Source organism: Xenia sp. Carnegie-2017, unplaced genomic scaffold, assembly GCF_021976095.1.
Source record: "Xenia sp. Carnegie-2017 unplaced genomic scaffold, XeniaSp_v1 HiC_scaffold_19, whole genome shotgun sequence".
NCBI classification, from domain to species: domain Eukaryota; kingdom Metazoa; phylum Cnidaria; class Anthozoa; order Malacalcyonacea; family Xeniidae; genus Xenia; species Xenia sp. Carnegie-2017.
In genome coordinates, this window is record NW_025813481.1 from 9,809,619 (window position 1) to 9,953,797 (window position 144,179).

Here is a 144,179-nt window from a genome sequence, read left to right on the forward strand (position 1 = left end):
GACATACCCTAGATCCGCCCCAGGTTGAGTCCATCAGGTTCTAGTTCTTGGAAGGATAGGTTTGTGACAGCTCCCGTGTGTGTGAAAGGCAGTGTTTTGTTTAGTGTGAGGTTTCTCAGTTTCATTCGGTGGTTGCACAGAAACTTGTTGATCTTTCATTAATATTTTTTGTAGAACCTTTTGTAAGATATACCAGTCAACTTGATTTAGTATAGTTTTAAGTTCCGTTGATTTCTTGTCTAGATCATTCTAATAGCACAGAATAGTTATCTTAACAGAAGGTCCAATCGTTTCGGAAAAGAGACGTAACTAGAACGTTAATTGGGAGGGTGTATATTCATATATTCAGTTGTGCCCTACTGATTTCTTTTGAAATTCAAATCATTTCCAAAAGAAATAAGTATGGCATAACGGAATATATGAATATCCCCCAATTCACGTTCTAGTTACGCCTCCGTGTCGGAACCTTTGATGTTAGTGTCCCCCACTTCTGAAGCAAATTCTAAAGCAGACACTCCTTCAAGCAAGATCACTAGATCGCAATAGAAAATATAGATGTTTTTACAAATATATCGTTTTGCACTACAAAAGATTGAAACCTTATCTTCTTTGCAAGATGACAATTCTTTGTAAAAATTTCGGCAAACTTTTGCTTTGAACGTGAATTATTAGTAAAATAGAATTGTCGTGCAATACTATTCCATATTGATTTTGTGAAAGTATCTTGCTGGGAAGTCACGCAAGTGTGGTGAAAAAATACGCCACGATTTTAGCCGAGTGGGCCTTCTGTTAGATGTCTATTCTGTGCTAAAAGTATAAATACTATTAAAGTGACCTTTATTAAACGGTCACCTCTATTAAGCGGACGCGGTCACCTTTTCCAATGTCCCAAACTTAATTTTTCATTGTTTTGAAACTGTATTAAACGGTGAGGTTAAGTAAATGCATCCCACAATAAAATATATAATCAAATATTTATTCTGGAACATATCAAATATATTGTAAACATGTCTTTATATTGGATTTATCTTCCGTAATGACTTCGAAAAAGCCAACAATATTTTCTGTATGTGGACGAATTACACCAGGAATTTAAACTTTTCTTACGTCCTTTTAGACATTGACAAGAAATCATATCTCTAACAAAGGGTGTATATATATAGCAATACACGGAATTTATAAGTTATAACCACCTCTGTTGACACGTTTGCCATTGATTATTTTTCAGCAGTTTGAGCCGTGACATTTTTATGTATAATATTTTTAATTTCTAGTTCAGACTAAGAAAAAATATCTTTATATATATATATAAGATTTTTTTTCTACTATAGTGTTGTTATTTGTATGTTAAAAGACAATATCAATTGTTTCAACTTAAGTTGTATGAAATATTACATTGGTGAGTTTCTTGAAGACTTGTATTAAGCGGTGAAACTGTATTAAATGGTTACACGAGAAATCCCCAAGGGTGACCGCTTAATTCAGGTTCTACTCTATATTAAAAATGAAGATTTGTTTTCCTTCCGTTTCGTCTTCTGTACAGACAATATTTAAAATCTCACGTTTATAATATTCTATTCATTTAAAAGTATTAAGTTTTAACTTTCAAATAAGGAGTTCCACATTGCCTAAAGAAGGCTTTTCATGGAAAAACCAGCATTTTAAAGAAATGTTCAAAAGCCTTAAATATTTGCGGGCTGGCGAGTGGGGCTACATAAAAAACAACACAAATTTTCAGAGGACAAGCTTTCCTTGAAATGACATTGGCAAAGAAACTGTTGACAGAAATAGTTTTCAAGATGCGCATGTCCGTTTTCAACAATGTTTGTAAGTATTTTTCTGGATTTCTTAGTGGTTAGAGGAAAATTATCACAATGCGCAAAAATGTGAAAATAAGCTTTTATGAACGAAGCGATTATATGAAAAATATTTTTCGAAGAGGTTTTTGTGATCAAACCACAAGCCATACAATCTAGTGTGATAAAACTGATTGCGAATGCGGAATAAACGTAATTTTACGTTTCATCTTTTTGAAGTAACTGAACAATTAAAACAGCTTCATATCGATTCAAGTTGTCTCTAGGCATTGAAGCTAGCTACTACTTAGAAATTATCATGTCTCTGAATAATCTATAGTCAGTGGGGAAGCCAAACTGCAAGTTCGTTCATGCTATGTAAATTTTTGAGATAAACTGTATTTTGGTTAAACGCAAATTAGTTTTATGCATTGACAGGCTATCGTGTCCCATAGGAATGGAAAAAGGCATTTATATAATTCTAATTTCACCAAACTACTGCTATTTAGCCAGCAACATAATTCTATATGCAAGTATGAATCTGCCTGTTCCATCTTTATTGAGACACAATGTATAATCATCGGAACCCAACACTTTATTCTCTTTATTCTCAAAGCATTTCCATTTTCTAAACAGTCCGCTACAACATCTATAATCGTTCATACAATCTACCGTAGTATCAAACTCTCTGCATATAGCTTTTCTACAACCGCTACTCTAACCTTTCAGTTTATTTTCCCGTACTTATATTTGAGCCATCAGTCCTGGTTGTCTCACTTCCTGTACGCACTCTTACTATTCCACATTCTTTTACCCAGATTCCACATTCTTTTACCCAGTCTCTTTATCTACTTTCCTTCCTGTGAAGACACCACTATATGTATAAAACTGGATAACGCAACTTAGGGCCTGTTCATATGAGCCCAGTTAGCGTAACATCCCATGAGCGAGCCAAATATTACCTCGCTTTCATATGAAATTTAATCCCACCTGCCGAGACGAAATAGCAAAACAACACTTTCCCAAATTCCACGAGTTAAAAATTAACATAGCGCATCATAGACTTTCGCATTTCTATGGATCATATGTTTTACTTTTAGGACAAAAAAGAATTGTTATGATTACAAAAACTGTAGTAGAACATTATATATTGGCGAAACTTTGCGCCATTTATCCACCAGAATTAGGGAACATAACACAATAGACAAAAACTTTCATATCTACCGACAACTTCTTAAGTCTCACTCTTGTAAAACCAAGTATTCACCCTCTTGCTTCAAAATCATCGACACTGCAGACACCTCATTCTCCCTTAAAATCAAAGAAGCACTCCACATTAAAAAAACTAACCCTGACCTTAATGTTCAAGTTTTTAGATTCAACTATTTAGTTTGTAATACGTTCCCCATTAATTTGTCTCATTTCCTCATTATTGTTATAATTTATCCATATTTATATAGTTATGTCACTGCATCATATTACTTTTATATAAACTTTGTATTATTTATGTAATTATTCATTTATACTGAAGATGGCATCATGAGATGTCGAAACATGTCAATTTAAAAAAAAATTTATGATCTACATTAAATGCGCATTAGCGATAGTTCTTTTACGAAGTTATAATATGATAAATTGGAAACGTCCTTTACTGTATGGAAATCTTCGCAAGTAGTTTAAATATCATAATAAAAATTTGGCACGATTTCGGAAAAAGAAAAGAACAAAAATACAAAGTACTAGACAAACTCATTATAAAATATATACTACAACAGAATAGTCCAATATGCATGGCTACCACTGTCAAGAAATGGCTTCAAAATTTTCTAGGCATCAGTATTAGGTTGCGTTATCTCGTCTATATATATCAGTGGAACACACCACGTACCTATCTGCTTTTTCCCTGATACTAAAATAGTCCAGTCATGCAGAAGCCCATGTTTACATTCTTGAACATGCTTAAATTCTCGCACTCTATTGCCTTTCGTAGTTGTTTATATCCTAGCCCCCATATGTTTTTGCGGAATTTTTTTGTATTTTGACTCCATCTATCAGCGTTAAATATGAAGAGGAAGGGAATCGAGTAAGTTGCTTGAGTTAACACGAAGTACTACGTAGTTTAAGTAACAATGTTTTGAAACAATTCCAACAAAATTGTTCCAAAATACCTAACGAATAACCTGTCATTTCTTTCATACGACAAGTTAAAAGTAAAAGAGAAATTACTTGCACTCTTAGACGAACAAACCAAATTTTGTTTCTTATTTTAGCTGAAATCATAAATTAAAATTAAATTGAAAAGACATACTTTACGTTTGAGATCTTTCACTTAACTTACTTTAGGCATCAATTGGTAAGGAACAGTATCTACGCGACTGCGCCCACCCGCTATACCACGCCAAGCAGGATGAAATCTGATTTAAGAGAAAGCAAAATAAAGATCATGAAATATGAAAAGGAAGTCGATAGAGTAATGCGATACTTTGTTCCTTTCTGCGTAATGGACGAGGGATCGTCTGACAGCATTCATTTGAATGGCTATCGTACTTTAGTAACATATCAAAATATTCTATCAAATACAGATTTGGCCACATCAGGTGAGAAATGTTTACCAATATTTGATTTTGTTCTGGTAATTGAACATTTTACTTCGCAGTGTAGCCGATCGGCAGCAATCACCAAACGAAATGTGTACAAACTTGTCGAAAATTCGCCAAGTAAAGGGTTGAACAAAAACTATGATGATAATTTATTTACAAATAAGTGATAAGACTTATGTGTGATACGCATTCATATAAGTGCCTTACTTCACTAGTTCATTTCATATAAATTGAAATGTGCTCCCTAGTCGTATGATCAAATTCATAACCTACGCGTGTTCTATGAAATTTCATAGCATTAAAGGAGCTTATATAAATTATGACAATTCAAATAAGGTGCATTAAAGATATTGACGACCGACGACCACAGCTGAATCGTATTTGACCTGAGTTGACCCTACTTTGCATAAAAATTGAACGCAAATTGTGTTAATATATCGAAGGGATTATTAACACAATGATATTGTACAAATTATTTAATCAGTTTATATCAGGATCACTTATAAAATGCTTTTGGTATGAACCGTTGTACTGCTTGCGCGTAACAAAAATGTGGAACAAAATAAACAAAAATATTTATCGGCGAAACTTGAAGTTTGCAATGAATGCTATACTTGTTTTCGTCATTTTCTTATAAATTTATTTTCTGTCGAAGAATAATTTTCAAAAATTAACTTTTGGTGTCGCAATTTAGACCTTGCAGATCAATGTAACTGTTCAATCCAACGGCGCATATAGGTTAGGTCAAAATAAATTAAAGCAGCTCATTATTCAAAGGACGTTTTTGCAACGCTACTCGTTAAACATTTCTGAAGGATATTAGGACTAAAATATTCCCATTAGGATTCGCTATAAGATATTGTAAAAGGGATATTTATTCTCAGTAATGTATTCTAACCGCCCGTGGTCGGCCACTGGCTTAATCTTCCTATACAAAGCTAAAAGTTTTTAAAATAGTGTTGGATAATGTCAAAAAACTAGTCAAGCGTTGTTGTCATGTTAACTGCAAAAACTAGTACTTCAGGCGATATGTTTTCTTTATCAATAAACAAAATAAGAATATGTATCAAACTAGACATTTCTTCGGCAAGTGTTTTAATGTTAGATGTAATGTCGTATTATAGCTTCGAAACAACTGGTCTTCTTAAAGAAATGACTAGCTCATTTCGAACAATTTTGTCGCTTTAACTACCATTAAGGATGCCTTCTCTAACATCGTACATACATTTTTTCAGGTAAAAAATGAATGGCACCTTGCAATTACTCCTTTGCTTCGCTGGTCTTTTTGTTCTCGTTATTAATGCTAAAAGACGTAAGTTAATTTTTTTGCATCTGTTTTACATGCTTCTCACTAATATATCTTTTATATTTGTTACGAAATGACTACTATAAGCAAATTACACTCAGCATATCTACAAGAAAGTTCCAATTTTTTTTCAATACAAACTTTAAACTATTTATATGTAATGTCCACTTTGAAAATCAATTGTTCGCAAACTGACTGTAAAAAGAATCAGGCTATTTATTTGTGCAGAACAAAGATATTTATAGCCTCACAAAATCAAAATTTTTGGAATTATAATTCCAGGTGACTGTTCTCGGCCCAAACTTCCTTCATCGCTTTTTATTTATCGCTTGAGCAAAGGCGCGAAAAAATCACAAAATCGCTACAAACATGGTGATTGGGTGTTCCTACGATGCAAAAACAACGGTCTAATGATTGGCCCCTCGTTGAGAATGTGTAAATCAGGCACGTGGATTGGGAAAGAAACTAAATGCATTGGTATGTTGGCCTGCTTCTTTTACAAATTTTTCTACAAAATGATTAACATTATTTGAACTTAAAACTCTTATTAGAATGTTATGTCGTGATGTACGAAATAAAATTATAATAATGACATTATTCAAAGTACGCAATGGTATGTAACAGGAGATGTATTACAGTTTTTGCCATGAGCAAGTCGTGATACTAATTAATAGACTGCTCAGTGTCACATTTGAGCTCATCAATGTGTATAGACTACATTTCATCAATTAAGACGCAAGCAAGGCGTGATTGCATGCCTATGAAGAAAAAATATTTTGACTAACAAGTCTCACTTTTAGAGTAAGGTAAAACATGAACAAATACATTAAATTACCTTTTCACTAACAACTAGCGGGTCCAGCGTTAGTCAAAATAACGTATAGCTGTTTAATTTTAAATTCAAAGTACTTTCGGAAAAACAACTATTGGTTTTGAATTTCTAAAGAATATAATTTTATCAATGGATTTGCCTCTGAGATATTTAGAAATGTAAATGCATGCCAAAATGTGCTGCAGTATTTTATTTTGAATTTCCCTACCGCCGCTGTCACTATAATAACTTATTTTAAGCACTTTTTGCCATGCAAATACTAAAATTTCAATTTTAACTTATTCGTTGATGCTGTTTGAAATAGCCTCCTGCTTTCCCAAAAATCTTCAGAAGCAAAACTCAGGAAAACGGAGATTGATTTCTATAGATGATGCTCTGTTTCAACCAAAAATAGACCACTGCAAAACAAAAGATTAATTGCATGTGCATTGTCAAGATAAAGGCTATTCGCTATAGAGTAATTTAATATGTTTTAATATGTGCTGGGTCTTTTACAAGCACAACTATCTCATATCATATCACAAATTTCTCAGTCCTTGTATCATTACTCTAATGAGTAAGTGAAGTTTTTGGACAGATTGATTAAAACTGTGACAACATAACGTCTTGTTAGTTATAAATTCAAAAACATAATAGGTAAATGTTGTCAATACTAAAATCAGTGTTTCTTTTTGAATTGATCAAAATTTTACGTTTGGAGCTTATATCGATGTTTATAAGCTTTTCTATCTATATTGAAAGGGCATTAAGGAAAGTTTAATGTGCGGTCAATTTGTGGCAAATGCAATAAGAAATGATGAATGAGAAGTGGAATGAATTTGAGTGAATGTTACACTGTAAAAAATGATTGGTTAAAATAACTATATGATTGGTAAAAGTAACCATAAAAATATTGGTTTAAAGGGGTGAAATGCATCTAAGGTAACCAATTTTATGGTTATTTTAACAAATTAGTTTTTACAGAGAAAGTTTCATTTTTGTACCAATTCCACGTTCTCATGCATCTATTGAAAATTCAGCATTTTGCAGTTTTACTATTCTTCCTTACCCTTATTATTTATCTTTGGATGTTTAACGTAAGTTTATTCTCTTTATAGTGAAACGAAAGACCCATGTTGTGAGATGCAGGAGGATTAGGTACCTCAAAAATGGTAATATACATGGAAGCAGACGTGAAGTGGGAGCAGTGTTACGATTTTCATGTTTAAATGGATACAATCTATTGGGACCAAAACGGCTAACTTGTCTATCAAAAGGAAACTGGAGTGGCGATTTCCCTCGATGTTTAAAGGGTATATACACAGCCTTTAATTTAGGATGCTTAATTTTTCTTTACCATGGTTCCACTTCTGACTACCACAAAAATGCAATATTTAAATGTAATGGACGAGGCAGAGCATAATATAAACAATTATATGTAGACTGAGTTCATTGTTATTTTGCGTAGTGAAGTTGCACGAGGATAACATTGACCGAAATAGCTCTTGATATCATGCAAAAGCCGAAATAAGTTTTGTGTATAACAAATTTATGTTTCCTTATATTCTGTTGGTGTAATGTATGTTAAATAAAGATTTTATGTCCGTTTTAATGGCAATGAATGCTCTAATATCTTTAGCAAAGAAATACTCAAGTCAGGCGTTGGAAATGGGTGAACCTCCATAGTTCAATTACTTGTGTTGTCGTGAACATCTGCACGTAATATGACAAAATTATAGCCCTTTTTTTTCTGTACAATGAGCAAAAATATTAAGCTCCAATTATCCCAGTTGATTAAACGTTTTTTGGCATTATTTGACATGCATGCAACAAAGTTTTTGTGGGGTCATTTTAAAAATATCTTATCATTTGTTTCTCTTGTACAAATATTATAACCTTTGTTTCTCTCGTAGATATTAATTGCCCAAATCTCACGACTCCCGAAAACGGCACTCGTCAGGGAAGCATATTTAAATATGGAAGAAGGGTATTATTTACTTGCAATGCCGGTTACCACCTGCGGGGCTCAAAGTTACGTAAGTGTATGTCTAACGGAAAGTGGAGTGGAGAAGAAGCAACATGCGTAAAAATGGGTAAGAGATGCTTCGTTGTATTGTTCCAATATGTCGAAAGAACGTTCTCACATATTTTATGATCACTGTTTACTGAGTTCATATATTGTTGAGGATTAATAGACTGTTGTTCAATAAAAATTTCGAAAACGGATGACTCCAGAGAACACGAAATATGAACATATGACACAAAATATGACACTGACTTATAAGCATGACACTAATTTTGCTGTGTTAAAGTATGAAAAACATAGTTTTAAGGTATTTGTCAGCAAGAATGGAAAACATTCTACAGTTCAAAATGATGTAAAAGGATGTAAAATGACGTAAAATGATTTAAAATGTGAATATAGGAAATGTTCTATAATTTACATAACATTACTAAGCCTACAAGCCTACATTTCAACTGTATGTTTATGTGCAATTTTTGTAAAGCACTAAAAATGCGCATTTAATAAAATGGTGTGGTACACACTGATTTGAAAGTGGTGCGACCTTGGATGACGTCTATACTTTGGTATCAATTACCAACAATCTCGAATTTTGAGCTTGAAATTATAAAAAAATTATCCTTAAGTATTCCCAAAAACACAGCAACATTTAACTTACACCATCTTTGGCAGGGTGGGACGCAAGCACTAAAACATTTCGGCAATCATAGCATATAACAGAGTGTCGCCTCTGGACGTTAATCAACCTTCCCTAGCTTTAGAGTACATTTAATCATTAAGTAACATCACTACTAACAATTTCCTTAGAATAAAACTTTGGAATAATTATTTGAACGAGCGGAAAATCGTTACCATTAGTGAAATTTCAATTAGATAAATAAATGACTTAAGATAAAAGGTGAAATTCAATAAAATTTTAAAGAAATTTTTTACGCATCACTTAACATTTTGGCCCTGTTCACACGATACCGGATTCGTATTGTACCGAATTCGCTGAGCAATCAAATACGAAAGCTGATCTGTTCACACGATTGGCAGATTGGTAAGACGCAACATAAGTTCTTAATTCGCCCCAGTACTTGTAAGTGCAAGTAATAACAGCGATGATTGCTAATTCAAATATTTCGTAAGTAAATGAGAATTTTTTTGAGCGTATTAAAGTTTTTTACGAATGGACGCAAGGACTGGAAGCGTGTAAAGTCCAAATACGACTGAACTTATGTTGCCATTACAATAATACTAGAAAGAAGCCTTTCACACCACAATAATACATTGCTAAAAACTTAAAACATGCCATGGTGAAGACTTGTTATATTGCTGGCGAATAATTCATTGAAAACATAGTTTTTATGTGTGCTTTAATTTTTGAAGAATCGCACGAACTTTTTACTTGCCAAATTGGAACGTATCGGATTTGATCGTTCTCACGACAGAGGAACGTATCGGATCAGTTTTCATACCACTTCCACAGCGGAGTCATAGAATAGAGAATATATAGAAGGGCAACTCGCGTCGGTAACCTTTGATGTAAGCGTGGCGCGCAGTTTGTTTCGCGCATACCGGAAATGTGACGGCCGCCATTACTCTGGCCAGTAAAGTGTACAACATTTACTATGAAAATATATAGAGTGGAAGCCGTAAAGTGGGTTAAAATGTAGATTTTTTGAGCTGTTGGCTGTTTTTGGCATCTTTTTGAAAGAAATTGAAATAAAAAGGCAAGTATTTTGTATATATCATGTAACAAATGCATTTATTTAATATATTTATAGCGAAATTCAGTCGTAAAGCTTGAACAGGTTCTGAGGTTCAGAAGTCCTGAGGACTTAAATGAACTTGGATGCATTACATGTTAAATATATTATTGTGATATAAAAAGCTTTTGTCTTCAATTTAGTTTTATAAAGGACAAAAAATTATATGCACAAAGCCCTCAAAGGTGTGTGACTTTAATGTACTTTCTGTCTTTCTTTTTAGTTGTTGCGAATATGTGCTTCGCAAATTTTATGGCGTAATAAATGCGCATTCTTACAAAAAGTTTCTGCAAGAACTCAAATAGGATTTCCGTACAGCAATCAAATTCCTTTGGTATGGACTTGACAGTGTCTAATATACTTCGACCAACACCTTCGCTCTTTGTGTAGACAGAAAACGTCTTAATATGTCTTCAAGTTTAATGATGTATTCCAGATAAGGAGAAGATGGTGATTGTAGTCCTCCTAAATCAGATTTCTTTTCATTGAATGCTTTAAAGTGGCAGAATGACTTTCTGCTATCATCTATCTATGAAAGAGCATTGGTGCATTTCAGACAAGAGTGGAGTTTGAAACTCTTTATTAGAAGAAAACCAGACACATATGCAATGGCATTTTCCCTCAATATGTTAGTAATAACATTTGGCTCCTTGTAGTTAGTAGGACCAATTGCTAAAATTTGTGGTTGCGAAAATGGAAAGACTTGAACCGTTTTCTTCTGGCTGACTTTATTCTTTGCAACATTTTTGGAATACTCAACCAGCATAGAATCAAGGTCGTTGTCACAATTTCCAGATGAACAGGTTAGAAGGAAACTGAAGAAAAGCTTTCTAAATGCTTGCATAAATTGGGTTGGAGTGGGGTTATCACTATTGCCTCCCTGGCGACGAATAGTACCAAAAATGGAAAATGTACAACTTTATAATCTGGAATCAAAAAGTTGCAGTAGAGACGCACACATGAGAAAGATCCACAGCACACCCAATATACAATGCTTTGGGTGATTTGAGAATTGAATAACATTGGAAACTTATTTTGATAAAGACATTTCTGAGTGAAAAATATGTACAAAATAACAGCAATATAATAAATATTATATTTTCTTAATGGTTAAAAGGTTAAAAACATGTCTTTGTCATTAAAGACTTACATGGTGCACAAAAATCTTTAACACAAAACAATTTAAACTTTGGAATGTGTGCATTTCATGCAATAGAATATACAGAATAAAATACAGCAATTCAGTACACATATTTACATTTAAAAAATTTAATGACAACTTTATTCAGAGATGGATATAAGAGAGGGTGTGCAGCCCTCCTAGCTTAAGCTAGATGGGGGTGCAGAAGAAATTCTAATTTCTCTATAAATATTGGTATACTAAACAATTAAGCTGAAGAAATTGTGATCAATGTTTAATAGAGCACCCTTACAAAAACCACCCAATCATAACAAAAACGTAATAGAATTTAACAAACAAAGTTTAACATGCTACTGCAACAAGTAGCCACTAAAATCTAATCCAACATACTAAAACTACATAACACAAGACACTTGCAACATAGTCCTCACTTGAGAACTGAATGCCAAAATAACAACTAGAAAAAAATATCAGAAAATCAATCATAACTATTGGTAATAAATTTAATAGAGCACAAATCACAGCAAGGCAAAATTTATAAATAAGGCGAACAGAGTATATACCTCACTAAAACTACATTTGGTATTAAAAATGCCCAACTATTAACATATTAGCATTTCACTCATGCTTAAAATGATAAACAAACCCTCCATGGTTTGAAACTGAATGCTGCAAATTATTATCAGTTATAATTCACACACAAGCATCATGAATCATTATTGGATTACTTGGTTAACTGGTTGATTAACTTGATTTATAGTTTAGCAAGTTGACAAGTTGCAACCTGAAATATTACAGCGTTGGTGCAAGTAAAACTCTGACAAGTTTGTGTTTTAAATAATACATTTATAATAACACCTCAAAAGTTTGAAATTTATAATTCAGAATGGATGAAAACACAAGAGATTTTACTTCTGGTTTTCTATTCACCTAACATACTGACAACTCTATAGCAGTAAAATTAACACCCTACATTGAAACATGTAATTTTTACCAATAAAAAACCTTTACGGACTTGCCAGCAGTTAAATAATGGTCTCTCACCTTATTTCTTTCACGTTTTGTCACAAAATTCCATGATCTTCCAAAACAGTTTGCGTTTTAGGCGATTATTATCCCAAAATCGCGCTTTTCCAATATTATTTTATAGTACGCCAGCGTCAAGTTACTGGCCAGAGTAATGGCGAACCTAATGCATGCGCACAGAAAATATGCCACCCTTTTCACCTGCGAGTTGCCCTTCTATATATTCTCTATTCTATGGCAGAGTCAAATCGCTCCGGCAATACGATATAAAACGTATCTGATTGCAGCGAAGCCGTATGAACGCAAGGCCTATCCGGTACGAAAACTAATCCGATATCAAACAAATCCGGTATCGTGTGAGCAGGGCCTCAGTATATGGGCAGAAGAACGGCTAAATATTCTTTTGTTCTTATTGAATATTTAGTAATGCTTATTGAATTTTCTTGAATGTTATTGAGTATCATCTTTTATCTTAAGAAACCATTTATCTATAGTTAAACTTTCACAAATTGTAATATTTTTCGTTCGTTGAAATGATTATTCCAAATTTATAATCGTGGCCTGAGATTTGCCAGGCGGAAAGCGAATTTTTAATATGAACATAATAGCCCAACATAAGACTTTTAAAACAGCCATCACAATAATAAAATAGAGAAAGATTTATTAATAAGGTTTCGTCTTTAACTTAAGACATCTTCAGATTATTTAAGATAGTCTGGAATGTGCGGTCGTAGCTTGTGATGACAGTACTCGTATCCGAGCGTGCTTTGTGTTTATTTCTTCTTGTAACAATTTGTGTTGACATTGTCAATAGGCGCTAGAAGATTGCAATCTGCGATAAGCAACCTTAAACCATAGGAATCTTGGTATTATCGAGCGCCTCTTACACGAAATAAGGAACTCTAGGTCGAGTTTGGCTTTTCCAAGCTTGAGTTCAAGACGCTGGAATTTCCTGAACGCTTCGAGTGCTCCGTTTTTGTAGCATTTATTTAAAATCGTGGCCAGAGATTTATATTTAGTTGAAGACGCTGGAATTGAAGCTTGAGTTCAAGAAGCTTGAGTTCAAGACGCTGGAATTTCCTGAACGCTTCGAGTGCTCCGTTTTTGTAGCGTTTATTTAAAAGCGTGGCCAAATTTATATTAATATATTGCAGGGCAAAAATCAACATTCAATGATATGGGGCAATATATTAATAAAAATTTGGAATAATCATTTCAACGAACGGAAAATATTACAATTTGCGAAAGTTTAACTATAGATAAATGGTTTCTTATGATAAAAGATGATACACAATAACATTCAAGAAAATTCAATAAGCATTACTAAACATTCAATAAGAACAAAAGAACAAATGATTATTCCAAATTTTTATTAATATATTGCCCCATATCATTGAATGTTGATTTTTGCAGGGCGAAAAGTTTTTATTTAACGAGTTTTTGTTGGTTTTTGTTTAACACGCAGTATCTATATCGAACATGCTTTTCAGATACGGCAATGGAATTGGCAGAAATTGCAGAGAATTTGCGTAAGAACTTTGTAAACAAGTTTAATTTGGTGACAGTGGACAGTCGGGCAAGAATAGGAATATCCTCTGGTGCTTCCGGTTTGGACTTTGTGTTTGTACTGGACAGTTCAGCTAGTGTAGGAGAAACAAATTTTAAACGAGGAATCGAGTTTGTGCAAACAATTATTAAAGAGTACGGAGTGTCCAGCAAGCCACAAGGCACTCGAGTAGCAATTGTAACTTTTAACAGCGTTGCATCAATTAAATTCAACTTGGCAACCAATGTGATTACAGAAACCAGTCAAGCTATGAAGGAATTAGGTAAGAATGCGTTTGTTGTTTCTTATGTTATTGTTTCTTACAGATATTTATGCATAAATTTGCCTTAAGCATAGAGTTGTGCACGAGAGAAAATTTTGTTAATTAAATTAAGTCCTTGCACTTTTTACAAAATACAATGCACGTGTTTAAGGTTGTTGTATTTTAAACTATTATTTCATTGAATTTGCTTCGAGACTTATTCTTACGTATTCTGTTGCAGAAATTCTGTTTTTCGCAGCTTATAATTGTTCAACCGATAAATTACCTATACAATTTTTAAAATCACCATTGGAATAACTTTTGTTTGGATTAATTTGCATTGTGCTATGTCAAAGAGTGCGTGAAAATGGGGAAAGCTGTCGAAACAATAAATTTTTGTGTTTTTACTTGAAAACTAACAAATTAAGCTTTGTTGTATAAACAAGGGCTTCGGAGAGGAAGTGCCCCCTCACTTTGTTGTAGAAAATGTAACATATTAAAAATCTGGCATGAAGTAAATATTGCTATCACTTTCATAATGGAAAATAAAAATAGACATCAGAATCTGAGTAGGTAATGTGAATAACAAATCAGGCGAATGTCGGAAAATATAAATATTTACTATAAATTTTCCACGTTAAAAAAATTTTTACTGCAACTGTCAATGTTCACTTGTTTCAAATTTTCAGCATCTGATTAAATCTGAAACTTGTTGAAGAAAAACCAAAATTTTTAAGGCTTTTCTTTCATCATTCTCAGTATTATCTGCATTTAGTTAAAATGTTTTTAAGTATCCTCGACCAAGATTTATTTTGTAACATACCCATACTTAAGATATCTATTAATGAAATTAAAGTCTAATTTTTCTTGGCCAGGTAATATCAAATTTCAAGGAGGCGGAACGAACACTGAAGCTGCATTGAGTGAAGTTTTTCATGGCGTTGCTCCTGAAGCCAGGGAAAGAAGTCACAAAGTCATTTTTCTTATAACAGATGGTCGCTCAAATACTGGCACTAATCCAAAACATTTTGCCGCTCGTCTACGAGAAAGAAACTATGAAATATTCGCCATAGGAATTACAAAAAACGCCGATATGGATGAGTTAAAAAGCATTGCATCACTCCCGTACAGATCGCATATTCACTTGTTAGCAAACTACGAAACACTAGATAAGCTAAAGGATTTAATAAGTGGAGTTGGAAATGGTAAGCTTATAGCCAAACGAATTTCCTTATATAAAGAGCGTTTTTGTCTGACGTCATAGCCGCCATGTTGGTGTGCAATTTGATCAGAATTTTCCTGAAGTGTTTTTATTTAAAACACCAGAGTGACTACTTTCTCCATTGGCTGTTGAAATCTTTGGGATGGATGAGAGTGGTATACATGGCGTCCCAAAATTTTGAATAATTAAGATAAAGTGCGATGCTCTGGTTCCTGGAAATGTAACGGCTTACATGCAATTAAATATAAGTTACAAATGCGAATTGAAAATTGTGGGATTCAATTTTCTTTCCTTTGGGAACGTTCAAAAATTACTGTGTGCAGTAAACAATTGTGATGGAGAAAATATATTTTTGAAAGATGACGATTGAATTTCATCACGAACAATGACCTTTCCTGACTAAAGTTCACAGCATGTAAGCTATCATCGTTTTGCATGCCATTGCGTCACTCTTTGTAATGGATATTGAAACTCTAACCATTGACGACCGCTATATTGTATGCTTTTTTTGACACACCCTATATATACCACACAAAATATTGCATGTGGTGTAACATTGTAACATTTAAGCCTAGAAGTTGTCTTCTTTGTGCTCGTCTTTAAAGGGAAGGTATTACTCCCACTTAATGCCTTTTGTCTTACAACTTCTAGAAAAATCTAAGGCATAAAAAACACGGATAAGGATAGAAAAATACTGGTAACACAGGCAGATTTTGACGCTTGGATTTTAACTTTTTATCTTCCTGTACACATGCATGTACTTATGTAATTAGTTATATGCACATTTTATCAATGAAAGGTGTGCGAAGCATCTACCACTGCTAAAAATACAAAAAAAGCGCATTGCCAGTGCCTCGGGGCAAGCACTTTCATGGGAGATGACGTATTAAGTTTCTTTGAGTTCTATTGTTTTATCTATTATTCCATCCGCCCATCAATTATCAATTATAATAAAGCCATACATGCGCATGGGCCTATAACGACAACATTTTTGCCATATATTGAAGCTTCATTTTGTTCGTAAATTATAGAATCAATTTACTTTGATATTATTTCAATTCGATTCTGCAGAAAATTGTTTTATTACCTTGACACCTGACAATAGAAACGTTACACATTTGCAATTTTACTTGATTTATTAATTTAGACATTACATTTACAGATTCATGGGCCTGTGGTCTGGCTGGTGATATTAACATTCGCGGTAATTTGAAGGCACCGTACCATAAAACAGCCCGTGACGATGCATGGCCATGGCAAGCAGCTATTTACATTGACGCTTTATACAAATGCGGTGGAGCACTAGTTGCTGAACAGTGGGTCCTCACGTCGAGCAATTGTTTCGATAAGAAAATGCTTAAAAACCTCACGGGTCATACCGTTAAAGTCGTTTTAGGTAAGAAAATGATGTCAAGTTTAAGTATTTCAGGGAAACTGATTTTATTTTTAGTTGTCAGTCACTCCTTCAAAATGAACAAGCAATCGCCCAACTAAAATACATCGTCTGTCAATATGTAAAAAAACGAAGTTTTTTCCTGAGAGTTGCATGGCGAGCATAAATTGTTTTTTCCTGTTCTGTTTCACAGACGAGTGGCGATGAGGTATAATGCGTAGTGACAGTGTTATTGCAGACATTCCTATTAAGGGTTTTCCACTGTCAGAACGATAAAACATGTAAGCGGAAGATAAAAATTGTTCACGAAGATCATGAATTTTATGACTCACAATAAGCAGGGTCATAACTAGAGTTCCAAGATTGGAGCCTCTTGAGTTGACGACTCAAATTGCCAATATAATTGCGCTATTTAATTTTCCCAACAAATGAGCACGTTGTGTAATTTTGTACGTTGGTGCAGCATTTGATTGTCATTTAAGCAAGAAATACAATCGTTAGAATGATTTCAAAGCCAATAACGCGTTACGATTTTTAAATATAGCCAACTTACCTTCAATTATACTCAAGTCTGCTATTATATTCAAGATACACACTACCATATTATATATAGTTGCTATTTTCAGAACAGAGCACACTTGCGAAAGTTTCAAAATAAAGAAAAGAAAACGATTAAAACGAAATACGTCTAGGGAAAACCATACTCATCAAAATTCTGTCGTAAATATAATTCTCTGACTAGTTCATCGTGTAAGAGTCTTAATTGAACGCACACAATCTCTTTTTATTTCATTTTCAAAATTACTTTTTACATAGCATTTATTACAGTTCACGTTTTGTGAGAGTGGACAAATTGAACTGTTTCCTCTCAAGTAGCTCGAGAGTGGATAAGACGTTAGCGACTGGTAGATAATACACAGGGGCCGCGGAGAGGTTTGAAATGTGAGGGGGTAAAAGAAGTTCGCTGAATCGGATTAATGTTAGCAAAGTTGTTTTTAACAGTTTTATCAGGAATCGCTCAATACAAAAAATTTGTTTGATTTCGTCTGTAAAGTTTATTATAGTGCGTTCAGACTGAGTACCCTGGCACGGTGCTCAGGCACGGGCACCAATATGAACAAAACATTTTAATGGTGCCCGTGTATAAGTGCCCTAGTGAGGGCACCAGTAAAAGAGGTAGTACGCAAGTACGGTGCTCGGGAAAGGGCACCAATTTGAACGAGGACACCTAAGTAACGTGTACAGAGAGGCACGCATTCAGCACATGGTTTCAAAACTTGTTTACAAAGAAAAACATGAAATTATAAATAGACGAAGCTAGTGGGCACTACGTAATGAGAAGGACCTGCAGATTTTTTCCCGAACCAGTGTATCGTACTCTAGCAATCAGTGTAAACGTGCTATAATTGATCAATCTAGCGTCCATTAAAAATGAAAGAGGAAGATAAGTGAGACATGAAATACTGTTAAAAATCCATACTTATCAAATGTAATATTTGTTAAAGCGGATTTTTATACTTTTACACCTTGAAAAACAAGAGATAAGGAAGAAAGTTGGGGACAATTGCCCCCTTACCTCCCCTTCTCCGCAGCCCCGGATACAAAAATCACGCGTGCTATCACGGGAAAATACGACCTTTGCCCGACTATGGACAGCATTTAAGCTTGACCCCAAGAGAGAGCAATTTTTTCCTATCTCGGGTAAGGAAAGCACACTGTTTCTCTTGATCTAAGTCAAAAGCATGTCTATATGTATTTTGTAGGGGAACACGATCGTTTCGATGAGGCTGGTACTGAACAAACATACGAAGCCATCAAATTATTCCGAGCTCCGAAATTTGCAAAAGGTGGCAGGGCTAATTTGGTTTTGATCAAACTTAATCATCCAATTAAGCAAACTGCATATGTGCGTACAGTGTGTTATGACGAAGATAAGAAAAGTACTTTAATATGGCCCACCCATTACGGTGTTGTCACAGGATGGGGATCGACGACAAAAGTACGCTTCATTTTTGAAATATTCTCAACTCCTGCTAAAATAAACTGTCTATATTTTATACATTTGTTCATTTTTGAACGTGATTTTAGGGTAGAAACGGTACGGCGACAATCCCAGCTTCAGACGAACTTCATCAAACTGTCGTCAGATTTGTTTCGGAACGAGAGTGTTATAAAAAATTTAGTGCTAGAAAAGTCAGAAAAAACTCTTTTTGTGGAAGCAGTCAGCAGAGAATTGTTGATAATTGTATTGGGGATACGGGTGGACCTGTGGTGGTAAGTAGGTAACTCCTGAGAGAATTCATTAGAAATCCTATCGATTCAGACTACAAAGTGCTTGTCATGATAAAAATCAAATTAAACTTTGCAGAGAACTGCTTGAATACGTTTGAAAGTGATTACAGCAGCTTCATTTTCAAAAGAGATAATGATAATACATCATGGTTGGCAACATGACTGCCCCACCCTATCATTAGTAACGCCCTTCCATATACGGAAAATATGAAAAGCAAGAAAAACACTTTTGAATAAAACGCTTTACGCAGTTTGTTTTTCAATATCAAAGATAGCAAAGGAAGATTAATTGCTTCCATCGTCCTCCTTTGCGTCAAATTATAATATTAACGCACAAACAGCCAAAGCGCAATCTTTAAATATGCTCGACGCATCTTGTAAGCACGCCAGTCGAACTGAGATTCTTCAAGATTCATTTGTTTTATAGATACATAGTGTAGATTCACTCAATGCATTTTAAACTTGCCAGCTACTTCAACATTAATTTTTTATGAAATAAACTAATTTGCATTATGCCAAAAAATCTTGGCATTTAGCACCATCTGAAATAAATATGAATGTATTGACTGCACAAATTTCTTATGACTATAATGATTTGGATTGCTACTACAAATGAGATTATTATAACAGCAACACAGCCTAATAAACAAGTAGTATGCATCACAAATTATCTAATCAGTACAATTTAGACAGAATGTCAAAAACCAACAATTCATTTAAAAAAAGCTATGATATTCTAAAAAGCATTCCCATATTAAAAATACTGTTCACTTTTTTTTGTTTGTGCAGACTTACAATTATACAGTTAATTTTCTTGCGATCTTTCTTTCTAGTTTAACCTCCCCAAAAAATCAATAGTTGAACCTCTTTACAAATTAATAGAAGCTAATGTTCTCGTGTGAAATAAATTTACAAAGTCAATTGTTCGTTGTATATTTGTGCGTACACAAGACAAATGACATTGCAATCAGCGAAAGGACTTTTATATCAATATTTACATGTTTTATTTACAGAATTGAACTTAATCCAACATTAAATTTACTTTTCCCAGTCCACATAGCCGCTCCAGTTATTATAGAACTCAATGGTGAAGACCAACATGAACGAGCAACGTGCAGAAGTGCACTTGAGCCCGCGATATAACATAAAGGATAGAAATACTTCATAACTATTTAGACTATTTACCAAAATGAATATGCTGATATAAAAACTATTAGAGCGTTATTTACAACAGCCTTTACAGTTTGCCCAACTTTAATTCAAATTAACAACGTCCCTAACACTATTTGTGTAGTAAATATCCATATCGATTATGACAAGTTTAAACTTAATGATAACAGATTTTGTCTTTTACAAATTCATATGCGTTAAATAGTTGCTTTTATATGGTTCAAAAAGTTGCTTTTTGTCATTTTGTGATGCAGTCATAGAAACTTCATTATACTTATATTCATTTTCAGGTGAGATTGTCAGACGACAAATGGATTTTAGTTGGTGTCATTAGAATCAATGAAGGCTGTACCGCTAATTCCAAGTATTCATTGTTCACAAAAGTTGGTAAATTCTCGAAATGGATAGGCGATATTATTTCAAACAACTAACCTAATGCACGCCAACTAAATATCATGTAGCATCTGCAGTTGCTTACGATTTACAAAAACCATATAGAAATAGACACAACGATGTGTTTTATAACAAAGGCAAATATAATTATAAGTTAAATAGATGGAATGTTACTTAACAAAAAGAATGATAGCATAATGTTTTATCCAACAAATACAAAACGTAAAATGTTGCATTGTGGAATTTTTTATATGAATGTTTTGGTGCCTTAGATTTCCAAAAGATTTATTTCTAAAAAATAAATTACTTTAATTTAAAAGTCAAAATTAAAAGCGAGCTAATATCAATTATTTGCTAACTAAAACCGTTGAAACTGTTTTAAAAGAACAAATCTTTTCTCGGCCACTATTAATGCAGTCAGTCAGTTAGTCACTCGGTGGGTCGGTTAGTCGGTCGATCGGTTGGTTCGTCGGTCATGTAGTCATTGAGCTACAATTTTATCAGCTTTGTTGGTCAAGTTAATCACTTTTATGACAGAATAGTGAACAGTCACAAAATTCAAAACACAAAACAGAGCTTTATTTAGTGAACGAGAGTTGCTTTGGCTTTAGAAATGTAAAGTTCCCACTTTTTCATCAATTATTTTGTTAATGAAATTCAATGCCTTTTTCTACCTTAAGACTGGTTCTCACATAGTCGTCCGAGTTGTTTGGATAAAACTTTGCTCCATCCCGACGACCGAAACGACCGTTGAGAAATGCAAGCGACCTTGTTATGTCGCAAAACGATTTGAAGAAGCAAATAACTAGCCAAAAGACTTTGTCTTTGATAAACGGCAACTGCCATTACTGAATGTTTCTCGAAAAAAATAATTAAACAATCTCTCGGCAGCGCTAGTACGAATATATGAGAATTCCGTAGAATTTTGAAAAACAACAAAACAACTCGGAACGACTCGAATGACTCAAGCGACTTAATGAGAACTAGGCTTTAGTACATACATAATTTTGCACTTGAATATGCAAATACTGAAAGAAACCTGAGCAGTTATGTCTGTCGTGTTTAGGGCGCGGCGAATCATCAACATAACAGGTGGCTTTGTTGAGTTTAATATTGCTACAAGTATTCTTAGCATTTTAAGCGTTGCATACGGGCAAAAGTAAATTTATGTATAAAACATTGTTTAATGTTCATCAGCACGCCCATCTTAATCAGACGCTCTTTTCCCAAGTCATTTTTTAGGAGGAAGAATGTACAGGCAGGCGCGACGTTGGTAACACACAATTACTGAATTGTTGTTGAAAGCGTATGTAAAAATTAAATCTAAACATCTTCAAATCAGGTTTTCAGCGATATGCAATTATTGTGCTTAGCATTTCCTTTTCTATGTTTATGACGTTCTGCTTTCAAGCTTTTATTTTCATGTTATCATGTATTTTAGCGTAACGTTAACTTGTAGAAGTATTTTGTATTTAAATTGACTTACCATGCATATATTTTGACTAAGGATACATTCTATGCTGGTCTTGCTCGAAAGAATAACTCTCATTTACTTTTCTAGAAAATTAATTTCATTCATCGTTTTCTTACTTGGTGAACGCCAACTATATGCATGGCAAGAGTAAAAAGTCTGGTTTGTTTCGGCAAAATATTTTGTAGCTATGTAAATTTCACTGCATCTCAGTCTGTAGCTATATGATTTTTATAAAGTCATACATATATGTTATATTTTTTTGCACAGTTTTGTTGAGGTTTAACCATAATTATCAGATTATCAAACCTTGGTCTTAAAATAAGACCTTATAACAAGAAGCGACACTACTTTACAGATTTTAGTCACGCCGACAGTTGCTAGGAGCAAGTGATCGATGTTCTCAGGTCGTTACGTAAGAGAATGTTATAATATATATGAACAACCTGATCAAGACGAAAACTGTGAACGTTAAAAAATCTTTTTAAGGAGTATAAGTCTCTTTGAAAGTTAGTATAAAATGATTATATTTATCACCTATGTTACCCGAAGAAAAATAATGTACACTTACTTCGTGAACTTCTTAACTTGGGAAAAGAAATTTTCATATCTTTTTTGATTCCAAAATGCTGGCTCATAGAGCCTTTTTTCCTGAAAGCAACATCAAATTATTTTTTCGAACAAATAGCTATTATCTTATGTAGATTTCATATAATGCATATGTACAATTGTTTATACGGGCTCCGTTTCTTTTTGAGACACCCTGTATAATTGCACTCTATCAATGTATTTAAAAGTTCTACACGCGAATATGGATTTAAAATGTGTTTTTAAAACTTTTCTATTATGCTTTGCGTAGTTCTAAACATTAGACGAATGTATAACACATAAACCCATCTATTAATATTTAGTCAATATATTTTGCGGAGACGTCGCAAAACACAAAACGTGGTGTCTGTGATTTTTTGTGCTGTTCAAATGGGCACTTCTACAAGCAAAGTCTTCTACACCGATGAAACAAAACCATTGCACAAACACCAACTAAACCAAGTAATTGCCACTCACTATTACATAAAGGTAATTTCATTAACATCTGATGACGGCGAATCATTTAAGACTAAATTATGACATAATCAGCAAAGATTATAAATTTCAAATTTCATATACACTTTAAAAGACGTATATAAATAGCTCGTTAGAAAAAGACCAAAAACATGCAATAATTAAATGATGTAAGGATTCAAGTATATAATAATTGGCAAAAATTGATACACTCACAATGGTATAAAATTCAAAACAAATAGGCCCTTGCATTTTTTATTATTAAAACAGACGCCACAAGAAACCAGCAACTCGTCAGCCAAGGATTTCAAATTTCAGCATTTCACTGAACGTTGCCTCCAACTTCAAGGCCAAAAGCAAGACTTGGAATCCCAAATCAGAATGGAATTGGAAAAATGGCGCGGGAAACATTGTAAGGACGCCTCACGTGATGAGTGTAGGCAGAACATTATAGGCTTATTAAGTGAACTGAAGACATCTCAGCTCACTCAAGAAGAAATGATCACAAAAGAAAAGATCAGACTGGATGCATTTAGAAATTTAGTCAACGAAGACACTACAGAACGGCTGAAAGTAAGATTGAATTTTTTCTCACTGCTGAATAAAGAACACGACAAGCTTTTGTATCTCTTTCGAGAAGACTCGCGTGAATGCAAAGCTATTTGCAAGAAACATTCTGACGTACAGTTGAGGTGAGAATTGTCTATATTTTGAACTTGCAATTTCATAGTTTTTGCGTCTACGTTGCGTAGCAACCTAGACGCATTGTAGTTACTCGTAAAAATGTGTATGTCAGTTTCGGAAGAGTGACGTCAGTCGGCTTTTACCGGCTACGCATCGGAAACGTTCCGGCATCTTTCTCTTTGACTTTCGATCAATGTAAAATTAAGTTAAACGTCCAACGTTCGGCATTCGGTCCACAATCTAAATAGCACATGTTGATGATTCCTTTTGAGTAATAACATTCTTATCGTCGACTTGTCGTATATTTTGACTTGAGCTTTGAGTTTTGTTCATGTCTGTGTTACCAAAGCAAACTACCAAAGCGAATAAATCAAACAACAAAGCAAACGACCGAAGCAAACAACCTAAGCAAACTATTAAAAGCAATTAGCAAGTCAAACTGAACAAAGAGTTTCGATGTTATGCAAAGCATTTGTTGTAAAGTGTGTGATGAAAGGAATTTGTCTGATGTTGTTAGGCAATAGCGTGTTTGTTTCATTGTTGTTAAGAATGGCAAACGACGTTGAAGAAAACCCGGTCCGACAATATATGATTTAGTTGACCGTAATGAAACAATTGCTGCGGATTTTAAACAGGGAAATTCGAGAAAATTTCGACAAAATGCTGGTAAACAAAGTGTGGCCATGTCGTTGACTGCAATAATGCACACTGAACTAAAAATTTATAAATATATTAACCAATGGGAATAATCTTCATACTATTATAATAAACAAAGACTTTTTGCTATTAACTGATGTGCCAGAAATGGTATCAATTTGACGAGAAAGTCTATACGTTAAACCACAGCGACTCCTTCCCAGGTGATGTCTATATGACATTGGACAATGAACCATTTTGCCTTAACATTCTCAATTAAACTATCAGTATTGTTCATTAACTGTTGATTGTAGTAGAGTTGCTATTTTAAAAGGTTCTGAAGATAATTTTAAAATATTTGATTCACATTCAAAAGATTTATATGGCATATCACATCCCTATGGCAAGTGTGTACTTCTAACTGTTCAAGGTTTAGAAAACCTGTCACTCTATTTCCAAAATACTTTAGTCCATAACCGTTCAACTCCATATGAGGTAAACGGCATAATATTAAAAATAAGATTATGTTGATCAAACAGAGATTGTAGCCCAAACAGTATTGCTTTGAGTTCCAGACAATTAATGTGCGAGTCTTTTTCTGCGATTGACCATTTGCCTCAGGTGGACTGTTTGTTAATACATGCGCCCCATCCTTTGGTAGAGGCCTCCGTATACAATACGTGGTCAATGTTGCCGTGCTTCAGATGTTTTTTGGACTCATATGCACTATTTATCCACCAAGATACAACCTCCAGCACCGAAGTGAGAGTTTCAATGCTGCATCAAAATTACCCCGGTTAGACTTGAGAGCTGATGTTTTTTCCCTATCATGATGACGATAAAACAGTGGGCCACATTCAACGCCAGGAAAACAAGCTACCATCATACCAATTAACTTAGCCACTTCCCGTATGCTAGGAGAGTCAGATTTTAGCACTCTCGCAACCTCGCATTACTTGTAGTGTTTCTCTATAGATATAGAGATAGTCATATGTATTGAATTTAACACAAACTCTAAATGTTGTAAAATTTGCGTGGGTTCCGTAACAGATTTATCTTTATGGGGTAGGAATCCTAACTTCTGAAACAATTGTAGAGTGTCATGTACATTTTGCTCGCATTCTGTACAGGAGTAGCCCATTAAAAAAGAGTCATCAATGTAACCGCTAGAAATGTGCCCAAGCTCCCTCAGCTTAGAATACACAGGCTTTAGTATCTTTGTAAATAAACGTGGAGAGGAAGATAATCCTTGAGCAAGGCATGTGAATTGGTACAGATTACCTTTCCACATAAATTTTAAGTATTTTTGATGCTCTATGTGTATTGGTATTGAGTAATAGGCATCTCTAAGGTCAACGGAAGCCATGTAGCACCCAGGTCGCATGAGCTGAGTACAAATATGGATAGATTCCATTTTAAGGTGGTGATATGTTAAGAATGCGTTGAGCTCTTTTAGGTTTAATATCATTCTAAAAGATCCATCTTTCTTTGCTCTAAGAAAGACATTGGAGATTAACTCGCTCTATTCATGCATGCTTGTAACAATGATACCTTTCTTTAGAAATTTTGTAACTTGACGATCGACATTTTGGACTTCTTAAGGAGACATTTTTATAGAGTTGAGTTGTTTCAGCTGGACTGGGTCTAAAAAAATCAATCTTGTATCCGCCTACAGCTGATAAAATGGAAGGATCGTGAGTTAGCTCCCTCCACTTCCCAATAAATTGTTGTATCCAGCCAGCAACTATACTACAGTCATTGTCTCCCCCAGATATGATAGAAGTACTACACTCGCGTTTACTAAAATGTACATTGTCGAGAATAGGAGTCACTGCTTTCTTAGTGTTTCCCCCCCCTGTCTCGACTTTCCACTTGTGTTGGTTTTGATAATAGTTGCGTCGTTGGGGTCGGCTTTAAAAATGACCGCCAAAATGCTGGTCAGGATTTTAGAAATTTTAGTTGGCAATAGTTGGTCTGTCAATTCATTTTCAGTCACTTCGTGAATCAGCTCATCTACAAAAGCATCGCTTTGGTTTGCTAGAGCTGGAGCTGTATCTGCATCGCAACTACAGCAGCAGCCCCATTGGTTGAGTGTTCGTCATCAGTTTCACCTTCAGACATATTAACATCATCGTTCATTTAGCGTGCAGCATCATAAGCCTGCTTCAAGCCATTAAGTTGATCAACTTTCCTTTTAAGGTCATCCAAAATAGTTTTACTGTCATTTCCTTCTTCTAGGAGATTGTTGCTGTTGGCTTTAGCAGGGTGTTTACACCCGGCAAGGCCAGATTTGCTCATTCTCCCTTGTAGACGAGACTGTTTCTGTTCCGGTTCATCGTCTACATTCACGTCTCCTAATAAGCCCGACAGAGTCGGATTAGGATGGTTATGCAAGAGCGTCAAGTCGTCTGCTTGCTCAATTGCTTCCCTGACTTGTGCCATTTGTTGTTGAATAGATTATCTAATAACAGAAAAAGAGTTTGCCGTGCAAACTCAGTGGTAATGCAGGTGTTTTGTCCTGTATTGAGCTAAATTCTGAATGTATGAAGTATGAAGCTAGATTCTGAATCATTACGTCAGACTAATTTTATTTTTCACACGATGTGTTTTTAATGTTTTAGGAAAAGAACTGGAAGCAAATTTGAATCTTGGCTCCGTTGTCCACCGTGTACCTCATATGATTATGGAAGTGTTGGAAGCATTTAATTAAAATGTTTGCATTCCACTTTTATACATGTTAATGAGAAAGAATAAAAAATAGAAAATTTACATCAACATTTTATGATTGGGTTTATCAAACTTTTGTTTAACATCTCAAATATTTCAGGAATTTTCGACTATATCTCAAAGCCATCTTTAGACAGCAAGGGAGGTTTCGAAATGAAGATGGCTTCCAAATAAAGTGGAAAAATTACAATTTTATTTTCGACTTGTTTTGATACATATTGTTTTATCTCAAGATGTCTAGGTTTTTTTTCGCAATTAGTTTCTTACTTTACTGGAGATACTGGTCAAGATCTTTTTCCTTTTCTTGGAGAAGTTGATAATGAGATTAAAAGTAAGAACTTCTGTTACTTAAAACTCTAACAATATCAAGAAGTTTGTTATATGACCATTTATACAAGTTTTTTTGAATAGATTTTCATTACGCACGATGGTTTATGAGCAATAATATTTACAAGATTTTAAGCATTATTCGCTACATACCTTTTGACCCGCTACATAAAGTATCGAAGTGAAAAATACAAAATCGTTTTATATCTTCAGGAGTTGTCTATCTGTTGTCGTAACACACCGTGGCTTTGTAGCAATCGTGTGTCACAGCAACCACAAGCTTCATACTGCGCTTAGCGGGCTTGTCTTTCATGTATTGCCTTACTCCTGATCATGGTATAATGACTGCGTCCCACATTATGCTGCAATATCTACGGAACCTGCACACGGAACCATCATATACAAGGCCAACGTATATCTGCAAAGCTATGATGCTTTAGTTCCATTACGCAAAGGCCAGGCCAAAGTCCATCCTTATCTATATATAAAATTATTCGTCCTTGGCCTGCACAAATGTCTGCTTATGGATTTTTGAGACAACATATTTTTTGAAACATATCCTAATTGAAAAAAGATGGGAGAATTCTAATTCACTATTAATGCTTAGCAGGAAACACTGCTGGACTACCTGATGGACGGGATGATTTAATTGGTGGTTGTGGTGTGCTGTGGGCATTAATAATCATTTGAACTGCAGTGCAGATCATTCTGAATTTATGTAACTAATAGGAGTTTAACGAACATTACTGATTCTTATAACTTTTCAAATTTTCAAACGAATATTTACAAATTTTTCATGCTCCATTTCAAATTTCGATTAAATTTTAAACATTAAGCCATTAAATATTGTTGCATTCCAATCGATCTAATCTAGTAGCTTGCCCTTTTCATTTCTTGCTCGTTACTAGTCTCTTAAAAGTCAATTTTTGCTCTTGCTATTACTAACTTACGGTGTCACAGAAGTTGGAAAAAAACTGGCTTATTTTTGTTGAAATTTTGGCATAATTGATTTATTCCATTTGGCAGCCCTGCTCCGGGGCGAGATGGGCGGGACTTTTCCTGGCTACGCCCACTTAGCTGTATAGTAATTACCTGGACGAGAAATCATCATCCAAATTATTATATTTTACTAACACGTGGCCGGTTATCAAAAACATGGCTGATTTTGGTTGAAGGTGTCAGCGGAAGAGCGCGGGCTCTCAAAACTAAAACTTTTTTGGCCACCCGGATTTTTATCCAAAATTCATCTATATAAAAATCGTCACATTACCATACATAAATGGAGCATCAGAAATGGCTGCCAGACTTCTTCGACCATTTAATATTAACGTCGCCCACAAACCTACACAAAACTCAAATCATGTTTCACCAAACATAAAGACAAAATAACAATTCATGATACAACTGACGCCATCTACATGATACCATGTAAAGACTGTTCAAAGCAATACATAAGGTAAACATCAAAGAAAATTGAAACAAGACTCACAGAACACAAAACGCCATAAAACGACGAGATCCGAACTCACTACCGGCAGAACATACCCACGGAAACAACCATACATTCGGCTGTAGAAAGTACTCGGACGCGCACAGACTAAACACGCACGCGATTTTAAAGAAGCTTGGTACAGTAAAGACAACGACACAATAAACAGACATATCGACATACCCATCATATACCCACAACTAAAGAAAAAGTACAAAAAAACTATAAACAACACCAAAACTAAAACACTACACTCTAATATTATTAACACCAATCATATTCACAATACACCAAAACCCATGGCAACGCATTTCACCCCATCCAATCACATTAATCCACCCACTAATCCAATTAGACGCTCTAAACGTCTTCAAGCTAAAAGCACTTGTTAATAAATAACCTCATTCTGATGAAGGCTCGAAGCAACGAGTCGAAAGCTCAATAAAAATCACTTAAAATCCGGAGAAACTTTTATCTTTTATGTATAATATATCTATATACGATAATAGAAAATTTCCAAGCTTTTTTTCCTATCAAAAACTTTTTACAATTTCCTCGATGAAATGTGTTGCAAACTTGTGTAGTATACGAATGTCGAAGTATTACAAGAAAAGAAAATATTTCATGACATGGGTAAGCAAGGTAATATTGTTTGTCATTCAAAGAGTATGGTTAAATTGCTGTTTGTCAATACTTGTCGTGTGATAGCATTTGGCACGTATTTTGTCAATGTTTTTTACTACCTAATCGTACTTTAAACAGTGTTTTCCCAATAATTTTAGCAACCAATTCTTTTCGAGCTATACATGTCTTGCAATCAAGAGAGCTCACCTATAATTAATAAGGATTTATTTATGAAAGAATGTTTTTTATGCATTTAATGTCATTTAATTAAGGATATGTTTATAATATTTTTCTGAACGTATGATGGTTAGTTAAGAATAGAGTTGGATTGAAATTGAACAATATTTGTGTTGAAAACACTGTGATAAATGAAGCATGTTGTGTGGTGTAGGCAGCCTGAAATTTGTTCATGCTATGTAATATTTTGGTGTTTTACTTTTTGTAAAAAATACATTTCTAAAGAAATGAATAATGCTAATGGTGAAAAATTTACGTAGCATAAACAAATTTTCAAGTTGGCTATGCCATTGCTCTAAGTAGGTTGGTACACCAAAGTTATGATAAAAGAATTGCTCTGAGCCAAGATTTGTTTAAAATGTTTCCATCTTTATTCAAGAAAACCCTATGATTTCGTGCATGCAAAGTTTAATTTGCATTGCCTCATCTGATAACAATCTACACTTGGTATAGTCTTAGGTCATCCAGTATCCACTTGAGATGCATTAGGTGCAATGAAGTCGAAGACAAGCAAAAAGAGGGAGAAGAGCCGGGAGTGCATTTGAAAGCTTTTTGAAATTTTATGTTGAGTTTTGGTTGTCTTAATATGTATTAGAGCACCATTGTTAAAATTCTGCGATAAATCTCTGATAAGAACCTCTATATGTTTGATGAAAATGAAGTAGAAATAAGTAAAATGTAACTATATGAACATAGCTAAGAGATAAATCAGTTTATAGATAACCAAAATACGATGAATTATGATGAAATATGATCAAAATGTCATCTGTGGTATGGAAAAACCGTGGAAAATAGCCCACAACTGCATGGAATTACCTAGACTTGTTGGAATCGTAGTTCAGAAGTACAAACTGATTAAATAATCACATTTACTATCATAAACTGTTCAATCCTTTAAAATTACAAGCCTTTTTTAGGAGTGATTTGTAATGAAACCTTTATGCGTTTTGTTTTATACGGCCGATTATTCTTTCTGACTCGCTCTACTATTGCCACAAAGGTTGTTTTCATCTTCTGCCTTAAATTAAAGCAAAATTTTACCATGTGTTGCAATATTTTCTATAGTTTTGTTAGAAAGACTTTCTGTGTGCTGGTCTCTGCTGGTCATGGCGGCGGTGGCTTCAAAATTTGTTTACTACAAATATAAAGTTGCTTGATCCAGTCTTTTTTGAAATCAGTGATTTTCATCCAAAAATTCCTATTCGCCGCCATGTTTTAGATAACCGATTTCAGGCCCTTTTCCCTCCATGTAATTTAATAGAACTCAATGGCTACGCCACTCTGCTCGACTCAAAGAACTTTTTTACATTTTAAGGTGTCTTACAATATATACCATTGAGTTCTATAATAACTGGAGAGGCTTAGTGGACTGGGGGGATGATGCCAAAAACATGGATGCGAATTGACCTATTTTTGCTGAAATGTTCGCTTTGCAGAGAAAAATTATTCTCGACCTCCCCCTGCTGTCTAGAGTAAATTATAGAGAATTTAAAAACATGATATCTCTTTTGCTATTCCTTTTATAATGCCAACACTTTAATCGTTCAATTGTTGAATATCGTAGTGTGCACAAAATGGAACATCTTGCTTTCACATGTAAGATGTTTGCTTGTTTTATTTGTTCATCAAAGATTTAAAAGCAATTATATACACTTAAAAAAGCTGTAAAATCTAAAAACATTGACTTGCCTACCAAATATACTGATACCTGTTTTTGGTTATGAAATTCAATAATTTTACCCATCCATTTGGAAAATTGTTTCCCTGATGCCAAAATAGAGACTGTACACTTTACTAAGTGGATAGATAACATGAAAAAGCTGCCACCTCAAACAATAACCAGAAAAACAAGCATAAAATGGAGTAGAATTTGATCTGCTCAATTTGTTGACAACATGAAGAGATGATCAGGTTGCAAAGTTTTCTGTAATGGTGCAGTATCAACACTATTTCAAGTTGAATCTCATGTCGTTGTCGCTGCAAGTTTGTCTTCAAGGCATTTATGCAAGTAACAGTTGTTTGTGTCGTTATTGAAGGCTTCTTTAATGAAGTTGCTACTTGTTCACACACGCTGAAGATATTCTGCGCAAAACCTAAACCAAAGTACGAGGAAAACTTCTTCAATCGGCTAGCCATACCTGATGCTGTGTCACGAACGGTGGACTTGCAAGATTCTTTGTCAATGCTAAGTAATGCAGAGTAGAGGGCCTCATAATTGTGCAAGACAGCCGAGATGGCTTTGGTTCCTACTGTCCATCGAGTTGGACACAGCAAATGCGGATTCGCAACTTGCGTGCCGCTGTCTTCAATCTCTTTGGCAATATGCTGGTATTGCACTATTCGTGTTGGTGAAGATCGAATAAACACGGCCAGCTCTTGCACCTCCTTCAACGTATCGCTGATAATCCAGCTCTCCTTTACACAGTCACGCAAAGCCAAGTTAAGAATGTGGTTACCGCAATGAATGTACAGGGCGTGAGGATTCTCAGAAGATATTCCGGCAGCAACCCCACTTCTGCCTCCAGCCATATTTGCTGCTCCATCATTTGTTTGCCATTGACAGTCGTCTATCGTCAAACTGCATCGCAACAAAATGTCCTTCAGCGAAGTGGTGATTGTTTCAGCATCGGTTTTCTCTAGCTCGTACATTCCGAGGAAATCTTCGTGGACGGACAAGTCAGTTCTAGATATCCAGCGCAAAACACATTTTAGTTGTTCCTTGTTGCTTATGTCTCTAGACTCGTCTGCAAATAGGCTAAATAATTGTGATTCCTTACGGATGTCTGCCACTATAGATCTCAGGACTGCATTGCCCATCATATTAATCAACTCGTTTATGATGTCTTGACTGAGATATCTTCCGTTTTCAATCCACTCCAACAAATCAGGTACATCCTCTGCTCTTAATTTTAGCAACTGTTGCAAGTTACTCTCAAGTTCAGTTTTACCTTGCAAACTTTGGGCTTGGCGTGCCAAATACCTTATACTACTTAGTTGTTTTTGCAACATTCTTCTTCGAGTTTCCTGGGTTTTCTTCAATTCACTAAACAATATAGCTGCAATATCTCTTCGCGAATCATCAGATAATAAAACTTTCTCAGTCGCCTCTGCGTGAAATTTAGACTGAGAGTGTTTTTTAGGTTTTTCTCTGCACTTCTTCCAGTCGCTGAATTCTCCTAGGAGAAAAGCCTTTTCATCATTATGACTGAAAGTAATAAGGTCTTGACGCATCGCTCTTTTACAGAAGTAACAGGCAATGGTGCCTTTTGTCATGCAGTATGTGACCCATGTATATTTCAAAAATATAGAAGACGGACAAGTTCGTACATTCGACGATCCTCCTGTACTGGTTTGCTTTCTAGACGTGTGATGTATTTCTTCTAGGGTAGGATGGTAAGGCTGTCGGCCTGTACAGCACAAACGCTTACAATCGAGTCCTAGCAAAATTTCCGTTGACTCAATTTGCATAGGTCCTACCAATAGGGCGGTAGTCGTGGAACTAGGCATACGTTAGGTTTTGAGAAAGTGTGTGAACTGGCTCGGTCGGCGGCGCGACTAGTATCTCTGAAGACGATGTAGAGTCAGAATCGCCGAATTTTGGTTTGGAATGAGAATGAGGAGATAAACACGTTGACGGAGTTTCTGTAGCTGACGGCAGTGTCAAATTAGACCTAGAGTCGATGTTTTGGTCAACAACGTTCTCTGCTGGAGCACTACTAAAAAAACTCGTCAGTTTTCGCATCCTTTTAGCTGTTTCTACAAGCTCTTTTTCCTTTTCTCGTTTTCGCCTAGCAGCTCTAGGCATGATGATTTTGATTAGAAGTGATTTAAACCGCAAAATTTTCAATTATTATGATTATGAATTGTCAACAGTTTTGTAGGACCAATGGCCTGAAAGACAATACGACGGGAGCAATGCAATGCCGTAGAATTTATAGTCTCATGTGGATCAATAATTGCGAATTCTCATTGGTTGATTAAGTTACTGGGCGGACGTCTGCGAAGATCGACAAACGCAATTTTTGATCCATCTGGGTAATCAAGATCAAAAACTAAGCTATAGCTGATTTCGCGTGATGCCGACAGACTTTGTTCTACTCTCAAGGCTACTTGTATCTAAGAAAAACTTCTTCAGTCCAATTTTACCTAAAACAAGGGCATTTCTATACCATGAAAAAGGGCACTTTCATTCCAGAAAAAGGGCACATTTTTACCTGTTGCAAAAAGTGTGGGGGGGGGGCACTTGACACCAATGCCCCCCAGTTCCGCGGCCACTGATTTCAACATTATTTCAAGAGTTGTTTGATCATGGTCTAGTTTTATGGATGGAAATAGTTGACTTACTAAAGATGCCTTGAATACTTTGAAAGAAAAATTAATCGTATCAAAGAAAGGTGACAAGACAAGATGGTTGTAAGTGCTTGGGTACTTGATAAAATGTCAATTCACACAACTGTAAAATGGTCATTAAGATTGTGTTTAATTATGTGGATATTAATATTGAGATTGACGGTTGATGACTCACTTTTTGGTCAAATAATGTCATATCTTTATTAAAATATTTCAATAGAGTGTTGTTTAAATGCTACTAATATCTAATGAATGCTATATTGAAGCATTAAAGAAAACTTCAAAGTTGTAGTACTATATATTTCTTCCCAATTTCAGTTTTTGCTTTAACTGACATTTTGAGCTATTTACCTATTATAGCACAGAATAGACATGTATCTCTTGCTTTATTTCCTGCTTTTTCAAAACTGGAAAACTTTTGAATTTTCAAGTGTTCCTTCAATTTCCTGCTTCGTAAGTCTGTTCATGATATGGATGAGATACAGGTAGTATAATTTAATATCTTTATAATTTCCGAAAAATCTTTAAGCTTCTAGCATAAAAGTATAGCAAATGTGCTTAGTTCATTTGGCGCTTTTGCCAAAATATTTTTTATCCAATCTACACACACTTCATCATTCTTGTATTGACAAAACCAGATGTTAGATATTCACATGAAAAAAATCTAATAGCCACTGGTGTTTAATTTGGTCATGAGATTTATTATTGAGATGAAAGCTGTATTGATCATTCAAATTGTGCACTTCTATTGCAAAGTGCACTTATATTGAAAAACATAAAACAGAGAAAAAGATAAGAAGAAACATTAAAAACACAATTTTAAATTCACAAGCTTCAAATATAATTTTAATTACCATTGTAATGCAAGTCACAAGTGTTTTAATGATTATTTGCATTTTGTCCATTTCAAATATCAATACAACAAAATCAAAATGTGCAGCAATTTAACAAGTTTTTGAGGCATTTCCAGTCCAGGAGATCATAAAAATCTTAAAGGTTACTGGGTGATTTGTATACAATATTTATTTTCATTTATCAATGACATTTACCCATCATCTCTTATGCTAACTTGAGTCTTTTCGAAAGTTAAATGAAAACGAATCACACAAAATCATAGATATTGAGTAAAGCAGTAACTTTCCAACCATTTATTCATTTATACATAATGGCATGCATGTACAAGTAAAAATCATACAATTGCGCCATTACATGAAACAAGGAAAAAAGTAATGAGAATAAATGACTCAGAATGAGCTAGCTCTTTTCACGACAGCCGTATAGATAAACCATGATGTACTTTTTCTTTGTATAAACCGTTAAGTTTAATCGGGCAAACAAGTTTGAATGTTTACTTCGCTGCGTCGCGCGTCTGCATTGATATGTAGCCGACAGAAAGGTCCTTTGTCGATAGTTATAAAACGCATCCTCGTAGAAGCCGACAACTAGCAACCACACTTGACTCGCTGTAATGAATTTCAGTTTTTTACCTCGATTTTCATCATATATTTGCTTTTCAAATGCCAAATACGAAAATATTTTTTTCTCACTCTTTCTTCTGGGGGAAGTGAAAAATTGCAAAATTTTCTGCAAAGCAGTCATTATCGGTAAATCTCGGCGAAAATAGGTCAATTCCTCCATTTTTTGGCGTCATCCGATATCTAAAGCCGCGCTCGAGATAGCCGCTCAACCATTTACTTTATAGCCGCTCAAGTTATTATAGAACTCAATGATATATACGAGTGATTTACTAAATAATTTGTATAAAAATAGACATAAACCGTCACAGGGTCATTTCGGATATTTGTACGTTTTGCAAGTACGTCATCCTCAATCTCTTCAATTATGTAATCTTGTATTTCTATCGCGATAGCACTTCCGCCGTGACCCGTGGAGTTCTATTTATTTCCGTGAAGTTTTGTTTATTGCCGTGGAGTTTTGTTTATTGCCGTGAAGTTTTGTTTATTGCCGTGGAGTTTTGTTTATCGCCGTGACACTTGTGGGCCACCCTATCGAAGTCTATCGTTGACATTATTATTTATTATGATACATAATCACTAATCATGATTCATAACACAGACCGTAATACCGCAAGCGCCCCCCCTGGGATGTGCTGATATTGTGATGTAAATATCTATGTAGACGATGTTAATGTAAAACAAGAAGTATTGCTATGGTTGAAATTTCACAAAGAAGAAGCGAAATAGGTACACTCTTTGAAATACATTAGTTGAATCTGACCGTAAGTTATGCTGTATATGTTGTACTATGACTGGTTCCCTTGAAAAAGCAACGTTTGTTTATCAATCAATTAAGCATAGTCATAATGTAGAATTCATTCATTTGCTAACAGCTTATCCATTTCTTCTTTTTGGCGCAATCCTCTGACAAATTGATTAAACGAGGGATTTTTCATGCCTTCGCTAAAACTGAAGAATTTTTTAGAATTTTCTGGTCATTCAACCATCATAAATAAATAAAACCGTTAGCGTAGCCATGTCGTTCATTGTCTATACGTATTTTATCTTGTCATTCTTGTGGACTGCTTTTGACGACGACAAACTCGTTTACCTTGGAAATGGCACTTCAAACGATGCTAATTTTATTCATAGAGCATCTTGTTTATGGTAAACGCATAAGTTAGATTTCACGAGCTTGTCAAACATTGGAAGGTTATAACTAACATATGTATAATTCTCATATGATGGTTGAATCATTTCATAGCAATAGATATAGGTAGGCAATTTGTGTAAATCAAATGGAGAGCAATACCAGTCATGATAAATGTTGACTAAATCAAAAGTATACTGTTAGACATTCCCCCTTATTCTAAAGCTTACTCACTCGCACTTAAATTGAGTGGGAAAATGACCAACGTAATAATAAATGTCCGATTTTATGCTTAAGGCGAGTAACACGTCTAAACGAACTATACGTCTAACCAACCGTCAACTAATCTACTCAGGTTAACTGCTTTAATTCGTTTGTCAAGACGAATTAAACTCTAAAGATGTGTGGTCTTCACACCAATGAGTGCTTCATTTTCGATATTTTAACAAACATCCTGCCATTAATGGAGAAATAACTTTATCTCTGATTAGTGGGAACTCAGTGATTGTGAGTTTGAGTGATCTTTTAGAATACGGGCGAGTATCGATAAGTATTTACATAATAGTTTGACGTGTCTAAAGTGACTTTGTTCAACCATGAACTTTTCATTGCACCATGCAGCGCAGACATAAAACAAGGAAAGTACAGGAACGATGGGAATTTAGTGTACTTCTTATCTCACAGCTAGCCTGTATTGTACTTGCCCTCTCAACGGACTCATTCACATGTTGATAATATTGCTGTTTTGGCAAATGTTTCTTGACTTGGTAAACATGCATTCAATTTCCTGTTCGTCAAGAAGCAAATGCCATTGAAGGAGAAAGATTAAATATATAGTTATGATAAAGCAAATTATATTTGTATAAAGTAAATGGTTTGAACTCAGGAGTATCGTTAGATGTTTGTAGATGTAGATCGTTCAGGTTAGCAAAGGCCTGAGAAGGAATGTTTTTGTTGTTGTTGACTGACGTTTCGACAACCCTAGCGTTAGTCATCTTCAGAGTCAAATTTTGCCCATTTCACACATTTCCTGTACGTAAGAACCAGATAACAAAATATGGCTAACCTGACGTTTACGCCTCATTTGACTCTGAAGATGATTACCGCTAAGGTTGTCGAAACGTCAGTCAACAACAACAAAAACAGTCCTTCTCAAGACTATACTAACCTGGACGATCTACATCTACAAACTTATAATTGTATAATTTGTAATTCTTAGAAGCTCTTCAAAACGAAACGAAACAAATGTTCAAAACATAGAAAATTTAAACTACACTAATAAATTTCTGTGGCTGCAGAGGACACCTGTGATATATGCATCGTGTTTATGCATATATCACAGGTGTCCTCTGCAGGTGTCCTCTGTCTCGCGTTATACTTTGCCACTCCTATTTTTATAAAACAACGCTCATTTTTCAACTGAAACACTTCGATAAATGCAGACAAATCATGAATTGCAAATTTAGGGACCTCAAGAATGTATACATTTATGTCAGAGCTCTAGTCAAGTGATTTAAGATAAGCAGGTGATATGGCCAAAATGTAATTTATATTTAAAACTTGAAACGTCATATTATTTTGCTTTGTAATGTTCTCACAAAGAGCAATATTTATAAGTGCGACGATATTGCTTGCGGATAACTACGCTTCCTTCCCTCCATTGTTTGTTTTATTAAATTTAATATGCTAACAAACAAATGACGAAAATCTCAATATGGCCATACGAATTTCTTAGTGTGGTTTCAACTTTTTGTTTTTGGGAGCACTTCACCTCGTTTATTAAGTTTCAAAGAACTGTTGATAATTACAAGCTACTTAAAGTATGTAAGAAATTGATGCAATTCTGGTTCAAAATTTGCTCTTTCAATGTCATTTGTTTTACAAATATGTGCTGATCGGGAAATAAAATGCGCTTACTAGCATGCATGCTCAACGTTTTCAGTTTCAAAAGTGAAGTCAATTGTTCAAACGGATTATAGATATTTGAATATTTGACAAGTAATATATAAATATGTCAAATAATCAATCTTTCGCCGCACATTTGTGCTAGTATGGGTAGCTACTTAATCATCCTAAGTTCAATCTAACACGAAAAACTAACAGAAATTTCAGTATTCGAAAAGAGTATTAAGTTTTTTCGTAAATGCATCGAAGTACATCTAATGGGGCTATCTGTAAAACAAGGAATGGGGAATTGGGAGTGGAATAGAGGAATGGGAAAACCGGAATGAGAAAAGCTGAAATCTGTAAAACCAGGAATGTGAGAAACTCAATGTCATTTATTATAACTTAGGTATACAACAACGAAATAATGTTAGCCTTTTGACTCTACGTTTCGACGTATGATTGCAACCATATACTAACATGACTCACTTAGACTTACCAGTTACTCAATTGGTTTCAAGTACTAAAGACCAAGACCAAGACAATTTCAAAAACATCAGAGTCCCGAATAAGGGTTTGTAATTGGGTTTTATTTTGTTCTTTCGATATTGTATGTAGAGTTTTGACAGTTGACATGCATCATTGGCGTATCATGTAATGTAACACCATATTAAGGGGCTGATTACATGTGCCCGGGTAGCCGGGATTCAGTCAAGCGATAAATGATTTGGGCAAATGGAAACGATTCAAACTCATCATCTGATAAATCTTCTCTGGCAATTTCACGATAACTACACAAAACATTTAAAATTATAACAACAAATTTGGCCTAATTTGAGGATTACAACAGGAATGACTTGTGGTTCTTAATAAGGAGTTGTAATATTTACGCTTGAAGTTTTCACTCCTTTCAATACCTTGAAATCATTTCATGCCTCACTGAAACTCGGTTAGCCGGGATCATGTAAACAGCCCTTAAGTATAATTAATATGGATATTCAAACTTCCTATAAAAGTGTAAACCATATTATGGAATAAGCCTTGTTTAAAGAAACTTGAAGAAATATCGTATAACTAATGCCTTCTGCGATCGTATTTATACAATAGGATTTAGAATTATAAGATGTGTTTTTCTCTCAAAACTTCCGCTTAGTGCCTAAGGCATGTCTACTTAAACTCCACGAGTAATCGAGTTATTTTTAGTGGTAAAATACCTAGCACGATAGGCCTAGTTTAGTAAGTGGAATTGAACTGACAGAAAGCATCGTCTATCATAAACGGTAGAAACTGATTATATAATCGGAAGTCTACCTTCGCGTAAACATTTCACTTCTTGCATGAACTCAGTTATTCAAATTTCATCTCAAGTCACTCAAGTGTGAATAGTTTTCACAGCAAGCAAGCACAGTGGCAAGTAAAGAATACTTGTAAGGTACATTTAGCTGAATTATATAGCGTGTGTTTTGCCATATTTTTGCTCGAAGTTTTGCTCATATTTTTGCATAAGTACCTTGAAGCTTAACATTTCTTAAATATAAATTGTCTACTTTATTTTGAACGAATTCGTATCAAGAATTCATATCATCGCAGAGACTGCAAACACAGGTTTTCTCATTCATTACGGGTTTTAATTCCAGCTTTTCTTATTCCGGTTTCTACAGATTCCAGCTTTTCTCATTCCGGTTTTACAGATTCCAGCTTTTCACATTCCGGGTTTTAGAGACTCCAGTTTTTCTGGTTCCGGGTTTTGCAGATTCCAGCTTTTCTCATTCTGGGTTTTACAGACTCCAGCTTTTCTCATTCCGGGTTTTGCAGACTCCAGCTTTTCTCATTCTGGGTTTTGCAGAATCCAGCTTTTCTCATTCTGGATTTTCCTATACCTCTATTCCATTCGTTGTTTTACAAATAACCATATATTGGAAAACGAAGTAAGCATGCAAGTGGACTTCTAGATTTGCTACTAGCAGTAAAGAGGCAAAATCTCTGTATGAAATGTATAATAGCTAGCAAATAAGTAAAACTGTGACTTTAGTTTGCAAACATGCATGACAATAGCTATGTAAAAATAGATTTTGTTTTTATGTCAAGTTTATAGAAGCGAAAAAAACCTTAGATATAAACATTTCCTTCTACAACCTCTAATGAATATGGAATTAGTTAATGCCCGCGAGCCCTACTTAAAACGGGTGAATACGGCTCCTTCTGTTGTTGGGCTAGAGTAACGTATATATTGGTTCATTGTAGTGCAATTGCACAATAATTTCCTTTTCCTTGTTCAATTTTAGTATGTATTAAAAGTACTGATGGTTGGTTAACGAATGATTAATGTTCTCAACTTGTTTCTCAGAATGCAGCACAGGAAGTGGAATTAATAATGGCAAGTGAGTGTATAGCATTGTGAGTGTTTCAGTTCACGGCAAAGTGAGCTACCCTGGCAAAAATATAGTAATTATTTGATCTACTCTCATTATATATAGAGCAATTGATATGAGTGATAATTAGCTATGGTTACTTATACTTCCATGAATAGCGATATTTATAATATTTCTTTCAGTGAAAATTACAACCTTCATATTATATGGTGAGCTTTTGCAACTGCAGCACCGTAACTGCTATGAGCTCTCGGTGAGCAGAGCCACGCGTCCCCAAGCAATCACCATGCAAAGGAACACTCTGAACGGTGTTATTTATGAATATAACGATAGTAAACGAGGCTTATATTTGAGCAAATGGAAGCACTGAGTATTTTTCATTGAAGATTATTCGTGAATTTGTGTTCCTGATAGTAACTTAAAAGTTATAATTTTTATTTTTCTATATAGAAATAAAAAACCCTTTAATATTGTATTCTTTTTCAAGTAAATTTTCATTATCAACTTGGCGTTAGGGGAGGAGGAACCCAGTCCTTGAAGGGCCATGGCAGCCTGGTTCAAACTCACGCCATTCGCAACTGCCTATGTATTCTAAAAGATAAATCGTTCTTGATTTCATATCTAGCAAGCCTCAACGTTACAATGGAGAGTATTGTTCCAAAAGATAGTCTTCTCTTGGATATTGCCGAAAAGATTGGTTCCCAGTGGAAAGATCTTGGTAGAAAGTTGGAGATATTAGAAGAAACATTAAGCAATATAAGCCATAATTATAACAAAGTGGAAGAAATGGCAAATGAAATGCTTTTAACGTGGAGGAGAAGCAAAGGAAAAAATGCAGCGGTTAAAATGTTAGTTGACAATTTGATCGAAATTGGCCGTCGAGATGTCGGAGAATATTTACAAGGTAGCAACGACTTTGCCAAAAAAGATGGGGGGAAAAACTGTTCTCATTCAAAAAATCTGCCCCATGCCTTGTTGGTAGTGAAAATATATCTATTTATGTGTCATCAGTCCTTTTCTTGCATTCTGTTAGTGTAGACTCGCCTTCATTTAAACTGCTGATGACTATTTTCTTATAATAAGTTGGTTTTTTCCTGAAATAGGAAAATGATTTTTTGCTGTTTATTATCATATGTTATTACATGGGTGCCTCTGGATCTTTTGTTATCACAGGGACGTTCACTACCGCATTTCCCTCGTCAATATATTCATTAGGGACGATTAGGCTAAATATCCCTAATCAATAAAACAATACGCCATATTTGTTTTCAAATTTTAGGCTGCGTTTACACTATACCGGATTTGCTGATCACGACATCTTCATTTGCTTTAAAGGGGTAACTGTACGGAGTAAAAGCGTATTAAGTTGATAGATTTAGTCTATCTGATTTAGTATTTCTTACGTTGAACAATTTCACTGCCTTTTAATATAAAGTTTATTCAACCTGCTACGATAGCAATCCGGTATTGTGTAAACGGGGCTTTATTTTCGTCATGTAGAAATTGCTTCAGCTAAATTGTTCAATTTTCCACGGTCGGATCATTCTCAATTCTGCTAAATGAAGAAGGCTACTAGCATGATGTCTTCGGCAAGTCCTTTGAAACGACAATACTTCAAAGGCAAGTTTACCTACTCGAAAGTCCTCATACTCGACTGTTGTTACATCGTTAATTATTCAGATTCAGACACGAGTAACGGAGTGAATCTTTCGTTCTATTATTCAAAATCACCAAACTTGCCTTATCAAAAGCCTTAATGCCTCACAATTTATGTCGTTGAGTGTAACAGAAATCGTCTTTCCATTTCTTCAGAAACTTTTTTGTCACTAACTTGGGAAAACCATCAATAACTTCAACAATAATGAAAAAACAAAATGTATTTGAAAAGCAAATTTATACATAGGTTCACTGAACCAATTCAAAAACAGAATTCACAATTAAATAGCTAGATGGCTTCTTTGTTCAATCACTGACCGTGAACAATGTCCGCTTTAAACACTATCAATTGCTGTCAATTTCGAATAAGTGAACTCAAAGTGTGATAAAATTATTGTCAAACGAAAGAGTATAATGCATTGATTATTCCTTCCGCAACCATGTTATTACAAAGTAAACGCATTTTTTAGAGATATTAGTAAATGCCTTCTTAAGCCTCGAGAGGTTTAGTAAAAGTCCCTCGTGCTGCACCATCGTACTTTTACTAAACCCAGCTCCCTCATTTTGCAGGACAATTAATCACTAATATCCCTGAAAGCATGCGTTTACTTACAATAAGTAGTTATAAATAATGAACGCATCTTCAAGCATTTTGTTGTCTACAATAAACCTGTTAAAAGTGAGTTAAGAGAAGCTAGCAAAATTTTGGCATCCTGGGAGTTTCAACAATAGTGAAACCAAATATATTTTGAAAGCAGACTTTTGCTGAAGAGAATCAATATTTTTTACACTAACATCTCTTCATCCCAATTATAACGACGATATATTCTCCATTCATCGAAAACATACATTTTACATGTTGATGCATGAACACGTACATTAAAAGCTATGTAAAATATGGCCACAGAAGTTCTTGTATCTGCTTTTTAATGCATTCCTTAAAACTGATTTGTTCAACATCAAATTTAATCGCATTTGCATAGTGAAATGTTTTTCATCAAAAAATGTTTCACCGACTTAATTAAAGATTGGTTTATCAAAAATGCACGAATACTGAATGTAAGACACAATCAGCCTGGGATGGATTAAAACTAAAACTTATTATAAATGGGTTATCATGTTGATTAAGGCGTTCAGCTTTACGCTCGCCTAAAATATGAATTCACGTGTCGTGTCGGAAGAGCAGGTTGGATAATCGTACTGCGTATACAAAGAACACACCTAGATTAACACATTGGAAGGGCCGGATTGAGATATGTGGAGGCTCGGGGTAACCAAAATCTGTAAGGGCCCCTTTCTTTACTCTAAAGGTTATGGGGGTTCATTTTTCAAATAACGAAATTTAGTTACCAATTTCGTAAAACATCTATTTAAAGTATAAACTAAGAATGTAAAGAGTGTAAAGTACTTGCATGTGATAATTGAATGTTCCTTAAGATAAAGTACTTTGCGGCATTTGCTTTGGACAAAGTCTTTAGTCAGTTTTCACCGTGATTCATGATTGCGCGTAGTCTATTCATCCATAAACTGAAATTGATGTTATAAAGAGTAAAAAAGTGTTCTCCTTTGTTCTATGCAGCAATTTTTAATTTCCTGTTGACTGATGTAGACGCCTTGTTTGTAGAGTCCCCTGGGCCGCTACACAGTCTTCCATTGGGTTAATCAGGCCCTGCAAATTGGGGAAAATTGTTTGAACGCTTTGCTTTGCTACACTATACACATTAACTTCAAACTTTGTGATGCATTTCTTGACGAATTTAATCTTTCCTGTAGCTTATATTTTAAATGATTGGGGAAGAATCGAAAAAGGGTGCCAACGACTGCTTGAAGGTATAATGTTGTGCAATATTATAATGTATGATCAAAATTTGTTTTTAATCAATTTCATTGTAAAACATATTATCTAAAGCATATCACAGTTTCATACAAAATCAATTTTTGGTACATGTTGTCAACATCTCATATATTTGTGCTATTTGTCTCCCTGAGAAAGTTTGATGGCGTTGTGTCATTTCTTTGACAGGCACACTCGGCTATGTTAGGGTATTGAAATAGTGATACACAACAAACTTGCTATGGATATCTTATAATTAATACTTAATGAAATAACGATTGAATTGTTTAGTAATGGATATTACTGATGAGATAGCTAAGGATTGGAAAAGGTTGGGAATGAAGTTGGAAATACGACCTTCGGAATTGGAGAGGATAGATATAGATTTTTCAACTGTGAAGGAGAAGTCATCTCAAATGTTGTTGCAATGGAAAAAGGAAAGAGGAAGAGATGCTACTACAAGAAAATTGGCTGATGTCTTAATTGCAATTGGTCGTCGAGATGTTGCAGAAAAATTGCACCAAGGTAATGCTTGTTAGGTGAAATTTAACCAAGAATTTTGCATAACAAACCATCAGATCCGTGTGAATCAAAGGGTGGTGTACACAGTTTTAAAAATAAAATCTAAAGTATAAATTGCTTTTAGTAAAGCAAATACTCCATCCAAGAAGTATATTACACAGTGAAAGAATTAAAATGTAAAAGCTTGCCATTTTAAATATAAAATTACTTCAAATGTGTTTGTTTTAGAATAATGTTTCTTTCATCGTCAAGGTGCTGTATAAATAACTTTATCATATCTGAAATTCAAACTGTTTGGTAAAAATTTTTTAAATAATAAGGTTTCAGTTTTGTGTTCGTTTTATAACTTTCTTCTTTACTTTAGCATTGCATTCGAAATATTTATTATGGTTTTTAAGAAACATAGTTTGTTGATAGCTTTAGTTGCGAGACTAAAATTATGTATTTTTTCTTTTCTGTGTCGTAGAAGAAGACGAAAGCAAAAATAAGGACAACCAAAGACAACCAAAAGGTGTAGTCTTTTATAAACTTTCTAGAACTGGCTATGCTTGATTTCATTTTCAGTGGCGTAGCTAGGAAAAATAGTCACTCCCGCCAATCTATCTCGCGCCGAAGGCGCGACCCCACTAGGGGGGTCCGGGGGCATGCTCCCCCGGAAAATTTTGAAATCCAGAGCCTTGGAAACAGCATTTCCTGCGATTTCGAGGGCGATTTATTTGTTGTACAATAATTTATAAAAAACCATTTTTGTTAGCTGCATTCTTAATGTGGCAATCGTTGAAACTGCAACTAGTTAAAAGGTACTAAAGGTGGCTCAGAGAAACGTTACGCAGGAGACAATTGTCCCCTAAAACATAATTTACTCATCACTGCCCTGCATAAACAGAAGAAATTTGTATTAGCACAAAAATAATATAGTATACGACACTTCTAAAGTGCATAGAGAGAGATTTTTCTTAGCATTCCACTTGTTAGTTTAAACTTGTTTAGATTGGGGCAAGTAGACAGGGATGGCTTTATTCTTTAAAGTTATGCTTAATTTTCTCAATGAAGTACCATGTATTATACGAACAAATATCAAAACACATACTATACTCATCATTTATAAAGAAAGGCCAGCCTCCTGGGTTTTCTACAAATTTTCAACCACCTCGTTATGCAACACCTCTGATTCCTCTTTCTTTTCAATGATATCTTTGTGAATAGATATTCTACACAAAGAGCTAAGCCGACCTTGACCCATTCTATTTCTTAAATAGCTTTTACCCTTTTAAGCAAGAAAAAACCTCTCTACTGAAGCACTTGCCACTGCCAACACACCATTCAATTTTAACAAATTTACCACTTGACCTAAACTCGACTGGAGATTAAATTTGAAGATGTATTTAAGAACCTCATTACTGCACTCTTTGTGAAAGTCCTTGTCGTTGTAAATGAAGGAAAGTTGACTCTCCAAAGTTTGGATGTCAAAAGAGGACTATACTTATCTTTGAGAAGATTGATCTTCTCCTGTGGAACTATGCCCTTCCATGTAGTAAATAGTTTAGGATTTACAAGGTCTAAAAACTCGAACTGATTAATATCTTGAAATCGTTCACTTAACATGCCTTTAATGGAATCAATAATCTCAAAATAAAGCTGTTTGTAATTGTATCTACTATCTGCTCTGGTTGCTGGTGGGCCTACTTTTCTAGTGCAGTTTGGTAAAACTCGGTGAAAGCTTGATCTGTGCGAAGTGACACAATAAACTGCTTGAAATTGTCAATCTTGCTTATGCCATAGTTAAAATGGGTTTCCCTATTTTGAAGAATGGAATACAAAATTGTGGACTGTTCTAAAATCCTGTAAAAACACACACTAGAAAACAAAAGAAAGCTATCAAGATAATGCAGTAAGCCACTTATTTTACTTAATGACTCATCATCCCACCCAGCTGGTTGTTCAAGTACCCCTCAAAAATATCTAAAAGTTTTTCATAGTTTTTGTGCAATACATTGATTAATCTAGAGCGATAATACCATCTTGTTTCACCAGGGCAGGAAACTCAAGGTTGTTAGATGTGAGAAAAGCTTTTCTTTTGGGGCATTGCTTGTAAATGTGCTGAATGTAGCTATATTAATAAAAAGATTTTAACAGGAGAAATTGATGAGGCTGACTGGCATAGGACCAGGTTCAATCTATGAGCTGCACAATGAACAAAATGAGCAAAAGGATACTCTTGTCGAACCAATGCTTGAACACCATTGATATGGCCAGACATGACAGAAGCACCATCATATGTTTGTAAAACCAGTTTTCTTTTATATTAGAATACTCACCAAGTTTATCTTTGACAACTTGTGATATTGCTGTGGCATTTCTGTTCATACTTTCATCCACAAATCCTAATTGCCTCTCCATAATTTCACTTGCTTTGTCAAACCGAGCAATAACACTTAGCTGCTCTTTGGTGGAGACATCAGATGCTTCATCAACCTGAATACTCATAAATGTGCAATCATTTATTTCCTTTCTGATTTCATCTTCAATAATTGAATCAAGACAGCTGATAAGACCATTTTGAATTTCTGGGAGACTCCAGTAAATCTTCTGTCACCAACTATATCAGATTCTGCTAGTCTACTGTGCAGTCGACGCTCAAATACAGAATCAAACTTAGCAAAACATTCGAGCAACTCTCTATAATTACCTTTGTTCAAGCTACCTTCGGACTCATTGTGACCTCTAAATGGCAACTCTTGCTTTGACAAATACAGCACGGCCTCAGTAACAGTTTTAAAATTTCTCGATTTTGTCTTACCTCCTCATTGTGACGCTGAATCTCATTTCTTCTAGCGAGGGACATAAGACAATCAATTCGTTCACTAGCTCCATACGTTTTCCATGTCTTAAATGCAGTCAAATGCGATTTAGATTTTCATGCTTCTTAGCATCAGACATAATACTACGCATATCGTTGTAGCCATTCTTAGTCCACGATGGCGATGTTTTGGGGAAAACATTAGACATGGCCAACAAAACACTTTCTGCAAGGTTGTACTGCCACACAGCCAGTCCTTCGCCTCATACCAAACTCTCTGAAATGCTCTTCCCTTATTTTGGATAGTTAAATCAGGAGTAGGCCGTTCATGAACGATAACATTCTGTTCGACCGACGATCGAGCAGAGAACGGTTTAGCTAATAAGCTATTTACTAAATCAACATCAGTTGAGCAAATCGCAGTCGCACTTGAAGCCATTGTGTCATACACAAATACAAAATAGCAATTTGAGAGTAAACACAATGGAAAATTAATACCGACAATGACACGTAATTTGATAATCACTAATCGCTGTACTCGTATTAAAAGGTCGAATAATTACAACCTCCGCCAATTTAAAATAGCGGGAGTTCGACTATAAAACAGCAGATTTGAGCATGCGTCAAGTCCCTTAGCCAACCAGAATTCAAAACTTCTTATATAGAATTATATTGTATGTTCCGCCCTCTGAAGATGGGCGGAATACGTGGAGAATCGCGCGAGTATGCAATGTGCGAGAAAAGGCGGTTGCTAGGTTACATAACAAATCTTGAGATTTTGCTGTATTACGATTACGAACCACCTAATAAAAGCGTAAATATGAACGAATAAAACATAATATTACAAATTGTTCGTGAAATAATGTATATCTTATGTCCAAATAGAATATTTATTATTTTTTTGGGAAATTTCTACTCCCGCCGGGCGGGAGTAGCGGGACCGCTAGCTACGCCACTGTTCATTTTGTATGTGGGATTGGTGGGGTGATAAATATGCAATTGGAATTGATACTTTAACTTCAAATTTGTATTCCGAATTCAAATGCACACCATGAACTTTAAATTTTAAATTTTAAATTTGAATCTTTGTTGGTCAGTGGTATCAGTGTTTTCATTGCCATCGATATAATTTTTGATGAATACCGGAAGTTGAAGGAAAAGCAAAGGAAATCGATAGTTTTGAAAAAGGGGAAACAAAAAAACATTGAAATATGGTCAATATATACCAACTGGTCTCCTCGAGTGAAATATCAAAGTAAAGAAAATGAAGCACAAAGGGGAAAGAGGATGGCTTTTACTAGTCTTACCACATCTAGTAAAGCGCTATACAGCACCATACAGCAACAAACATCAAAAGTTAAGATGGTTTAACTTACGACTGTTTAACGCACGTAAATTGTTTATGAAATTGTGCAAGACGGGTAGTTTGCAAACAGCAGGAGATGAAGTGGGCGGACGTGTTTTGACAGTGCCCTAATAAAAACTACTGGTATGTATATTACACTGAATAAAGCATCCATGTATAAAATATAGTACGAAAATTGAAGCCGGAAATTTGCTCATTTACTTATGACCTTCGGTCCCACTTTACCATACTTTTGTATTACAAAGTCACAGTTTTTTTTGATTTTATTCGTTCTACAAACTTTTGATTCGAGCAAAATTTTTTTGACAAGGACAGAACGAGCGGCAAACATATTTAATCCTAAAAAGTTTGTCTTCTTAGCTTTATAATGCCAGAAACTTGACATGGTACAAGGTCGACCTGCATTGTTTTGAAACAAACTGGAGATTATATGATGCTGCTGCTTCTTAAAAAATGTGAAAATTTTACAGAATCCTAATACTGCCACCAAAATTTCATCTGCAATGACGTTCATGAAAGATTACTACAAATTTACACATTTAACTACACTTTGTTTGGGGTTGTAATTCACATCGCAAAAATCATAATAATTTCAAATTACGTGAAGAAACAAAATAAATCGACATAGACAAATAATCAAAAAGAAATTTGGATGAATAGTAAGTTGAAAACGGTATCATCAAACTCTACGAGATGCACATAATTAAAATATGCAAAAGTGCCTCTCTGTGTTGCATTAAGCGAAGCAATGTTATAGTCTAGTTTCTTTGTGAACAACTTCAATATATTAACGATAAGAATACCTTTGTTCGTACTTTGTTGTAATTTAAGTATTCATCTTCTAAAAATGTCTTGCGCAACTGAAATTGTCTTTGTTAACTTCAACTTTCAAATTTCAATACAAATTGCCATCGTATTTTTTAGTCGTTACAAAGCTAAGAAAATAGAGCTTTAGGGTTAAAACCCTCTAACGGTTTTCCTTTACATCTCATGAAAATTTTGCCGCAATCAGAAGTTTGTAAAATGAATAAAAACGCAAAAATTGTGATTTTGTAATACAAAAGTATAGTAAAGTAGGACCGACACCTACCATGAAGCCAGTAGCAGATAATCGAACTTCCAGCTTCAATTTTCACAAGAATGCGTTATCCAGTCTAATATACACATCAATGATGAGAACATGCATTTCGCTTTCTTCGGCCGCAGGTGGTTTTTACCTCAACAACACACTGGTTTAAAAGGGGAACATGACACTTAAGCACTTGAGGCAATGTTATTCGTCTATAAGATTTTTTAAAGTGTGTTGTACGATACTATGCATAATCGAAGAGCTGCTTAACTTACTTGCACCAAAAATCACACGCTGGAAAGCCCGACAAGTAACCATCAGGGAAAACAAAAAGGAAACAGAAACACTGGGTATTTGATCACTGGTGATGCTTTTATAACTGTTGCAAGACTTTAGCTTAAGGGCCTCTACCATGTCAAGAACTATGATTAGACCGCTGCATGTGCTAAAAAATCAATTTGAATTTTTGCTGAACAGTTTATGATTGGATTGAGCTGGCTTGTGGCTTGTGGTTTTTTAAGTATGGTGGAACTTTTTAATTGCGTGGTGCAAATAATGGGAAGCATGTTAATATACTATTTCCTTTAAGAGGAATACATGCATTTTTATGATGATTAAATATATCGATAAATGTATCGATGGCAGCCGTCAATCTAAATTAGGACTATATGATGGTTTATATTGGTGATGATGGAGGTTTCATGATTTAGATATTTTTGCAAGCAGTAACTATGGTATTGCAATCGAGCACAACATGTTAAATTTAGCTACATCTAAATAGAACACCACCTGAAAGAAACAAACACATGTTTTTGTTGGCGATGATGCGTTTGCAATAAGGACATACATTAGCCAAGGTGTATGATCTTGAAGAATCGCAAGTTAGCAATCCTCAAGTGCAATACGAATCGTTGAAAAGGCTTTCGGGATAGCAACACAAAGGTTTATATTGTATAGACGGAAGTTATACTGTTGAAGTAGCTACCTGTTAAAAATACAATAGTTATTATTGCTCTACATAACTGTTACTGTCTGTGTTATTTTAAAGAATTGGAAAAAGGTGAGCTCGGAAATGAGGGAGAAGAGGAGGCAAGCCAACACCTGCCCCTGGTCTTAATGCCTTCAGAAGTTTGTGATGCAATAAATTATCTGGGATTGCCAAAAGTGTGCGAAATAGCTTCCTAAACTCTTATACTCCAAGGGCAGGCTCTGTTTCTTGACAACAGGCAATGGTTACATGCCTATGTGGACTGAAACAAGTATAATATTGTTAAATCTGAAAAAGAAAATAATTTAAAAACATTTAAATTTTTCTGTTTTTTTCAAACACAGTTCTTTTTTTTCTGATGAAATTCATACAACTACAAAAAGTTACTCGTGATAGTTGTATCACTCACTCTACTGCTGCAATTTGGGTGATTCTTGAAAATTTGGTGTTGGAAATGGTGGGTTATGTTGCTTTGACCACTGATGATGTACACCACTTGATGAAATGAGATAATGGAAAAAATCTCTTTTATTCCAATTTCATAATTTCTTGATTTTTAAGCTTCATCTTGCATGAAACATAGCAGTTCCTTTGATGGATCATTTGTCCGTCATTGTCTTTGAGTGAACTATAGCTTAACCAACATTGTTTTATGTCTAAACTTTTCGTCTCTTCTCTGGAACAAATGATTTTTTCCTCTATAACTTCATTTTCTCCTTCAAACGTCTAACTTTTCTTCCGTGTTCCAAGACAAGCACTAAAAGATTGTTGCTAGAGCTAGTGGCATTGGTAATACTTCAAAATGGTGGTTCTATTGCTATCTTGACTCTGCTAAAGTCTCTGTACTTGCGAAACTGCAACAATTCCTAAATCATGCCTCATATTCTTCAACTTTTTAAAAACGTTTCATGCCACTGACAGATTTGATTGTCATTGCAACTTGTGTTTATTATATACATTATTTTTATAATTATGTATAAATTGTGTAACAGCAACGTAAATGATCTTTTGGTCTTTTAGTAAAACAGAGCATTTATCGAATGCAAACGTTTCTCGCGTATCTTAACTGCAAATAACGCAAAATTTAGTTTAGAAATGAGGTTGAACGCATTGGGAAACTTCCTTCTTGGACATTACTATGATAAAAATTAAAAACAATTGGTCCTTGTTTTTCCACATGTCAGGGCTCATCAGCATACCTGGCTACAAGCAACAAAAATTTTATTAATATAAATCGAGCCTGTGGTTCTACAGTGCACAAGTTTGTGCAAAGCTGAAATGAGGAATCTGGTTTCAAGACGCCAGACACTCGTCTATCACAGTTTGGAAGAGACAGAAGAAGTGCTTGGTTTGTCACGAGAAGATTTTTCAAACATTTCATTGACATGCAATTGCTCAGTTTTCTATCTCATTCCTGTTTCATATCTTTTCCCTTTTCAATAACCTACTGATTCTTGTCGCACATGCACTAAGCCGAAAACATAGGAAATCAACTGACGCTGACATCATTAAGTATGAAAGGATCCATGTAAATGTCAGAAAGTTGACAACAAGTGAAAATATGATAGCAAATTGCATTGTCCGATTTAGCCTTTGTATGTTTCTTCTCTCATTTTTTTTTCTGAACTTCATGTCAAACTTTTTATCCTATCACAATGGTACAATAATGCAAGTTGTAAATTTGCATAACTTGTTATTTGATATTGTTTGATGATGCCTTCAGAGGTAAAACGAAACGTTACGCTGCTCAATAAGCCTTTTCATGCAATACCTTTTTATTTATTATCTCTTTGTCTTTATTGAATTTTGGTCTTTAATATTTTCAATTGGATTTCTTTTTTTCTTTTTACCAATAAGAAGTTTTTGGTAAAATTTACAGTCTTACCCACCCAAAACAATTAAAAACTTTTCCTTTCTGTTCAATCTTTTTGCCTTGCGAAAGCATTAAAAGCTTCGCTAAAACGCTTTGTAGAAGTTATTTGGGCATACTTGTTTCAATTTCTATCAGAAAATCTGAGTCACACCTAATGATAATTGAGAACCAATTATGCTCTCCGTTATTGCACTTGTTTGAACTTAAATAATCAAGTTTGTTTTGTTTGATTAGAAAAGTTTTAAAAAAGGCATTAATAGTGTAGCGAGCTGTTATAATTTGTTTGTTTGATGCATTCTGTACTTTTTAAAAAGGAGATTTTCAATAGTAGAGAAACTTTCTGAAAATACAGTAGAAGAATATTGATGAGTTGTGTGAACTGGTTTTGTGGAGGGTAAAACAATTCACCTTTTCCACACTTGGTAAAATGTGCCCAATTACACATTTAAACATCGTAGTGACAGAAATCTTTGTGTCATAGCATGGGTTTTGCGAGAGCCAAGGCAAGTTAATTTGTATACACAAGATCACAGTTAGATAGAGGATGAAGTTTGCCGTATATGGCAATGAATTTGATTACTCGAGAGAGGAGTCTCTTTGTTTATCGCTGTGGCTGCAAAGATAAGGATTACGCATCCAGGTTTTTGGTTGATAAATAAAATCGTAATATATTAAAAGACTGTTATCGTTGAGAGTGGATTTGCAATACTTTGTTTTACGTTTTCATTGAAAATTCTAAAAAGACACGTTGGTGTCTGTCAACAGATGACAATTGTAATATTTGAAATGTTTCTTTTTTATTTAAAAAAAAAAATTAATGTTCGGATTGGATTTATTGTCTCCACAAGTAATTTTTCATGAATAAATTTTCTCGTATAAAGTTACAAATAGAAAAATATTAAAATCCAACGTTTATATTTTAGTTCCGTATGGCCTGCGTGAATTGCCCAGTGACATGGTTGAGCGGCCATCACTTGTAAACGACATTATAGAGAAACTTAAGTCGGGGAGTAATAGGGTGGGAGTTGTAGGCGTTCGTACGAGAGACAAAGTAAGTATTCGCGGCATGGGTGGACTTGGAAAGACTGTATTAGCTCAGGCTGTTGCTTGGGTTCAAGCAGAACAGCGTCACGTAATTTGGCTTGATATTGGACAAAATCCAGACTGCCTAAGTCTTCTAAATACACTTATCAATGAACTGGGTGGAGCATTAACTTATAGTAACGAAGAAGACGCGCAATCTTGGTTGAGAGAAAACACACGGGACAAAGATTGTTTGCTTGTTCTTGACGACGTATGGAAACTAAAACACGCCAGTTTGTTTGACTGTTTATCTGGTCGTTGTCAGTTGCTGATTACAACACGAGACGCAGACGTTGTTTGTGCCTTAAAAGGTTTGATTTCACCGTACGAATAGAATTATACTATTTACAAGTTTACTATATATGTAGATTCTACTGTGACGCAATACAAAGTTTGAATTTGCTGAAAAAATTGTGACATCAAGAATTTTCCAGTACATGCTTGCATCCTAGGCAATACAGAGTGTTAATATTTTACTCATATTTCACAGTCTATATAAAATCCAATTGTATTTTACCATATCTCGTTTGCTTTACGACATCATTGATCAATCATGTCAGGGGTGGATAGTTTTTAAAGCATACAAATTAATTAAATATGAAATAACATGCAAAGAAAGATTTTTATACGTTTTTATAGCGAAATATTAAGCAAATGTACTTTTTTAAACTGCTTTTGATGAATAATAAGTCAAGTTCTAGGAAATATTCTTCTTTTAGGCGTTGTAGTCAAATTACAAGTAATGCCTAAAGATCAATCTCGCCAGCTTTTATACAAAGGTGCGCTTGTTACTGCTAATGAACAATCAACATTTTCCTCCAAAATGCAAAGCATAGTGGAACAATTGTTAGATGAGTGCCGTGGTCTCCCGCTGGCTTTGTCGATCGTCGGTGCAACCTTAATGGATACTCGTGCTAAACAGGATTGGCAAGATATTTTAGACGAACTTAAGAATGCAAACTTACAACAGCTAAAAATAAAGTCTGAAGACGATCTCTTGCCTGGTGAATACCAATACACAAACGTTTCGGCTGCTATTGAAGTCAGTTTAAAACGACTGAGCCAAATTAAAGCAGAATACGAAGAAAGGTTTTTTGACTTTGCCATTTTTCCAGAAGATACCGACATCCCATCAGACATTCTTGAACTCTTTTGGTCATCTGAGAACATTCCAGGGCGAAATGCATGTAGTGCCAAAGAAACAAGAAAAATATTGCGTGTGCTTGAGAGAAAATCTCTCATACAAAAAGGTCAGTATTTTACCCTACAAAAAGGACCTATTGGGTATAAAATGTAATACATAGCATGTAGTACATTTACAATATACATTATGTCTCGAGTGTGAACAACCTATGAACGATGCTCATGCCTGGGTCAGCGGAATTTTTTTTATGTAAGCCAAACAAGCGAAATTGAAAAGAAAATAGACTTCTATTACTGCAAAGCAAATTTGCTCCTAAAAATAATAACGAAAAAGACGTTCTTTGAGAGGAAAAATATTTTCCTTCATTGTTTAGCCTGATTCAAATAAAACTTGTTCATTTATTCTTTTTGATTATTGATCTTAAATCCTTTGATCTCATTAATTATTCATTTGTCAGTTCTACACGTACGTGGATAACTTGTTAATTCGAGAGTAATTCTAGGACCTGTAATGGAAGAGAAAACTAGCTATCGTGTCCATGATCTAGTGCTGGATTATGCTCGTGAAAAACTACGAAGCGAAGATCTTTCCAAGCAAAGATCGGTGGAGGATGTTCAAAGTCAGTTCCTTGATGCACTACGTGAACAATGCACAAACCGCGAATGGCCATGCTTCAATGGAAAAAGAGACTATTTTTTTAGATATTTACCTTACCATCTCCATTCGTCGAAACAATATGAAGAACTTCAACGGCTCTTCTTCAACTTCCATTGGCTGCAACAAAAGGTGAAAGAAACTAATCTACCATCTTTGATATCAGATTTTCGATTTCTTGAACACCCCTTGAACGAAATCAAACTTCTTAAATCGTCGTTAATGTTGTCTGCTGATATCATCGAAAGCAGTCCAAATTCAATTGGTCCTCAGTTGCTAGGTAATAAATGTTGTGGTAATAAATATAATTTTGAATTCAAGTAAAACGCATGCTTTGATTGGTCAACAGACGTGTTTTATTATCCAAAGCAAAACACATCTGAGCTCAACCAATCAAATCAATCAATCAATCGACGAGAATTTGCCAATCAATCCTAAATAAATTTTAAAGAAAAAGTTAAAAAGGGCATTCGTCCTTTGGCTCTTCGGTCTTTTTTAATGAATATTTATTCCAAACGGTTACCGTGTTTGGATGGCCTAAATTAAAAACGCGAAAAGAAATATGTGATAGTTAATGAGAGCGAATGCTAACATTTTTACATGTCATTTTATTCCACTCTACAGGAAGGCTACTTTCCCATGAGGAAGAGTTTCCAAGAGTAAAAAGACTTTTTGAATGACTAAACCTTAGACTTGTAAAAATTAATTTTATAGTGGATTTAAACTATTTGCACTTTTTTACATGACATTTTGTTTTACTATATAGGAAGGTTGCTTTCCCATGCGGAGGAGTTTCCAAGAGTAAAAATACTGTTAGATCGAGCCCGTGAAACTTGCTCTACGACTTGCCATCTCGTTCCGTTGTTTTCATGTTTATCAGACCCCACAGGTCCGTTGATAAAGATATTCAGAAAACACCATGACAAAGTTTTAGCGTTGGTTACTACTGTAGGTCCTTCAGGAAATGTGGTGATCTCAGCGTCAACGGACTGCTTGATAAAAGTACATGAACTGGAAACAGGTCGGGAGTTAGAAGTGCTCCGAGGTCATACAATGGACGTCTACTGCCTCGCGCTGTCGCACTGTGGAACAAAGCTTGCATCGGGTTCCTATGATTCTTCGACAAAACTTTGGAGCTTAGACACATATAAATTGCTATTTACCATGGAAGCTGAAGGAGGATTTGTCAATACACTGGCTTTTAGCTTTGATGACAATCGTCTTTTCACTGGTTCAAATGATGGTATGTTATTCTAAAGTAAATTAAAGTAAATGGTTTTGATGTATTTTTTTTTTAACCAATAAGCCCATTAAAATTTAACCAATAAATTTTTGAGTTTTGTCAATGTATGTTCATTGTGACTATCAAGTAGCCAAAATACGCTCAAATTACGTTAAGAACCGTTTGGTTCCACGTACAACAGTCAACTAATTACATTTTGTTTTTAACTCTAACTAAAACAACAACACCCTTTTAAACGTCACTTACTGTTTCTTTATTCCGTCCAAAGCGGTAAATCGTACGGTAGCCACATTCATCTTATCCCGTTTTGTGTTTGGTTTTCTTCTTTATTGAGTTAAAGAATGGTCAGATTAATGAAGTACATAAAATTTTATGTCATCGTTAAAGGATGCCGATTTTCACATAAAACTATTTAAACTGAACAAGACGCCTATAAGGCGTTCACTTGGGTTCCTCAAAAACAGTTGTATTTACGTATTTATAACAGTTTCCAAATACCACAACATAATTCACGACATTGAAATTTCGTATGTGGCAATATTTATGTGAGTAAATCAACTCGTATTGTTAGTGATACTTACGCGTGGAATGATCTAAGAAAGATTTTGATGAGTTTAAAGACTTCGTGTCGCTGTCACGCAAAATTCATTTAATCTCGCGGCAGTACAGGAAGTCTGAATTTAAAACTGGGGCTTACATTCAGGATAGCTCGAGTAGTGCTTATAAATTATTATTTTGGTTAGTATCATGTATGCAAAGTAAAAATATTAAAAAAGATTTGTTTTTTAGGTAATTTGCGAGTATGGGATGTAGCTAATGGCAAATTATTATTTGCAATGGCAGCACATAAAACGAATATGCATATTCGAGGCTTATGTACCACCAGAGATGGCCGTATGATAGCGACGGGATCACTTGATTTTACAATCAAATTATGGGATGCTTCTACATTGATTCACGTGGCAACACTAAAAGGCCATACAGACACCGTTTATGCCGTAGCAGCTACTTACGATAGTAAAATGATTGTTTCTGCCTCTGGTGATAAAACTTTAAAGATCTGGAATTTGCAGTCATTTCGCGAGTGGCAAACATTAAAGGGACACCAAGGAGAAATATACAGTGTCGCTGTAAGCAGTGACTCGAAATATATAGTTTCTGGAGGACAGGATATGCACGTAAGGTTATGGTGCTTTCAAACTGGAAAATCTCTTTTTTGTTTTAAAGGACACAGCCAATCTATTAGGTAATCAATTGTAGAACTTGCTTTGACCGTGACATCTATCTACAATGTTTTCATAAAGTGCCATTATTTTTTAGACGTCAAGTTTTAGCATTCAGATAAAACTATTCAAATTACTGTTGTCAGCATTAGCCATTTCCCGCATATGATAAAATACCTAAATGCTGCTATGATAAGTATGCTTAAATAATACAGCAATGATCTAATTCTCTTTATTCTAGATCTGTTCTCATAATTTCAAATGGTGCAAAAGCACTGTCTGGCAGTCAAGATAAGACATTTTTCATGTGGGACCTGGATACAAGTAAACGTTTGAACGACGGGTCGTTTCATGGTCATTGTGAAGATGTAATGGACATTGCAATCACACAAGATGGCACGAACTGTGTTTCGTCATCTATGGATGGAACATTAAAAATCTGGAAATGTGACAATGCCAACGAATGCTTTAATTTGAAAGGTATGTAACTTACTTTATCCTAATGGTAAAAATCTAAACATTCGGAAAAATTAAACTGTCTCGTGCAAATAAACAACAACTCAAGCAAGTGGCGGATCCGGCTTTTATCTTACCCCTCATTAAATTTCGATATTGACATGAATATATTAATACTAATTAAAGTTCAAAATTTCATCTGAAATGAAAGCGAAGCTTAATACAAATTTTTTCCGAATATCAAGAATCATAAGTCATAAAATTGTTAAATAACTCAAAAAACCAAATGTATTTTGAAGATAAACTCTCCAATTTCATGACTGTTTACGCACTTGAAATAATATGCAAATAGGGCCTAATTAGCAGAGTCATATTACAGATTAAAGTAAATTTTACATGGTGCTTTCATGACAAATTAAAAATCTAACGAGTACCTTAAAGCTGTGTACTTGATCTTTGTTTTCAATGCAGAGGACTATAAACTTCAGCCCCAAAATTGCAATGCAATACATTTACATTTTTATATTTTCCTATTTAACGACGTGATCAGCTCAGCACCCGCTTCTCGGTTTAGAATTCAGCTCTTTCAAGTATGCCTCGTACAAATAGGAATAAAGTTTTTTAAGCGCACTTACTACCATTTTTCCATTTAGTGTACAAAAATATCCTTATAATACAGACTTACAGTTGGAACGATGATTTGTTTTAAGTGTGATGTGTTTATTTTGAACTTTTGACCCGACTGACCGGTCATTAAAAATTGACCAATGACAGTTTACTTTGCCCTTTTGCTGACCAACTGTATTAAAGAAAAGTTTGCAGGCTAACCCACAGATCGGTCAAACTACCAATAAAGTTGCCTGCAGACCGGTCAAAATTGAAAACTGACCAATCTAAGCCATATTTTTGAGCTTTTCCAGACCGCCGACCAGTCATACATTTATATAGATACTGCTGATCTCGCTGCTGAATACACCAAAGTAACGCTTGCTCTTTTAGTGGCGCAGTTACGCGTAATATACACCGGATTTTGTACGAAAAAGTTTTTTGAATAAAGGTAGTGATAGTCTACGCTCGCTTTGTTTCGAAACATGGAACATACAAATTTCACAAACTTTTACTTACTTCACTTGACCGCTTTGATGTACCATAAGACGGCCACTGAGTTCAAGGCATACAAAAAATAAACAATGAAACTTCATATATTATAAACAGGCACATGAGTCTACGCCTTGACATTTGATTCATAATGTTTTTCATACTTTAGAAAAACAATTTTGAAGTTAAACGTCACAGTTCTTGAAACACTAAGTAGTATGGAAACTATCACGTGTATTTTGATTTGCGTACCGAGGATTTTCTATAGAAGTGAGTCACGGATCACCTCAGATGCTTGCTTTTTGTGGGGGTAGGAGCATGCTCTCTCGGAATATTGTAAATTCTAGGATATCGGAAATGCTATTTCAGCATTTTAGAGACAATGTAAAGCCAATGTTATTATAAGTAATATCATGGTGCTGAGGTTAGTTAGTGATTAAGTGCACTCTAAAGCTGACTTTCACTAAACCTTCCCCGGCTTTCGAGTACATTTCATTACCAATTAACCTCACTACCATGATATTGCTTTGACTGCCGAAATCTTTTAGCTGCTTTTCACACGGTTTCAAAGATGGTGTAAAGTAATGCCCCGTCCACACGTATCCGGATTCGTTTGTATCCGCAAACATTTTGTTGCGATTACGCTTATCGTCCACACTTTTCACGCATGCTGTAGTCGCAAACTTTTGAAAACGGATTCCAGAGAGGAATCTTTTGAAAACACATCAACTCCTGACACGTATGGACGCACTGTAACCGGAATGATCTAAAAACGCTGATGTAAATCGTTGAAATATAGTATCTACTCAAGCACCGCTGCCCTAATCCAATCCACATTTATCATGCGTTATCCTATAGATTAAAATGGTGCCTAAAGCGATTCTTTCGATTTTTACTGCACTATTTTCGAGCATTGTTGCGTTTATGAAAGCAACTATTACCGTCTTAAATTATCATGGAAAGAGAGCGAGCAGTTTTGATAGGGCTCCTTTCAATGCCAGTTGCCAGAAATGTGTCCTTAAACATTTTTGCTATTTATATCCTAAAACGACACTTAATAAAGGCTTATTTTATCGTCTGTCCACACAAAAGCTTCATTCTTACCTTTTCTTTTGATGACCTTGAAGCAGTAGTTTTTTTTTGATAATTCGACATTTTATAGCGTGCTCATTATTCGTAAAAGCTCATGCTCTGTGAGCAATATTTGGGTATTTGTATCGTTTCCTCCGCTACGTTTGGACACACAAAAACACATCAAATTCGGATACATGTGGTCGGGTAAAGTTTTGAATCCGGAACAAAATGTTTGCGGATGCTGAAGCATTCGGATACGTGTAAACATGGCCTAAATGTTTTTGTGTTTTTGGGAATGCTCTGTTGTGATTTTTATTATTTCAAGCTCAGGATTTGTGATTTATAGTAATACTACCACTACTGTCGTCACGTAAGGTCGTGTTACTTGTAAAACGATTTTGAATTTGAACAGGTTGAATATTCGCATGCGATATTTGCAGCACAGATTGAACAAAGACAATAAGCCTGATATTTTTTGCAACAATTGAGTCAAGGTCATAAGATATTTACTATTTTTCTTCTTTGTACAAGCGTTGTGTTGGTTGTAACAATCACCATAATCACTGCTCATTGTATAAATAGGCAAAGGATTATTAGCTATATTGCTCTGATTGTTTTGTTTTTGCTTAAAGGAATACCGAATTACGAAAATTAAATTTGACTTGTTCTGTTATATCTTTTAGGCCATACCAAAAAAGTAAAAAGTATTTCTATCTCGAATGATGGCCGTCTTGTTGTTTCGCTTGGAAAAGATTTTTTAATTAAGGTGATGTTTATAAATTATATTATGGACTCGACATTCGCATAATTTTAGATTTTCTTTTAAAAAATCAAGGGGGGGTTGTACGTCGAAAAAATAGTTACCTATTTTTTAACTTAGAGGCTTTGAAAATGTTAAGAAATTGTAACAAATAACACCTGTATTAACAAATACAAAATCAGAATCACGCTCCTTGGTGTCAAATATTTTTTTCCCATAAAGTCGACTGTCAGACTACAATCTACGAAAAGTTATAAGTTAATTCAATGCTACAAACTTGAGAATAAATATTACAAAAATATTGGAGAAAGTTTGAGAACAGTTTTTGAAAATAATTATTTTTTGTCGAGCCTTAAATGGCATTCGGAAAATAGTGCTTTTGCGATGAATAATGTGCAAAATGTAAACGATTGCGATTTTCTTCCCGTCTGAAAGTGAATTTCTCTTGATGTTTAAAGGCATCTTGCCTCCTCTACATTGTCAAGCATAAAACTTAAGTACTTTAGCTACTGAAACTGTTCTTTGATGGCTTTTTTTTGAAGAGCAGCTCTATATTGTAATGGTAGTTTGACTATCTGTTATGTAATATATCTTTAATAATAACACATGGAAGCTGTGTCAGGACTACAAAAAAAATTAAGTTTAGATAAATGTTTAATTGTTTTTTAATTGTTGTTATGTTTTCTACTTCGCAAAAGGGAAATATAATGCTGCCTTTGTTCGATTCTAATCTTCAAATATTTATGAATTTTTAAAAGAATTGAAAGATTGTTATGTCTTGACTTCTTGCTCACAAGCTCTACAAATAATTTAATTCAAATGTGCTCATTACAGTTTCTTTCTGCACATAATTCTTTATGTAATTCAGGTATTCATTTGGTATTCATAGGTTTGGAATTTGCTCGATGGAGCAGAAATTTGCAGTATCACTGGCGATGAGCAATCACGTTTAGTACGTTTTGATTTTAACGGGGAGCTTGTTCTTATTGGCTGCAAAGACAACAAGATGTATGTTTGGGACTGGCAAAACCATGGTGGACTTAAATGCGTCACGCTTCCGACATTCACAACTGTGGAGATTGCATGGGATACTAACATTGTTTATACCTGCAGCAGAAACAACGAAATTTGTCAAATTGATATGAAATCTTATGAAGTATCACCCATCTGTCAAGGTCCTAACCCAAGTTGTACAAAAATGGTTATTTTACCCAAAGGTGAAGCCATTCTTGCTGGCATTGTGAGAGATTGTGTATTCATTTACTGGGAGCTATCATCTTGGCGTGAAATCAGATACAAAACTGAGCATCCTCAAGATTCCATCGTCACAGCAATTGATATTACAAGCGATGGAAAATTTGCTCTAACAGGAAGTAGTCTTGGGACAATTTCACTGGTTGATCTTGAAACGTCGAAAGTGGAGCAAAAGTTTGAAAACACGGAGTCTGGTGAAGGCGTACATTTGATTAGCATGTTGCCATATGATCTCAGTTTTATCATGGTTGACGAGGAAAATCGAGTGGAACTAAGAAACATCAATAGCTGCAGTGAAAAAGTACTACTAGGTTAGTTCACTTAATCATCAGTTTTAGATCAGTTGTTAAGCTTGTTTCTTGATTTTTCATTTAAACACGGCGAAGTCTGAATTACAGTAAACACAATATTTTCATATTATTTTGTTTCAATAGCTGGTTAGAAAGCAAACTTATTGTGGATTTTAATAGCTTGGGGAGTTTTTACATGATTATGTTTTAATCTTTTGACTAATAAGATTAAAAATGCTTTTGAAAAAACTGCAAAATGCACATGGAAAAGCAAAGAAATCTTTATCATAGGTTATATTGTACCCACCAGTAAACTAGAAAAAATTGCAAAAAATATGTGTTTAACTGCAATAACTTAGTTTGAAGTTACAGGTAAAGTATTACGTATGTTTTGAGCCAAAGGATTCGTTTTTTAATTTTTCTCAAACGAAACATAAAGAGCCCAAAACAACTATAATACACTTAGGGGCTGATCACATGAGCCCCCGAATAGCCGAGATTCAGTCAATGATAAATGATTTTGGCAAATGGAAACAATTCAATACTCATCATCAGATAAATCTTCTCTGGCAATTTCCCAATACTCTGGTTTGATAACTACACAAAACATTTAAAATCATAACTACAAATTTGGCCCAATTTGAGAATTACAACAGGAATGACTCGTGGTACTCAATAAACAATTGTAATTTTTGCGCTTGAAGTTTTGACTCCTTTCAATACCTCGAAATCATTTCACGCCTCACTGAAACTCGGTTAGCCGGGATCATGTAAACAGCCCCTTGGAGATTATTCTTTATATTATGACCTTACTGGTTAAGTTGCACAAAAAGTAAAGTTATTCAAGACATACCACGCAACAATGTAAAACAAGTATATAAAAAATTAGTTTTAGGATTTAATCCTTCAACATGCTTTTAAGAAATAAGCAACTATCAACTGTGTAACTTGTCTATCTATTGAATGTCATGCTCTTATGTTGATTAAATATTAGTTTCAGATAAATGTAAATGAAAAAGTTTGGCCATGCTGAACACGACATGCAAAACGTCTATAATTACGCAACTATCCAGCTACTGCATGGTTACTTTTTTAACATGCAAAATTGAAATATTGTTTTTATCTGTTTTGCTCTTTTCTAGTTACGGGCCGTTTATATGATCTTGAGTAGCTGGGATTCAGTGAGGCGTGAAATTATTCGAGGGTTGAGAGGGGCCAAAATTTAAAGGTTAAAAATTACAACTGTTTGTTAAGCGCTAGAAATCATTCCTGTTGTGATTCTCAATTCAGGGTAAATTTGTTGTTTCAATTTTAAATGTTTTGCCTAGTTCTTAAATCAAAATATTGTGAAATTGCTCGAGAGGATTTATCTGATAATAAGTATTGAATCATTTCCATTTGCCAAAATCATTTATCGCCTGACTGAATCCCGGCTGCCCTTGCTCATGTAATTAGCCCCATAGCTACATCAACTTTGTTTAATTTGCTTTTCAGTTTATCTGTTTGCTGTTAAGAGTGTTAAATATCGTTTAGAGTGAAAGAGTGTTAATAAAGTTAAGAGTGAAAAATATCGATATATATTTGGTAAAATAAGTTTGGAGGAATCGTGCTCTTGTCGTGATGATTCCTTATTTCAATCATCTATAGATCAACCTTATGTGAAAGTGAACTGCGTGACACCTCTTGGCTTGCAATACATACTGCTTGGCTGTGAAAACGGAATTCTGTTGCTCTTTAAATATAGAGACAGCAATCCAATTCAATATAGAAAATCCGCATTTGAAGAATCCGTGACCCAAGTCAAAGGTCATCCAAATAACGAATATCTTTATTTTGCTGCTGGGACAGAATATGGATCAGTAAAACTATGGTACGTAACAAAATTCACTCCTCCAATAATGACTGAAGTCTGGTCACATGATCGTCTTTACCGGTATCCAATAACAGCTCTCGCTTTTGTGCCTGAAACAGAAGATGTTGTATGCAGTTCTTATGAAAACTTTGTGCTTCGGTTGAATGCCAACGGAGTCGTCCGCAGGTACAGTTACAAAAGTTATGGGATTGCAGCGCTGCGTATTGTAAGTGAGATGCTTGTTGCTGTTTTTGCACATAAATTTAGTGTAGTGAAATGGTGTCTTGATGATGGTGAGATCGTCAAAAAGGTTCACAGTGACGAGGGTAGGGAACAGATGTCGCGTGCATATCTTGCGCTTGGTGACATGCTTAGTTTTGGGCAACCAACTGATAATTGTTTTAAACGCATCGTTTCAAAGGGGTCTCATGATTCTCTTTTCTACTGGGAACTACAAACAGGCAAAATTATTCATCTCATGCATGGTCACTCTCATGATATTCGTGCTTTAACGTTTATTCCTGGAGGAGAGTTTTTGCTTTCCGGCTCACGCGACAAAACGCTGAAACTTTGGAATTTGAAAAATGGACGATTGATCGAGGAGTTCCAGTTTGATCATTACATTCTCGCGATTGCCTGTGCTAAAAATGGAACTGTTTGTGTCGGATTACAAGGAGGGCAGGTTTGTTTCTTGCGCATCAAAACATTAGCAGCAAATGCTCAGTAGAACTTATGATGAAAATGTTTTAAGCGACAATATGTTGTATATTATTGTTTTATCTTAATAGATCAGGCTACTAATATAAGTGGGTCTAAAATCAACATGTCTTTAGCAAATAATTCATTCATTGTTCTTTCATTTAATAAAAAAAGCATATAGCAGGGGTAAAATATCGGGCTGATTAAACAAGCAATAACTTTGGGCAATTTTCCCACCTACAAATAAAGTCATGACAATCATCATTTCTCTTGAAAAAGCGTCGACTTTTTTTAAATGGTATTTTTGGTGAAGAGCAGCGGTTTTTTTAAGATAAAATAAAACGATCATTGTACAATTTAACCTTAAACTTTCCTTGCTTTTTGAACAATTATATTGTAGTTAATTTTTATAATATTTGAGAAACAAATGAAACATAGTATTCTTAAAATAGTTTCTTTATAAAGTCATATTTAATGTATTTATACTTATATTATTTTATTGATGTAAATATAGTATAGTTATAACTTTAAAATTCATTTTTACTTACAAAACTTTTTAAATAGATCTGAAAAGCCCGTTTTAGGGAGATCTCATAAGATTAATAATATCAATAACATTAAACAATAATTAATAAACACTAAAAATACGTGGTAGTTTAGCGAAACGTTTTAGGCGTACTATAGGTAGAAATGGTCTGTAAATAAGTAAATGTGGTGTGTACAGATAATATTCAGCTTTATACAGTTATTCAGCTTAATTTCAGCTTTAGCTTAGTATTTTTGTTCAGAAATGGTAGTATAGAGCTACTAGCTGGAAATTAGATTTTTAAAAGCTGAACTGAACATGAAATTTGCGTTGTACAACAAAAAAAACTTTTTCAAAAAAAAGATAGAAAAAATAGCAAGAAACAGGTAAAGCAAAGCTCTTTGACTACAGAAACATTTCATGTGCTTCAGTGCTTGCAATAACATTTGTGATATGATCAATTATGGCTGGCTACACTTGATACATGTTTATCTCATAGGTCATGACCTCAACAATTTTTTGGACAACGTAACACTGCGTTGTTTTTGAGCGTTGCTTGTGTTGGTATACGTCATGTTAGTTTTACATGGAAGAATGATAACTTTTGTCACCATATTCTTAGATGCATAGAAGTGGTATAACCCGAAAACATCTTCCACTCTATTGATTTTTATAATGCTTTTAACAAAAAAAAATGATATTTTGACAATGTTAACCTCGTAATATCTATATTTCTAATGCTTCCTTTTCATTTTGCTATACTTCATATTACTCTTACTATACTTATCTTTTTACACGATATTTGCATTAATCATTGCCTAAAAGCACAAGGAACAGCTTTCGCCCGTTTCAGGTCTGCTCTAGTCAGGCCAGCACGGTCAAATAATTATGCCAAAGCTCTGATTGGCTAGAGAACCTCACAGACAGGGGTGGCGCTAGAGGGGTTTGTGGGGGTAGAATACCCCCCCCCTAGTCAGTGTCGGCAAATTTTGTATGTATTCGGAAAACGTAAAACATCAAAGGAAAACCTTTTAAAAAAGTAAATGAAGTGATGCATCTCCAAGCTATCTTTAATACTTTGATAGCATCGGTACACTCAAGGCTTTTACTTTAAAGTTAGTCTAACGTTCACGAGTAACATAATAAGGCAAGGTCTTTTTTACAGCGAGTTTTTTTGTCACATCGTGTAATATACTTAGTAAGTACCTGCTAAAATAAATTTACTTTTGGTTGGACAGTGTTGAGTGTTCCCAATCAATTGAAGATTGTTTTAAACATTGCTGAGTTACAGGGGCTTGGGAAGTCTTGGCCCGTGAGTGTCTGGGTGTCAAAACACCCACAATTTTTGTAGTGTGGTGTTCCTTATAGGAAGAACACCTACAAGTTTAGCTTCTTACTTCAACGTTTTCTCATAGGGTACCAAATTCTCAAATTATTGAATGGGCATCAAGATCCAGGAAATTTCAAACGGTTTAGATAGAAATTGACAAAAAAACAGAACAAGGGATTTTGGTGGATTTTTGCATGAAAAGAAAAAAACTTATAGGAAATAGCTAATAGGAAAAAATTTCATTATTATTCTAAGTTTTGTATCATAAGCGGCATATTTTGATCTGCTAGTTGCTATTTAAACTTTTACATATAAACGTCAGTCATAAATCATTGAATGATTTACGCAACATGAAAAACATTCAACGATTGAAGCCAATTTGTAGGAAAAATTAGGCATTCATTGCTTATTTCGGCCTTGTTTTAGTATAAATTTATCGTATGAATAAATTTCATTGCATGTTGAGTCGTCAAATGGTCCGAATCCCGGTTTCCATCAAATCCCGGTTAAAAATCGTCGACATTGGCTGCGGGCGAAATTAGACCTTTGAGATAAAACTGCATTCTTTATCGTCGATCAATCGTCTTGACGATCAGCATTCCTCATCTTCAACTATGTTTCCATTTAATCGCTGAGCCAATATCAGGTATTTTTTTCGACGACTGAAGATTTGACGATAATATGGAAACCGGGCTTCATGGGCTACATTGTTTGTTTGCACAAAGATTCTTTATATCATACAGTGTGTCATGCTTGTTTTTATTTTTTCACAGTTTGCCTAGAAGTATGGTTAGCTACTTTGTCTCGTCAAATTAAACAATTTGGTCGAAAAATCTACGTCACTGCTCGGCTAAATTTTGCCTACACCTTTCCAACAAGAGAGGGCTGGAGCCGCCCTGCTCACAAAATGTTAAAATAGGTTGAGACAGTTTTCGTTTTTTCATGCTCTGATCAGCGAGAATGACCAAAACATAAATTACTAATAATAATGTCTGTCATGAAAGGAAACGTTAACTTCTATAATAAAAATCGTTTTAGAAGTAGACACAAAGTAAAACACTAAGATTGCTAAAAAGATAGAAAAAAAGTTACTCACGAAAATAGTTAAACACGAAGGTAGCTATAAAAAAAAACAGACGAAAAGGCTATAAAAAAACAGACGAAAAGGTAAACACAAAAGTAGAACAAAAGTAGACAGAAACACAAAAGTAGACACAAAGGTAAATATAAGGGTAGAAAAAAAGGGACGCAATATGGGAATTGAAAGGTCGTCCACTATGTATGAGGGATAATTACCGACAAAATCCTGCTTTAAATTCTGTTACAGTGATCTCAGTTCTGTTGTTCCAAATTAATGTTCTATCACAACGGAATTTCAACGAGTGCAATAAAATTCACGCCAACAAGACAAAATTAATGCGAAACAGAATTTACAAAACAAAACAGCATTTAGTGTGACACGACAGGATTTAACGAACTACCACATAATTCAAAACAACATAACCGAATTTGAGTTGATCCTAAATTCTGATATGTTGTTTCAAATTATGTTCTGATTTGATTTGAATATTACCGGAACCGGAAATTCAAGGCTGTTCTTCCTGTTTCCGAACTGAGACAACTTATATTTCCGCGCAAATACATTATATATAAAATTTTAAATAAACATGCCGTCTTCTGATTGTAAAGGTTCCTGAAGTCCCTAAACGATGGCTTGTCAATATATTTTTCACCTCGCAAATTTGGATTCATCTAAATCAAAAGAGTATCGAACAGTGAGGTCGCTAAGATTTTTCGAGTGGGGGAGGGGCACAAACTAAAAGACATTTTTGACTGGGGGGGCATCAAAATTTGTTCAACGTCAGTCGAAAGCAAAATTGCACTAAAAATTTCCTCTGCGCTGGGAATTGATCGAAACATTGGATCCAAACATTGATCACAACAACAACATAAATAGCTTCAATTTTCTAACTTCCTTGTTAAACCTGATTGGATTTGTTCATTCTTGGTGTTTAAACGTTATGTAGATTGACTATTGATTCCATTCCAATGTTTTCATATATTCACAGAACTGAAATATTTCTGTGAGCCTTAGTCTTAGTTAATGCTATATGTACATTTTCTGTGTCTACAAGTTTCTTTTAGATTTTTGTGTCTACAAGTTTCATCTATCTATACACGATCTCATACAAGTTCAGTGATGTGGTGTAATATGGCTCATGATAAGCATCAAAACGTCACATGTTCTTCCTTGCATACTTGAAATATTTTGGAAGTATTGTGTTTTGTTCTCATTTTCAAGCATAAAAAACTTCACCACTCGGTTGAAAAAGCAGAATGTGTAGATGCAACGCAAACTAGTTTGTACAGCTAATAGAATGCTTCCTTGTACAGCAGTAAAGTTGTGCAAATTATTAGCTAGTCAATTCGATATTGAATGTAATCCAAGCTGTCCGCATAGTAATTCCCTCTTTCTAAACGCCTTTGAATATCAACAATGTAGCCATATATTTCCTCACTCATCGTAATCATGTCATTCTCGTGAAAAATTATGAAATAAATTATAATGACAAAACAAATATCAAATACTCTGTTTGTATTATAGATATAATACTAAAATTTTCCTGTTATTTGTTGTACTAATGAAATTATTATAGATTCAACATACATGATAAACACATTCCCATCTAGATACGTATGTTAAGATTTTATTCCAAACTTCCTGCATAATAATATAAAGTTTCATGTTTGTAGATGTAGATCGTCCAGGTTAGTATAGTCCTGAGAAGGACTGTTTTTTGTTGTTGTTGACTGACGTTTCGACGACCTTAGTGGTAGTCATCTTTAGAGTCAAATGAGGAGTAAACGTCAGGTTAACCCTATTTGTTATCTTGTTCTTACGTCATTGTATTGTGTGTACGAGAAATGTGTATTGTTATTGTGAATTAGTGTGAAGTAGTTGATTCGTCTGTGACAGTCGTCAATCCGTGCTCTTCTTCGGTAGTCATCTTCAGAGTCAAATGATTAGGTTGTCAAAACGTCAGTCAACAACAACAAAAACAGTACTTCTCAGGACTATACTAACCTGGACGATCTGCATCTACAAACATGTAACGATACTCCGGGCTCAAATCATTTACTTTAACATAAAGTTTGTATGTTTAATGTGTTTGACTGTTTGTCCATACTTGCTTGTAATTTTCCGATTTGAGTTAATGCACAGGTGTGGTAACTTTTTTAACTTTGTTAAAGTTATTGTCAGCAAATTTAAAAAAAAATAATTGTCTCCAGCAGTGCCTTCACACAATGAACCACGGTCTAACTTAAGTGCTCATTAACCAAAAATGGATGGTTGTCAATTGAGCATATTGATTTATCACAAAAAATTGGTAGGTGATCATAGTACAGGTGCGGCCAGATTGAATGTTGAGTTTTTGTATCAATTACAGTAGTTAATTCATATATGTTCCTGAAAAGACTTTACAATAAGAAATGGTAAAATTATATTTTAACATGTAACACTGGTTATTCTCTACATTCATCTCCGGCAAAAATTTTCACAATGAATCTATGAGCACCAAAATAAATTCTGTTATGGAAAATAGGTACGCAGTGCGTACATGTGGGTAGCCTATAAAATTATAGTCTAGCAATTAAGCTTAAAACCGGTAAACTAATGGCGATAAAAAGAAAATTTGTAGCTTAACCTCACTCTATAGTTTAAAGTGCGGTGGTTATTTTTCAGAGACAATACAACAAAGCAAAATTAAATATAGACATAATTTTCTAATACATCTTCAATGACAGAGTTTACATATAAAATACAATAAATATGTTACACAAAATGAAGTTAAAAAGAAAAAGGATAGAAGTAAGGTTCCACGATGGCGGCTTAGGTTGGTTTAAACAATTATGAAGCTTTTAGAAGATTCCAAATTTTCTATAATGATGTCCCAAAAAAATTCATTTGAGTAGTCAGCAAGTACTTCGTGTTGATCAGTTGATATGAGCATGATATTAGTTAAATAAGTTCAACAACAACTTTTGTTATTTTTCGGTCGTCAAGAGGTTGCTTCTGGATGATAGAATAAATCCTCCATGCCGTCGTCATTCGATACTTTGGTCTTTCGCACCAAATAAAATCGTTGGCTAAGGCGCATTGATAAGATACAAGGTAAAGAAGTCTGTAATCTGTATGCAAATGATTTCATTGCCATAGTATCAGTGATGACACATGACGTTTACTGATAAGATCATTGTTTTTTTGATCGAGACATTAGTCCGAGATCATAACAAATCTTGTAATTTTTACCGCATTTTTTTGGAGACGCACTTCCTTTTTACTGTTAATTAGTCACATATAATTTGGCAAAAACGATCCGGTTTCAAGGCTTCAATAAGATGAGATGATGAGATTGTAGTTTTGCATGTTGATAGACTCATATACAATTATTTACCTTGATTCATAATCAGTGTTTCAGCTTGAACATCATGTGATTAAATTTGAAAATATGCTACTGGAACCTAAAATAAAAGATATAATTTGAAAACAAGTAAGTGACAGAAAAGAACAAGAAACGCTTAACTTTTCGTTTACTGGAAGCCGGCCAATAAATATTGGGCTGAGATCATTTGACCATGTCAATACTATGGTGCTTTGCTACTTTGTTACCCTTAAACAACTTATTAGGGTTGTTCTTTAACATGTCAACACTATGTACCGATATCATTGCCTTCTTTCCTTAACAGAAGCCCAAACTGCTTAGCGATCACTAAAGTAAGTTTCAAGAGTACTTGCTTAGACATCTTCTTCCATCAAATTTGTATAGAGGTGATCAATCAAAGTCCATTATCTGTTGTGGAACTTGATATAAGTTGCTGGAGACTATTGTCATTGATCATAAGATTATTCAGTGATCTTCGTTCTGTCTTATCAAGCCAATCGACTTTAAAGTCACCAATGATTATAACCTGTGAAGTAGGATGCTCTTCCAAAGTGGAACAAATGGCAACAAAAAGAGATGACAGTGCAAGTGTTGGAGATCTTTATACAGCAATTACAATTAAGTCTGGGTGTTCGACTGTCTTCAGCAAAGTTAGCTCGATTCCACGACAGTTTCCTACTCATGGGTATCCTGTCATCATGGGAAGTTTGAAATATACAGCTGTTCCGTGATATGGACGATTATTGTGCGAAATGTCATCATTTTTTGTATAACTCATAGCCTTGAATCTCATACATTTCATTAGGGTCTTGAGCGCTAAATATTGTTTCAGTAAAAATTTGGACGTCAACTGACGAATATTGTATAACTTTTCGCCTATCATCAATGTGTTTGTGCAAAGATCTTGCATTGAGATAAGAAATTTTTAAATCAGTTTAATTTAGCATGTACAACAAAAATTTAATTTATACTCATTTCTCAGCAATTGCATTTCTTCTACAACTTTAGCATCAGTGCAAATCTTACTTTCGCAAAGATCGGTCAGTAGACCTTCGATATTTGTTACTCTGTTTAGGGCCTGATTACATCGACCGAGTTGGCCCGGTCCAACGGGTGCCCTACTTCTTGCAATGTTTTCTTATGTTTTCAAAAACTTTGATTACATGAGAAGCGAGTTGGCTCGCTTTACCGGGACTGCGGTTGTTGATTGCCGGGCCAACTCGCCTAGGCGAGATGAAAACTATCCTTTTTCGCCGTGCAATTGCTTCTTGCAGTGTTGTCCAGGCAAAGCGAGTTAGAATGGTAATATATGCGCATGTTCGTACTCTTACGTTTCGTTTTCAAAATGGAGGACACTCTACAAAAGGCAAGTGCACAAAAAAATCGATTCAAATAATCAAATCAATCCTGAAATCCGTTTCATATTAACCAATGAATTGGTCTAGGATTTACTTGATGCATTACTTGATTATAAAACCAGAATGGAGTACAACAACTCTGATTTTAATGCTGATATAAGCAAACAATATGAGGCGGTTAAGATGAAAATGGCGTTGAACTATAGCGATCAACCGTCTCTGTTTGGTCCAGTGATTATTCGTGATCAAATCGTTGATCTAGAGGATAGGAAAACTTATTTAAAAAATGTTGAAGACGATAAAGCAAAAGTGCGAAAGGGGTATTCGCGAATTTTAGAGAAAATAAAAACTTTGAGACAGAAATTTAGTAATGCAGTCACATCTGGAAGGCGTTCGGGATGTTGACGTTTAATCATGGAATTTTACGATATAATGGTTCTAATATGGGGTAGGTCCCATCAACTGAGCCTCTTCCTTATGGCAGATGCTTAGGTGAAGCAGTTCATAGTGAACATGCCGTTTTACTTGACTTGACTGACAATGATTTGGAAAATGGAAATGAAGAAACTAATAAAGGAGATGATACTGTCCTTGACTCCTTTTCCGGTGATGGAACTACATCTACTTTAAGCAATGATATTGGTAAATGTAAGCGCCTTGATAGTGCTAGTATACATTATTCAGTTCCATTAGTGATTGACAACAAAAGAAAACATTTGGAACGCAGGTGTTAGCTGCACAGAGAGACAAATTCTACTTCAAGAATACAAAGAGGAAAAAGAGTTTCGTAAAGAGTTATCTAGTGCATTGAGAGAGTCAAAAATATTTTTGCTGAATCAATGAAGGCAATGAGTACTGCAATGATGGCAAAGGCTTCATCAATACAAAGGTCAGCTGAAGTTCAGAATGTGACATCTCATTATTTTAATATGGCTCCACAAGCTTCAAATCCATTTCCAACAATCTCAAATGTTATTCAGCAAGGAAATTACTCATATCCTAATGCAAATAATCGACATTCTACAGCAATACCAAGCGGGAATAATGGAAATAATACTGAGGATGAGCAGCCCACATATTGTGATTTACATTAGACCTGGTAACGTTTTTGTTAGCACTTACGTTGTGGTTTGATATTTACATTGTTTTTTGTTTTTATGTTATTGTTCAATCATATTGTTCAATCAAATTCAATTATAAGCGATGATTTTATATTTTATAAAGTACAAGCATTGAACTTAAAGATATTTTTTAGTTGACTTACATTCAGATCAATGAGACTGCATTTATAACCCTGTAAGTTTGTAATTGTTTATTATAGTTTTAGAAAGATGTAGTTTTTATAATTTGCCAGTTATTACATATTGCCACATAGTAAAAACAAATTCTTAATTATTGTGATAAAGTTACAAACAGCTAATAAAATTCATGCCTTAAAAATAGCATGCAACTTCTAAAACACAAATTATTTTCTAGACAGTAGCCAAATAATATTTTTTGCTTTTTTCAATATTTATGAGGCAATTGTACTTGTATATATTTTGTAAGAGTATTTCTTATGGCTTCTCCATCCCCTGTGTTGTCAGAATAGACTAGATCTGGAGCATTTATGTACATATTTTTATTAGTAATATTTTCTGCCATTCGATATCTTACAAGCTCTGCATCAATTTCATCATGATAAAGTTTACAGAAATCGTGGAGTACAAAACATGCCAAAACAACATTAGGTTCTGTAGTGAGCTTCAGCTCCATTGTTCTTGATAAAATGGACCAACGGGCTTTAGTTCGTCCGAAAGGACATTCAATTGGATTTCGAGAACACTTTAATAAATTATTGAAAATCATTTCAACATCACTTTTGCAAGACTGAAATTCCTTGATGCAGTATGGTAGTAAAGGATAAGCAGAGTCACCGATGACATAATTAGGAATCTTATTATGACCAGGGAGTAGGTTGTTGAAGGTCTGTGGTAGTTGTCCTGAATGTAGCTTTTTGCCAAAAAAAGAATTTGAAAATACTTTTGCATCATGCACACTAACAGGCCATCTGCACTCTTCATCCATGAACAAACCCTTGGCATCACACACTGCTTCAACACTCAGCGAGAAGAGCCTATGGTAATTAAAATAGTCCTGAGACTCGACATGTGGTCTTTGAATAGGAATATGGGTCCCATCAATGCACCCCATCGCCTGTATCATGCCAAATTTTGTCTCAAACTCTGTAGCTTTTATTCTCAAACTGTTCACTAGTTAATTCCAAGTGTATTTGCCGTCATCAAAATTGTGGCAGTGTCTTTCAAATAGTACAACGTCACAGCAACGTTTTTCTCGACAAATAACGCGGGATAATTCTGTGATATACCTGGAGAAATATAAGATCGTAATTCTTCGCACAACTCAATAAACTGGTCCTTCGACGTGCGGAAATTCTTTTTCCAGTATTCTAGTGGTGATATTTCATCAATCATATTCGCCCACCAAGCATCTGTTCTTCTCTGTTTTACTCTCCTTCATCTTTTTGTAACTAATCGTTTTAGTTTTTGGTATATTTTACTTTTCTTTGAGCGATAGTCTTCTTTGTGGCGTAATACATTATTAAGAATCTGCTTACATGTTGCCAATAGGCAAAATAAGCGTGCAATAAACCTTGAAACTGAAAAATTAATGCTGCAAAAAGGCAAAACTTGCGAGAAACATCAAACTTCATTTTGGAAACAAACGAGGCTTGCCTTTTTTCCCGCCATATTTTAAACTATAGTCTGGGACGCAATATTTCATGTAATTCCGTCTAATCGGGCCAACTCAATTCCATGTAACCGGCATGCTAGAGCGACATAGTGATATGTGGAATTGCCCTTCTTGTACTCAAATTAATGACAATTTGTGATTGATCACCTTGTGATCTATGAATAGTTTTTGCTGACGCTGGTCTTAACGGAAATTGCTTTATTACAACGTGAGTGAATTTGTTTTACCAACAGCAAGTTGTCCATGCACTTGAAATATACGTGTTTGCGTATAAAGAATTGAATTTTCTTGTCGAGTTTTCCTTCCAACATCATTGCAGTCAAACTTTAACCCAGACGAGACCAGAAGGTTTCGTATAGTTGGTCAATTGAATATGTTTTATTACATTAGTCGCGCCGATTGTCAAACTATTATCAGTGCCAATATTTATTGCAAGTTCTGTTCGCTGTCTCACAGCAATATGTAAATTGTAAGCTATCTGTTTGGAATTTTTTAAAGAAACGTGAGGTTTTTGCCGCATTATCTTTTCTTTGAGTTTAGATGAGCAAGCTCTAATGACGCTATCTTGTGCGTTGATATTGTGTTTTTGAGCACGATTGAATGATTGATAAACTTTAACATTATATTCATCAACCAAAGTATTTTGAATGAATAAACGTATAGCTTATGTGGGACACTCTCTTCAACGCATCGCTCATTGAGTTTTCCGCCTCTGGGTGCCGGAAATATTTTTGAAATGCTAATCGAGGGGCGACAAGTCGACATTCTAGTTCATTTAGATAACAAAGATGGTTTTTCAGCAAATTTCATACCATTAGCAATCGCACAAGGGGAAACTTTCCCCCATTTTAAGGGATCATTACAGGTTTGACAAATCCATTCAATATCATCAAAACTTTGCAGATACTGAGTTATGTCAGGATTAACCAATCTTAACTTGTCTGCAGGAGAAACAGAATGTTTATTACACAATTGGTCACAGCAAGTGCAATTATATAGAGGTCCTGTGGTGATAGAGTTATCAAACTTTGTAATAAGTGCTAATGTGTCAAAATATTTACTTTACAACCAACAATATACTGCATTTGAAGTAACAGTTGCATTTGAAGGCAGTTCGTTAACTTTATGCTTACAATGCTTTGTAGATTTTAATTTTTCTAGAAGCTCTATTTCTTTCTTTGTCTTTGGCAGGTCTAGCTTCCCTTTGCTCAGTCGTCTCATTTTGTTTTCTTGCTTTGTATGCATTTATGTCTTTAACAAGTCTAGCTTCTCTTTGCTCAATAGTCTTGTTTTGTTTTCTTGTTTTGTTTACATTTTTGGCGATGGCAAGTTTAGCTTCCCTTTGCTCAATGGTCTCATTTTGTCTTCTACCTTTTTTTGCATTTTTTTCAATTGTAAGTCTACTTTCCCTATGCTGGGTACTCTCATTTTGTCTTTTTGCTTTTTCCTGCTATTAGCTTTTGTAAGTCTATCTTTTCTTTGCTGAGGAGTCTCATTCTATTTTTTTGAACTGATATATTCTCTAATTTTTGCAAGACTAACTTCACTTTGTCTTGTTTTTTCATTGGTTCTCATCCTTTTTCTAGATATTTGAATGTTTCTTATGCAGTTTACTTTTTCTGTGTCTATGGTTGATTGTTTCATTGGCTTAGACAAGTCTATTATATTTGAATTTGTAAAATCTTTTGACTCAAGCCCTATGACCATATCATCATTACTAATGCACTTTACTTCCTTTAATTCAAATGGCAATACAATTTTGTTACGCTTGACTTTGATGTTAATCGCAAATACTCTACAAGATTTTCTATTCCTTTCATTGATATTGAAACACAAAAACCCGATGCACATGGTCTACCATATAAATCTCGTGAATTTGAATCAAACACTTTAGACACATCAGGAAAAGGCATCATTTATTGCTACAGTACTCATACCAATTGCTAGTAAGCAATTTTTATGGTTGAAAAAATGAAATACTTCATTAAGAGGATGCTCAAGAGTCACATATGGGAGACTATTTAATCAAAAAGGAAAAAATCTATTGACTGCTTTATTGCCACCAGTTCTAAGGCTTAGTTCAAACGGTGACCTTCTCATGTGCCGAACTTAAAAAAGCGACGTGAAACGAGTAGCGTTATCACCCTATTCGTGCGTACATATCCTATTCAATCCATGATCTAAACCCGAGTAAACTGGAGTGAATTTTATGGCGCTCAATTGTAAACAACATGGCGTCTTCGACGAGACAATGTCAATTGATTGTTGACTGTAATTTTTGTCAAAAAGAAACAAAATACAAGTGTATAACTTACAATAGTCTAGTTTGTAACCGTTGTAGTTTGTTTCAAGACGATGAGGAAACTATTGGTTGGAAAGCTGGAATCTGTTGGATCTTGCCCAAATTGTGTAAGGAATTCAACCACTGATAGGCATCCAGTCGAATCACCGGAGATAGAAAATCATCCCACTCTGTTTAATTTAAATACTTTTTACGCTGAAGGCCGAGAAACTTCAACACCCTCTCCGTTACTTGGAAGAAAAAGGTTAGACCTAAATAATTATTATTAAAGCCCCAAGAAATATTATAATTTTCCTTTATTCAATATACCGTATTCGTACTATTGTTTAGACCAACATTTTATTTGTAATTGCTCAACTGATGATGAATCTAAAGTTAATGCTAATGACGATCGTTCAAGCTGGCAGGAAAGCCTTGTGGACCGAGAACGTTTTAAATGATTTTATCGATATTGTTGCTAACAGTGATTACTACAAGAAAAATTAATTTTCACGAATGCGAAAACCAAAAGAATGGTAATATATGCGAAAACATTTTGACAGCAAGGTGCCATGAAAGAAAAGAAAACATAGACCTTACTGTTTCTCAAATACGTATTAAATTTAAGAAATGTACTGAAGAATGCAGTAGTATGGAGACTGCCAGTTCTAGCACACTTCTCAGTTTGAGAAGGAGTATACACATATCTAAGTGCAAACGCAAAACTTTGAATAATTTCTGAATTTAAAGGAACAAAAAGATAATCCTTTAACCACGGTACACGTAATGGACACCGTTGACAAAGCAGTTATCCTATTTCATCAAGAACGAAACTTACAATGCCTGACGCTTCCACTACACCAGCGAAAACCCAATTGCATTGGTTAAAGTATTGATTTGTCATGTAAAAGGTTTGTTTGTTTTAATATTCCAATCGATATTGATTTCCTGAGTGTTGCAATTAGATTATGCAAATATAAAACACCCCCAACACCCCCACACACAAGCAATTAGTTTACACAAAGAAAACATTTATTTAATGATAAGATTTTATAACCAGTTTCTGCTCACCAACATAGCTGAGCAGCAAACGGTCAATGAAGAAAATATCAGGACCTGACATGCCTACAATTGCACTTCCCTTGATAAACTCGTATCTTGTCTTCAAACCATAGTTCGGATCCTCAAGATGGGGATCAGATGATTCCATTCTGCCTGCGCTATCACTATAGTACAATGCGGCAGTGAGTTGAGATCGTTTAGCTGGCGGACCATAATTCAAAAGGGTGTCAATCTACGCACGATAGGCAAATGTTCCTGTTACTTGTGTGACAAGCTTTTTATTCAAAAATACATCCACTTGCTTAATTAAACTGTGTAAAAAATCTTTCACCTGCCCAACTTTAGCATCGTCATCAAGATTCTGCCCGTTTGCTTTGGTCACTTTTGCTCTTACTACAAGCATTGTTTTAGACAAGTCAACGTAATCTTCAGTTTCGGGCCATATAAAAGTAAGCGGCCCATTGTCAGATACACTAGATACAGGTAGGTGATTAACCTATTGTCTTTTTTCTATAACGGTTTGCGTTGGTGGCATATAGAATAGATCAAGCTAGCTTTTTGTACATTCTGATGATTTCAGGTAAACAACTTCCATTTTTAAACAAAATATCTTCTGCTTTATTTGCTTTTCGTCTCTTGACCGAGTTGTGAATGACCTTGGAAGGAGAAGATTTCCTCTTTTAACTGTTTTTCAAACTGATTTCTTACGAGGTTGTCCTTTTCCAGTTTGAGCAAGGCTCTGCATTCTTTGACTATTCATGATACAAGGAAAAAGCTCAGATCCATGTCTTTATGTGAAAAATACGAAGCAACAAGAAGTGAATTTTATGATACTGTCTACTCATGTTGATGATATTCTTCTATTTTTCAATTCTACCAGATGCTGAAAGAAGAAAAGGAAGCTACTGCTTCAAAATTCAAAGTTGAAGATTTAAATAAAGTCAAACATTTCCTTGACATGCTGATCAAACGAGACAGAAAAGAAAGAAAATTGACAATCAGCCAATCGAAGTATTTGGAAGGAATCTTGAAACGATTCAACATGGAACAATGCAAACCAGTTTCAACATCGTTAGAGTTTGAGAAACACTTTCAGAGCTTTCCCGAGGAAGAGACCCCGACAAAATATACATGAATATGAAAAACGTATTGGATGTTTGACGTACGTGACAACAGCAACTCGTCCTAATTTGTCATCTGCTGTAGGAATTCCATCAAAACTTATGTTAAAGCCTGAGAAGGAGCATTGGCAGGGTGCAAAAAGAGTGTTGACATACCTCAAAGGCACAAGTAATTTTGATCTTGTTTATGAAGGCACAGACTCAGCATGCAAACTGATTTGATAGTCAGATGCTGATTGGGCAAGTGATGTGAACTCAAGAAAATCTACATCTGGATACGTGTTTCAGATCAACCAATCGACCATTAGCTGGAAAGAGGCAATCTTGTGTTGCTAGATTTTCGACTGAGGCTGAGTATGTTACGTTCAGTCATGCAACTCAAGAAATCATATGGCTACGACGATTACAAGCGGACCTTGGAATAAAGCAAAACCAACCATCCATATTAAATGAAAATAACCTTGGGGCAATCGAACTTTCGAGGAACCCACGATTCCGCAATCGAACAAAGCATACTGAGGTTGCATATCACTTTGTTTCAGAAAAGGTCAATGATGATTGTATTACTATTCAATACTGTAGTACAGACCAAATGTTAGCAGATATTATGACGAAAAGTTTACCCAAGCAAACATTTTAAAATTTCGAGACATGTTAGGTGTCAAAGAAATTTTAGTTTAATTCTTGAAGAACATTTATTAATTTATAGGAAACATTAAGTGGGAGTGTTAGCTATATGAAGTATTTCATATATGTAATGATACACTATATTGCATGAAGTATTGCATGTTCTGAACACACATGTTATCGTTGGGAAGCCTGTGAACTATTATATATCTCACCTATATTAGTGTTTTTTTTTATATTTAGATATTTTCTTATTATATTAAATTACAAAATATCAACAGTTTGAACCCGGAGGATCGCAACCTGAGAATGAGGGTAGAATCCTGAGAATGAGTGTTGGTATTGATGTAGACTGACGTTGCGGCAACCTTAGCGGTAGTCATCTTCAGAGTCAAGTGAGGAGTAAACGTCAGGTTAGCCGCATTTGTTGTCAGGTTCTTATGTGGTCGTATTGTGTGTGCAGGAAATGTGTGGGTGAGTGGGTGTCAATTGTGTATTGTTATCGTGAATTAGTTTAATAGCGCCTTCAGAGTGCCTCGGTACGGTGTTCAGGCACCAATGTGAACGTGTACTGAGAAGCACCTATTCAGCACATGGTTTTAAAACTTGTTTACAGTGAAAAACGTGAAATTATAAATAGACGAAGGTAGTGGGTACTACGTAGTGTGAACGGCCTGCAGATTTGTGCCCGAAACAGGGTATCGTTCCAGCACTCAATCTGAACGCGCTTAAGGGCCGATAAGTTGACCCGCTTTACCGAGTTGACTCTCTTTGTATAATTGTTATATATTATTTTGACATTTTGATTACATGGCAAGCTAGTTGTCCCGCCTTGCCGGGATCCCGGTTGTTGCTTGCAGAAACCTTTGCATCGTAAACTGAGCCTGGTCATTTACATTCTACATCCATAAGACAACCTTTACTGTCACAAACAGCTTGGACATTGAGGGAGAAAAATTGTTTGTAGTTGTAAAAGTCCTTTGAATTTTTCAGAGAGTGTTTCAAACGAATGTGAGTCCCATCAATACAACCAAAAGTTTGAACCATGCCAAAGTTTATCTTAAAATTGGATGCTTTTGCTCTCATTTCGTCAATTGTTTTTGGTAGATGAAGATACTTTGGTCCCAGCACTTTGTTTATCGCAGAGCATACTCCGACTAAAACGTGAGTAACAGTGCATTGATGAATGCAGAAGCGGAACGGAATGGGGGATGAAACGCAAATTGGGGAAAAAACAAGGAATTGAGGATAAAACGCGGAATAAAATTAGTGAAAGTTATTGAGTTATTTTTTATTGTTTATTCTTTTCGTGAACATAAAACTGCTTTGATTTATTAGAAATGAAACCAAGCACTATTAAAGAAAATTATAAAACTAGCATACAGAATAAGTTTAGCATGTTTATATATATTATGGCTTCAACAACCAACTCAACTCTGAATTAGACTCTTCACAAGAATCAGAACGTCGTATTTTCATATCAAAAAAGATATTTACAAATGACTTAATCGTAAGAATTCAATGCACAATGTCATGAACATTTGCATGTCACCTCTGCATCCCATCTTTAATTTTTTTGTTAGGTGAAAATGAAAGAAAAAGTTAGCTTGAGTGTGAATGCAATCTGAAATTCTTTACGAAATAAAATGTTTATTTAAGTGAACGCTGCACATGTTCTTATTACTTAGCCCTTTTACAGAAGTGTGACAGTCCTTATGCCTTATGTTTGGTTTTGTGATGTGCCATCTTTAGTATACTTAAACCTTTGACACCAACAAGTAGAGATAGCATAGATAACTTAAAATCATATTTAATGTTCATCGTCTATCTTACAATGCTGAAAACTACTTCTATTTAGTACAATGTGAAAGGTACTTTGAATAAAAAGTTTATGTTTAACTCAATATTTGAGTAGGAAACAAGACAATTTTTTTTAATACTCATATTTCGAATTTATTACAAATTCATCATCAGACTATGCCCGGAATGCTCGCACTGCAGGCTATCGTAATCCAATATGGCAATGTCTAATACATTTATCGAATTACTGCTGGTGACAACAGTTTTGTTTTGCCAATTAAATATTATCATGTTGTTGCTTCTAAGACGTAGAACGGTGAATAGAAATAGGCGAAGAAGTGAATTGATGAGTCAAAATGTGACAAAATGTCAATTCTTAGTAAAAGAGTAGGAAACCTGTAAAGAAACGACGATTGACAATTGGTGGATAAAGATGACCTCTGTGGAATCTCCTTCTGAATAATGGAATTAGAACTTCCGTATGAGTAAAAAAGACTTCATGACCATTGTGTTATGACCATTCATCACTCCTGTTTCAAATGCTCCTCGGTTAGGTAACAAACCTGAAAAACGATTAGCTGTTTGCCTCTGCTATCTTAAAGACACAGCAACCTTAAAGATGACAGCCAACGTATATGGGATTAGTGTACAAACAAATTCAAAATATATAAAGATTGTTTGCAAAGCTATAAAACAACATTTAGGTCCTAAATCTATTAAGATACCAACTGGTGAATAGCTGAGAAAGTCTGCAAAATATTTGAAGATGAACTAGGTTTTCCACAAGTTTTAGGTGCTGTTGACGGAACACATGTGCCGATTCTGTACCAAGCGAAAACAGCCATAGTTTTTTTTTCTCATAAAATGAATATACGTTGAATGCATTAAACAAAATGAATTCGTCAACATACTGTAAAGGTGCATTGGGTAAAACTTCCATTTACTTATCAAAACAACGCTTCAATAAAACCAAAGGAAAAGTGTTGTGGATTACATTCAAAAATTTTAATTTAATTATATTAAAACACTTTGGTAATGGTAACATGCAAGAAAATAAAAGTTCATAAAACAATAAAACATCTGCATCAAGTAACTGTAACAATAATTTCCATAGCTGGTAAGGATAAAAATCTAATGTAACCACTAATCCATTATTTGTTTCTATGCAGTGCGTTGTGCACTGCCATTTTCTGAAATCTACCATCTACTTATCTGCTCAACTTTTTTAAGTTAACCTAAACTGCAATTTCCAGAAAACCAAAAGTAAGAACAATCTATGGTTAATTTATGTTCTACTAATTTAAACGTCTTCATTACTAATGTTAGTGCTTGCATCACTGTAAGCACTTACTATTCAGAGTTGAGTTGGTTGTTAAAGCCTTATGTATACACATGCTAAACTTACTTATTCTGTATGCTAGTTTTATAATTTTAATTAATGGTACTTGTTTTCATTTCTAATAATTCAAAGTTCACAAAGAGAATTATAAACAATGAAAAATAACTCAACAACTCCCTACTTTTATTCCACGTTTCATGTCCAAGTCCGAGTTTTATCCCAAATTCTGCGTTTTATCCTAAATTTCGCGTTTTATTCCCAATTCTGCGTTTTATCTTCAATTCGGCTTTTATCTTCAATTCCGCGTTGTATCCCAATTTCCGCGTTTTACCCCCCATTCCGTTCCTTTTCTGAATCCGCATTCCGCTTCCTCGTTTTATCCTAACCTTCGGCCAGCCGGGCTGAACTTAGTAATCCTGGTTTTTCCCGTTGCAGATTCCGTTCTTCCTTCCGTTCCCGATTCCTCGTTCCTGGTGTTTGAAATAGCCGTTCGACATTCGCGCAGTTCGCCCGTATGCTAGGGCCAGTGTTGCCAGATTGTGAACAAAGCTCACAGATTTGTGAACTTTTTGATCTCTTCATGAAATTTTCATGAACATGAAAAATTTGTGAACTCTTTGTGAACTTTTCAAAATTCTCTGTAGGATTTCATGAACCTTGTGTTGTCATTCCTTTAAGATAGAAATTAATAAGTACAATGATTCAGTAATAAAAATAGTAAATTGTTTACCTCTTATAGCAAGTAATAATATTATGTCAAAGTTGACTATTTACATATTACATAAATTATGTTAAACTAAAATTAATTTGCTGTGTTTTTCCCGCTAATTTGTCCTGTTTTGAGTTTTTATTTAACAAAAATATCGAAGGATCAAAAAGCACAGTTGGTTAGGCTGGGAAAATATCTTTAAGCCTGATTTCGTTTTGTTTCTCATATTTGTTTATTGTAACTTTTGCTCTTTAAATTTATTCAATTCGCTAATCAATGTGATTTGATAGAGCTGTTCTGGATTTCAATCGATTATTTATCGTTTTTGGTGATTTCTGGTCATGTTATGAGTACGCTCAAAAATCACAAACAGTCTCCGAGCTATTCCTGCAATTTCCGATACATTCCGACACATTCCGACACACTCCGACTTTAAAAATGTAGATGCATGAACTTTTTGTAATTTTTGTGAACTTTTGACGTCAGAGAACATGAATAATTAGAAATTTTATCTGGCAACGCTGGCTAAGGCGTACACACTCATCATTGACCTCATACGTATTGAAATGACCTCATAGTAACTCTAAGACGAAATTTTACATCAGTGATTGCCTGATTTGAAATATTTTTAACAAGAACTAGGCATTGATTAAAAATGACTTTGAGCGAGTGCAATTTATAAGTCGCACTCAGTGACTGCGAGTCAGAGTGAGCTCTTATCGATAGATTTACATATTAGTTTGACGTTTGCCAAAAGCAAATAATTTACAAGTTTGTTGTTCCATTAACGTTTCAATGCACCACGCTGCGCAAAACTAAAACAAAGAAATTGCAAGAATGTTGTGTATTTTCGTATAATTGTCATCTAACACTTAGATAATATAATGAATAAAGGATGTCACGCGTGATCAATGATTATCTCGCACGTGATCAAGATTGCCCACAGTATTTACATATATCGATTGTATATACGAAACAACAACAGAATTCTTGGCTGCCAATGATTAATCCGAAAAAAGCGTACTATAAGGTAAGATGAAAAATTATTATTTTGGAAAATTAAGAGTCAAATGAACTTCGCCAAAGCAGACGGCCCCTCGAACGGCCCAGCATTATGCATACTTAAATACATTTATAACATTGCCGAATTTACCTGGTAGCTATTGCTCACTACATTCTTTCGTTCCGTTCATACCAATTTGAACACTTTAAAATACGAAATGTGTACAACTAATTTAATGAAGCAAAATAATGGTCTTGTGACCGAGGGACTAATTATAATAAACATTAGCGTATGACTATTTGATAGAATGACTTGTTGTTGTGCATGATTGTACAGTATCTGCATTTTCTCGTATATATTGATTACATTGTTACTATTCATTAGTTTTTTAAAACTGCGAATGGTATTATTACCTGTACAAAGTAAGTGGAAAGGTTGAAGATTCATGAAAATATGTAGTTGAATGAGGCAACCAAGCAATCGAAAGTTTAAACACGAAGCTGTAATATAACATCACTGTCAGACATGTTGGAAAATGCGGAATGTGGAGTCTCTCCTCATCCAAAAATGGATACTTCTAATACAGACTTTGAATTTTTTACTTTATGTTCATATCGAGTGGAAAAGACGGTGTCATATTAAAAATATTCTATTCCTCCAATCACACGCTCATCACTCTGACTCCGCATTTTCTACTTTATTTCCTATAGAGTGTGAAATACGGAGTCGTACTAAATTTATTATCATCATCGAATCATACGTACACTCACGACCACTAGTCAAGGACCTGTGTAAAAATAAGAGATTGTATGCCATTCATTTATCGGAAGTAATATCAACTGTTTTTGACCAAAATGACCACGACGAAAAACATCTCATTTACATATTGAATTTTTAACTTCCGACAACGTTTCCAATAAAACAATATGATTAGCTCGGGACGTCTCGGAGGAAGAATTTTTTCCTTACAAAATCAATATAATTTTTTAAATAATACGAAATATATGGTTAAGGTTTGTGTTAGGTTCAGGCATCAGTTTTTGCCATATGCAATTCCTGTCTTTAGTCGCTAATCTCTGATCTCTTGATTTAGCTGCAATTAAGTCAGTTTCCTTAAAACTGACGAAACTGAATGATCCCGTTGAGTCACCTGAATTTTAAGGCTCCTGAGACGATTGCTTAAATTGTCCAACAAAGTGCGAAGATCATATCTTCATTTAATTTCAGACACCGCACTGCATAGAACATTCATACGACATTCCTTTCACGAGAAAACATCAGCCCAACAATATTGACCTACTCACCACTGTGACTTCATAGCTCAGTTGGTTAGAGCACTGCACCGGCACCGCAGAGGTCATGGGTTCGTATCCCGTTGAGTCACCTGAATTTTAAGGCTCCTGAGACGATTGCTTAAATTGTCCAACAAAGTGCGAAGATCATATCTTCATTTAATTTCATTTAACTGACGAAACTGCTGAAAATGAGTGCCTGCTGAAATGGAAAGACAGACATTGCTCTATTTTACAAATACTAAAAAAATAAACTTTCTAAAATGTTTGACGTGTTTAGAAGCTTCTTTTTGGAGGTGGTCATGGGAAGAAAAAATTTGCATAAAAGCAATATTTACTGAAGAAATTACCATGCCTCATCTCTGGTCAAATGTCAATTTTGCATGAATTAAGAAATACTCTTGACAGATGGAATTTTTATATTTTTTACAAGGAAAAATCGCACGAGACGAAAAACAACATTTAACTCACTCTAATCATGCGTTATTTGAAAGCGATTATTTGGTTGACATAGGATGCACTATATTTTACCTATCTTTCTCCAAAACACGTTTTCAGCAATATTTTGCCCTCTTTTTGGCATATTTGTCGAGTCTTGCAAGCATTCGCTGATTCTTGAACATTTTGATGATTATTGATGAGAATTGATGTTTTGTCCCAGTTTCTTTATGTTTGGATGCAGTGCATTGTCTTTTATCTTAGATATTTTTGAGACTGATGTTTTGTCAAGATTGCCGCCATTGCGAAGTGTCGTCGCTTCCTTGCTTGATTAAACGCTTCCCTGACTTCCTATGTGTTCTGATTCTGCTGAGCTATTCAAAGTTGCATCTTCAAGAAAGAGTTTGCTTTCAAGCTAATGTAAATCAAACCAAATTTTGTAGCCATGTTCAATGTTTATCACACATAAAAAATTAACTAGATATAAATCTAAACAATCGAGGTTTCAGGAAAAGAATGTTTTACACAAACAAACTTTTGCAATTTATTAATTTTTTTGCATTAAGAGAACAATACTATTGTGAAATACATGCTCCCCTTTCAATTTTTGCGTGCGAGTATTTCTCGAAGATCACGCGTGACGTATAAATGTTACTTTTTGTGTTGTGTTTTGAATCTCCGTCCTAAACGTGCTATAATATATATATATAATATGTTAATCCTATAATATTAATCCAGTAAACTGTTATAGTGGCGAGAATCTCTCGTCCATACGCAGTTTAAAAGAGATTTGACTCGTCTCCAATCCCTGTGGGCTTGGTAGCTCAACAGGTAGAGCGGCAGACTAGTATCCAGAAGGGGCGAGCTCAAATCTCGTCCAAGTCACATGTTTTTCATGTGCATGTTAAAAACCGTGTTAGGATTTATACATTATATATACAAACGTGCTATATGGGGACCATTCTTAACAGTCGTAATGCTCCCCAGTCTGACGTTTGCGATAAAAATAACAGGAATATCCCCCAAAAGGGAGGATATATTAAGATTAGAGAAAAAAAGCTCTTAGAATCAAAAACTCTTTCCACAGGACCACAACTCTTTAGAATGGAATTTGATAAAGTTGGTATTACCCTTTGTAGGGCAATTTTTTTCTTTTTTTTCTTTTCAGTATGTATTAAAGCCATTGTATAATGATTAGCTTACGAATGGCGAATGTTCTATACTCGTTTCTGATCATACAGCACAGTGGACGATCATAATGGCAAGTGAGTTAAGTATTAATTTTTTAGTTCATGCCAAAGTTAACTACCCGGGAAAAAATAAAGTAATCATCTTATCAACTGTCATCATATAGTGATAATTGTGGGAACTTTCGTATGTAAATAACTATACTTATCGAAATTCGTAATATTTTAATCAGTCAAAATTAAAGCCTTGATATCATATGGTCAGCGTTTGTAACTGATTATCTGAAGTAAATGGTTTGAACCCGGGAGTATCGTTACTTGTTTGTAAATGTAGATCGTTCAGGTTGGTATAGTCCTGGAAAGGACTGTTTTTGTTGTTGTTGACTGACGTTTCGACAACCTTAGCGGTAGTTATCTTCAGAGTCAAATAAGGAGTAAACGTCAGGTTAGCCGTATTTGTTATCTGGTTCTTACGTCATTGTATTGTGTGTACAGGAAATGTGTATTGTCATTGTGAATAAGTGTGAAGTAGTTGATTCGTCTGTGACAGTCGTTAATCCGTGCTCGTATCAGTCGTCTGCTGGTGGATTTGACAATCTGAATACCCTCTTGTGTGTTCAACGGGGACTTAATTCTAAGTCCTGCCGGAACGAGACCATAATCCTTGGAGCGGTGGTTGAACCAGAGTTGTTGGCGTATGTGTCTGACGTTGCTTGCAAAACGTATGTAGTTGTTAGGAAGTTGTTCGCTCTGTCGTCCAAATGATCGTAATAAAGTAAATGGTTTGAACCCGGGAGTATCATCGTTACATGTTTGTAAATGTAGATCGTCCAGGTTGGTATAGTCCTGAGAATTACTGTTTTTGTTGTTGTTGACTGACGTTTCGACAACCTTAGCGGTAGTCATCTTCACAGTCAAAGGAGGAGACACAATACAATGAAGTAGAACCAGATAACAAATACAGCTAACCTGACGTTTACTCCTTATTTGACTCTGAAGATGACTACCGCTAAGGTTGTCGAAACGTCAGTCAACAACAACAAAAACAATCCTCATTAGGACTATACGAACCTGGACGATCTACATTTACAAACATGTAACTGATTATCTATTAAAAAGGATAACTAAATCGGGCTTGATTCATATCTAGGAAGCCGCGAAACTACAGTAGTGAGTATCGTTCCGAATGATAGTCTTCTTTGGGATATTGCTGAAAAGATAGGTCCTCAATGGAAAGATCTTGGTAGAAAGTTGGAGATACCAGAAGCAATATTAAGCAATATCAACCATGACCATAATAGAGTCGTGGAAATGGCGAATGAAATGCTTTTAACGTGGAAGAGAAACAAAGGAAAAAATGCTACTGTCCAAAACTTAGCTGGTAAATTAGCCGACATGGGCCGTCGAGATGTTGGGGAAAATATACAAGGTAGCATTAACGTTTTGCTTGCAAACTTTGTTGAAACCTGGAGAAAATCGCAGTTGCTTTTCAACAGACTGTTTTTACACTCATACAAACTTCCCGATACGTTTTTGGTAGAAAATTAATCTGCTTATGCGTTATCGAACACTTCATTGCATTTTGTTAACCATATCGTTTTTTATAGCATATACTCATTTTTATATTCATCTGTATGTATGCTCTCTCCTTTATTTAATATGCTGATTACTATTTTCTTAAATTAACTTTTTCTTCTTGAAAAAAGAAAATGATTTGTTGCTGTGTATTTTCATGTTTATTATCATGTATTGTTTTGTGCGAAACACATGTATTAGCATTTTTATGTCTAGAATAAAACTGTTAAAAATGAGCTAGGAAAAGCTGGCAAAGTTGTTCGCCTAACGGGAATTTTAACAAATTTGGAACTTTAGATATCGCAAAAACAGACTTAAATTAACTGATATACAAAAAGACCTAATAATTAATATTTTATATGCATTCACTTTTCTGTTTTATAATTCATGGGTTGTGTAATTTAATCTAAATGGCTGATTAGTTAGCTAAAATGTAGAAGATACACTGCTCATAATATATGAATAAGAGACTCTATTCTTTTTAGACTAAATTATTGTTTACTCATAAAACAGTGGTTGATGAAACATCTCATGTTATTATACTTGTATTGTGAGCTATGTAATTTTTTTGAATTCGCTATTTAATACACTCAATAAAACTGATTTGTTTACCATCAAATTTACATCGGGAATTAAAGTACATAAGGGCATTGCTCGATGGAATTCACCGACTTAAAGATTAGCTCATCAAAAATGCATGAAATTAGAATGTAAGATACTATGAGCCTGGCATAGATCAATACTAAAATTTTCTAATAACGATGGGTTATATTGTTGATCAAAGTTAGCATCTTTTACGCTCGCTTAAAATGTAAATTCACGTGTCGTGTCAAAAAAACAGGAGGGATAGTCGCAGAACTACATATTCAAAAACAAAATCACAGCTTGATTGACACATTGGAGACAATTATTTTAGCTTGCAATATACATAAATAATTCAAAATCGTATGGCTTTTCTTGATGAATTTAATCTTTTCCTGTAATATTTTAGACGAACGCGAAAGAATTGAAAGAGGGGGTCGCCAGCAGCTTGATGGTAATGTAGTGATATGTATGATCAGAGTTATCATATGTATGATTATTGGGAGACATAACATCCAAAAAATATCGTAATATATTATTAAATAATTTTCGCTGCAAACATACAATTTGTTAATGTATCATCATATTTGTGCTATTTGTCTAGCTGACAAAAATTGATGGCTTGTATTAGTTCTTTGACAGGCCCAGTCGGCTATTTTAGAGGATTGAATTAGTGATATTACAACACACTTGTTTTGGACATCTTATAATAAATATTTATTGCAATAACGATTGAAATATTTAGTAATGGAAATTATTGATGAGATAGCAAGTAAGGATTGGAAAAATCTGGGTAGGAAGTTGGAAATACGAACTTCGGAATTGGAGAGGATAGAAGATGATTTTTTATCTGTGAAGGAGAAGTCATCTCAAATGTTGTTACAATGGAAAAAGGAAAAAGGAAGAGATGCCACGACGAAGAATTTGGCTGATGCCTTAATTGCTATTGGTCGTCGAGATGTTGCAGAAAAATTGCTCCAAGGTAATACTTGGTAGGTGAGATGTAACAAAGTATTTTGAATGTACGATTGTTCTATTATACAGACCTATGAAGAAAAGCGCAGCATCAACCAGGTAATGATCAGACCCATGGAAATCTAAAGCTGATGTTTACAATTTTGAAATTAATAAAAGCAAAAATTTAAATAGCTCTTAGCAAAGCATAAACTCCATGCACTATTTAGTGAAAGAATGAAGATATTAAAGCTTGCTATTTTAAGGACAAAATTACGTCAAATTTGTTTCTTTCGTCGCCATTAGGCTGCATAGATGAACATATTATACCTGAAATTAAAATAGTGTATTTGAAGAAAAATATCATTTGTGTCTCAAGCTGCCATGGTAACATAGGCTATACATGGCGGGTGTTATTATCATTAACAGTTGTAATAAGTTATTATAATGAATATCGCATTTTTATTTATGGTATAACAACGTCGGGTAGTAAATCTTTCCTCTCACTTGTTGTGTACTAATAGAAAATACTGGTTTTGTAATTTTTAGTATGTATAATAAGGTTTCAGTTATTAGGTCGTTTTGAAACTTTCTTTTTCATCGTATATTAAGATTCAAAATTTTTATGATAGTTGATAGTGCAACGATGCTCGGTTGAGCATATTTGTTGCCAGACTAAATTTTACGCGTATTTTTTTTCTTTTCTATGTAGTAAAAGAAAAGAAAGGCCCGAATCAGGTCAGCCAGAGAAGAACAAAAGGTAAAGTCTTTTTTGGTAAAAGAACAGACCATGTTTAAAAATTTAGCTTTTGTGTGAGAGAGGGAGTGGGGTAACAAATCTGCTGTTTAAATTGTACTTCAAATTCAAATTTACCCTGCAATTCAAATTCACACCATTCATTTATTCAAATTTTAAATTCAAATTTTTGTTCGTTCAGCAGTGTTTCCATAGCATTAGATGCTTTATGTAATCGTACGTGAAAAAGAAATTTAGCTATTGTTCTCTCAAACAATAAAAGGCACATTTTATATATGAGTATGTAATTGTTAAAACTATTTCCTTTAAACTGTGTTGCAATTCATGTGGACGAAAAGTGCGCAGTGAAACCAATTGTTGTCACAACTGTGGTGCTGCAGGTGAGCGTATATAACAGACTTGTAATGAACCAATCCATTTATTACAATTTGTGTAAACACTGAAAAAGGATTTAAAGTAATCGAGTGTTAGCTAATAGAAGTTTTTAACTTGTTCTTGTAAGATAGAGCCAGATTAAATGATGTTTGTGGATTGCTCGTCATTGTTTTCGGCCTGCTTCTTCTGCATCAAGCTGGTCTAATTTCAATGCACCCGGGTGTATGTTAACTTTGCTTGTAACACAGCAACTAAGACGAAACATAAAAAGATTTTTCATCTAAAAATTGATTAACGTTTGTTTTAAAGCTAAATCCAGGTATTTATTTTATTGGACATAGTCTTGTTGTGCCGTTCCTCCGTTATTTTAATGACGTCTTATTTTACGAAAAAGAAATATTTCCCATTTTTTTGTATGAGAAGGCATAGGTTTGTTTGTCACATCCTGTATCAATAAGTGCAAATACAAGTGATGTTTCGAAACAAGTTATGATATATGATGGAAAAAATCGATGGTAAAGCAGTGAGAATCGATGGTTTTGAAAAGTTTGAAGCAATAAAAAAGCAGCAAAATGATTTCACTATACAGCAGTGTCCACAAAGAAGCAAAAATGAAGCATTAAAGGGTAGCTCTTACCATATCGAGTACAATAGTCATAAAACCTTTGAAATACATGACAAATATGCTTAGAGCAAACATGCTTCGGCATACTTTATGCCATCTTCAGTGCGAAGTGAATCAATATAGGAAGTTTACATGATAATATGTATATAATTAAATTAATTAATTAATTAATTAATGGACTCCGTCGATTTCGACGTATGAGGGTTCCACAAAGTGGAACATCCTGGTCACTTATAGTGAAGGCAGCTGACCAGACTACAATCACTCGTACCCTTCACGCAACCACAATGCTGATATCAGCGTGACACAGTGTGACAAGGCTGCAACATTGCAGATGCAGATACAGTCCATCCGAGGACATAGTTTCCTCTACCAAATTTCCCTCACGTGGCTTTGGTCAACCCGGGCTAGGTTTACAGACACATTGCCAAATGTGCCACGAGTCGGGATTGAACCCGCGCCGTCTGGCTCACGCAATTAACCATTCAGCCACCCGCCCCGTCCCTAATAAGTATATAGCGATAAAGCGGAAGTATCGAATAGTTATGAACAATTATTTACAGTTGATTAAGGTGTTATAAAATGTTTGTGTTAGGTTTTATAAAGGAAAAGAAAAAACTACGTAGAAAATGGATAAAAATGATTAAGTAATAATTGATATTTACTGGTCGAAAATAGTGTTGAATTGTTGTATTTGTTTGTTGAGGTTAGGTTTACGTTTCTTGATATAAGTAAGGGCTTCTTTGAATTCAAGGGTGAAAGGAGTGTGAGCGGTGTCTGAGCTACGGAAGCAGGATTGTGTGCAATTGTTTCTGCAGAGTAGTGGACGAGAGTAAGTGTCTGAATATGTGTGAGTTTTTGTCTGTGAATGTTTGTTCTCCGTGTAGCTGAAGATGGCATAAAGTATGCCGAACATTTTTGCTCTAAAAAAATTTGTCGTGTATTTTAAATGAGTATGATTTTCTTACATGAAAGAATGAACTACAAGCACAATATACATCATTAAGATATGAGAGCCTGTGGCTCTAGCTTGAGCCTACGGTCCATTTACTCTTGTGTAAAGCTGAAATGAGCAACCTGGTTTCAAGACGCCTGACACTCAGTCTCTTTCAGAACTTTGCCATGAAGGTAGAAGAGTTTTTTAGACAAGCGAGAATTGTCAAACTCAAACATTTCATTGAGATTCAATTGCTCACTTTTATATCTTATTTATGTCACTAGTCGTTAGGTTTACAGATTGAAAAGTTTGGCAATATTTAATATAAGTCGGGGCGAAAAATACTGAAAATACTTAATAACATAGAGTGAAATGTCTGGGAGTTTAAGCTGCGCAGTCACTTTAAATGCTTCAGTTAAAGACCTTAAAGCGTATTACCCCAAATTTTTTTTGGAGCTTTGTAGTTTCAATTTCATCAGAAAATCTAAGTTACATTTCTTGATGTTATGATGACAATCTATAATGTTCTCAGTTTTTGTACTTGGTCAAACTTGGTCAATCAAAAAAGGTTTGTTGCATTTGATTATTAGAAGGATTTTATAAAAGGCAATAGTGTTCTAAAGTTTTTGAAAACGAGATTTTCAAAAGTAGAAAGGCTTTCTGAAAGTAGAAGAGTTTGTTTCAGTTGTGTGAATTGGTTTTGTGGAGAGTCATTTTTACATGCAGAAAAATGTGCCAACTGCACCACAGGAAACTTGTTGCATGTTCTTTTAGAAGTGCAGCTAGACATCTTAATGTCACGACATTGTATAGGTTTTTCTACATTGAGGGCAAGTTATTTCTTAAACAAGATCACAATGAGATAGAGGATGAAACTTGCCCTCGTTGAAGACAGAACAAGAAAAGTTTTGAATTGTTGTGTATTGCAACGAATTTGACCAATCGATATTATTTCATTGAAACATAATTTTAAAACATGAGTAAAAGACACCTACACTGGTATGGGTTGTACTGGCGGCGTCAAAGACTTTTAGTACGTATTAAATTTCGCCAATTCAACTGTTTCACTCCTTACACAGACGACAATCTACCAAAATTCTGGATTTACATTCTCAATCTTAGAAATGTTTTTTAATTTTTGTTAAGAGAATATTGTATTGTGTTACACCTAGAAAATTGTTTTAACCCAAAATTCATGTTTTTAGTTCCATTTGGCTTACGTGAATTGCCCAGTGATATGGTTCAGCGGCCATCAGTTGTGAATGACATTATAAAGAAATTGAAGTCGAAAAGTAATAAGGTGGGACTTGTAGGCGTTCGTAGAAGAGACATACTGAGTATTCGCGGTATGGGAGGACTTGGAAAAACTGTATTAGCGCAGGCTGTTGCTTGGAATGAGTCAAAGCAGCATCATGTAATTTGGCTTGATATTGGACAAAATCCAGACTGCTTAAGTCTTCTAAATATACTTATCCAAGAACTGGGTGGAGCAGCAACTTATAGTAACGAAAGTGACGCGCAATCTTGGTTGAGAGAAAATACGATTGACAAAGATTGCTTTCTTATTCTTGATGACGTATGGAATATGAAACACGCTAGTTTGTTTGATTGCTTATCTGGGAGTTGTCAACTGCTGATTACGACACGAGACGCAGACGTTGTTCGTGGCTTAAAAGGTTTGATTTCACTTTGGGAACTTTGTAGTATTGTGGTGAGTGGCGAAACTTCACACGAGTCAGTCAGTCAGTCAGTCAGTCAGTCAGTCAGTCAGTCAGTCAGTCAGTCAGTCAGTCAGTCAGTCAGTCAGTCAGTCAGTCAGTCAGTCAGTCAGTCAGTCATAGTGTAAACTTTCCGGGGGGTATCTAGCAACAACGCTCATTTTATGTTTAATGATTTTTTAGTGATTTATTATCAGTTTTCAGCGATTATTAAAAGAGCATATAATATAATATAATAAAATATAATATAATATAATACAATATAATATAATATAATATAATATTATATTATATTATATAATGGAATAAAATAAAATATAATATAATATAATATAATATAATATAATAGACTATAATAGAATATAATAGAATATTCCGATATTCAAAAAAAATTTCCTTAATGACCAGAGCCAGGTAGGTATTCCGGCATAATACAACCAATAGAGGTGGCACTGGATTGAGCATTATCATCTTATGCAATACCTTAACATATGTGAGGTAGGATTGCAACAATTTAAATATTTTCTCTTAAGCTAATTAAAAAAAAACATAGAGATGCAAAATGGTTAGGTTGTATTTTAGGGTGAATTTAGGGCCTCAACGATTGCATTACATTTTGAGCTTTTCGTAATGAGGATAATATGAGTGAATTGATCTTTCAATGACAGAAGACAAGCCTTACATCCCGAAAAATGACGACTTCTACTTGCCATGGAGTTCAGGAATGATTCTTTTTTAACAATTAAAATCTTTGCTTGTCAAACCTGAATCCAAGCACCCCTGTGATACAGATTGAAGCTAACATTTTTAAAACTGTGATTGAAACATTCAGCATTATTTTTATCAATAGTTGAGAATAGAGGGTAATTGTAGTAAATTTTGGTACTTTCAAAGAGCTCTATAAAGGTCAGTAGCCTTAATAAGTTTACCAGATTTTAATCAATTGAGAAAATTAGTGACACAGAGCTATAAAGGAAATTTCCAAAAAGATCTGATGAACAAGTACAATAAATCAATGATCTATATTCAAACTCAAACATGCTCAATTCAAATTGAATCACGACTAAAACCTAAATACCTTATAGCTGTGGAAACGCTCACTTTACAACCTCAATCATTCAAGGGCAAATATATAAACCTCATCATAAAAATCACTACTTAATATCTTCTTGTAAAATAAAAAATCGGCAAGCTGGTCGCTCGACTAACTCGGCAACTCACTTATATCTTTCACGTAAAGACGATCTTAGTTCGCACAAAATAACTCTGGCTTTAATCAAAATTCCACATTTACTGCTTTCGATCGTATCATTACTAACCATGGTGACAGTAATTTGTAGAATAGTCCGACTATTCTACAAAATTATAGTTCACCAAATCCAAAACAAAATTTGCTAATAGAATACAATACGCTTGACTTTCAAATTGACGATCCCCCCCGGTCGTGAACAGTGCAAGTGAGTCAAGGCATCATTGACTAATAGAAAATATAGTATCAAAGTAGTCCGCAGCCCCCCGGTAATTTACAACAAATGAGTCGCGAGAGGAGTCAAGAATAATTAAAATACGCTTTGGCCAATCAAATAAATGGATATAGTCACCAGATGGTGCCAGATTTGTGCGCTTAACCGCTGCCTCCGTAAACAAAAATGCTTTTCAAATACCAAATCCAGATAAAACTAAGCTGCAACTTGGACTTTGTAAAAAGGAAAATACGTAATTACTCATCATTTTGGTGACCTTAGTACTCAAAATAGAATAGTTATTTTTTTAGGAAAATATACGTGAGTCGCATGAGTCTTTTGACATACCTTTGATCCGCCCCTGACCATGAGCTTGACATATGTGCCAAAAGAATGAAAAAATACAACATAGCCGAAACAAAGAAAGTAAATTATGAGTAATTTCGTAATTTATATGTTTTATACTCATAGTAATAATAAAAGAATGTGATGCATGAATGACGAATATATGATTGTGGCGCGCCAAATGTCCTTATTTTGTATCTGCAACGTAAGTGGCATACAAATTAACGTTTATTTACGCAATCTTGGAGCAAGTCAGTGTAGCTATTCTTCAAAACACAAAATTTCAGCCTTTGAAAAGCACTTCCCGAAATAAATTTCAGTTTAGCATTTTTGAAATGCAGGGGTTCAATACTAAGTTTTCTTAAAACTAATTTTGTTTGTCATGTTTAGGAACATTTTTTCTAAGAAACTTTGCACTATCCTTGGATCTCTAGTTTATGCATACTTTTACAACCAGACAACGTTCTTTTATGCTTTTATTGTAAAGTATCAAGCAAATGTAGTCGTTTAAAATGCTTATGATCAATAATAAAGTCACTTTAATGAAAAAATTCCATTAGGCATTGAAATATACGAACTGCAAATAATGCCGAAAGATCAATCTCGCCAGCTTTTGTACAATGGGGCGCAGGTTTCTACTGATGAACAATCGACGCTTTCTGTCAAATTACAAAGAATAGTAGAAGAACTGTTAGAGCAATGCCGTGGACTCCCACTTGCCTTGTCGATCATCGGTGCCACTTTAATAGGTACTCGCGCTGAGCAGGATTGGCTAGACACTTTAGATGAACTTAAAAGTGCAAACTTACAACAACTAAGTATTAAGTCTGAAGAGGATCTCTTACATGGTGAATATCAATATACAAATGTCTCGGCTGCTATTGATGTCAGTTTAAAACGGCTCAACCAAAAGAAACCAGAATATGAAGAAAGGTTTTTCGATCTCGCCATTTTTCCAGAGGATACCGACATCCCATCAGACATTCTTGAACTCTTTTGGTCATCTGAGAGCATTCCAGGCCGAAATGCATGTAGTGCCAAAGAAACAAGAAACATTTTGCGTTTACTTGAAAGAAAATCACTCTTACAAAAAGGTCAGAACTTCACCATCTAAAAAGAACTTATTTATTATATTGTATAAGTCGTATCGAGTAACTTGCAAACAATACATATACCTTGATTAGTGGAGTTTTTCTGTGAATCAAACATACAAAATTGCGTAAAAATAAAGTAGATCTCTAAAAGAGCAAAGACAATATTGCTGCAAAAATGAGTCCTGAAAAAGACTTTTTCATTGGAAAAGGAAAATTTATGTTTTATTGTTTAGCTTGTGGGAGTAAACCCTAATAATTTATTTTTTTTAATGTTGACATTTAACCCTTTTGTACGTACCATTAATTGTTCATTTGGTCTCTATATGTAGAAAATTTGTAAATTCAGCATTACTTACAGGACCTGTGATGGAAGAGAAAACTAGCTATCGTGTCCATGATCTAGTGCTGGATTATGCTCGCGAAAAACTACGAAGCGAAGATCCTTCCAAGAAAAGATCGGTGGAGGATGTTCAACGTCAGTTCCTTCACGCCCTACGTGAACAATGCACGAACCGCGAATGGCCGCGCTATAATGGTAAAAGAGACTATTTTTTCAGATATTTACCATACCATCTTCATTCGTCAAAGCAGTATGAAGAGCTCCAACAGCTATTTTTCAACTTCCATTGGCTTCAACAAAAAGCAAAAGAAACTAATCTGCCATCTTTGATATCCGATTTTCGATTTCTTGAACACCCCTCGTACGAAATCAAACTCCTTAAATCGTCGTTAATGTTGTCCGCTGATGTAATCGAAAGCAGTCCAAATTCACTTGGTACTCAATTGCTTGGTAATAAATATTGTTGTAATGAATGAAAGCACTGTGTTTTGTATTAGTTAGAAATAATACGTATAACTGGGCTAATTTGGGCTTATGCATTTACAAGTTGCAAAAATAGTAAAATATTTCTGACTTTGTTTGCCAAGGAAAAACCCAAACAAAGAACACTGATTCTTTCAGCCCGTGTCATTGAGAAAAAATGTATTAGAACAATAGGGCGCAATGTTTTCTTTATATACCTTCAATTTTAAATATAGTGAAAGCTCGTACATGTCATCAATCCTAATATTCATAGTGTTTGGTCAGTAAATGCATTTTTTGCGTAACGAATTGCAAATGTTTTATGCATTTTGTGAGAGCAAAAAGCTTGAAAAGAATGACCAAACAATTGTAAATTTAAAATATGTACACTTTTTTACATGACGTTTTGTTTTACTATATAGGAAGGCTGCTTTCTCATGCAGAGCAGTTTCCAGGAGTAAAAATGCTTTTAGGTCGTGCAAATGAAATTTGCTCCACCACTTGCCATCTCGTTCCGTTATTTTCATGTTTATCGGACCCCACAGGTCCGTTAATAAAGATATTCAGAAAACACCGTGACAAAGTTTTAGCGTTGGTTACCACTGTAGGTCCTTCTGGATTAATTGTGATCTCAGCATCCAAAGACTGCCTGATCAAAGTGCATGAACTGGAGACTGGTATGGAGTTAGAAGTGCTCCGAGGACATACTATGGCAGTTTACTGCCTCGCGTTGTCGCACTGTGGAACAAAGCTTGCGTCGGGTTCTTATGATTCTACGACCAGACTTTGGAACTTAGACACATATAAATTGCTATTTACCATGGAAGCTGAAGGAGGATTTGTCAATGCACTGGATTTTAGCATTGATGACAAACGTCTTTTTACTGGTTCAAACGATGGTATGTTATTTAATTAATTAATCAGCCCACACTGCAATTAGTGCTTAATTTTGTAAAATTTTGACATTGTAAGTTATTTCAAGTATAGACACTTCAAATAGTTTTGTCTTTGGTTTCTTTCTTTATTGGTTTTATAAAATAACCTTTCAAAAGCACGGGCGCTGATTGATCGAATGCTTAAAAAAAGTGTGTTGATATAACTTAATGCACAAGACTTAAATCTCGCAAGAATCTCGCAGATTACGTGATTTGTGCAGGAAATTTTAAAGGCGAAAATACAATTATCATGCCATAAAAATCAATACGTTTATCTTTTAAACATTGTTTTTAAAAGGCTATTTAATAAACGAAGTAGAAAACATATTGACTTGTTTCTATGGACTTATATTGGTGGTTTTCATGTGCGATATGCTGGTGGACTCCTTACAAACAAATGTCATTAGATTTTATCGTTTTTGGTCGACATGGTGGATGCCCTTTCTTTGTTAGCTATTTCTTTGAGACACACATGAAAACTACGAATAAGCACTTGTTTGTGAAAGTTTGGGACAAACTCGAAATTGCTTGAAAGCACTCTCACCTTGTGCTCGTACTGGCCACGTAATTTCTCGTTTCTCCCAAATTTTCCTTCGTGTTTATAAAGCTCCGTATAGAAACTAGGAAAATGTGTTCTATTTCTTAAAGATATTGGTCAAATTAATTTCAAATTTAGTAAATTTCAAATCAAAGCAATTCAAACTGAATTAGAATCGTCAATTTTTTGACAGGGAATTTGCGAATATGGGATGTAGCTAATGGGAAACTATTAGCTAAGACACAAGCACATGAAACGAATATGCATATTCGAGGCTTATGTACCACCAGAGATGGCCGTATGATAGCGACCGGTTCACTTGATTATAATGTCAAATTATGGGATGCTTCTACATTAAGTCACCTAGTGACATTAAAAGGACACACAGACACCGTTTATGCCGTAGCAGCTACTTACGATAGTAAAATGATTGTTTCTGCCTCTGGTGATAAAACTTTAAAGATCTGGAATTTGCAGTCATTTCGCGAACTGCGAACATTAAAGGGACATCAAGGAGAAATATTCAGTGTTGCTGTAAGCAGTGACTCTAAGCATGTAGTTTCTGGAGGAAAAGACATGCACTTACGATTGTGGTGCTTACAAACAGGAAGATTACTTTTCTGTTTTAAAGGACACAGCCAATCTATCAGGTAATCGGAAGAGACCTTGATTTGACCGCAATATTTACCGTTCGATGTTTTTAAAGTGTCTTCACTTTTTAAACATGGAGATTTCAAACCTTCAGGTGAAACAATTTAAATATCTGTTGTCAGCATTATAATTAGTAATTTCATGCACATGCTTAACAAAATAGCTTAGTCTGCTATTATCCTATAACTATGGTAATATTTCCTTAAATAACACGGCAATGATTGAGATTATTTTACTTTAGATCTGTTCTTATAATTTCGAATGGTAGAAAGGCGCTAACTGGCTGTCAAGATAAGACTTTCTGCATGTGGGACCTGGATACAAATAAACAAATCAACGACAATTCGTTTCGTGGTCATTGTGAAGATGTAATGGACATTGCAGTCACACAAGATGGCTTGAACTGTGTTTCGTCATCTAGGGATGGAACAATAAAAATCTGGAAATGTGTCAAAGCTGAGGAGCGTTTTACTTTGAGAGGTGTGTGAATTACCCCTATTTCCTATATCCAATTTCTTAAAATTCGTTTTGTGATATAATCTAGTAATTGCACGAATAAAGAATTATATTATTGTTGTTTGAATACGGGTTGAACCGTTTAAGTGTATGTCATCCGCTAAAAATACTAATATAAGTTTCTGCTTGGAGTTTCCAGCCTTTTTGAGCTATTTTTCAACCACAATTCTCAAATTTGTGAAAGAAAATTTTGTTGGCCCAACCCAAGACCACGAAGGTTGTGGTTGAGGGGCGCGCTTCCTTTTGCGAACTCTTGCCTGTCCGATCTTTTACTCCAACAATGCAAATTTGTCTGCAAAATTATTATTCATTTCTTCAGAAAATTAAATCGATTCAGGGTTTTTCTGCGATTGAATGCACCCATGTTAGCAATGTATAGGATTAATAATGAGCTGGCTTTGCCGCTGCTACAGGCACAACACTCAAACCTCAAAAGGCATTTTTGCAATCCTTGTCAGAGAAAGAATCGAATGACACATGGAAATAATCAATTAAGAAAATAAACTTTTTGGAAGCCTCAAATTTTCCCTATTTTTTAATAGGTTTCATGGATAGATACTTCTTTCACCAATTTTCTATAAAGGTCTACCTGCGTCAAATATATAATTAGCATATTAATTGTTTGCAATCATGTTGCTTTGAGCACTCTTGTAAATGTCAAGTGGGTATTCCAGTATATTATACATAGTCAGCACTGTAGTGATCATTTTTTTCATGAAAAGCTCGCCATCAAACGATGATGCCTTATTAGTTGCCTCAGCAGAGGTACTAATTATTGTTTCTTCTATTAAGAAAAGTTTATCGTTATATTCCATTCGCTGATATCTAATTTTAACTCTTAGTTGATGCAAAGGCAGGATTAGTACACGTCTAATATTTCTTCTTAAATTGTGGACATGATGTGGACTTGACATTAACACGATGTGTACATGATTAAAAAGCTTTTTGCTTGAATAATTTTTTTTCGCTTAAGATGCCACAGCAGTTCTAATGAAACTATATGTCAACGCTGTTGAATGTTTACCGAAAAATGAACATTAAAAGTTTTTAATATTTGACTTCTTGCTTTTTCATATTATGTAGGACATACCAAAAAAGTAATAAATGTTTCAATCTCAAATGATAGCCGTCATGTTGTTTCGCTTGGAAAGGACTCTTTGATCAAGGTAATGCTTATAAATTATAGTATGGTTACGTTGCTTGCACAGTTCTATAATTTTCACACCTGGAAAAAAGGTAAAACATGGAAACAATGAGAATTATTTGCCGTTGTTGTGTGATGGTATTGTAACATATAAGACCTGATTTGACCAATAAAAAATCAGACTTACGTTCATTGGTTTTAAAATATGTTTTGGCTCATTAAGTTGTCAGTAGGAACTTTACGATAGATATTGAATTTATTTAATGCCACAAACATGTAAATAAAGGTGACAAAAAAAGGAAGGGAAGTTTCCATGTGAAGAGTTTTCTGCATCGTTAAATTCAAACGAGTTCAAAAAACATTGCTTATCCATTATAAAAACATTGCAAAACATATAATGAGTGCTTCCGCTTTTAAAGTGAACTTTTCTTTGTAATTTGATGACATCTTAGGAGCTCCTGGAGGTTACGTTTTGTATTATCAATCATTGTATATAAATGAGCGAAATTTAGCTACTAAAACTTTTGTTCGAATGGTTTGTATTGTAATTAGGGTATGACTAAAGTTATGTAATACATCATTAGCTTATGAATGTTATTCATTAATGTCATTGGTTGAGCTCGCAATATTGCAATGCTAGCTATGTCATGGCTATAGAAAAAAAGAAATTCAAATGAATGTTTGATTTTTTAATTGTTTTTATGATGCCAAGTTTTCAAGAGGAAGATGATATTCCGCCATCCATCTTGATTCAATTCTAATCATCAAATATTTAAAAAATTTTCAAGAGAATTAAAAGAATTTCACGCTGTGACTTGCTCACAAGCTCCAAAAATAATTTAATTAAATTTTTTTCATTACGTTTTCTCTATCCCTTGTTTTTTTTCTATATATGTAATTGGTTGATATATTCATTCCATCTTTTAGGTTTGGAGCTTGCTCAACGGCAGAGAAATTTGCGGAATCAGTGGCGATAAGCAATCACGTTTAGTGCGTTTTAATTTCAACGGCGAGCTTGTTCTTATTGGCTGCAAAGATAATCACATATTTGTTTGGGACTGGCACAACCACGATGTCCCTAAACGCGTCATGCTGCCAACATTCACAACTGTGGAGATTGCATGGGAAAATAACATCGTTTATACCTGCAGCAGAAAAAACGAAATTTGTCAAATCGATATGGAGACACTTAAAGTATCCCCTGTCACTCAAGGTCCTAACACAAGTTGTAGCAAATGGGTTATTTTACCGAAAGGCGAAGCTATTCTCGCCGGCATTTTAAGAGACAGTGTATTCATATACTGGGAGTTATCGTCTTGGCGTGAAATCATATATAAAGCTGACCATCCTCAAGACTCCATCATCACAGCAATTGATATTACCAGTGATGGAAAATTTGCTTTGACAGGAAGTAGTTTAGGTACTATTTCACTGGTGAATCTTGGAACCTCTAAAGTGGTGCAGAAGTTTAATAACACGGAATCTGGTGAAGGTGTACGTTTGATTAGCATGTTGCCAAATGATCTCAGTTTTATCATAGTTGACAAGGCAAATCGAGTGGAACTAAGAAATTTCAGCAACAGCAGTGAAAAAGTGCCACTAGGTTTGTTCACTTAATGATCAGACATATTTCAGTTGCTTAGCTTGCTGTAGCATTTCCTCATTTTTGTTCGAGCACGGTTGAGTAATATATATATATATACAGTAGACGAAAAATTATTATTTTGTTTAGATAGCTGCAAAGCAAACATATTATTGAAAGTTTCGAAATGCTTAATAGGAATAACATTTAGTCTTTTTACAATTAAGAGTTGCTTTTAAAAAAACTGCAAACACACGTGGTACGCACACAAAATCTTTATTATAAGTTGTGCTCTCTATTACTGCACCCACTTATAGTTTATACAATAGATTGCATCGTTTCTTGAAATAAGGAACTCAGTTTAAAGTTCTGGGTGAAGTATTTGATATATCTTAAACTAACGCATTCGCGCTAGATATGCATGCAAACTATGAACAACAACTACATAAAATCAGTATTAAGGCACTATAACAAGAGTGGAGAAGGTCTATACATTGACATACAGCTTATTTTCGTAAGTCGATTTTAAAAAATTTCTCATACATGTCACTAGATCAACCGATGAATATTTTTTTGAGATAATTTTAAGACCTTTTTGCTTGCTAGCAATTAGTCACTTAAGAAAACAATCTGTTTAAAAGCTTCTCCTATAGATATCAGAAAAAGGCTTAGAGCGCGAATTTTTAACGTCAGTGTAATGTATATTGGTGACCATTAAAAAGTCTATATATAATCACTATTTCTGGCTTAAACCCAAAGAGTCGATTCGGTCTTTCAAAGAGCCTTTTGTAAAACTTTTTTTACACGTTAAAGCATTAGCTTCAGAGAAATGTCGATCATAAGAAAAGTAAGTCATGTTGATTATGACATGACTTAAGATAAAAAGAATGTACACGATAATTAGCAATTGTCAAGACAACAACAACTGTCATAACAATAACAATTGCTTATAATTGTAATTGGTCAATAATTATAAGAACAACATAATCATTGTATACACCATATCGTTCTTTACAGGCAAATACCCCAATCAAAAATCGCATATAGCTAAATGTACTGGGCTGTCATGTTCTAAACACGCCAAATTTGAAAGCAGTATATCATATTTTTAATAGTTGAGTGGAGTTCAACAATATCGCACGGTTTTTTGCTGGAGGTGTTAACTTCAGATGCTAATTATCCACTATTACTATTTCCAAGAGCTCAATCTTTGGTAAACAAGATCGCAGTCCGCCTCAGTCTTGACATAATTAAAGATCCACGAAGTGTAATTCGTCGCTTAGAATGCTATTTTGAGCATAGCATAGAGCATTAATATTTTTCAAATTTTGAAAAAAATTTCTCAAACAAAAGCATATTGCAAATTATAGAATACCTTCCTTCGTTTATTGATTAAACTATTTCAGTATTCCCGCACTGATCTCGAAATTAATAAATTCACTTAGTGGACTCCGTTTAAGTTTGGAAGTAAGTCAGGCCACCCAACGTATAAGTCTAACTGTGTCTCTGTGACTGGTAAAAGGGCCTTTTGGACTTCCTTAAGAAATTAAAGCAAGTCAGGTTACCCCGCTTATAAGTCAAGCCATTTGTTTGTGATTGGTTAATATGCCTTTTGGACTCCATTAAGAAGCTTGAGTAAGTCAGGCTACACCGATTATATATCAAAGCACACGAATCGGTAAGATCTACCCTACTTTTAAAATTTTATCGTTTTTTTACGATAAAACTTGAATTTGAACCAAAAATCGTAGAAAACTGAACTTGCACGATAGCAGAAAAGCCTGCTATAGTGAGTAGTCTTTTCGAACATTAACGATCAAATTTCGAAATTCATTTGAAAATTGTGCTTGAATTCTCTGCAAATTGTACGTAAGTTGCTTTACTTACTTGACACACCCTAGATCCGCCTTGGACATGCAGAACGGTTATAACTACACCACGAGTAGCACCTGGCAATTTTGTTGATTTGCAGAATTGAAATATATTATCGGTCTGTTTTGTTCTCTTTGTTTCGTTGCTTCAATTTTGTTTCATTTCCTTTTGACTGGTCTGTATGGTATTAATAAGCTTTAAAGTGCAAAAAAACTTTAATTTATTGGTAATTGTAAAAATTGTTGAAGAAATCGTGCTAACTGTGGTTATGGCTTTTATTTCAACCATGTATAGGTCAACCTGTGGCAAAAGTTAACTGCGTGGCACCTCTTGGCTTGCAATACATGCTGCTTGGTTGTGAAGACGGAATTCTGTTGTTTTTTCATCATCAAAAGAACACTCGTACTGAATATAGAAAATCTGCTTTTAAAGAATCTGTGACCCAAGTTCAAGGTCACCCAAATAAAGAATATCTTTATTTTGCCGCCGGAACACAATGTGGATCAGTAAAACTTTGGTTGGTTACAAAATCTACTCCTCCAGAATTGATCGAAATCTGGTCACACGATCAAGTTCACCAGTATCCAATAACAGCTTTGGCTTTCGCGCATGGAGCAGAAGACGTTCTATGTGGTTCTTATGATAACTTTGTGGTCCATATGAACTCCACCGGAGTCGTCCGCACGTACAGTTACAAGAGTTATGGCATTGCAGCGCTTCGTGTTGTAGAAAAGATGCTTGTTGCTGTATACACACATAAATTTAGTGTAGTAGAATGGCGTCTAAGTGATGGCCATATTGTAAAAGATGTTCGCAGTGACGAGGGTGGAGAACAGATAGCACGTGCATACTTTGCAGTCGGGGACTCGGGTGATTATGGGCAATCAACTGATACTTGTCCTAAACGTGTTGTTTCAAAGGGGTCTCATGATTCTCTTTTGTACTGGGAACTACAAACAGGCAAAATTATTCATTGCATGCATGGCCACTCTCATGATATTCGTGCTTTGGCGTTCATTCCTGGAGGAGATTTTTTGCTTTCCGGCTCACGCGACAAAACGCTGAAATTGTGGAATTTGAAAAATGGACAATTGATGGAGGAGTTCCATTTTGAGCATTATGTTCTCGCGATTGCCTGTGCTAAAAATGGAACTGCTTGTGTCGGATTACAAGGAGGGCAGGTTTGTTTCTTGCGCATCAAAACGTTAGCAGCAAATGCTCAAAAGAATTTATGAAAAAATTGTTTTAAACAACAATATGTTGTATATCATTGTATAATCTTAATAGATCAGATTACTAATATAAATGGATCTAAAATATACATGTTAGATGCAGCTCAAATTTTTTCTCCAGCTGTTTCTTTTTCATTTAACATACGCAAAGGAAGCAGTGGTAAAATATTGGGCTATTAGTATGGAAGTAATAACTTTAGACGGTTTTCTCTCCAACTAATTAATTCATGACAATCATCAACATTTCACTTAAAAATGCGTCGAATTTTTTTTCATGGTATCCTTGATAAAGAGCTGGGATTTTTTAACTTCAAAAAATGATTATTATACGCTTTTGGCTTTGAACATTTTTTATTTTTGATTGATATCAAAGTCAAATGGTTGTTATCCTTTCACTTGTATACAATCCTCCCCCGTCCCACTATACATATAGGTATGGTGGTTTGTATATGATTATATCTTTTACTTTAGTCTCATTATTACTTTAACTACTGCGATCACTACTACTACTACTCTATAAATTCGTATAAAATGTATTTATACTTATCTTATTTCATTAATGTAAATATAGTATAGTTATCATTTAGCAAATAGCCCGTCTTAGGGAGATCTCATTTAGATTAATATCTTTAATAATATTGAATAATAATTAATAAACACTTAAAATACGTGGTTTTGAGAAATGTTTTGGAGAAATTGTCAGTATAACACGTAAAGAGTAATCTTAGCTTTAACTTTGAAGTATATTTTTTATGTAATACACAACTACAAATAGGAAATTTGATTTTCAAAAGCAGAAACTGAACATGAAATTTGCGTTGTACAACAAAACAAAACTTCAGTCCAAAAAACGCGGAAAAAACAACATGAAATAGATAAAGCAAAGCTCTTTGGCTACATGGACACTTCATGTGTTTCAGTGTTTGCATTGAAATTTGTGATACGATCAATCAGCAAGCCACACTACATGCTCATGTTAAGAGCTATTACGTAACACTGTGTTATCTTTAAACGTCGCTTGCCTGTGTTACATATACAACTTGTTAGTTTTAAATGGAAGAATGATAACTTTTGTCACAATTCTCTTAGATGCCCAGTAATGGTACAATCTGAAAACATGTTCCATGCTATAGATTTAGAGTAAATTTTTAATATGCTTTTAAGAAAAAAAATGACATTTTATTCTGTTACACAAGTAATATTTGTACTTGCCGAATTTTTCAAATGTCGTCTCCTATAAAATATTTTGAACTCCAACTTCTATAGAAAAGGTAGACAAGAAAGATAACCTAAGTGTAGGCACAAAGTTCCACAACAAAATAGACAGAAAGATAGAAATAAAAGTAAATACAAAGTTAAAAAACGGACAGAAAGGAAGACACAAATTGGTAGACTACAAAAAAAAAACACACAAAAACAGATACAAAGTTAGACAAGGTGGACAACAAAGGACGCAAATTGATAGATACAAAAATAAACAAAACGATGTCTTTTTAAATGGTTCGACCGATAACGGAGTTAAAAAACGCCCATTTAAGCCATTCCATTGGTCAATAGCCAGATCAGTGGACGATCTGGAATATTCTCGACCGATAAGCGGGGTGGCCGGACTTATAAGGGAGTCCAATTGCTATCGTGTAATTGGTTCGTTTAAATTTTTGTCTTACTATGATTGGTTTGACCCATTTTGACTGATAGCCAACTGAACTAACATAGTCAAGCTCACTGTCTGAATTGAATGTTTGATCGTTTCATAGTAATTTTCTAAAGCATGATAGAAACTAAGGCCCTGTTCACACGATATCGGATTGGTTAAATACCGGATTACTTTTCGTACCGGATAGGCCTTGCGTTCATTCGGCTCCGCTGAAATCCGATACGCTTTATATGGTTTTTCCGGAGCGATTTGACTCCGCTGTGAAAGTGGTATAAAAACCAATCCGATACGTTCCGTTGTCGTGTGAACGCTCGAATCCGATACGTTCCACTTTGGCAACTAAGAAGTCCGTGCGATTTTTCAAAAATGAAAGCAAACATAGCGATACAAGCTATGTTTTAAATGAATAATCCGACAGCAAATATAATATATCTTCAACATGGCAAGTTTAAGCTTTTAACAATGTATTATCGCAGTGTGAAAAGCTTCTTTCTAGTATTATAGTATATAAATAATATATTAATCCTAACTCGGTTTTTAATATGCACATGAAAAACATGTGACTTGGACGAGATTTAAACTCGCACCTTCAGGATACTAGTCCGCAGCTCTACCTGTTGAGCTACCAAGCCCACAGCGATTGGAGACGAGTCAAATCTGTTTAAAACTCCGTATGGACGAGAGATTCTCGCCACTATAGCAGTTTACTGGATGGCACCATGTTTCGACTTTATTCCAAAGCCATCATCAGAGTATATATATAATATATTAATCCTAACACCGTTTTTAATATGCACATGAAAAAAAACAAAAAAAATAAAAAAAACATGTGAGCCCAAAAAAATTGACCTGCTCACCACTGTGTGACTTCATAGCTCAGTTGGTCAGAGCACTGCACCGGCATTGCAGAGGTCATGGGTTCGAATCCCGTTGAGTTACCTGAATTTTTCAGGTTCATGAGACAATTGCTTAAATTGTCCAGCAAAGTGCGAAGATCATATCTTCATTCACTTTCATAAAACATTCTTTCAAAATAGAAGAATGTTGATTTTACTTTTATTTGATGTTACATTTATTTACTTACAATAATTTTTTATCCACATTCTAGGCTGTAACATATCATGTTCACATTTTGGGAATACATCCTTATGTCCCTCATGGATGGCGCATATATGGTTGAGAACTGACAACCTTTTTGCCTTCACAAGTTCTCCATTACCGTTACTGGAAGCAGCACACCATTACACATGGTTGGAAATTGACTGGGCCTAATCTGCCAATAATTTGCAAATACTTTTTTTTGATGCTGCCAAAATTTTCTTTTTGATTCCTGTTGGATTTTGATTAGTGATGAAATATGTGAAAAGCTGGTTTGTAATGACAATCTATATCTTTTGCTACATGCCGTGCATCAAAGCAGTGCTCAATTTTTGGTCTTCGCTTTGACATGCAGGCTTTGATTTGAGCATGCCTGTCTGTGTTTATTGACTTCACCTTCTTTCCACTTTCATCAAACTTTGCCAGACATCTTGTTAATCCCTCAACTTCCATTGCTCCAGAGTTTGACACTTCTTTAGACTGTTTTTACATAAATATGTGAGTACTCTAACCATGTTTTATGTACGGTTGTTGAAAAATTGTTATCTGAACAAGTTGTGTGTCTAAAATGTTGCTAGATTCCAAATCTATTCAGCTATATGACCCATACTTGGCACAATATCCAGGTGAATCACATCTTCCATTTCCTCCAAGGTTAATGTTCGTTTCTCTGATTGATTCTAGAAGATGCTTTTGGTGCATACATTTGAAACACTGCATGGGTATCAAATGCGCTGTTTGAATATAGCTATATGTGCGCTCTGACAGAAATTTTATGCCTGAATGACGAAGGAATTGAACAACTTTGCTTGGGCTGCTACCACTAAACAAGATGCTGGCAGCAAAGACCAAGTTACCCAATTGCATTTTTCTATGCAGAGGTTGGCTATTCCAGTCTCAAACATAACTACAATGACATTTTGCTACTACCAGTGGTCTTGGTCACAATAGAACAGCTGTCACCACAACATGGGCATTGACTCACTAACTGTCTCAGGCAACTATAAAACACTATGTATTTTTCCTCATTTTGAACATCTTCCCTATGACATAAAAATTACCATCAGAATCAGAGCGATAAACGTTACGTTCTGAGAAACATATGATACAGAAAAGCAATGTGAAAAATAGTTTGGTAACTGAATAGTTGGTACTAACGTCGCATTGTCATGATCGGATTCTTCACTTTTGCTTAAATCATTTGAACATTCAGATCCTGATCCATCGAAGCTATTGCTCATTGTCGACGTGCCATACAGCGCTGTCATCAAAATTTTCAATTTCACATGACGTTGTCTGTGTGCTGGGATTTTTTGTTGAAATTAACTCAGCCTCCGTACCTTAGCATAAAATTATCGTATTGCTGGATTTTTCACAAATATCAAAACGGCCAAATGGAAAGTCTATACCTCTACTTATCATACTTGGCACTTTTGTTTGAATGGTCCTTGATCTGTCGTGTTTTTTGCGGGTGGATTGTTATGCCTGCTTGACATTTTGTATAGCTTCATGTGCCATAATGACTGGTCTAATTATAAACATCTTCTTACACAATCATCTGTATTAAAACTTAAATCAGGAAAAATACATTGTATAATGATCATGAACGAAAAATACTGAAGTATCTGTTTATATAAAGTTAGTAATGTTGATTTAAGACCGTACATTTCATCTTTTATTCAATTACGCTTGATTAAAGGAATGTACACTTATGCTTCTATGTTACCATCAGAAACCACAGCAAATAACCCTTCAGCAGGAACAATTTTGGCCACATCAAGCTGCTTATCGTAGTCGTACACCATATTTCCCGATAATATCTCTTCACAATCGTTATTTCCAATTAAAGAACGAATTTCACTAAAATCTTTCATTTGGAATGAAAGTAAAACATCACAACCAAATATTTCCCAAATAAATTAAGATAATGTGTTGTGTTTAAATACAGCAAATCAGCGAGTCCGTTGTTAAAACTTCTTCGTCAAGGAATCTATCACAAACCTTCATTTAAGTCTGAATTTAACGAAATTTTAAAAGGAACATGCTAGAGACTAGAGCCTGACGTGTGATGACGAATGATGACGACAAATATTTTTTTTTCCTTCAATTTTTGGCTTCGGTTATCATTCCAGTTATTTAAATGTCGAGTTCACTGCGTCTGCCACAGCCACTGCTTCGATTTTGCTTCGTTTCTTACCCTTGTCGTAAAAATTTTGTAAGCCTCATTTTGGCGCCCCTGTGCCTTGGCGCCCGGGGACATATGTACCCCAGCGCCCCCTCTAGCTACGCCTCTGCAACCGTCAATCCTTAAACTGCGTTTTCGAACTTCATTGCCTTCTGCAATAGGACTGCTAATTTATTAAATTTGTATGAACAGTTCATACATTAATAACGTCTACTTTTCCAAACTATCGAACCAACGCTTGCAAGCTATATTTAAAGATAATTATTCGGAAGTGGTTTTAGGCGTTTTCATGACTTGTAACTTTGCCATTCCTTTTCAACTTACATCCTACCGCAATGACGCATTGCGGTGAGAAAGTGTTCCCTTCACATGATTATAGAATTTTACATCAATTTAATAATATCAGTTATATCTTATAATCTATAATAAGACACAGTCACACGTTACATAATTTGACATGACAATTTACAACACTCTTTCTCAAAGGAGGAGAGAGAAATTGTGAGATTTTCGTAAAAGCAGTCAATTTCGGTTAATCTCAGCGGTAATGGAACAAGTCCTCCATTTTTTGGCGAAGAAAGTCTTTTTTTCATTACACGCCCACCCCGCCACTTCTCTTACACCACACCATCCTTTCTTAATTTCTTGCTAGAAGTTGTCTTATTTTATACATTTGCATTTTCCAAAATTTACGTTTTCCTTCTATTAGATGGATTAAGTGTAGCTTTAATTGACTTTTTCTTTCGGCGGTTTGAATGAGCAAACAGTTTTATTGTTTGTCATCAGAATCGTTGTTTGATGGTCGATATTCCCTGAACAGTCGTTGACTCATCAATTTGGCAATCTTTCTTTGAATACATATGCAAATAATTTCTGTTTAAATATTTTGTGATGTTTTGACTAGTACAAACGTCAAATGACGTTTTGATGTTTTAACTGATTTTGTTTGTTAGCGATTTTTATTTAAAGAAAAATCAGCGGGGCAGAGCTGAATTTATGAATATTCACATTTCCCAACCTGGTGTCAGGAGTGCAAGCACACCAACATCAAAAATCGCAAAGAAAAGGACCATTTTCTTTGAAGTACAGTGTTTTTTTTTCTTTGTGACAAGGTTTTAAAGATTTATATTAAAAAAATAGCCCGCTATAAGTTTATCAGTCTTTGGGAACGCTGCAATTTTATTCAATTTTGATAAAAATAAAAACAAACCGAACTTGTTGTCGCCGCAAAAATTATGTTGCTTTAGTGTAATCAAAAAAAGATATCTTTAGTGAAAATAATTTTTTGAAATGGAGTACTACCCTCTCGTCTAATTTTTCCAGTAATCTTCTCTTTCAGTATTATCAAAAAGAATCAAAACAACAAATCAACATACAGATATAAATCAGTTAGCCAAAAGAAACTTTTTCCACGCTGGGGCGAAAATATGACGCTATATGTGGTGGAAAGAGGAGGGGGAATATTCATATATTCAGCTCTGCCCTGCTGATTTCTTTTGAAATTAAAATTGCAAACAAAAGAAATCAGCAGGACAAAGCTGAATATATGAAATATTTAGTTGTAAACAACAGAACGAGCCTTTTTATTGTGTAAAACACCGACGTTTGCGAAGCAGCTACGGCTATATTTTTCAATAATGATATTAAAGAATCGATAATACAATGATTTTGCGAGAGCATAGGACTCTTTACAGTAAAAAATCTTCACTATTTTAAGTTTTATGTACGATATATTTGTACTATTTTATTGTTTGTTTACCTTTCACTTTGCGTACGAAATACATGAAAGTTTTGCAGGTCATATTTTCCTTTTTAATGTACATCTGCCTCAAAAAAGGTTCTAAATTAAAGCCTGGATGCTCGAAAATAGTACTGTAAACTAATTTCTTACAGAATGAAGAAATATACCTACTTTCTTTGCTTAAAACGACATCGTAGTCGCGACTACGAATTTTTTACAAAACATCGTACTCAGATTGATGATGGCTACGTGTTTTTGTTGTCGCAACAATGTTTTCGCGCCAAAATGACGTAAATCGTACTCGTAGTCGTACTCGTAGTCTCTGCTAAAACTCCCTAATATTTAGCCTTGACTGTATTAGAGGCATTGAATATTTTATTCGTGTAATAATAAAAAAGAATTGTTGTTCAGTTTCTAAAATGTCAAATGACAAAATAAAATTGGCAAAAAAACGAGTACTTTGTTTACTTTGCTTTTCTGAGTTCTAGGTATACCTACCTATTTAAGCCACAAAAATATTGTAGCATCCTCCTAAATGCACAAACTTTCAGAGTTTAAAAAATTTGAGAGATTAAGTAAGTAAAGGAAAAATGTGTTTTTTAAGAAGCATTTTTTATGTAACAAAAAAACAAACATTGCAAGTTTAAAGTGCTTATATTACGAATTTTAGCCCCCTTTTTTATGAGCTTAATTGAAAATTTGGATTATTTGAAGAGCTATGACATGTCGCTGAACTTAAACAGATAGATATAAGTTCCTTAATTTTGCCTCCAAAATCAGGTACTATTTGCGCCATATTGATATTTGTGACGTAGGCAGAGTCAGGAGTATGGAAAGGTAAGTTAGTAGATGGAGTTTTAACTTGTTCAGGTTGGTTAGTAGCATCAGAGAGTAGTTTCCATTCAAACTTGAAAGACAGTAAAAAATACTAAAGACTACTCTTCAGCAAAGGAGGACCAGGTAGGTTGTACAAAATGGCGAAAAATGGACCAATTTCAGCCAATAAACTCTTGAAATGATCGCTAGACTTTTAGCTACAAGATTATACCATAAAGTAAGGCCAATGAACAATTTTGAAGGAAGAAGATCAAAATTTCGAAGAGCACCGCCGGAAACGTCATGTAAGCTACACTTGATCTTCAAAATTCAATGGCCTTGAAATACATTCAAGTACTTACGATCAATTACAAATGTGCGAACTGCGAAGCATTATTATACTTTTCAACTATTGCAACATTGCTTATAATGGCAGCGGTATTTTCGGAACCATACCTATTCTATATTTGTTAACAAAAAAATCACAGGCGTGTCGGATTATCGGTTAAGTGTAAGGCATACACGTCAGAAAACTGTTTTAAGGTCCATTCACACGATCCGATTTGAACTCGTATAAAGTGAGCCTCCGACAGCCTGTCCGTCAATCTAAATAATCGGTTCGAATTAGAACTTTCTTTTTCATCCGACAAGATCAAAGGCAGCCAACTAGCCAAATAACATAGATTTTAAAAAGACTTTGAAGCAGGAAAAAAATAGGGAAATTATATCAATAAATGTACTGGATACCACAAATGGCTGTTTACACGACTATAAGTAAGTAAACCAATATAAATATCAACAAAATTATCGGACCGTCTAAAAAATCAACCAAAAGTCGGAACCGAGACAATCAGATCCAGCAAATCGGATCGTGTGAACGGGCTTTTAAAAAAGTCGATGACGATAAAGTATTCATCCCAGAAATGGTTTTTGGTGAAATTAAATGATAATAAATTCATCATTCAAATTTTACAAAGTCTTGGGGATTCATGCACTTTTCTCAATGTGAGTACTGTCACGTCACATGCTATCTAAGGGATTGCGTTTGATAAAAGGGTTTAGGTTAGAAAGTTACTTGGGCGTTTCAGTGATCAAAGTAATAAATGTACGCACTGCGTACTATTTTATTACAGTTCCCAAGCACTTCTGTTGTACTTGATTGCAAGATATGATTAACGGAGATATTGTTAAGTTAAAGTGCTTATATTACGAATTTTAGCCCCCCTTTTTTATGAGCTTAATTGAAAATTTGGATTATTTGAAGAACTATGACATGTCGCTGGACTTAAACAGATAAATATAAGTTCCTTAATTTTGCCTCCAAAGTCGGGTACTATTTGCGAATTTTTTACGACTCCATATTGATACTTGTGACGTAGATAGTTGAACACGTCTGTTTTCGTCAATATAATATTATAATATAGGAGGTGATTTTGTTGTCGTTTTTCTTGTCTTAAAAACAAATAATGACACTATTTTCAATAAAATATTAAAAAACAAGTTTTCCGGAAAGTATGGCCTCCAATCAGTGCTCAGATAATTCGAATTCGATGTCTGAATGCGTATCTGATTCGAGCTCGGAATCCGTGGGTTATGTCGAGCATTTAAACGACTTCGCATATGACGATGAACCGCTCGCAGGAGATGGTGATGAAGTGCATACTCCAGATGATCCCGATGGAATTCTCCCCGCGACATTAGAACAACGAAGTGATGGCGTAATTCCACTCGGTGAATGGTAAGTTGTTGTTTTCTCCTGTTTGTAATATACATAAAGTTACTTCATAAACCACAATACTTCCACGTTTCAGGTGTAATTGTCAATGCTGTCATACCGATTTGTTAGAAGGCGCATTAGAGTACAGATGCTGTAGTGTTGTAGACACGCCCCTTAAAAGTGACAAGGACATGTATATATATAGGAATGAGGAATGTTGTTGACAGACAGATATTAGAGAGCACAATAGATAGATACTAAAGGAAGAATATAAATTCTAAACATTACATTGGCGACGAGGAATAAAATACCAACGCAAACATGGAAACATTTTTATCTCCCATGCCACATTTCAATCCGGATGAAGAAATCGGAGGAAACATTGCAAATAGATGGCGCACGTGGTTGGCAGATTTTAAAACATTTTTAACAGCCAGTAATATAACAAATAGAACTCGGCAACGGGCTTTACTTCTTTATCAAGCAGGACCCCGAATTCGAGAGATATTTCGACAATTTCCAGACCGGGAGAAGATGATGATTTTGCTAAAGCGGAAATACTTCTTACGGAGTATTTTGAACCACAGAAAAATCGGTTATATGAAGTTTACAAATTTCGACAAGCAAAGCAAGTAGAGTCCGAAACAATCGACCAATTTCATACAAGACTGCGCTCATTATCTAAAAACTGTGAATTTGCTGATGTAGATTTTGAGATAATGGTTCAAATTGTTATTGGTGGACGATCCAGTCGTGTACGAAAACAAGCATTAAGAGATCCTAAATATACCTTAAAAGATCTGTTGCTTGAAGCAAGGCGTGAAGAAACAAGTAAAGTACAAGCGGCGGACATCGAAGAGCATTTGGACAGCCACGTTTTACATACACTAAAAGAACCTACAAATAAAAACTCCCAAGCCGATAAACCACAGAAGATATGCTCTTACTGTGGAGGTAACTACCCCATTTAGACAAACCGTGCCCAGCGAAGAACAAAACATGCGCCAAATGCGAGAAGTTAAATCATTTTGCAAGCCAATGTCGCAGCCGAAACTTGCAGAAAATCAAAACACCCGCTAAACCACGCCAAGACATACGACCGGTAAAGGCTGATGAGGAGAAAGATAGCAGCAGCGACAATAATTCGGAATACTGTTATGCGGTTTGTAACAACAACAAGCCTAAACGTCCTGAAACGTCAATATCGCTCAACGGACTATATGTCAGAATGACAATTGACACTGGCTCAAGCATAAATATAATCGACAAGAAGACTTTCCGGAACTTTCGAAATACTGAGCTTGAACCCACATCCGTGAAAGCATACCCGTTTAACTCAAAAACGCCAGTCAAGATGGAAGGGAAGTTTCGTGTTCTTGCGGAGTCAAAACACAAGTTCACAGTTGCTACTATATATGTGACATCAGACGATGGCGGCTGTTTACTCAGCTCGGAAACAGCGCAAGAACTTGGACTTGAAAGCATAAACTTGAACAAAATTAACACATCGCCAGAAAACTCAAAACTTACAACAAAGGATACAAAGCTCCATCACATTTTGGACAAACATGCACCTGTCTTTGACGGACTTGGGAAGTTAAAAAATAAACAAATTAGACTAGCAATTGATGACTCCGTGCTCCCGGTTGCACAACCACAGCGACGAACACCGTTCCACCTACGCCTGAAAGTGGAAAGTGAAATACACAGATTAGAGAACGATGACATCATAGAGAAAATACCTGAAGGCATGCCCACTGACTGGGTCTCTCCTTTGGTGATTGTTCCCAAGCGTGATGGTAACATTCAATTGTGTGTTGATATGCGGATAGCAAATACGGCTATCAAACGAACCAGACATCCAATACCAGCTGTGGAATCTGTATCCATGGAACTCAATGGAGCACGTATATTTTCAAAGCTTGATCTTGCTCAAGCATACCACCAACTAGAGCTATGTCCAGCATCCCGCAGCATCACAATATTCTCAACTCATTGCGTTCTCTATCGTTATAAGCGATTAAACTATGGAACTAATGCCGCAGCTGAATTATTTCAACATAATCTGCAGGAAACATTGCTAGGAATTAAAGGGGTCAAGAACATTGCTGACGACATAATCGTATTTGGAAGTAATAGAGCAGACCATGACCGTGCACTGGATGAAGTTCTTACCCGATTACAAGATCACAATCTCACACTTAATTGCCAAAAGTGCAAGTTCCTGAAGAAGAACCTTGAGTTTTTTGGGTTATTATTCTCAGAACATGGGGTCTGCCCGGACCCAAAAAAGGTAGAAGCTTTCGTTAAAACTACAATACCCACAACGGTCAGCGAAGTGAGAAGCTTACTGGGGATGGAAAATTACAGCTCTAAGTTTATCCAAAATTATGCTACCATTACAGAACCCCTTCGAAAACTAACACGTAAGTGTGCGCGCTTTGCATGGATGTGGGAACACCAAGCAGATTATGACAAGTTAAAAAATGCACTAACCAACAGTCCAGTTATGAGTCATTTTGATACATCAAAAGAAACGTCGGTATTAGTGGATGCAAGCCCAGTTGGCTTATCAGCCATATTAACACAAAGAGATCCTAAAACAAACGCCGATAACGTCATCTGCTATGCTAGTCGGGCTCTTTCGTCAGTAGAACAACGATATTCGCAAACTGAAAAGGAGGCCCTTGCTATCGTGTGGGGTATCGAGCACTTTCACATCTACCTATTTGGGGCATCGTTCACCCTGATCACTGATCACAAACCATTACAACTTATCTATAATAATCCTCGGTCCCGACCTCCCGCCAGGATTGAGCGATGGTTATTGAGACTTCAACAATACAATTTTCAAGTCATTTACAGACCAGGTGACACGAACCCTGCAGACTTCTTATCCAGACACCCACAATTACAGACTCCCAAACGCAACATCGCCGAAGAATACATCACGTTTGTCACGACAAATGCAGCTCAAAATGCCATATCAATTGAAGTCATCAAAGAACATACGACCAAAGACATAAGTCTTCAGGCGGTAAGAACAGCGGTCGGGTCGGGTGATTGGAGCAATCAGTCTGTGAAACCATTTCTTAACATCAAAGATGAAATATCTGTGGACAACACGAATGGCATACTCCTACGAGGAACGCGGATTATCATTCCAACAACCCTAAAAACAAGCGTTGTGAAGCTGGCCCACGAAGGCCACCAAGGAATAGCCAAAACTAAAGCTTTGTTACGCCAATACGCCTGGTTCCCTAATATGAACAAGGCCGTCAAGGATGAAATTGAAGCCGGTCTACCATGTCAAGTAAATGGATCAACCAGCCCACCAGAACCATTAGCAAGTCCAGAAATGCCAGAGGGCCCTTGGCAAACCATCCATGCTGACTTCTATGGTCCGCTCCCTACTGGACAATATATCATCGTGCTGATCGATAAGTATTCGCGATACCCAGAAGCCGAAATAATCTCAAGTACCTCCGCCAAAGCACTGATCCCTAAAATAGATGATATTTTTGCACGGCATGGAATCCCATTAAAGTTCAAATCTGACAACGGTCCACCGTTCAACAGTAAGGAATTCTCCAAATATCTACATAAACTTGGGGTGAAGCACGAGACATCAATCCCGGAGTGGCCGCAAGGAAACTCAGAGGCCGAGGCATTCATGAAGCCTTTAGCTAAAGCGATCAAAACAGCCCGTGCGGAACATCGCAATTGGACACAAGAACTTTCAAGATTCTTACTCAGCTATCGCACTACGCCTCATTGTTCAACCAATGTCCCACCAGCTCAACTACTATTTAACCGACCATTGAGAGGTATCCTACCAATGCTAAACCCCAAGGACAAAGTGCTAAATAGACATAAAGAGGCGCAGGCGAATGATTTTGAAGCGAAATCGAAAGGAAGAAAATTGGCAAACAAAAGAAGAAGAACTAAAGAATCAGATATCAGGGTGGGAGACAAAGTCCTCTTAAAACAAAGGAAGAAAGATAAATTCACAACAAAATTTGAGCAAACACCATACACAGTGATTTATCGTAGAGGAGCTAAAGTAGTCGCTGAGAACCATAACCATCAAATAACCAGAAACACATCGTTCTTTAAAAAGATAAGAGACAAGTCGAGAGAATCAACTGATGAAGATGAATACAACATCCACGAACAGCCGTACAGACACAACCAATGCGTACCAGAATGTGAAGAACCAGAACACATCATAGAACCAGAACCAGAAGAGCCAGCTCCAAGGAGATCAACCCGACAAAGAAAAATAACAGAACAATATGGGAACTCAATAAACCCTGACTTTGTTATCCGTTAAGTTGAGGAGGGATGTAGTGTTGTAGACACGCCCCTTAAAAGTGACAAGGACATGTATATATATAGGAATGAAGAATGTTGTTGACAGACAGATATTAGAGAGCACAATAGATAGATACTAAAGGAAGAAGATAAATTCTAAACATTACAGATGCTGTAAGGAAATAGGACCAGCATGTAGTTCTTCATCAAATGGTGAATCGCTTGCTTCCCCACTGCAAACTTTAACATGCTCAGCTCCATCACTAGTAGATGGTACTTCCTCATCGAGAGAGCATGTTTCCTTCAGCGATGGCTTATGGAGAGTAAGTCGAATAATCTACAAAACTTATATCGAATTTGCATATGACAGAAGAAAAATTAACATAAACAAGCGTAAACTTACTTGTCTTCGCTTTCGATCGGTTATTTCATCCTGTAATGGTTCAGGAGTCCCAGCCACGTCAATGGTTGGGATAACATCTTTCTTCAACCTTCTTTTGAGCTTGACTTGCACGCTCAAATTAAGGTCATAACAAGAATCTTCAAAATGCGCAGAACACAGACACGAGGTAGAGGAAGCCTCAAAACCCGGTCTATGTTTACGCACAAAATTTACCCATTTTCTATGTCTTTGCGGCTCTGTTTCTTTTTTAGGAAACAGATGCATCGACTTTCCTTCGGTTTTTGAATCATTGGCGCAACTAATTTGATTAGGTCCGCCAGCAACACAGCGTTTTCCTCCGCGTTTCTTATTAAGATTACAAGTAGAATACGCCATGTTGATATATGTGTTCACTTTTCGACGTCACAAGCTTTAGCAAACCGATCAAAAAGTTCGCAAAAAAAATGCTGAAAATCGGGACTTTGAACGTCCGTAAAATCACTTTCACCAATCCAATTTCAATTATAATTGCAGATTCAAAATCACTGAAACAAGGTCTTTCAATTTAGCTAATAAAAAAGGGGGGCTAAAATTCGTAATATAAACACTTTAACAAATTTGCAAATACGACGCTCATTCGGGGAAGGCATGACGTCATGTCATTTTGGTAGTCAGAAACAAGTGACGACCTTACCAATTTGCTTAATGCTTGAATTGTAATATTTTTAAATTTAAATAAGATTTTTGTCTCTTTACTTTGACTAAAATTAGCTTCAAAATGCCAGAACCGACAACAGAAATACCGTGAGTGTAAATCATATTTAAATATTTCTTATTTGTAAGTTTTCGTAGCAAAATGTATTGCTTGCTTGTATCCACGAAAATGGCTGTTAAACGTGTATGAGACGATAAGTCTGATTTTGAGTTTAGCTGGAAAGTATTCACGGTTCCATTCACGAATATAAACTCTTCTTTGAATTAACTATACATTTTAAGGCTAGCTTTTAGTGGAAACATAGAAATTAGATTAAATATAGATGTTACGATTTACAGTTTACAGGATAGTTTTGGGATAACATGAATTGCATAATAGTAATTGCTGATGCCTGATGAAGTCCACTGACAGGCAAGTCAAATGGAAATAAATATTGACGAACAAGAGAGCTAGATGTAGGAAATTTGTTTGTATCTTCAAAAATGATCGCAACATATGTTGCATATCTGATGTGAAATTCAGTGAAGTAGAATGGCCATTACTATCATAAATTGATTTGTACATCATTCTGTGATTGATTTCTCTTGTTTCAGGGATAGCAGCACCAGTTGGGCCGATCAAGTTGAACAAGAAGGTCATTTTTTTCAGTTTTTTTTTTTTTTGGTTTCGAAAATGGTTAATTTAAAATATAGTCATTTACTTAGTCTGAGTTGTCTCAAGATATGTAAACTTTGCAGTTGTGCTGATTTAAAAAGTTCCCTTTTAAATTTCCCTATGATATAGTTTATTAAACATTAATAGACAGTTTGCTAATGTCCAGGGGTGAATCAAGCCGGATTCGACAGGTGGGGTGCAGAGCAGATTTTTCAAGGGGGTGCATTGTTATTCTAGCTAAAGTTGCAAGGCTTCGGACTATTGTGAATTTATAGGCTCATAGATGAGTGCAACCAAATTTATGTTTTTTTTATTAATGAATATGCATTTAGCATTTTATTTCAATTTTAATGTTTCAATGAAAACATGCATCGTAGTTACTCAATTGCAAATAGTTGTGGTATAAAATAAGTAATTGCATTTGAAATTAGAATTTCTACTTTTGCTTTGTCTACAATTACAATCATAACAATTTCATAGCCTCAAATACTGTTATATTAATTATCCAAAGTTTTTAATACCATTTTAAGGTTTTTTTTTGTGTGTTGGGGGGGCTGCACACCACTTGCACCCCTTCTGCCTCTGCTAACTTCTGCTACCGGAATTCTTTGATTTCAATCTGTTGCACCAGTTTGTGGAAGTTTAATCCAAATGCAATTTTTTCATTGATCAAATTTTTTACAGATGAGCCAGATAAGGTATTGCCTCAATCCACAGAGGTTATAAAGAATGGCATAAAAACCATCACTGAATTTAAAAGGAATGAAGATGATAAAATTGTGAAGGTGCATACTTCTAATTACCAGTTATTCTTGTAAAATGTTCATGTACTCTCACAAATCATTTTCTTGGAAAGTTTATTGATGTATAGTTCCAGGAAGAAAAATTATCTCGAGGTTCTGAGTTATTTATCTTATCATTAATATTCTTTGTGATATTTCTCAACTGTGATTAGTTGATTGCAGTGCACTTTATTGTATGATTACACTGTGAGAATGTGTAATTGTACTGTTGAAAAGCTGTAATTGCAATGTATAGCAGTGCGTAATTTACTGTAAAGTGCGTAATTTACTGTAAATACTGTATCCTAATTTGCTGAAAAGCAGTGAAAGCAAGACAAACTTTTTTTCATCTAATAAGAAAACATGGCAATCGATGTAACTATATAAAACTAGCATTTGAATGGAGGAATTGCAATTGTTTGAAAATCAAGAATTACAAAAGATTGTAAAAAATAAAAGCATAAGAGAAAGTACTATTTTTTGCAGTCAGGCCACGTAACAAGGCTTTTCTGAAGCTGTAACAGAGTTAGACGGTGCCGTCAAGAAATATCTCAAAGTATATTGTTATTAAGTAATATGTAGTGTTGTTTCTCAGGCAACTACCCCTGAACATGCACTTGTGATTTTTTTAAAGACCGGAAATCTATACTAATACCTATGCAACTTACTATTCAAATAAAGTAAATGCAACTTACTATTCAAATATTAATAAAAAATCTACTTTACATTAAAAATAAAGGTATTGAATGTTTATGATTACCTGGCCAGCTGTTATGAAGCTTGTGCATTCAAACATTGCAATTGTCTAGCCACTGTCTTCATCACACCTCAGTTGAACCGAATTAGATCAATATCCATGCTCAAAATCACTTGTGTCACCTGAAAACTGTATTTTTTTAATTTAAAAGTTTATTTGTTTCCATGAAATGTAAAAGGATGAAGGTTGATTCCAATTTGCGTGAATTATTTGAAATTTGATTGCGTTGTCTTTTGCGAATGACTTGTGGTCGGATACATTTTTCGAAATAAAAAAGAGATTTCCTATTGAAATACTTCCGCGCCTATACGTGGCTAATGAACATAATGCAAGCATAAAAATTTCATTTCATACCAAAGAAATGATCTGATTACTCCATGTGTGGCACACCATGTTTTATGTACATTCTTATTTGAAATTAACAGGTTGTCAGGACGTATAGATTGGAAACTCTAAAAGTTCACAAAGCCATTGCGAAGAGGAAGGTATTTTCAGATTGCAAACTTTACAGCAGTCATGGGCGAAACTAGAATGGTATTTGTTGAATGTTCATATGTTCTGCTTTGCCAGACTGTTTTATTTTGTAAGCGGTTTTTATTTTAAAAGTACAACAACCATACCAACGCCAATTAATATTGGATTGTCATCTTCTGTAAATACATTTAGCTTTGGACGAAATTTGGGGATTCGAAAATGGATAAACCTGGACCAAATCCTGCCACAACTATGGTTGCCGAGGACGTTTTTCTTGTACTCACATCTAACAAAGAGGTAATTGTCGTATAACGTAGACATTTCATGTACCTTACGTGCAAGATAACTGGCTTTCAGCCATAAAAATATGGACGAGTGCCTATATAATATTGCCTTTTATATTATACTAGTGCCTAAGGCAAGCTATTCTCAGACTGCTCTAAGTATATTTTTTAAGTATGGACCGACCTATACGGTAAATAACATACTTTTATTTTTTTATTTATCGGTTCAAAGCGATGTTTGTGATTTCCAGCAATTTGATTACTTGCCTGATCGAGAGCTTTTTACGATATTTACCTAAAGGGCCAAAAGTGATAATTTTTCGCAATGTTTTCGTTTTGCGAAGTGAAATGTACATTTTTAAAATTGATTTAAAAGCGATGCCAATTTTTGAACGTGTAAGCAAAGTGTGTTCAGATGAAAGTTATTAAAACAAGAGTGAATTTTATCATCCAAGCGAAGCAAAGTTTGTAGAAAACAATCCAATTTTGGACTACGTTTACACTATTCCGGATCGGTGTGAAAATGGCGCAATTAAGTAACAGAGCCGGGTTGCGTTTAGCAATACTGTACCGGAGCGGAATAACTTAAAAACGTCACTTTTTCCGTAGTGATACGACCACACTTTTTAAACGTGGTCGAACGAAAACGGAGCGCTACGCATTGTCGTATAAACAGTTAACCGTTATTATTTTGCTGCACTTTAGATACCAGTTCTCTTTATTTCTTACTGTGTTGTGGCGCATGATTCAAAATGGGGATCATTTTATGTTTTCGAAAGCTTTTAATGACTGTTTCCGTTAAATTAATCTTTTATATGACATATTAATGACTTTTTGTCAAGAGATATAAACATCTATTATTATATGGCAAGCGTCACTTCCGGCAAAATGGCGCGCTTTGATTGGCTGACAAACATTTTCGCCGGTCCATTATTTTCCCGTAATCGACCACGGTCCAGAACGCGTAATTTTACAGTCAAATGTAAACAAACTTAGTAAAGCAAACAGCAAAATGCAAGAAAAACGAAACAAAAAACCATTTATGAATGTGAGTCGAAGGAAAAACTCTCGGAAAATAGTTCAACTTTCCGGACGATACAATTTGAAACGATTTAGTTTTTACTGACGAAAACTATAAAAGTGAAATCAACCCGTATAAAACAGCAAGGACGAGAAAGAAAGCAAGCTTCGTTTCAGGTCAAATAATGCCATATAATAAACTTTTTAATAACATCGCTTTCTCGGTCTTTACGGAGAAATATCGGACCTCTGTCTTTTTGTACAAACCTCGCCCTACGGGCTCGGTCTGTACAAAAACACCTCTGCCCGTTATTTCTCCGTAAAGACTTCGCGCTCGTTTAGTAATGTTTTAGTAAAATGCAAAAAAAATGTTTAACGATTAAGCAAAATGTATTCAGATGAAAGTTATCATAGCAAGAGTGCGATTTATTAACCAGACGAAGCGAAGTTTGTAGAAAACCATCCAAACCATCCTTTGTAAACAAATACATCGCGGAAAAAATATCCCATGTGCCCAATGGCAGATATAGTAAAAAGCTGCCCGATGTGGCAGCGAATCGTATTGCTGGAAATCAAAAATTATCACTTCAAAAATATCACTTTGGAATAATAAATAGAAAAATATTTTCTTTTTATTATTATTACGTAGCACATTCGCATCATTTGTCTAATCAACCTTGTGTTATGGAATAACACAAAGCGACGCAACGTGTAAACACAAATCATAAAATTTCATATAGCTATCAGATAAACTCAAGTCTTATTCATCTCACTTAAAAGTAGGTACGCATAATGCATATGTGGGTAGTTGTCCTTAGTTTCAAGTTATACGTTCGATGAAATCTACGAGACGTTTATAGAAAACTTTTTTGAATATATTTAGAGTTATCATAATTAATTTATGTATATACCTCCTAAGGTTAAGGCCTAAAAATCTTTCAAGGAACGTATTATTTTCCAGGTTGCACTCAAATAATTTTCTTGGATGCGCCCAAGAGATGCGATTAAATTTTTCAGTAGAAAACTATTGAATGTTCATTCGTGTAGAAACTTTTCAATTGGGCAATTGCATATTTTCATAGTTTGATTACGTGCACATTTTTGCCGAACAATTCCAATTTTTTTTCGGAATTACCACATTTTAATTTTTACTGTGCAATTACTGATAGAATTCACTTTACTCAATTGAACTTCATCATTGTTTTTAAATGGCAGGAACTCAACCAGCAAGATGACGATCCTTTGAGAAAACTCCAGAATCAGAAAAACATTGTGCAATGTCGTATATGTAAGGGTGACCATTGGACGTTGAAATGTCCTTACAAAGATACGCTGGAGCCTTTGCAGCAGCAGTTGAAAGAAGAGGAAAATGGAGGCAGTATCCTTTTGTCATTTTTATTACTTTGGACGGGTTGATTGCATTTAGCTCGTTTTTCTTGAAAGGCGTCTTGGGGTAAGTAAATCAACTCTTGTAGACGCAATGAGTTGGATTTCTGTTCTCGTATAAATTCTTTGCTTATCTCTTGAAATTTTATGATATAATGTTTTGCATTTGTTTTTTTTTCACTTTACTCATCTCTCATCCACATTCATGATACTGGCATGAACAAAATATGAACATAATGCAAAATCCCATTTTTAAGGTTTCACTTGATAAAATTAATAGTTAAGCACAATAAAAGAACGTCTTGTTCATTTCCCGTAACATGAATTGTTGCTTTGGTTTCGATTTGATTACGTTTGCTTGTTGACGTTAAGTTGAGCTTATAGCTGGCTAAAGGCTGGCATCATAAGTGAGATTATCTCACCCGTAGTGCCATGTATTGCAGTACAAAATGCATCTGGAAGCAATACTGTTTTTAACTTGGCGCAATGCGAATGAGCATTGGCACAAGCAATTTCTACTTAGGGGCTGATTACATGAGCCCGGAAGCAGCCAAGCGTTAAATAATTTTGGCAAATGGAAACGACTCCATACTTATCGTTAGTTAAATCTTCTCAAGCAATTTCACAATATTCTGATTTAATAACTTTTCAAAACATTTAAAATTGAAACAACCAATTTGCCCTAATTTGAGAATTACAACCGGAGTAACGTGTGGTGCTTCGCAAACAAATGTAATTTTTAACCGTGAAGTTTCGGCTCCTTTCAATCCCTTGAAATAACCTGGCCAGCTCGCCTCCATATAATCAGGCCCTTATTTAGTATATTATTTTGGATATCATAATATTGCAGTGAGGTTCTAACGATGGAATGTCTTTCCTTTCTCATTTTCATTTGATTTGTTTGTTTCTCGTCGTGCTTATTTCTAATGTGCTAATCAAATGTTTGTCTTTTGTTGCTTATAATGCGGTTTCTTGAAATTTCCTTAATGATGTAATCAGGTGGCAGTGGTGAAGGCAACAATAAAGCTACGAGCTTCAATCAAACTGGAGGGAAATACGTTGCACCAGGAAGGCGCGAGGGTGCCTCGGGGAGAGGTGAAATGATGAGCACTCGGAACAATAGAGGTGCAATAAACCTTGGGTTATTTTGTATTTTCTTCTTCTGTTAATTCTTCCAGAATCTAAAGCACGAAAGACAAGATTATGTTTTGTTGTGAACCAACTGCTTTTGATTAATTATTGGATCATCACACATCTTACAGCTATGTTTTCAATTGCTTTTTTCGTAGAAGAGACGGCTACCATACGTGTTACAAATTTATCGGAAGACACGAGAGAATCGGATCTTCAAGATCTTTTCCGACCATTTGGACCAATATCGCGAATATATTTGGCCAAAGATAAAATCACTAATCAATCCAAGGTATTCATAGCTGTATTGGCTGTAGCGATGTCCTGAATTGCACACCGTAGATGATCTAGTCAACTCTTGGGGCGTTTAAGCGGTTCTAGGAGGAGGGTGTTAAATAGTTGAGAGGCGTTTTTATTATTTTTATTGCCTTAGTTTGAACAAATAAAAGACCAAATATTTTGTGTCTTCGGCCCAATTAATAACCGACTGTAATCATTATATTATTGTAGTGGGCAATAGGGGGCTCTATTAGAAACCGGCTCTTATTGGAGAGAGGCCTCCAATACAAATTCATGCTCTCCGAGAGGGAGGCGTTTAATTGATAAATTGCGTTTATTTGATAGGAAACGTTTATTGAATCATATACGGTATGCGAATTTAAAAAGAAAGCAAACCATTTATCCAGCTTTGCAATGTAGTGCTATTACAGATAAACTGCTTTTATCTCATAGGCTCAACATCGCTCAACACGTCGAGAGCGTTTTCACACATCGCTAAACATCACACAACAAGAGCAAGACGATGTTGAGTGCAAGTTGAGCGATGTTGAGCGCGTTTGCACGTAGCTTTAGAGCCCAACAGAATGTTTGCAAAAAAGCCATAAGCAGTTGGATTTTATACTGTTAGGCGAAATGATCCACGAAAGCCTTCTCTCTAAACTAAAGCCATCACTTGACGTTCAGGGCAGCTCCATTCGTCTAAATCTTTTTTTGGTTAACCCCCTACACCCCAACCCCCACTCCCTTTAAGAATACCCACCATCGCATTTGCGTATCCACATTTTATTATCTATTGCATTGAAACGCAAATGTAATCATTTCGAAAGTTGTCAAATGACAAATCCATGTAGCAAAAATTTTCTGACAAATCCATTAAGCAAAAATCTTATTTTTCATAGGGATTTGCTTTCATTAACTTCATTCGGCGTGATGATGCAGCCCAAGCCATTAAATGTGTTTCAGGTCTTGGTTATGATCACCTTATTTTAAACGTAGAATGGGCTAGGTAAGAACTCCGTCTGTACTGTTAAATTCACAACCATACAGGGTTTTCGTCCATTTTCTTTCTCTGGGCTTTGGTCTCAGAGCGCAATCCAACTATTTCCAAATTTTAACATCGAGAGGTTACATTAAATCTAATTGTGCTTCGGTGATTGCCTTGTCCACCATTGTTCTTGCTCCATCAAATCACAGAATAATGATTTTACAGAAGGGTCACTCAGGTGTACAACGTGTCCTCATGTCGGCCATTATTCCAGCCAGATGATTAAGATTTCTCACTTGTTTCCAACCATGAAAATTACATGACGTCAATACTTAATAATGAATTCAAGTATATTTTGACTTAAGAAATGACTTCGGATCATTTTAAAGGCTTGGAAAATGTCAAAAACCCTAATCATCTGGCTGGAATATTGGCGGCCACCATGCGCGGCACGACATGCGCAAGGACAAAAGCATCAAAGGTTCCGACACGAGTGACTCTTGTGTATATTCTTATTCTGTGACCAAATGCTATTATTTACCGCCTCAGGACGTATTAGCTGCTTTATTGATCACAAAAATCTGAAATTTGTTTGTTGGTGAAAGTTTAGCGTACATTGTGATACGTTTATGTTTTCATAACTTATGACGGGAGGAAATATTATAAAAGCAACTAGGCGAAATTCTGTGACGTTAAAAATGTTTCGTTGTGATAATTTGCATACGTTTATTTTTGTTCCATGTGTTTGTGTCTCGTTCGTAGCTGATACTAGTTGTTAACGTTCGCGTTTACTATTTTCATGCTTTGACTATTTATATTTTCTTCTTGCAGGCCATCAAATAACTAGTTGAACGTCTCCAGTATGGTTATAACGATGAAACAATTTGAATGCAATTAAAACGTATAGCATGTTTAATATTTGTTCATCTTTTATCTATGTTGTTTGTTACATGTAGTAATGCATGCGTCAATTCCAAGAGTTACCATCCCCCCCCGGGAATATGGCCGGGCATTTGACTTTTTTCGTTTTAATAGTTCAATTTCCCCGCTGCCGGGGAAAGGCAAGAAGGTAAATACTCAGCCCCCGGGCAAGCTGCCAATGGCAAATGCCCCGCTCCGGGACCAAATAATTTTAAATTACGAAAATTAGGAACACTTTTTAATACTTTATTAAACAAGATATATGAGAGATCCTATAAAATATAAATGTAGTAAAAGAAATTCGTTCCTGAGTTCCTTTCCCTTGCTCCGCTTTTCTCTTGTTGCTTTTGCTTTTCCAGCACCTCTTTTCCTGTTCACAGAAATTTCCGTCAAGTGCTGAAGCCACAATTTAACATCCTTGGTTGACAGCAAACATTTCTTGGCAAGCATGCTTATGTCAGTATCCTCTACACATCCACCACTGTGATTCTTGTGAAAGTCTGCCAGTATTTCAGACGGCGGCGGGCTCCTTATAGCTTTGCCAACTGCATATAAATTTAGAAGCTCTGACACATCGGTGACATAATGCCCATAGCAAACTCCTGTGCATGTTTCGCAATCCTCCACTCCCCAAGGTCTCTTTACATTAGGAACTGGGTAAGGAAAAAAAGTACACGATGGTCCGTCTGGATACCAGGAGATGGGAATCGTTACTTAATGTCGCAATTAATAGAAATCAATAGTTGCGACACTCGTACTCAAATGGTATCAAATCCCCGGGGGTATTATTGCCGGAGTAAATACCCGGCTCCCGAGCATCTCTTTTACGAGCAAATTCCCGACCCTGAGAAATCTCCAGGGAAATCTATCCAGGGATCTCTTTGGATCATGAAACATCGATACATCGATCTAATCATCATAAAAATGCATGGAATTCCTCTTAAAGGAAATTGTATGTTAACATGCTTCCCATTATTTGCGCCACGCAATTTAAAAAGTTTCACCGTACTTAAAGAACCACAAGCCACAAGCCAGCTCAATCGAATCATTAACTGTTCAGCAAAAATTCAAATTGATTTTTTAGCACATGCAGCGGTCTAACCATAGTTTTAGACATGGTAGAGGCCCTTAAGGTAAAACGTCTTGCAACAGTTATAAAAGCATCACCAGTGATCAAATACCTAGTGTTTCTGTTTCCTTTTTGCTTTCCCTGATGGTTACTTGTCGGGCTTTCCAGCGTGTGATTTTTGGTGCAAGTAAGTTAAGCAGCTCTTCAATTATGCATGGATCGTTCAACACACTTGAAAAAATCTCATAGACGAACAACATTGCCTCAAGTGCTTTAGTGTCATGTTCCCCTTTTAAACCAGGGTGTTGTTGAGGTAAAAACCACTTGCGGCCGAAGAAAGCGAAATACATGTTTTCATCACTGATGTGCATATTATACTGGATAACGCATCCTTGTTAAAAATTGAAGCCGGAAGTTAGATTATTTGCTACTGGCTTCATGGGAGGTATCGGTCCCACTTTACTATACTTTTGTATTAGAAAATCACAGTTTTCGCGTTTTCATTCCTTTTACAAACTTCTGATTACGGCAAAATTTTCATGAGATATAGAGGAAAACCGGAAGAGAGTTTTAACTCTAAAGGTTAACCCTGGCTTTGTAACGACTGAAAAATAGATGGCAATTTGTATTGAAATTTGAAAGTTGAAGTTGACGAAGACAATTTCAGTTGTGCGAGGCATTTTTAGAAGATGAATACTTAAATTACAACAAAGTACCATCAAAGCTATTCATATCTTTAATATATTCATCGATATTGAAGTTGTTCACAAAAGAACTAGTTTATAACTTTGCTTCGCTTAATGCAACACAGAGAGGTACTTTCGCATATTCTTACTATTGTTCATAAACATGTCTTTCTGATTATTTGTCTATGTCGATTTATTTTGTTTCTTTGCGTTATTTGAAATTATGATTTTTGCGATGTGAATTACAACCCTAAACAAAGTATAGTTAAATGTGTAAATTTGTAGTAATCCTTGATAAACGTCATTGCAGATGACATTTTGTTGGCAGTATTAGGATTCTGTAATATTTTCAAATTTTTTAAGAAGCAGCAGCATCATATAATCTCCAGTTTGTTTCAAAACAATGCAGGTCTACCTTGTACCATCTCAATTTTTTTGCATTATAAAGCCGAGAAGACAAACTCTTTAGGATTAAATATGTTTGCCGGTCGTTCTGTCCCTGTCAAAAAAATTTAGCTCGAATCAAAAGTTTGTAGAACGAATAAAAACGAAAAAACTGTGATATTGTAATACAAAAGTATAGTAAAATGAGACCGATACGGCGATACCCCCACCAAGGTCATCAGCAAATGAGCCAACTTCCGGCTTATTTATATCAGTGGTCAACGTCTTTCGGTACATTTTTTTCGGGAGAGATTTTTACGGTTTGAGGGGAGCGCACAATCATCACAAAGTAGAATCTTTCAGAACGTCCTTTTCGAACTCGAATATATGTACCACAAACAACGTAATTTTAATACAATGAATACTAAATTCGCCTGAGTGATTGCCAATATCAATATTATCTCGCTTGGCGAATAACACGACACTTGATTCGCCATTGCTGTATTTAGCCAGTTTGATACTTGTTTATCCGCTCTCGCCACCGTGCTCGGGTGATGAAAATATGATATTGGTGTGGATTTAACAAAAACGTCCAGAATAACAAAGAATTTAAATGCATGTTGCGGAGTGTATTTAACTGTAGCGGGTCGCGGGTAAAATGCGTGTTTACAACTTGAAGTTCATGTACGGACTTTTCAACGGTAATGTCCGCAAACCTTGCAGCCTCTAATTATAGAATTTACATACTGGGTACGTTGTATATCATAAGTATAACTTACACTTTCCGACAATTTGAAAGTTGCTTTTCCCTTAAATGCTAGATTAGAGCAATAAAGTACTTTAAAGTTTAAATCCAACTCATGTGTGATAGGTATAACGAACACAAATCTTAATTATCCAAAGCACCGGTGACATATTTTAATGTCTTTTTATACTTATGATATACCCAATGTACCCAGTATGTAAATTCTATAATTAGAGGCTGCAAGGTTTGCGGACATTAACGTTGAAAAGTCCGTACATCTACTTCAAGTTGTAAACACATTTCGTTTAGGATCATAATTCATAAGCTATGGATAGATTATATAAGTAAAACTGCGGCTTCCATTTTTCCTTGCGCACGATTGGCAAGTTTATTTTACTTAGCAATAATATGTTTTATATCCATTACAGGAGTTGTATTCAAATAAATCTTGAATTAATGGTTGGTATTTGTAATGACTGTACTATACTTAGAGCCAGGGTCTGTAAGATACACGTTCTCTGTTCTCAATAGAAATACCTGACAGGTGTTGCGTAAAATCCTGATTTATAGGCAATGTTTGTTTGATCTATGTATCCAAATATAATATTAATATACATAAATTATACACTAATCACCATGAAAAACATAGTTAGCTTTTTATTAATACCAAGCATCACTAACCATTCAAGATTTACTTGGAACAACTCTTTTAATGGTGATGAAGCTCTTAGTTGCTCGAGAAAAGCAAATTTATAATCGTGTGAAAGTGCAAGTTATACATATAAATAAACCATATATCATAATTTATGAACTGGGTTTTACAATTTCAATTGTAAGAGAATTTAACGACCCTCAAAACTAATAATACTTCCTCTTTTATTAACAACGCATCGTTTTGTATATTTCAATAAGTATAACAAACACAAATCTTAAATGTCCAAAGCATCGGTGATATATTTTAATATTGACAGCAGAGAACGTTGATTCATAGAACACATTCAAATGGGCATACATAGAAATAAAGAATTCCTGACAATTTTACATCAAGTTCTTTTAAATTTTCCATGCAAAAGTGTTTTTTATACCCGCGACTTTACTTGCATTATTTTACCCATGACACGACACTTTTTACTCGCGACCCGCGACAGTTACACTCATGCATAGAAGGGTTACTTGCGTCGGTAATCTTTGATGTAAGTGTGTCGCGCAGTTTGTTTGCGCATACCGGAAATTTAACGGCTGCCATTACTCTAGCCAGTAAAGTGTAGAATGTTCACTACGAAGGTATACGAAGTCGGAGTTGTAAAGTGTGTTAAAATGTAGAATTTGAGACTTATTTGCTTTGTTTTTTAATTTTGATTATGTAAGCTATTCGCAAAACAATGGCGTAACAAATGCGCATTCTTACAAACAGTTTTATAGCATTTTGGGATTCTACGGCCAACGGCCTATTGGTTTTAGTAGTATACGGACTTAATGGTGTCTAAAATGTTTCCACCAACACCTTCGCTCTTTGTGTGGACTGGCAATTTCTCTTTAAATACTTCTTTAAGTTTTATTATGTACTGCAGACAAGTAGAAGATTTGGAATGTCTGATTTGCTTTCTTCAAACGCTTTGAAGTGTCCAAATAACAGCCTATTATCATCCAGTTCAGTCCTATGAAAGAGCATTAGTGCATTTAAGAGTATTACGGAGTTTGAAACACTTCATAAGATCTAAGGAAACCTGACACATATCCATTGGCATTGTCTATCATGATGCTAGCTCCAACTGTTTAGCTCCTGGTAGTCAGTAAGGACCAATTGCTAAGGCATGCGGTTGTAGAGAAAGAGTGACTTTGACTGTCCACAAATAGTCATCATAAAAGGATGTTGAAATTTTATAACAAATTTTCAATCTAAAAAATAACCATATGAAATTGTAAGAAAAATCATATATTATAATACGTTTATCACATGTAAATGTGAATTTTTTTATTTCTTCCTTTAAAAATACATTTTTTTGGTTAACACGTAATATTTTTTCCTTATAATTTACAAATTCATTTATCGAATCAAAAGTTATTTTCTTTTTCCCATCACCTTTTAAAAAGAATCCTTTCGCATGCACTATTTCATTATTTTCATTTGTTTTATAAGAATAACTTTTCGGTCCTGTTGTTCAAAATGATACAATATATTTGTCATTATCAAATTCATTAGTAAGGTCACCTAGGTAGTTATCCATTTTAATATCATTATTTCCATCAACTAATATAAATTATCGAATCGGTATGATAATATAAAACTTTGTTGTTTAACTTTTGTAATATATTTAAAAGCTCTTATCTTGCATAAGTTGTTACAAACAAAGCAATAACAACATTACGATTACGTAAAATTGACGAACATGTTTCATTTTTTTATGTGTCGTTCTTAAAATATCCGAAGACATGATATTTAAAGAAGTTAATTCATTAGTATGATTGTTTGCTAAATACAGTAAATCATATAAGTTATTAATAAATGATACTGAAACTGCATTATCACTTTGTGCAAACTTTCCCCATAACGAATTTAAAATCATTTTAACAATTGTACAAATACATATATTTTTTGTAATACTATTTCTATCTAATTGAATTCCTTCGTGTTTGTAATAATATAAAATAATATCATTTAGTTTATTTTCACTAAACAGTTTTATCCTAATTATAGCATTCTGCTGGAAAACCACTATTTTCATCCTTCATTTTCATAAAGTTATTTACAAATCGACCGAAAATTTTACCTTTATTTTTATGATAAATTTTTTATATTCTAATTATTCTATAACCACATTCAATAACTTTGTTTATCTCAATACTATTCCATGTACTACACCTAAATGCTCTGTTGTCATCATTATGATTACACTTTTGATTTTTTTCCATAGCACAAGTGTAACACGATGTAAATATCAATTTATTATCAATGCGTAAGGGTAAAACGGGAAATAGAAGTTCACTCGGCGGTAATATACAGCATTTAAATAATCCAAACATACTAGCAACATCAATATTTAAGCATTCTTCCTCTAAATAAATTTCAGGCTGACTTAGAGGATATTCATATTTTTTTTGAAAATATGGGTTTAATAATATAAAGTCAATATATTTAATGGTTTTATTTTCCTTTACTTCATTATATAAACATGAAGGTGATGTTCTACCACCACATAATGCGTCACGCGGATGTAACGATAGCACATTAAAAGTTCCCCATTACTACTTTTATTTCACTAATAGTTTTTCTTTTAAATATCCACATTCCCTTATTTCGACTACGTTATAGTTATTATCAATTAATTGTTTTGAAAATTGTTTTGTTTGCTTTCTTAAAAAATACATTTTTTCTTTTTTCAGTGTATTATAATCATCATTATTAAATCAATTGATATACAGTATTGTTTTCTGCACAATATCCATCAACATATCTACCTAAAAGTTTTCTTTCTCAATTAATGGATAATTTGTATTGTAAAGTGTAGCATTTCATCTAATTCTAATTTAACTTTGCTTAACCAATATAATGCTATTAAACTTTGCATGGTATTACCCCTGTATCCAAATGAAGGGACTTGTGCAATTTTATTATCTTGTAAATAATTACTTCTGAATACTTTTAGTGTTAAACCAGCAATTGTTATGCATGATGTATCGTAGAGGTAAAATATTTGTGATGTTGTAGGTTGAATTTGAAAATTTTCTACATCTCAGTCTTAGTATATTAACATCATCATTACAATAATAATAAATTGCATCTCAAAATATTTTTTCACATTGTTTGTTATACCATGTGTCGAAATCATTTGTTTCACTTTCTAAAATATCAAAGTACTTTTTATGAATCATATTTTCCCTATATATCAAATCAAAAAATTTATATTGATGATATCCTTTTACAATATTATCAATTTCGAGTAATTTTGGAAATTTTGCTAATTTCATGGATAAAAATTAATAGCTATCAACAATTTGTAGATTAGTTTCTTTTATTTTTAAAGATAAAATTTTATTTCCATTCATAACAGTTTTGGAAATTAAATTTTTTTCTGCCAATAAGTATTTTAATAAAAATATTGTGTAAAATCTGGCAACATAATGTGTAATCCAAAAAGAATTTCTTTCTTCTAACAAAACTGAATTAGTCGTGATGATTCATCATTATTGTTACTATTGTACAAATTGATAATAACCACAGCAATAATGGGATCAATTGCTAAGTCAGTAAAATAATCTATATCAGGTAAAAATACTCAAAATTTTATAAAAAGGAATTTTCTTGCATTTAAACATATTTTATGAACAACATATTAGAATGGCTTCATTTAATTATCTTCATCAGTTTTAGTTTCAATATCAAAGAAAAATGATGTTGGTGTACGCTCATAGGCTTAAGTGAGACAAAAATTTAGGATTTAAGATTAAGCTATAGTTAGAATCCTTTAACCATAAAAATAACTTTATCACTTATGTGAAAAGATTCGTGGTTATTCACTCTTGAATCATAAATTATTGTATATAATTTGTCTTTAGAAAAAATTAGCAAATGAAAATTATCTTTTTTTAAGTAGTTTTCATAATCTATATTTAGTTGGTTAATGGAAGCACTTCCTTCTGGTAATTTAGCTTCTTTATAGAATGTTTCGTCTACAGTAACTATTTCATCAACTGATTTTTAAATTTATTTTTAAATTTTGATAGTTTATCGTCACTATTAATAAAAAGTTTTTCAATTAATACAGCCACAGCGAAGCAACGATTGTCATATTGAATTTGTAACTTATCACACTTAATTTTTAAAATGCCTTTTCTGATTTCTCTTTGATGCTTCAATACTGGACGATTTGTTTTAACATCCTCCCTACTCTCATCATCAGCATTTAAGTTATAAATTAGCTTTTGTTTTCTTTATCGAATTGGTCTTTTTCCTAAATAAGATTTTCTCATTTTTATATTCATTTTGAACAATCACAATACATGCATTATTTTCCCAATCGATATTTAAAAATTCTGAAATGATACTTTGTAAATTATGTTCAAAAGAATGTAGTAATCTTTGTATAGAGAATGCCTATAAAGGTAATAAAGCTGTCGAAAAAGGTGTAAATGGAGCTTTTTCGAAAAAAAGTCTATCTACATCATTCTTAGAATTTACAGATAATTTTGCCATAATAAGCAAATATTGCAATATTTTTGAAAATTGTTTCAAAAAATTGGATGAATTGTTGAAATGGTTTTTTTTATAACAATTTGATATATGTCATCCTTAACTTCACCATTTAATGTAAAAATGTTTTTTTATATTGTAAAACAATTAATTTTTTATTTTTTTTGATATATTCAATTTTTCATAAATTTTTGAATGAAATGTACTAACTATTTTCATTATTTCACAATTTTATTTTTTTATTTGTATAGAGTCACAGCTATATTCAAAACAGAAATGTGTAAATTCGAGAGATTATATTTGCGCACTAATAATAACTCAAACAAAATTCACTTGTCATCATCACATCTATTAAACATTTATCTCCAATATGCCTGTCTGGTACAATCTGACACTGACTTTAACAGAATATAAAATATTAATTTTTATTATAACTTAGATGTAAAATTTTTTCCACCTTTTTAATATATTTAATACTCAATGCTGTTTTTGCTATGACAAAAATCGCCAGTTTTAATGTATAGAGTAACAACTAAATTAAAAACAGAATTGTGTAAAGTCGAGAGATTATATTTTCGCACTAATAATAACTCAAACAAAATCCACTTGTCATCATCACATCTATTAAACATTTATCTTCAATATACCTGTCTGGTACAATCTGACACTGACTTAAACAGAATCTAAAATATTAATTTTTATTATAACTTAGCTGTAAATTTTTTTCAACCGTTTTAATATATTCAATACTCAATATGGTTTTTGCTATGACAAAAATCGCCTGTTTTAATGTATAGAATCACAGCTAAATTCAAAACAGAATTGTGTAGAGTCGAGAGATCATATTTGCGCACTAATAATAACTCAAAACAAAATCCACATTGTTCTCTGCTTTGACTCTGATTCTGCATTTTGAAATTTTCATAGTTAAATTACAAAATGTTTACAAAGATTGCTGGAAGAAGGAAATAAAGAAATTCCACAGTAAGGACTTATTTATTGTGCCTAGAACAGGCGTTTTGGGTGCAAAAAAATCTTATTCATTTTTGAAAGTGCTACACTACTCTACTTTTAACGATAACAATATTTAACTTAGTAAGCTGTGTAATGAGTAATCGTGGTTCTTCGCAAAGAAACCACGCCACGGCATTGCTATCCGACAAAGAATTGGCAGACGATTATGTGTAATGGTACTGTCAAATAACTAAAAATTCTCATCCTTGAAGACATCACAATCTATGACCGTTGTTATTAGTAAACAAAGTACCAAACCAAAAGGTGTAGTCCGTGTAGTGATGTTTTTAATCTGAATTGTACGATATGCGGTGTTAAATCAATGTATTCCGTTCTTTATGAGTTGTTCTAAAACATTCTACTCCTGAAACATCTTTCATTTCACTCGTATTACAAAATATATAATATGCAATAAAGTGGGTACAACAGTAATGGTGGCCCTTGTCTACTTCCGGCTTCAGCAATCTTAATGCATGCGTTATTCAGTACTATTTACATATCATTGGTTGTTCTAGTGTGTTTGCACGTGACGTCACAGCTTTTATGTCCGCTATTGTGGGGGAGTAAAGAACCAGCATGGCGGCTGTATTATTTTCTAGGAATAATTTTTAACTGGTTTTATTCTGGAATTTTTAGTAGTGAAGATTGAGAGCCTCCTTGTAGTGATCATTGAGCACTAGCATGTTTTGTGAGAAGAGTATTGATAAGTTTTCTTGCGTATTTGTCGCATAACATTTTTACTTCTTACTGTTCATGTGGTTTGATTTTGTATCATCCACAACTTACTTGAGAAAACTTAATATTCTTTATAGCATTACGGACTCAAAGTAACGTAAAATTCTAAAGCATTGAAATTTTGACACTGTATAAACCATATATTTTTTATGAACTTAGTCAATAAAAAGAAAAGCTATTCCATAAAACAGTATTTCATCACTGTATCTTCTATGGAAACTGAAAACTTGCATGCTAACAATAGCCACCAAATATTTATTCGGCAAATTCAAACTTAAAATCAGGGCGGATCTAGGATTTTTCAAACATCAGTCATGGAACGCCGGCAACAATCTGGTATGAGCCGTAGATCAGCACACTTTGACATCTCTACATGAAGTTGGAAAAGGAGACAATATGTGACATGGCACAACATTTCATGTATGTGAAATACTCAGGTTTAATGCCATTCCAGTCAAATTGTCACAATAAAAAGCTTCATGGATCAGAAAGACACATAATCACAGGTTATAGTAAACAGTGTCTCATGTAATCAATATTACTTTTCTCAAATCTTAAAGAATGTGTAGTATAACTGTCCAATGATTGAATGGTTTGAGTTATGAGCTTGATTATGTTGGATCAGTTGCTTATCAGTCGAAATCGGTTTGTTAAATATTGTCATTGGATTATTCTTTTAACATTTACCACAAAAACCTTATTTTAGAAGTGTTATTGGCAACCTTCATGCGACAAACGTTCAAGTATTACAATAATTACTCATTCTTGTTTTGAGACAACACTGATAGGTTTCAGACAAGAATAAAGATCTAGGAAAACTTACTCACAAAATTGCCCTCTCGATGTTTATTTTCCATGTATAAGAGCTATAAGTTGGACAAGGTTAGCTCATAACTCAAATTACAAATAGAGCAACTAGTCTGGTCTGGTTACATTTGTAGGGATTTGATAGCAAATTATATTTTAAAAAACACTCTGTTAGTTTCGTTTTCATGACTAAAATGTCCTTTTCATATCTGTTTTGTTGGCAGTTCATAATATTATATGTTAATAGATATGCTAAAATAGCTCACAGTTCGCTAACAAGCAATTTCATACACGATGGACATACCCTGGACTAGAATTTTATCATATCCATCCTGTCTCGATGATTCTATTATATATATATATATATCCGAAGACAATATTTTAGAGGATTCTTCCGCGAGCTGTGTATGTTTAGAGCCAACAAAACAGAATTTTCAAGTCAAAGTTTCTCAATCGAAAGTAACAACGTCATGATCCAAATACATTTTGATTTTTGATATTTTCCCGTTTTTCGACATGCAAGCGACTCCCAGTATACTTGGCAATTCTCTTAACAATCCATTTCTTTTATTTTACTTCTCAATATATTAGGATTTTTAGCAGAACTTTGAAATATAACTCATCTCCATCATAAATAAGTACTATATTTACTAGCCAAGAGGGTATTACAGTAAAGGCCGCCACCGCAAAAACGCACTTACTTCCGGCGTCAACTTTTCTTTGCAGCTAGTATTACTATGCGTTATCCAGTAGTATTTACTCATTAATGATAACAAAGAAAACGCTGTTTTCTGGTAATTTTTGTATTTCCGAGCAAAATTATTTCACCCCAGTCCTTTTGGTTGTCAGTTATCGGCTTCTACGAGGATGTTTTCTATAACTATGGACGAAGGGAACTATTTGTAGGCTACCTATGAATACAGATGTACGTCGTTTTTTTCCAGCGTCAAACTTGTTGGCTCGATACCAATGCTCGATACTCTCTAGTCTATACAAGAAATTATGGCATTGTTAATCTCAAAGGTTCACCATCGAGACAAAAGTTAGCTTATTCGTTGTCATTACTTTTTTGCTTCTTTTCATGCATTGGGCTTTTCTCGCCACAACTATAGGATTTGTGCACTTGTTGCTTTATAAAAAT

At 34.8% G+C, this 144,179-nt stretch overlaps 7 protein-coding genes, 1 long non-coding RNA gene and 1 other non-coding gene across 15 annotated transcripts; 6 read left to right on the plus strand and 3 right to left on the minus strand.

The window, feature by feature from the left end:
* The first annotated feature begins 4,291 nt into the window (after window positions 1-4,291).
* LOC124438971 (sushi, von Willebrand factor type A, EGF and pentraxin domain-containing protein 1-like) lies at window positions 4,292-20,975 on the plus strand. Its single transcript, XM_046989166.1, has 11 exons — window positions 4,292-4,393; window positions 5,632-5,708; window positions 5,985-6,179; window positions 7,632-7,826; window positions 8,427-8,606; window positions 13,945-14,283; window positions 15,138-15,467; window positions 16,647-16,880; window positions 18,641-18,876; window positions 18,966-19,151; window positions 20,630-20,975. Exons 2-11 carry the CDS (start codon window positions 5,639-5,641, stop codon window positions 20,768-20,770), a joined length of 2,106 nt encoding a protein of 701 aa, XP_046845122.1. The 5' UTR covers window positions 4,292-4,393; window positions 5,632-5,638; the 3' UTR covers window positions 20,771-20,975.
* Window positions 11,741-12,555, minus strand: LOC124438972. Its single transcript, XR_006946227.1, has 2 exons — window positions 12,473-12,555; window positions 11,741-11,885 (listed from the first exon to the last, which is right to left on the minus strand). It is a non-coding gene; the product is annotated as an uncharacterized LOC124438972 (long non-coding RNA).
* An 888-nt stretch (window positions 20,976-21,863) lies between the features above and the next one.
* On the plus strand, window positions 21,864-27,354 carry LOC124439004. 5 transcript variants are annotated; one of them, XM_046989198.1, is made up of 6 exons: window positions 21,881-22,038; window positions 22,294-22,365; window positions 22,562-22,712; window positions 23,115-23,280; window positions 23,536-23,957; window positions 27,207-27,354. In XM_046989198.1, the coding sequence occupies exons 4-6, from the start codon at window positions 23,182-23,184 to the stop codon at window positions 27,289-27,291; spliced, it is 606 nt and encodes a 201-aa protein (XP_046845154.1). In that variant the 5' UTR covers window positions 21,881-22,038; window positions 22,294-22,365; window positions 22,562-22,712; window positions 23,115-23,181; the 3' UTR covers window positions 27,292-27,354. The 5 variants fall into 5 exon arrangements, with proteins under 5 accessions (XP_046845155.1, XP_046845157.1, XP_046845154.1 ...); XM_046989201.1 differs by having other exon boundaries at window positions 21,880-22,038; window positions 22,294-22,712; window positions 23,115-23,253; XM_046989197.1 differs by having other exon boundaries at window positions 22,294-22,712.
* Window positions 27,355-31,783: 4,429 nt separating this feature from the next.
* On the minus strand, window positions 31,784-33,220 carry LOC124439424 (zinc finger MYM-type protein 1-like). The gene has a single exon (XM_046989649.1). It carries the CDS (start codon window positions 33,218-33,220, stop codon window positions 31,784-31,786), a length of 1,437 nt encoding a protein of 478 aa, XP_046845605.1.
* Window positions 33,221-36,268: 3,048 nt separating this feature from the next.
* LOC124438069 (apoptotic protease-activating factor 1-like) lies at window positions 36,269-66,978 on the plus strand. The gene is made up of 15 exons (XM_046988060.1): window positions 36,269-36,543; window positions 41,116-41,211; window positions 41,828-42,106; window positions 44,632-44,688; window positions 44,984-45,217; window positions 45,681-45,725; window positions 54,234-54,704; window positions 55,113-55,643; window positions 56,040-56,471; window positions 56,958-57,434; window positions 58,224-58,680; window positions 58,899-59,137; window positions 61,969-62,051; window positions 62,935-63,610; window positions 65,237-66,978. The coding sequence occupies exons 2-15, from the start codon at window positions 41,205-41,207 to the stop codon at window positions 66,166-66,168; spliced, it is 4,920 nt and encodes a 1,639-aa protein (XP_046844016.1). The 5' UTR covers window positions 36,269-36,543; window positions 41,116-41,204; the 3' UTR covers window positions 66,169-66,978.
* Window positions 66,979-75,305: 8,327 nt separating this feature from the next.
* On the minus strand, window positions 75,306-75,992 carry LOC124439425 (protein ALP1-like). The gene has a single exon (XM_046989650.1). It carries the CDS (start codon window positions 75,990-75,992, stop codon window positions 75,306-75,308), a length of 687 nt encoding a protein of 228 aa, XP_046845606.1.
* Window positions 75,993-86,420: 10,428 nt separating this feature from the next.
* On the plus strand, window positions 86,421-109,792 carry LOC124438068 (uncharacterized WD repeat-containing protein alr2800-like). Of its 3 annotated transcripts, none has more exons than XM_046988056.1 (15): window positions 86,421-86,522; window positions 89,394-89,490; window positions 90,563-90,841; window positions 91,979-92,023; window positions 92,315-92,551; window positions 93,236-93,283; window positions 96,423-96,893; window positions 99,304-99,837; window positions 100,196-100,627; window positions 101,062-101,538; window positions 102,306-102,762; window positions 103,005-103,243; window positions 104,363-104,445; window positions 105,351-106,026; window positions 108,172-109,792. In XM_046988056.1, the coding sequence occupies exons 2-15, from the start codon at window positions 89,484-89,486 to the stop codon at window positions 109,110-109,112; spliced, it is 4,926 nt and encodes a 1,641-aa protein (XP_046844012.1). In that variant the 5' UTR covers window positions 86,421-86,522; window positions 89,394-89,483; the 3' UTR covers window positions 109,113-109,792. The 3 variants fall into 3 exon arrangements, with proteins under 3 accessions (XP_046844012.1, XP_046844013.1, XP_046844015.1); XM_046988057.1 differs by having other exon boundaries at window positions 101,248-101,538; XM_046988059.1 differs by lacking the exons at window positions 86,421-86,522; window positions 89,394-89,490; window positions 90,563-90,841; ... (1 more) ...; window positions 92,315-92,551; window positions 93,236-93,283 and adding an exon at window positions 93,324-93,660.
* A 1,838-nt stretch (window positions 109,793-111,630) lies between these two features.
* Window positions 111,631-111,705, plus strand: Trnaa-ggc. Its single transcript has one exon. It is a non-coding gene; the product is annotated as a tRNA-Ala (tRNA).
* An 11,985-nt stretch (window positions 111,706-123,690) lies between these two features.
* On the plus strand, window positions 123,691-132,402 carry LOC124438998 (eukaryotic translation initiation factor 3 subunit G-like). The gene is made up of 10 exons (XM_046989191.1): window positions 123,691-123,823; window positions 124,328-124,368; window positions 125,073-125,173; window positions 126,353-126,412; window positions 126,594-126,698; window positions 128,921-129,083; window positions 130,091-130,216; window positions 130,381-130,514; window positions 131,401-131,507; window positions 132,318-132,402. Exons 1-10 carry the CDS (start codon window positions 123,798-123,800, stop codon window positions 132,331-132,333), a joined length of 879 nt encoding a protein of 292 aa, XP_046845147.1. The 5' UTR covers window positions 123,691-123,797; the 3' UTR covers window positions 132,334-132,402.
* The last annotated feature ends 11,777 nt before the right edge of the window (window positions 132,403-144,179 follow it).

What these genes read in the sequence shown, in the direction of transcription:
- LOC124438971 (XM_046989166.1), top strand. Translation starts at nt 5,639, where the DNA reads ATGAATGGCACCTTGCAATTACTCCTTTGCTTCGCTGGTCTTTTTGTT. An exon ending in AGCAACATGCGTAAAAATGG is followed by an intron (nt 8,607 to 13,944) that starts GTAAGAGATGCT and finishes CATGCTTTTCAG; the next exon opens with ATACGGCAATGGAATTGGCA. An exon ending in TCAAGCTATGAAGGAATTAG is followed by an intron (nt 14,284 to 15,137) that starts GTAAGAATGCGT and finishes TTTCTTGGCCAG; the next exon opens with GTAATATCAAATTTCAAGGA.
- LOC124439004 (XM_046989199.1), top strand. Translation starts at nt 23,182, where the DNA reads ATGGGCACTTCTACAAGCAAAGTCTTCTACACCGATGAAACAAAACCA. An exon ending in CCACTCACTATTACATAAAG is followed by an intron (nt 23,281 to 23,535) that starts GTAATTTCATTA and finishes TTATTAAAACAG; the next exon opens with ACGCCACAAGAAACCAGCAA. An exon ending in CATTCTGACGTACAGTTGAG is followed by an intron (nt 23,958 to 27,206) that starts GTGAGAATTGTC and finishes TTAATGTTTTAG; the next exon opens with GAAAAGAACTGGAAGCAAAT.
- LOC124439424 (XM_046989649.1), bottom strand. Translation starts at nt 33,220, where the DNA reads ATGCGTCAAGACCTTATTACTTTCAGTCATAATGATGAAAAGGCTTTT.
- LOC124438069 (XM_046988060.1), top strand. An exon ending in AATTGGTCCTCAGTTGCTAG is followed by an intron (nt 56,472 to 56,957) that starts GTAATAAATGTT and finishes TTTACTATATAG; the next exon opens with GAAGGTTGCTTTCCCATGCG. An exon ending in CAGTGAAAAAGTACTACTAG is followed by an intron (nt 63,611 to 65,236) that starts GTTAGTTCACTT and finishes AATCATCTATAG; the next exon opens with ATCAACCTTATGTGAAAGTG.
- LOC124439425 (XM_046989650.1), bottom strand. Translation starts at nt 75,992, where the DNA reads ATGGGGTGCATTGATGGGACCCATATTCCTATTCAAAGACCACATGTC.
- LOC124438068 (XM_046988056.1), top strand. An exon ending in AAAATCACTCTTACAAAAAG is followed by an intron (nt 99,838 to 100,195) that starts GTCAGAACTTCA and finishes CATTACTTACAG; the next exon opens with GACCTGTGATGGAAGAGAAA. An exon ending in TTTTACTGGTTCAAACGATG is followed by an intron (nt 101,539 to 102,305) that starts GTATGTTATTTA and finishes ATTTTTTGACAG; the next exon opens with GGAATTTGCGAATATGGGAT.
- LOC124438998 (XM_046989191.1), top strand. Translation starts at nt 123,798, where the DNA reads ATGCCAGAACCGACAACAGAAATACC. An exon ending in AAGATGATAAAATTGTGAAG is followed by an intron (nt 125,174 to 126,352) that starts GTGCATACTTCT and finishes TGAAATTAACAG; the next exon opens with GTTGTCAGGACGTATAGATT. An exon ending in TACTCACATCTAACAAAGAG is followed by an intron (nt 126,699 to 128,920) that starts GTAATTGTCGTA and finishes TTTAAATGGCAG; the next exon opens with GAACTCAACCAGCAAGATGA.